The sequence below is a fragment of the Mercenaria mercenaria genome, chromosome 2 (genome assembly GCF_021730395.1).
Source record: "Mercenaria mercenaria strain notata chromosome 2, MADL_Memer_1, whole genome shotgun sequence".
NCBI classification, from domain to species: domain Eukaryota; kingdom Metazoa; phylum Mollusca; class Bivalvia; order Venerida; family Veneridae; genus Mercenaria; species Mercenaria mercenaria.
The window spans coordinates 5365767-5484919 of record NC_069362.1 but is presented as its reverse complement, the minus strand read 5'-3'; the positions used below and the strand labels follow the sequence as shown (position 1 = coordinate 5484919).

Here is a 119153-nt window from a genome sequence, read left to right as displayed (position 1 = left end):
GAATCCTCAACAAGATTGTTGTAAATAGTATCAGAATTTGGAGGACGATAAAACACTCCGAAGAGAATATGTCTGTTACTGTATAACGTTATTTTCACCCATATACATTCCAAACGATTCAACTCTAAATCAAGCCTCCTCCGATAGTGAAGACTGTCTTTAATATACAAGATAACACCGCCGTGGGTATCACCCATCCGATCTCTGCGTTCAGGCGTATGAAAAGATGATAAAAGCAGATCTTCTGTAGGAACAGAATTGTTAAGCCAAGTTTCTGAAAAGGCGAGAATGTCAAAGTCACATAGTTCTGTGTAAAGGATATCAAGTTTGTGCTGTATACTTTGAACATTGAGGTGGATAAAAGAGAGATGATTTGGAATGTTTATCATTTCTGTTGATGTGGAAGACACCGATGAGTAAGAGGAACTTGGACCTGGATTTGAGTGGACATCTCCAGCAGTTAGCAGAAGTAGAGATAACCATGTGTAAAAGTTTACTACAAACAAAACCTTTGGGAGAAGGAATTGTGTAAAAACGAGGTTAGTATAAAAATTCTTAGTGTACACAGAGACTTTTCTTAGGTATGCTTGTTGTGTTTCTGCTTTTAAAAAATATATTATATACGTGAAAAGTGAGAACGAATTTTCAGGTACTAGAAAAATGCATCAAAAACAAGATATGCATAAACATTGGGAAGGCCCTTGGATCTATATGAATGCATGACGGCTTCTTTTGAGATTTTGTTTTCATGTAACTAAGTAATTAACAGTCCAAACAGTAGGAAGACTTGAGAAGCCGCCACAAGCATTACAACTAAACCAGGAATACTATGATGCGTGAGAAGGAATTGTATGGCTAAATAATGCTTAGTCATGTGGTGTTAGGTTCAAGCCTGAAATCAGTCACACTCACACACTCTTGTTAACCTTTTCCAAGACAAAAGACTCGACCGAATTATTATTTTTAACCCTTAGCCCTCTAAATTTCTAACATGGACTGGTCCATCATTCAATTTGGGCAATACCATTTATTATTCTGAGGGGTGTTCATTGAAAATTTACTGACTGAATAGCGAACAGTACAAAGGCTGAATCAATTTCGCCTGCAGGCTAAAGGTTAAAATTTTGACATGTTAATCTTACACGAATACTTATTTCTGGTATATATTCGAAATAGTGTAGGTATATCTTATACAAATACTTATTTCTGGTATATATTCAAAATAGTGTAGGTATTTGAACACTACATGTATAACAACTGATCCCGCTATCATGATTCTTTTAAAAAGGGATTTGCGTAAAAATGTCACTTTTATTTTGCATTCGTGTAGGCAAATGAAGTGGTTATATCAAGCCGCTCGTGCTCTAAATAATGCACGAAATGGCACTTAGAATCTTCCTCCGCAATTAAGGCTCGATAGTTGCCATATGACTTTGTGAAAATGACTCAAATTCCAACAAAATCAATAAAGAAATAGGACCCATGACTTTCTGACTTTAAATATAACGGTGACTCAAAATCAAACAATAAAGAAACAGGACCCATGACTTTATTCGTGTAGAAGCTGGCGGTAACTTACGGAGAATATGTTTGGACCGTAGCACTGTTTAGATTAATCGTTATGATACATTTGTATATGATTTACCCTTACCCTGCTAAATTTTTATAATGAACTTGTCCATCTTTCAGTTTGGTCAGTACCATTAACTGTTAAAAGGGATGCTTACCAAAAACATACTGACTGAATGGCGAACAGTGCAGACCATGATCAGACTGCACGGATGTGCAGGCTTGATCTTGGTCTGCACTGATCGCAAAGGCTGAATCACTTGCCGCCAGCAGGCTAAAGGTTAATGACTCTCGTGTACACCTCTTTTAAATGATCAGGTATTATCAAGCTCGCTGCATTAATCGCAAGCGCATGAATTTGCGCTTGATTATCTTTCAAAACATCAAGGTTCTATCCGTCGGTGGCAAGGCATGTTTATGTCCCTTATCACTTGTTACAAAAATATGTCGGCTGGACTGGGCTGGGCTGGGCTGGTTTAAGCTATGACTTTTACAGAAAGCCACGCGTTTCTACTTTTTGCTATCATTGTCTGCTGAAATTCTTTTATTAATAATTTATTTCATCTCAAAATGGTTCTTTATATGCTGGGAATTGAGAACGACTTTTTTTGTCAACCTTTAACTTAAAAACAAGCGAAGATAAATTTTATGTTCTTGATATCGTGCGTCATAATATATTATAGCGGCAGTTGATTTTATTTAACGGCGGTGCTTTGGATACATGTATACATACGTATTGGAATTATTATAGAATTTTTTACGGAACTCCTCTTACTGTTTTGATTATAAAGTGAACATATCGCCAGGACATACGTGAACTGTGTCTGGTTTATACGGAATCTTGTTCGTGCCACTTTAATTCTCGCCTCACTAACACGCGACAACGCGATAAATATCGCATTGTCGCCTAGTCCAAAAACATAATATACATGCGAGATTTAATAATCATCGCGATAATTATCGTCTTAATTTTCGCATGTCTTTCTTAATTCTCGTATCAGGAAATTTAATATCCGCTTAAATAATGATACATAGTTGCGAGAATTAATAAAACCTCGCCTTGGGATGAAATATCTGGATAACTGATCGATATAATTCTTCCCGGGTAGTATGTATCAATACACCGAAACAAATTTCTAATGACAGTCCCTGTTCTTTTTAACGGTGTAACAGAAATTTTCATCCACTGTGCCATTGTAAGAAATCACTCCTAACACCGGGCGACAATGCGACAATGCGGGATTTTACTAATTCTCGTAACTATGTATCATTATTTAAGCGGAATTTTAATTTCTCGATGCGAGAATTAAGAAAGGCATTCGAAAATTAAGATGCGACAATTATCGCATTGCCGCGTGTTGGGGAGGCGAGAATTAAAGTGGCACGAACAGTGTTTTGCTATGCAGATAACTCATGTAACAGTTTTCAAGGGACTTAGCATAAACAATTGATGAAAACTGCATTGCTATTAACTGATGAAATTACGCTCATTTTAGGATATACGTATATGTATTGCCGTATACTCCAGTACAGCTTTCCTAATAAACGCACCCTCCTCCTGTTTACAAAATGCACCAGTTTATGAACATTTTACATTGCTTATATATAATACCTGTTCTACTGTACATCGCAGAAGATTTTGTTAGGATAAACAGGAACTATCGTATATCCCAATATAAACGCACCCCGCCACCTTTTAGCAAAAAGTAAAATATTCATTCATGCTTATATAACTGTTCGACCATACACCGTGATATATAGTTAGAATAAGCATGTACTATCGTATATCCCAGTACAAAATCTGTTTCCCTAAATAAACGTTCCCTTCTTTTGTTGTTAAAAAAAGGGTTGTTTTCAGCTCACATGAGCGTAGTTCGTCGTCTGTCGTGCGTCGTCCGTCAACAATTTCTAAAAAATCTTCCTCTTCAAAATCACTGGACAGATTTACACCAAACTTCACAGGAATGATTCTTGGGTGGCCCCCTTTCAAAATTTCTCAAAAATTGAATTCCACACGGAACTCTTGTTGCCGTGATAACCGTAATGAAAAACTTAAAATATCTTCTTGTCCAAAACCGCAAGGCATAGAGCCTCGATATTTGGCATGTGACATCATCTAATGGTCCTCTATGAAAATTGTTCAAGTTGTGTCTCTGGGGTGAAAAGATGTCCAGCCCCGGGGATCCCAAGTTTTATATAGACTTATATAGGAAAAACTATTTAAAAATCTCCTTGTCTGAACCCACAACACCTAGGCCTTTGATATTTGGTGAGTACCATTGCCGTGTGGTCCTCTACCAAGATTTTTCAAATTATTACCCTGGGATGAAAAGTGGCCCCGCCTCGAGCGTCCCAAGATTTACATAGACTTATATAGGAAAAATCTTTAAAAATCTTCTTGTCTGAAACTGCAACGACTAGGCTTTTGATATGTGGTATGTTGCATTGCCTAGTGGTCCTCTACCAAGATTATTCAAATTATGCCCCTGAGGTGAAAAGAGGTCTCACCCAGGGGTCCCAAGTTTACATAGACATATTGGAAAAAAATAAAAATCTTCTTGCCTGAAACTGCAAGGCCTAGGCTTTTGATATTTGGTATGTTGCATTGCTTAGTGGTCGACTACCAAAAATGTTCAAATTATTCCCCCTGGGATGAAAAGAGGCCCTTTTATATAGACTTATATAGGAAAAGAACTTTTAAAAAATCTTCTTGTCTGAAAGTTCAAGGCCTAGGTCTTTGATATTTGGTATGTAGCATTGCCTAGTGGTTCTCTAACAAGATTGTTCAAATTATGCCCTTGGGGTGAAAAGAGGCCCCGCCCGGGAGTGACTCTTTATATGAGTTATATAGGGAAAAATACTTCAAACATTATCTGATCATATTTCTTAGACTGTTGAATTGTAATTACCTGATGCCCCCAAGTAGGGGTCAATTGACTGTGAACTTGACCTACTTTCTTGTTTTTAAGATACAGCCTTGAAATTTGGACGACGTTTTGCACACCGATCTTTAAACTGACTTTCAGTGACTATATGAATGTGACCTACTGACCTACTTTCTTAATATTTAAGCATCAGTTTGACATTTGAAACATGTAGCTCATATTACTCAGGTGAGCCATCCAGGGTCACCATGACCCTCTTATTTCATCTTGACAGAATGCTACTGTACACTCCAGTATTTATTGTCAGACTATACATATAATACCATATATACCTAATAAATGCACCCACCCTCTTCTGTTTGCAAATGCGCACCCCCCCCCCCCCCCCCCCACCTCGACCCCGCGCCACACACACACACACACTCTAATAAAGGCATATATATACTGCTACAAATTTTTTTTTTACTTTTTGAGTGGAGTTTCTGGATACTTGAATTTCTGGTAGTATCAGTGAGATTCGGTTCTAGGGTAAGTTACTGTTTTGGTGGTAACTGAACAGAGCCTTGTTACTGCCTCAACCCTTACACTCGAGCCGGATATTCCTATCAGTACTTATTTCCAGTGAAATCTTATAGTCATAATGAGCCGCAGCATGAGAAAACCAACATAGTACGTTTGCGACCAGCGTGGATCCAGACCAGCCTGCGCATCCGCGCAGTCTGGTCAGGATCCATGTTGTTCGCTTTCAAAGCCTATTGCAATTAGAGAAACCGTTAGCGAACAACATGGATCCTGACCAGACTGCGCGGATGCGCAGGCTGGTCTGGATCCATGCTGGTCGCAAACGCACTATGTTGGTTTTCTCATGGTGCGGCTCATATGTTGTTTAGGTATTACACCAGAGTAATAGCACTCTGACGTTGACATCGTTTTAAGGTATAAATTGTGATGACCGTCTGGATATAAGACCTTGGCCTGTTTAAAGCGTAGGGACGCTAAAGGCCTTCCGTATTTTAAACAGGCCAAAGCATTTGCTATCCAGATGGTAACTATATTACATTTATTTCTTATGCATGTATCTATAGGGGTTTTCTGATTTGATTCAATCTTAAATATTCTTCAAGAAATAGATATCTTAGACGACAAATTCGCTGTGGAAATAGATCGTGGGGGTGGGGGGGGGGGGGGTAGGTTCAAGCCTTACTGGGACCATTTTTTTCCCTTATTTTCCTTTTTTTCTAGTAAGTTTTTACTTCTTTCAAGACTTAAAATTGATTTACTGTACAAGAATGGGAAAAATTAATTTGATAAGTGATTTCTTCTTGCTGTTCAAAGTGAATTTTCCTCTGAAACAGAAGGGGCAGAATTAGACATCTTTAAAAATACTGAGTTACATGCGGAAAGAGTTTCTATTTGTCTTCAGTCTTTAGATTACATACTGTAGAGGAAATGTAGGTAGGTTTTACGTCTCCTCCAAGGTTATTTTTGAATGAAGTAAGCAAAGTTCAAAACAGAAGCACAGGATTCGACCTCAATTTTTCAATGTTGGAGTTAGAATTTTGTCACATTAAATCCGTTTACTTGAGGCACCCTAGGAAAAATGATACTGGCATTTTTATTTGCGTTTTATAATTGTTTACCAATAGTTTGATATTTCTTTTATCAAATTTAATGATATAATAAATTCTCTGCAAACGTTTTGGATAGTGGCCATCACTGTGAAATTTGTCTCTGCTTGAGCTTGAGGAGACACCATAAGTTATACAAAATTTATTAAAAAACAAGAGGACCATGATGGTCCTGAATCGCTCACCTCTTCCCACATGACCCAGTTTTGAGTATGACGTCGTTTTTTCTATTATTTGACATAGTGACCTAGTTTTTGAGCTCATGTGACCTAGTTTTGAACTTGACCTAGATATTATCAAGATAAAAATTCTTTTCAATTTTCATGAAGATCCATTGAAAAATATGGTCTCTAGAGAGGTCACAAGGTTTTTCTATTATTTGACCTATTGACCTAATTTTCGAAGTTACGTGACCCTGTTTTGAACTTTACCTAGATATCATCAAGGTGAACATTCTCACTAATTTTCATGAAGATCTCATGAAAAATATGGCCTCTAGAGAGGTCACAAGGTTTTTCTGTTTTTATACCTACTGGCCTAGTTTTTGACCGCACGTGACCCAGTTTCGAAACTGACCTAGATATCATCAAGGTGAACATTCAGATCAATTTTCATGAAGAGCCATTGAAAAATATGGCCTCTAGAGAGGTCAAAAGATTTTAATAATTTTAGACCTACTGACCTAGTTTTTGACCGCAGTTGACCCAGTTTCAAATTTAACCTAGACATCATCAAGATGAATATTCAGACCAACTTTCATACAGATCCCATGAAAAGTATGGCCTCTAGAGAGGTCACAATGTTTTTTTATTATTTGATCTACTGAACTAGTTTTTGAAGGCACATGACCCAGTTTCAAACTTGACCTAGATATCACCAAGATGAAATTTCTGACCAATTTTGATGGAGATCCATTCAAAAGTATGGCCTCTAGAGAGGTCACAAGGTTTTTCTATTTTTAGACCTACTGACCTAGTTTTTGACCGCACATAACCCTGTTTCGAACTTGACCTAGATATCATCAAGATGAACATTCAGACCAATTTTCATACAGATCCCATGAAAAATATGGTCTTTAGAGAGGTCACAATGTTTTTCTATTATTTGACCTACTGACCTAGTTTTTGAAGGCACGTGACCCACTTTTGAACTTGACCTAGATATCATCAAGATGAACATTCAGTCCAACTTTCATACAGATCCCATGAAAAATATGGCCTCTAGAGAGGTCACAAGGTTTTCCTATTATTTGACCTACTGACCTAGTTTTTGTAGGCACATAACCCACTTTCGAACTTGACCTAGATATCATCAAGATGAACATTCTGACCAATTTTCATGAAGATCTTGTGAAATATATGGCCTCTAGTGATGTCACAAGGTTTTTCTGTTTTTAGGCCTACTGACCTAGTTTTTGACTGCACGTGACCAAGTTTCGAACTTGACCTAGATATCATCAAGATGAACATTCTGACCAACTTTCATACAGATCCCATGAAAAATATGGCCTTTAGAGAGGTCACAAGGTTTTTCTATTATTTGACCTACTGACCTAGTTTTTGACAACACGTGACCCAGTTTCGAACTTGACCTAGATATCATCAAGGTGAACGTTCTGACCAATTTTTATGAAGATCTTGTGAAATATATGGCCTCTAGAGAGGTCACAAGGTTTTTCTATTTTTAGACCTACTGACCTAGTTTTTGAGGGCACGTGACCCAGTTTCAAACTTGACCTAGATATCATCAAGGTGAACATTCTGACCAATTTTCATGAAAATCTTGTGAAATATATGGCCTCTAGAGAGGTCACAAGGTTTTTCTATTTTTAGACCTACTGACCTAGTTTTTGATGGCACGTGACCCAGTTTCGAACTTGACCTAGATATTAATAAGATAAACTTTCTGACCAATTTTCATGAAGATTTTTTGAAATATATGGCCTCTAGAGAGGTCACAAGGTTTTTCTATTTTTAGACCTACTGATCTAGTTTTTGACGGCATGTGACCCAGTTTCGAACTTGACCTAGATATCATCAAGATGAACACTCTTACCAACTTTCATAAATATCCCATGAAAAATGTGACCTCTAGAGTGGTCACAAGCAAAAGTTTACGGACGCACGGACGCACGCACGCACGGACGGACGACGGACGACGGACACCGCGCGATCACAAAAGCTCACCTTGTCACTTTGTGACAGGTGAGCTAAAAACGGCACGGCAAAAGGTGTTTAAAAATTACAAAACAGTGCGAAACACGGTCACCTCTAAGAATATACCAAGCAAATTCCATTTTGTAAACATTACTATTAGGGGTCTAATACCTTAACACAAAAACTGTATTGCACAATTATGTATCAGTATTGACCATTGCTGAAAGTTCGAATAAATTATATGAAATAATAAATGATGAATTCAGGTCACAAATATTTCTCTATATATCATATAGAGTGCCAGCTAGATTGCAAAAACGGCGTTCGATAAATGCGATAAACCAATCGCATATCGGTAAAAAGTCACGCGAAATCAGAGAGTCCACATGTGCTACACTACTTCTTTTATTCCAACATACCTGTCGCAGGTAATGATGTTGGTCGTATTGACATGGTCTGTTACACATAAATCGACGTTTCGGCAGAAGAAAGCTAACATATGATAGAAAGATTCTTACATTTGTGTCTTTCCATGTTTAACAGATAAAAGTCGTTGAACTTATGATATAAAACTCGGGACCGAGAAAATCAGCAGTTTTATGCTGGAATTTGTTTGTTTGTTTGTTTTGGGTTTAACGCCGTTTTTCAACAGTATTTCAGTCATGTAACGGCGGGCAGTTAACCTAACCAGTGTTCCTGGATTCTGTACCAGTACAAACCTGTTCTCCGCAAGTAACTGCCAACTTCCCCACATGAATCAGAGGTGGAGGACTAATGATTTCAGACACAATGTCGTTTATCAAATAGTCACGGAGAACATACGCCCCGCCCGAGGATCGAACTCACGACCCCGCGATCCGTAGACCGACGCTCTACCTACTGAGCTAAGCGGGCGGGCTTTATGCTGGAATGGATTTTGTATTCGATGGGTTATGTCTCATTACAGGTTGACAAGAACTGCTATTCTCGCCCATGCGGAGACGATGAAGTCTGTATTCCCGGAAAGTTGGGTCAAACATCAGTCGACAAGTGCTCATATTCTTGTATGCCGTTTGGTATGTATGTGTTTCCTTGTTAAAGAGGGCACACCTTTAAATTACATCTGTTAATTAAAGGTGCAAATAAAAGAGATTCACAGAGTAATAATTAGGCAATATTCACTTTTAATAGAAAACATTCACATAGTCTGTAAATTATGCAGTTAAAGATGTAAAGCGTAAGCAACACAATAAAAAATTAATGAGATTTGAAATAAAAATAGCTAAAACTTTTGTAATTATCACATTGCTACTTGACGGAATTTTAAATGTCCAGTTTTTACACATTTGTCTGAAGGCATGTCACTTTAAGCTTTTAGTTTGTTACATTAATTTTCCAGAGATAAGAAATATAGTCTGATGTGTTACCACCCTTGAGAAACGAAAATTACACTATGATCAAATTTGAGGAGAAACAATAGTTTTATAATAACGGTCTTTATTGGATGAATGCTTATTGTGTTAAATTTTGTTGAAAATGTAGGGGAGATGCACCAATTATTTGACATCGAATGAAGTAAAGTTATAAATTTCGATAAATCCAGCTACAAATTTGACTTGTATAATACCGTTCTACCCTGCATATAAAGACCAAGCCTGGAAGAGGCAAAGTTTACCTTACATGTGTTTTATACCCAGAGCTGAAAACGTGCTACATAATTTTAATTGGTCCTTATAGCCAGCCAGTGTGTGTTTACATGGTTGATTATATCTCAAACAATTATAAAGCTGTATTTGCCAACTCTCAATTGAATGTCCGATACCAAGAATATATTTTGCTTAGATTTTCTTACTGTTTTGTTTGTATCTACATGTTTTGATATTTCTACTTTTTTCTTTACAATCTTGATCTTTTAATCCAAGATCTTAATAGAATACATCATAATAATGTACTTAACCTTTACCCTGCTAAATTTCTAACATGGACTAGTCTATCACTCAATTTGGGCGGTTCCACTTATTATTCAAAGGGGTGTTGACTGAAAATTTACTGACTCTGAATAGCGACCAGCACAGACCATGATCAGCTTGTACCGATGTGCAGGCGGATCTTGGTCTGCACTGGTCGCAAAGGCAAAATCACTTGCCGCTAGCAGATTTATTGTTCTTTATTATTATTCGAGTCTACATTTTAAACTTTTTAATTATGTGTGTGTCATCATGTAAAAAGAACTTGCAGGGGTGTTTAAGGAGGGAAATATATTTTCATACACATGAACACTTACTCTAAATATACATGACAGCATATATTGCCTTTAAAAACATAACTGCTTTTGTCGCATCAACAACTGTCAAATATGTTAATACTTGATCTAGTAAGTCGTTTTGCGTTTAGGACGACATTACATGTAATGATTTCTGAAACAACGTTACGGTTTGCGTGCGTTTGTTTTAGTGACTTCTGCCGTATCTAAACCTTGCGCTTTGTCTTGCTGTTTTCACTAAATCGTTAACTTCTACATTTCATCACGTATCTTTTCAATGCCATATACATCCATATATACGTATATTTAATTGGTGGCTATTATAACGCATGCCCAAACCTTTGCTTTGTGAGATCCTTCAGCCGCGTTGATGATACGTTACCACTTTTAGAAGTAAGGTGGGGTTCATTGTTTCAATCTGACCTACGTTAAACTGGATTTAAACCCAGAATCATAACCCGAAGTGGACTTTCAGGACTTCTTTCGTGGTCTGTGTTACGTGTATTATGTGAAAATGGCTTTACTAATTGTTGACTGTTGAATCATTTAATATATAAAAGTTCATTTTCGTAAACATCATGTTTGTAAACATTAAAGATTGCGTTTTGTAACTTAAACTCAGAGTTCCATATTTTAGTGTGTCTTGTATAAAAATGAAATGTGAGCTCAATCTAAAACAAAACATAATCAAAAAGTAGAAAGGTCATTTTGTAAGTAGAGAAATTTTGGTTTGAAAACATGTAAACACGTATGACCTAGTAATCGAACTATACTATAACTGCACAATTAATATTATTGTTTACACAAAAAGGGAGGCACTGATGAAGGCGAAAGTAGTAAGTAATGCGGAACTCCGCGTTGTTAAAAGAACATATTTAAAATACATTTTTTTTATATTTTGTACGATACTAGCCTAGAATTTTTTTCTTTTATTTCACAAAATTCGAAAAAAATTCTTATGCTGTAAAGTAATCTTACAAATAAAACCATTCAGTCCGGAGTGGACGCCATTGACCTCCCGGCACATGATCAGATGTCTGAAGATAAAAACTGTGTTTGCCTAAACAATAGCCGTTTGCTAATATTACAGAGCTTACGACTGTTTCTACACATCCGACAGTCTCGCTAACCTTTTTAGTTGTACTTGTGGTAATATCACTAGGACCTAGGTACCATGAAGTGTGTAGCTTCTTAAAAAATTGAACCCTTAATGTGTACTCATGCGTCATAAACATAATTTTTTGAGATCGAAAACGTATAAAAGAATTCCAGCCAATAATTTTAAAAATATGATTTCTATAGCTATAACGTCATATTGGACTTCTAAACTCATCTGTACCTTCGTTATTTGGATTTATTTGGATTAATGGTAACCGTAAATTTTAAACGGAAAAGTGAGGTTAGATCTAAGCCCACTCTCTCAAATGGCCAAACGGTGTATACTTGCATACCGGACAGAATTTTTCCATGTTTTGCCGGTGCTAAAATAGCTCGTCTCAGACTCCGAGGTGTTAGACTATTCACGTGCTGAAAATTATAAATAAATCCCTATTAATATACAGTGGCATGACTTTCGCGGACTTTTCCGGTAAAATTAAACTCATCTCAAATTCTACAATTATAAAGAATACATTTTTGATAAAATGTGCCTGTGGTACAAACGAATTGACTCATAAATGAATTTTAGTATAGTTTCCGCGGAGAGTAATATATATGCATATATGAGCCGCGCCGTGAGAAAACCTACATAGTGGGTTTGCGACCAGCATGGATCCAGACCAGCCTGCGCATCCGCGCAGTCTGGTCAGGATCCATGCTGTTCGCTGACAATTTATCCAATTCCAAAAAACTTTAAAAGCGAACAGCTGGTCTGGATCCATGCTGGTCGCAAACCCACTATGTTGGTTTTCTCATGGCACGGCTCATATAACAAACTATCGAGTATTTGATGATACACCACCCACGTTTTAAAAGCTTCAAAATGAAATGCATCAACACAATGCAACATAATACATTATTCATACTAACGATGCATGTCTGAAATCGAATAATGTACAACCGATACATTATTTATGAAGCATTTGGGTTCTAAGTTTGTTATTTGGAATATAAAGGCATAAAACATGATACTTCGTGTATAAGTTATGCTTTTATTAAAATATTTATTGCCTGTATTGTTTCTATTTTACACAGGGAAATTGTTTGAATCACGAAACGTAACAGGATAACATCGTGTTTCAATAGATTGTTTTATATCGTGTATGTGTTTAAAATCTGATATGTGGAAAGCGTAGTATTAATTCCTATAATATAAAATTTAAAAAAAGCACTCCGGGAGTTGAGATTACTCTGAAAGTTTAGTATAATGTGGAAGGAAATGATATTGTCAAAGCTTAATGTCAAATATTGTATTTCAAACGGTAACTGTCAAAAGATAAATGCTAATTATTAATCTCGAAATACACAATGCTAATGCCAAGAGCTTATTCAAATTAGTAGCTGAATATATCAGTGGATGAATGCAAAATTTAGATAGTCACCAATTGGTCTTCGTTACACAACATTGTTTGTATTAAGACATTTTTTCGAAACGTAACATTTTGGCCCCATGTTCTAAGGACATGTAGAACATGTTATTGCTTCAGATCAGACTGGAAGAACACTATTTGTTTTCAATTAACCAAAACATATATACATTAATTTAAGAGATACAGATCATAAACTCATAAAAGCATTTGACTATTATTATTTATCATTTGGCGATAAGAATTATGTATTTGACAATTTTTTCTTTTAGCATAAAGTATATACTAGCTTTTGGTATGTAGCTTTTAGCATCAGATATTTGACATTAAGCACTAAATATTTGTCATTTAGCATTTTACATTTAGCAAGGCGCACTGACGTTCTATGTCCAGTTGTAGACGACGCATTATTTCTTAAAACTATGGAAGGCCGATACGCCATGCTAATTGCCAAAAGTTAATTGACAAATGAAATATTCTATGCTTAATGTCAGTCACAAGTATTTAAAGCTAAAGTAAATAATTAATACTAAATATTTGACATACTAAATGCTGTGTGCTATATATTCAATGCTAAGTGCAAAGGCTAAATGTCAGATAGTTGATACCTATTGCCAAATGATAAACTCTGATTTTTTTAGTTAATGCTCTATTTCTCTTAAACTAGTGAATGCAAGTTTTCATTATTTTTAAAAACACACAATGTGCTACCAGTCTGACTTGAAGCAATAACATGTTCTACCAGTTATGGAACCTATAATGTTTACTCTAAAATGTTTCAAAGAAATGATTTTAACAAAAACAAAAATTGTAACACTGGCCAGTGACACTACTAACTGACTCATGACTGAATGCATTCATCAAATGATATATTCAACTCTTTAGTTGAACAAGCACGTAGCAATACGCATTTGGCATTCAATGTTTTGCATTGCATTGCGGGTTAACAGTCATCATTTTATCATTTGACAATTACTGTTTGACAGTCAATATATGACATTAAGCATTCGGCAAACAGCATTTTGCATTAACTATTTATCATGTAGTATTTGACAATAAGTATGCAACGCAAACCTTTCATATAATACTGCATGAATCTTAAATATTGCACGTGAAATTTAATCCCTGAAACATTTTTGGCTTAGCACCTAAACAATGTAAATCATTGCAATATCGGGAGCAACATGTAAATATATTTCTGTGAATGTTTTTTATCTTAGGAGGCCGTCCTGTATGCCCATTGCCAAAGAAGGGCAAGAAAGGCGTGTCTAATGGCAGGACGGTGGGGTCGGTGAATGTCGTCACGTGCCCTCAACGTTGGACTGGTGGAGGTAATGCAAAGTGTATGAAAGACCTGACGTGGGACAAGGATATTGATGAATGTGTCGGTGAGAATTTAACTTTTCGATGTTTTCACTAGCAGGACATTGGAAAAACAACGGCATATTTAGTTAACTGTGTGTTGATTTGAAAAACTATCTTCATCATTTAAGCCTGTGGGACAATTACAGTTTCAGTGAAATTTTACGTGTATAACAGAAGACACAACTCATATTTTTAAATAGACTGGCATCAGTCGTTATATTCATTAAATGTAAAGCACTTTGCATATAATCAATCCTCTCTAATAGCACTTTCTGAAAAGAAATTACGAAATCTCTTACCTCTGACTCTGTTGAGATGAGGCTAGAGAGAAAATGGTTTTCTGAGAAAATATCAGTGTCAGTATGGAGAAAGAATAAAACTTATTACAGATTACTTGATCTCAACAGACTTTGTAAGTCTAATTTTTAAATACATTGTGATAGAATAAAAAGCTAAGGGTTTCGCGCTAATTGTATGGCAGCGTATGAAGAGCTAATTTTATTATTATATATATATGTTACAAAACATGTCTATTTCTGCAACTACTTTTTCCAAATATTTTTCAAATGATACATTTAAGTAGCACAATAAAGAGACATGATAAATGCGTGCCGTTTATTAGGTCACAACTCTCAGTTTCCGGTTTCCGCTATGTGGTCAGTTAATTTGACAGTGATTTACAATAACATATATGTCGGTACAGTAAAAAATATCTAAAATTACTCTGGATTTTTCAAAGAGCCAATTGGAATATGTCCTGTCAAGTATTATTATAAGGTTATTTAACAGTGCTGAGTACAATACTATTGGACGAGTACACAGCAGTAATAATCCATATTTGGACGAGGCGAAAACAGAGTCCAAGTATGGATTATTACTGCTGTGTACTCGTCCAATTGAATTCAGTATTGTACTCAACACTGTTAAACTACCTCTTTAGTTCACACCGTAAAAAGATAGTTGTATAAAATAAAACCTCATACATTTTAACTCGTAAACAACAACACACATTAATTTAAAATACGTTCTTCTCTGATAACACATAGGTGATATACGTTTAGAACTTAAGGTAGAACTGCACGTTTGGATTGAAATTTTTTCTTCAATGTAGAAATTGACTAAACTCCCCTGATTTTTCAAAACAGCAGAATAAACCTAGAAAATTCAGGAAATAAAAAAGATAGAGTCGTGTGCTTGATTTTTTGCTAGACTGATTTGAAAAATTTGAAAAATTTGGACCTTACGCAATATTTCATAATGGGAGTCTATGGGAAAATAATAACTTTCATTACATTTTCGTGAATAGAAATTTTTCTACAATGATTAAGGTAGCACTTTTGTTATGAAATTGTAGCATTACAGATTGTGTCATGGAACCTTAGGTCATACACCACAACTACAATTTGGGGTATCATTCTTTAGCTGATTTTATAGAGTGTTTGTTTGACTGAAACCCGTTTTTCTTGCATCAAGCATGACCCCCACCTTTCTTTTTATTCAGCATTGACAATATTCTTCAAGAAAATGTAAGTAACAGACATTTCAAAATGGGTACTGGTGTGTGCTTCAGCCACTGGAAGTTTCTCAATTTTATACAGAATAAAGAACAGCAATTCAGACTGTATTTTGAGTAAGGAATAACCCGATTTAGCGGTGTTCAACCTATATTATTCAAGATACACCAAATGAGAAATATGCAAAGGTATAATAAAATAAGATCGCAACTTTGTACAGAAACTACGGTGTTCTGTTTGGACCTACCTCGAAAGTCGAAATCACGAAACTACGAAAATGAAAGTCAAAACCACCATGGTGAAAGTCAAAATTACAATGCCGAAAGCACGGAACCAAGATGATGAAAGTAGAAACTACGATGTTGAAAGTCGAAATGATTTCGCGTTTATCACCATCATAGTTTTAAGTTTTCACCATCGTGATTTCGACTTTCACCATCGTATTTTCGAATTTCATCATCGTAGTTTCGTGATTTCGACTTTCGAGATAAACATTTCTGTCTTACTCAAAGAAAAAAAACTGTGTATGTTGTTAAGTCAAAATCAACAATTTGTCGCATTACGAACATGAAAGCTCTATATTACATTCTTTCCAGAAATACACAATCATTCGTGCAAGAATGACACGTTGTGTTCCGAGATCGGAGCCGAGTGTATTGACGGAAAGTGTAGCTGTCTTTCTGGGTACATCTACAGCAACAAGACATTCATGTGTTACGAAGAATCAGGTATACTCATATACATCCACAATCGGCAAAAAGTACTTTGTCAAAAATCAAAATCAAGGTTAACTTCGGTGTATATGGATTTTATTTGTTGTTACTGAGAATAAGGTATTCAGTGGAATGTTCAGATTTTGTTGGTATATTGATGTATGTACAGCATATGTCGAGGCTCAAACAGAAATGATGTTGTTAAAACCAGGGCTTAGACTGTTTACTTATGATATTTTTGCTGTTTGTTACTAGAAAATCACATTTTACCATTCGCACCGCGATCACTGTAAATTGACACCGCTTAGCAAGACATGTACAGACTGTTTATACGTTCTTGATATCACCCTTTATTACGTACCGTAGTATAAAATTTCAAATTATTTTTCGCATCCTCCATTAATAAATCTAATTACGTTTGTGCTACCTCTTTCCCTTCCCGGGCCTCCACTTTGTCCCACCTACGCTTACATTATTTTAGTGACGTCAGAACGAGAAGTATAACGCTGAGGTTTGGAGAAGAAGTTCACACTAATCTTGTTTCATGTAAAACCGAAGCAAAAGAACTTGACAAAGAACTAATTTTTCATAAAAACTTCTTTCCATCGATTTGTTATCGGTTTTTATGCTAAATTATGTTGAACCTACCCCCAAATCACAATAGAGTATAATTTAGAGGCTTTTTTTCTTATTTCTCATCTTTCTGATCATAGTATTTTACATTCTTATTGACCAAAGGTTCGATATGTCAATAAGCAAGTTTTCAAAGGTAAGACACTTTAAAACAAAGACTTTTAGCAAGCCAAACCAGTAATAATCAGCCATTCAAAGAAGTATCACCATCTGGATGCTTAAGGAAGATGGCTGCTTAAGACATGTTGGAATTGAAACAAAAAATCAAAAAGTCAATTCAGTAGATAAGCTAAATGGCTGTTCAAGGCAAACGAAGCACCAATCCATCTTAAGATCATGTATTTTCCTGTTACGTTTCTTGCTCCTTTCTTGTTCTTTTTACAATGATAACACCATTGTCAGACTTAACCTTTCCAGTTTTATCTAAGATTAGTGATTGATATTATTTTTTGTCCAGTGGCATTGCAGTATTTTCCAAATTATCGGGAAATTTATTTTGGTAAATCAGCATTTACTTCCGGTCGTTTATTAACCCGGGAAGTCACATACTAAACAAAAAATAATTTCAAACACTAAACAGGTTAGTGTTTATTAGTAAGCATTTATCAAATTAAATTGGTCCGCCAGACCAATTTAATTTGATAATTGTTTACTAATAAACACTTACCTATACTAAATTAAAACAATATTTAACATTGCATTGTAAAAAAGTAACATATGACCATAAGTTTGGTTGTCATGTGCTTGTCCGATATATTTACCCTTTCCACGAAAATATACAAATATTTTGAGGGTGAAATAAAACGTTAAACATGTAAATTTTTAATTTTGCGACCACATGCGCTTATAAATCATGCATTTCTTAAGTCTGCTAAATATGATGTTTGCGCTTCAATTGTTAAACATATAATCAGTTGAGTGTATGTTTTACTTACGGCTTTGTTAAATTCTAATTTCTGTCACCCCAAACGCTTGTTAAAATTAAACATGTATACACGTACCCCAACAAATATAAAAGCACACTACTTGTACATGTGTATCTCGTTGATATGAAACCAGGAATTGCGACTTTAAGCCCCGCCGGTCCTCCGTGCAAAGTTAGAGCTAAGAGTCAAGATATTGCAAACTGTTAAATCGGACTTAAAAAGTGCTTTTTAAGGAATTATTTGGACTTTTTTCTGTATTTCTAAGTTAAATGCATGGGCATTGGCAGAATAACGTACTAAATCATGATAAAGCGTTTTTAACAAGACTGTGAAATAAATGTTATATTTAAATGCATATTAGCCAGAAACAAAGGAAAAATCGGGTACTGATAATTCTATACAATGTTTTGTTGAAAGAATAACAAAATGTTTCAGCATGTGGCGAACCACCCCCTGTTGCTGGAGCCATGTGGTCCGGGAACGGCGAGGTACGGCAGTATACATGCGACAAAAACAAGTACCCACTGCCGGGAAAGGGTAACGGCACCATCACTTGCGATAGCGGCACCTCTTCCTGGGTACCCAAAGATTTTCAGTGTGGTGGTAATAATGTTTTAATGCTAATTTCAATTTATAAAAGGGGATTTCCGGTCATGAAACCATAAGTACGCGCAGTAAAAGCCCTTAACAGTGATGTCGTCTTAGACTTATTCCTTAGGGTGTTTTTTTTCTATATATTTTTTATTAATTTTTATTTATTTCTTTTTTCTTTTTTTCTTTTTGTTTTTTTGTTTTTGTTTTTATGTTGTTGTTGTTGTTTTTAAAGTAGAGTTACTTATAATCCACAAATAAGTAGATGGCTTCCTTACGTTGCATAATTCGTCCGCAGGTGAGACTCAAACAATATCTTCAATGGACAAGCACTTATTCTTAAACCACCTAATGCAGTCCGTCAATTTGTATTTCCTTCCGTCCCTCAGTCTGTCATTTATTTTCTCCGGACAATAACTTTAAAGCCACTGAAAGGAATGACATTGACTTAATTGAGAAAGAGCAGAGGGAAAAAAATTCCAGTTAGCTCCTTTTTGGACTTAACTTTCTTTTTACTTTAAGGAGCATAGAGCAACTATCAAAGTATCGAATTTTACATGAAAATTAGATAGTTAATGCACGAAAACAACACGAGAGTCATCTGGAATAGGGAGTGAGAATCGCATGAATTGGACGGTAAGGGTAAAATCGCCAGAAACGTCATTCTGGTGCGTAGGAAAACAATGTCTGTAGGTGTTTCTGGTGAATATCGGGCTTTCGCAGTTTTTTGGCGATAACCCTCGATTTGGATGGTCTCATTTGCCTCTAGAATCAGTGGCAGATTTCATTGTCTAGTGTGCAAGAAGGAAATAAAATGAACTCAGGGGTATAACACACACAAAAAAAAAACATTAATCTCTTTTAAAGTTTTTCTTCAATTATCTTCCTAATTACGCTTAAAATTTCTGCGGACAGAATTTTTTCAGTTACAGAAGGAGTAAAATATTTTAATAACAGACAGAGGTAATATCTGGTCAAGCAAAAGTATAACTACAGCTTCTTTAATAACTGAATTTACCTCCGCCCAACTGTAAAACACAACGACGGGAGATATATTTGTCTCTCAGACAGCTCTTGTTGTTGCACATAATATCTTATCACACGTCATGAGTCCTTAAAGAAATTTGACTGGTCTTTCAACTTTTCAGAAACTTGATATCAAAATGCTAGGTTTGAAAGCTTTGATGAATAAAAGCGATGAAAACCACCTCAATGATAACAGTGTAAGATAATACGGAAGATGCTAAAATGATAGAAGAAATGGCTGTAAAGTAACAGATGCATATGTTTTTTTCCAAATGGTCTCATTCAGGATTGCGTCTGATGCAAGAAGGACATCAAAAAATGAAGACAATGCCGCACAGTGGATATCTGAATATTTATGCAAAAGGGAAATGGTGGGCTGTAGCTGAGGAAAACTGGACGTGGCATGCTACCATGGTCGCATGCAGGAAACTCGGCTTCAAGTAGGCTTTGTTTACTACCTACCCTTAAATTATAGTCCTACCTTAAAGGTCCATTACTAAGGGAAAGTGAGTTGGCAATTTTTTTCATAGCCAGTGCATAGACTTCTGCAAGACACTAAATAATGAAGATTGGCAGGTCAAAATTTACAGAAGGTCTTTGGAACTCAAAGAAATGTATGTGTATTATGTTGAAATTTCAATGAATCGACAGAATGACCCCCAGGTCTTTTTAACTTTCTTCATACTTCATAGAAAAATAATTGTACATATACTGCGATTTGTTTCGAATTTCTATATACCAACTTTCATTTTCCAATAAAATGAAATAGTTTCTGTGCTTTTTTAAAGAAATTAAAATGTTCACTTTCCTTAGTATTGGACCTTTAACATTTAAAACACGTTTGCGTAAAAACATCGTGGCCGATTCGGGTCACTACAATTTTAGGCTTTACCATCCACGCATTTGTTAGCGGGATCAATTATGTCACTTGCAATGGGCATCTCCATGAATGTGTCTGTCTGCCCTGATTCACAAGTGGTAAATCTCAGACATGAAGTAATATTTCTATCTGTATTAAAAAAAACTCCGTACATAACAATATAACACCACGTCTACAATCTACGGAAAAAAAATCTTAAATTAATATTGTAAATATCATATAAGGTTTTATTATAATTCACTTAAATGCCCAAAATTTCCAAAGTAATAATCCATATTGGGACGAGGCTAATGCCGAGTCCGAATATGGATTATTACCCAATTGAATTCAGTATTGTACTCAACACTGTTAAATTACCTCTTTATTTCACAGCATAGAAAAGACAGACGTAAAAGAATTCACGCATTTTATTTGACAAACAACAACACACTTTTTAAAAATACTTTCTTTTTTGAAAACACGTTTACTCCAAGTGCTAAAAACTTTAAAAAACTTTAAAAAAATCTTTTCATGAAATCTTGAAACGAAACCATATTCATAGGTTAGGAAACGTTCTTAGAAATTGAGTGTTTACACAAGTTTACATGTTTCGTTCAAAATTAAGAAACTTATCGTATATTTTTTTAATTACTGCTGCCACTATATACAAGCCACTTTATACAAGGGAAGAAATTCCCAAAAAAAATTTATAAGGAATCGGAAGAGTTGTCCAATATGATAAAATATGAATTTTTTAACTCGAGTCCAAAATATGAAGTTTATGGACTGTAGACTCGGATTTTGCTACTCATACTTAAGAAAACCATATAGATATAGAGGATATTTGGTTGTTTTGAGTAAATATGAAATATATCGAGAAGTGAGAAAATTTCAAATATTTTCAGGAGCGCGTAACGCGAGTGAAAATGTGAAAATTTTCTCACTTTGAGGTGAGATATAATCCATATTCACGAAAGGACTGCATTTTGCAATGAATTTTTATCTCAGCGCGGGAAACAGACGCACGTAAACAGACGTGACGTCAGACGTGTTGTAACGTTAGAAAGACGCACACAACAAAGTTCCATTTTATTTTATTTTTTGCTGCATAACGTTATGAAATTCCCATTAAGTAAAATAATTTGTATCGAGAAATGTACTACAAAGAACAAAGTGCGACTGCAATTTTCATCCTGTTTTAAGCAAATAATTTAAAATTCATACACAATGTACAAGTAGATCGGCATTTACAGTGAGTGACAGGCCTATATGCAGTGAGTGATATGGATTATATCTCACTGATAAAACACAGTATTTCATCAGTTAGCATAAAATTGCATCAGTTAGCATAAAATAAATGTTTTTACGGACCTGTAAAACCAATCAAATGAACGCATTTGAGAAGGCTATATAATATTTCTGGTTATGTAAATATGATCCGTAATTTAATATCACATGCGCAATAGCGCTATTCTGGTTTTCTGCGCATGTTATATTATTTTTGTGTCCCCACTATGAATTTGGTTTTGTCCGTCTTGGCGTGCGTGCATCCGTCCGTGCGTCCGTCCTACAGACACAGAAAATTCTAGAAGAGTTGGCACTAAAACCTTAGGCGTCTATTTTGAGTTCTGCAGAGATAATTGTTTTAGTTAATTGAATCTATTTTAGCAAGTAGGCCTATAGCTGTGGAACGGAATGCCAAGTCGTACTTTAAAGTACTCTTTATATTACGCACGTACAAATATGTAATGCACATATATTCTAAAAACCTAAGAATAACAGTTTTTGTAAGTAATTTCTAATTTCGGTTATTTACAGGGCGCTCAAAAGAGTGTGCTTATGATAGTTTCTGAAGTCATTTCTAAATGGTATATATGATTTAAAGACCAGCGTTATTATAGTTACAAAGTGCACACAGTTGTTAATAATACAACAGACAGACAAACAGACAGACAGATCACTTTATTCACGTAAATTTATTTTATTTATTTATTTTATTTATTTGGGTTTTACGGCGCACCAACACAGTATACGTTATATGGCGCCAAGCAGGACTACTAAGTTTGGTTTCATATCTCATTTACATCGAAATAAAAACATGAGGTATGGAATCAAAATTTGCATACCTGCTGGAATCACAGAGTTACAGAGTTACAGCAAAACCAAGTGTTAAGACCCTTTTAGTCGCCTCTTACGATCATGCAAGGGTAAGGCAGTGGTTCCAATTCTTTTCATACACAGATCGTCCCAGAACCACATGAGGCCGTAAACTATAGAGTTTTTTTTTGTGATACATGTATACGTATCAATATTTGTCAACAAAAAGTCATGTGATGCGGACAGTTTTAACAATAAGTAAATAGATGGAGGGTGAACAAATCACATAATGTTTATTAGACATATGTTCTACAAAATGTTTCTGAGTGAACAATAATACATTGAGAATGTATGATGTCAAGTATTTCAATGAGCTTGATCTTAAGGATAATGCATAGTAAATAAACTTTGCTAGGTTGAGCATTATTCTATTCTTATCACATTTAAGGAGATCAGCGTATTTTTGAACACTTGGTCTACGGTTTTAATAAGGTTTGATATAAATATGCCTAAGATTATTGTATACTGGACATATTAATACAAAATGATACTTGTTCTCAATATCTCTACTGTGGCATAATGTACAAAAGCGCTCTTCTCTAATAATTCAAGTACGACGTCCAGTTTCAATAGCTAATGCATGTGACGATAACCTTAATTTTGATATAACATATCTATATTTACGCGGCTAAACATCAAGAATTGAAGATATCTTTCTTATCCAAAATCTTCTTTTGCATGTCTATATATAATGTTCTACACCCATACACATTTTGGTACCACGTTTGCTTAAACACATCCAATAAGCGTTCTTTAAATTCTAAAGTTTTAGTTTTAAATAAACTATAAAACTATTACTAGTTGAAGATTTAACATTTAACAATTGCCAACAAAATTTAAGATGAATACGTTCAATAAATTTCACTGCTCTTTCCAAAACCCCAAATCTCACAACCGTAGTTTAAAGTGGCTCAGACAAATGCATCAAAAAGCTGACAAACTACGCTCGGCTTCAAATCCAAATCCAAGTATTATTTTGTAATACATTAAATGCTTTTAATCCTTTACCAGCTAAGTTTTCTTGATGTAATTCAAAAGTACCGGTATAATTAAAAACTGTTCCTAGATAATTAAAATCATTTACTATTTCCAAGTCCTGATTATCATAATGCCATTTTCATCGTTTTTTACTGGTCCACGTTTTCTGAATACAACAAACAACAATTTTCGTCTTAGAAGTATTGACTGCTGAGCCCCGTTTATTACAATACGTATAGTATACGTTTCAGAAATATACGTCGTATACAGCAAATTAAGAGCAAAAAATATCAGGTTATTCCTCATTGACTGAGATTGCATGTATTTTATTGTTTCTTGCATCGCGACCTTTTCCTTCTGAATTTTTTCAATGTGACTCCGGGCTTGCCCAAGAGAGAATTCTAAACCATCCATTCTGTCAGTAACTTTATTCACGGATTCATTACAAGCCTTAGTATTGTCTTGCGCAAAAAGCCAAAGTCTACCCAGCTCCGACTTGACATTACTAACTTTCACCTCAAGATTGTCTATTTTTTCTAGTTTCTGAATCATGACCTTGAGAAAATTCATATTGTCAGCATTTGAAGGAACTCCCATGGCGTCAACGGGATAAGGTGCTGGTGGTGAGGGGTTTGTAGTTGATTTGCCATCTATTGTTTTACTGACTGTTTTATGATCAGAACTATCGTCAAATACAGAATTATCAAGGGACTGTAGTCCGAGACCTGTGCACCGCGCAAAGCCTCACTTAAACTATCATTAACGCTCGGTACAGTTGTACTACTACCAGAACCGCTAGATTAAGAATGAGTGTAAAAATGTTTCTTCTTACGACGTCTATGGCCGTCACTACCACTGTTTTTACGCTTGGGTATAACAGTTTACATGTACATACATGTACATTTAAAATATTCTTTATGACTGACTGACATATACCTTTATATACCTTTATGAATTAAATGAAACAGAGTAATAACTTAACACATGTCTTTCATTGATATTTTGCCTTTTGATGATTTTAGATTTCACAACTTAGTACAATCTAGAGAGCTATTTGGAAATCAATGTTAGACTTTTAATGAACCTTTACATCAACGATATGTCAGGATACGAGTTACATGATCCAGGGAAGTGCCTACGCCTTTAGTATCTTGAACAATGGTTTGGGTCCAATTGCTAAGGTGACTATGTCTTAGACTAGCTGACAAACGATATAGAATGTCCTTTGTTAAAACGTAGAGCTGGTGAGACCAAATATCTCATACATAGAATTTTCCTCTGGCTACCTTGCCTAAATGATTCGTGTACCAATGATTCGTAAATGATTTCTATTATGACCTAGACAATTTCAGGGATCAGGCAAATCGCTAAATGTTTCAAATCTTCATATAGCAATCTTCAATTAAAAATGATTAGCTCAAACTCCTTATAGGCTGGAGACTCTATACTTGACTGGTCTTTTTGTTGAAGTTCCCTTCAGATAATGTCTTTGAATCAACAACTGTTACATACGAGTCCTATCGCATAGATGCTCGGCCTATGTCCCCTCAAACTTTATATGATTGCCCTGATTCCTGGATGCTCAGCGCCTATATGCTATCATATGTAGCATTCAACTACCATATAGGTATATCCCCGATGCCTTGGCTGTACTTCGCCAGTAATACTGAATCGTCTATAAGCTGGAACTCTCTTACTATCTCAGTAGATTACCAAACTCTGGGTCTCTGTCTCAGCTTCCCGATGCTCAGCATATATATGCTATCGTATATAGCATTCAACTACCCTTAAGGTAAAACTCCTATGCGCTGGCCCTATAGCTCGAAACCTGGTTGAAATTCTGCAACTCTTCTTTAGTCTACCAACATCCAAAGTCTTTTTTTTAATAATTTATCCGCCCTGACAGGGTACCTGCAATAGTCTCCTTATCAAGGTACTGGGATAAATTATTAGTTGAATCCTCGATGTGTTTTCTTCGACCGCTGGTTACTGAATGAGCTCTCTGTCATCCATCTACCTATTTATACCCTAGCAGACGTGCTATTTTTAGAACTTGTTTCTGATTGGTCCAAATTAAAACATAGCGTTTTACAACGAGTACTTGCTCTGTCAAATATCTGGTTTCCTTTAACTTTTGTATACTGACATAATGTGTGATGCTGGGACCCAGCTATCCATATAATGAACCCAAATCAGCCACAAATGACCCAAATTCTATATTTAACAGCAATTCAACAATAATTATAGCAATGATAGCATAGAAAGGGAGTCAAGCATTATCTGTGCTTAATGTGTTACGTTATCAATATATCAAACATACAAATTATTCTGACACGATATCTATGGAACGCAATTAATTTGCAATTACACTCATTATGTATTTAAAAAATTCGGACATTTCAATGTACTTCCAATGTACAATTTTAGCTATGGAGGAACTTTTTATAAAGATTGGTTTGGTGAAACCTTGAAAACCAAAGGAGGATATAAATTGGAAAAACTATGTACCGGGAAAGAGGATGCGCTGGAGGAGTGCTCTGGTATTTTGGAGACTAAAGAAACAAGAAAGATTGCCCTGACTTGTTTCGATTACAATATTACAGGTAAGAAAATATTTTGCGCGGTTTTCACGAGCTTTAATAATATTTTCCGGTCAGTGTATATTAAAGCAGTAAATTTTAGATAGAAATAGATAGTAGAACATCTAAGTTTATTTGTTCATTCCCAACGTCTGAAATACTTATTTACAACTTGGTACAGTTGTAAGTTTGAAAAAATCCGGGGGCCTAGATTCTACTTGTCCGAGTGATTAATCGCTGAATTTGAATATTTTGCCCTTCACCGATATGGGTTCGATCCGGGTTTGGAACGTAAATTCGTCATGTGAGGAAGACATCAAGCTGGCATACGGAGGGTCGGTGTTTCTATCCAGATGCCCGCCCGTTTTGAAATCACTTAGGGTCATCCACCATCATCAAAAGCTGAAAAGTAGCTTCATGACCTATGACGTTCAACACAACAAAGTAAAGCAAAACCATGAAAACATCATTTTGTCAAAGCAAATAAATAATATCAGGAATATCTATCCCAGGCGCGTGCTCGGACAAATGTATACTGTTTTCCCGCTAGGTAGGCAAGAAAATTCTTTCCCTCATATTTTCGTGCACATATTCTCGTGGTCAATGTTAACAGAATCCTAAAATAGTGCACTTCTGTATGTTACCATGGCTGATTTTATGTAGACATTGGCCGTCCGTTGATAGTAATATTTCGATGTGCAGTGTACAAAGTTCGTTATCATATCTCTTCAAGGTTACTGTAATGATGAATCAATAATATTTGGGTTTTTTTTATTTATGTCCGCATGACAAGCCGGCGTGAGTATAAATCAAAGAATTACGATATGCGTTCAAAGAATACACCCTTTAACCTAAAATGTCAAACGTCTGGAGGGCAAAATATTTTTACCAACCAAACTCATTTTTGTGATTTATGCGGAAGTACTTTATTAAAACATGGTAGTATGTGATGGCGATTATCCATTTTCTGTAAGGAAAGTCAAGATCAATGGAAAGTATATTCTACCCGTTTAAACAATTATATTGTTCAAATTTTAACAAATTGTGTACTGCAGTGTAGGAATAACAGGTTTTTCTGAATATAAATCCACGAACTAGTCTAAACTAATTGAATGAACAGACTCAATCAAACCGAATCTGCTATTATTCTTCTTCGTTGCGTTCTTTGCTTCCAACCGATCTTTTTACAGATTTTATTATTTATTGCGATAGCATAAAAAGGCATATATCGCCACACAAAGCTAAATGAAATTCGTCACTATGAAGTATCTATGTGTCCATTTTCAATCATACATAAACTCTTCCAAGTTCAAAAGTTAAGACCTTTTTTCGTTATAACCGCATCCAAATAAAGTTCTCTTAAGGAACTGAAGCTTATTCAAGTAACTCCAAAAGAATGCTAGGGTATGTGTGTTCATAGCCAACAAGAACCATGCCTCTTTCTTAATATATAAATGATTTATCTCCCCTTTAATGATTTATTTTTCAAAATTTTGTTCAGAAAATAACTTTGGATTCAATGAAGGAAATAATATGACACTTGACGCAGTGTTAGATTGCACTGATACAACCATCAAAACAATGATTATTACCCCCGAGTTTTGTGTTTTTAACAAACTTGAATTACTGATTGTAGGCAATCAGTGGAAGTGTAAAGCCCTTGAAAAATCTCTATATATTTGAAATAATTGATATTGATTTATTTTCCGCTTTTTTATAATGCTTTACATTAAGTGATTTATATCAGTTTAATAGAACAGAACAAACGTTTTATTTTGACTTGTACATAATCATAACTATTATTATTTTTACCATTGATGTTGTTATAAAACGCTATTTTTTATATTTTTCTTTAATTTATTCTTTTTGTCAAAACATCATAAAATAAGAAGGTGTTCTGTTTATACTAACGGCTACTATAAATTTGAATTTTGACCCATTGGCCTCAAAACCAATAGGGGTCATTCATGTCCACTGTTTGTCAACTTTGAGGATCATATTTTAAGGTGATCTCAAAATATTTAGCGGAAACTGTTTTTATAATAACAGTCACTGTGACTTAGACCTTTGTCCCACCAATTATGTACTTAAGCGGAGTAATTTGATATCCATGATAAATATGTTTATCCAGTTTAGGGTTAAAAGCATTCTCAAGATAACGATTTTTATAGTAATTGTCGCTGACCCATTAAACTCAGTTGGAGATATTTACTGCCCAAGACTAATTTGAATATAGAGTTTGACGATCATAGGTGAAATCATTTTTAAGTTATTGAGCGGAAACGAAATTGTTCACAGACTGACGAGGTGGACGGACAGACGACCAGTGCCATCACATAATACGTCCCTTCGGGGGCACTGAGATGGTTTAATTCGAATAAGTAGGCAAAGACTATATATAAAATATAAGTATTTTCAGTTAATAACTAGATGATAGAAAGTATCTGCAAATAGTATATATGAGGAGTAACAGATGAAGTCAATTGTTCAAGTAAACGAAAGCCCACATTCGTTACATATGTAATAAATCCGCTTCATTTCCTTATACATTGTACACATGTGACCTAGTGAACTATCAAAGGCATATCGATTAAAAAGCTTTTACATATTTTAATTAGTTAATGTGGATTGGTGAGGGCATATATGAAACATTCCTATTACTGATTGTAAACATCTTGCCTTCTTAATTGCGTTTTATATTGATCTAGATCTATGTTTTTATCCATTTATACGGTTGCGTCGATAGCTACAATCCTGACTTAAAGTGTTTTTGTATACAAAAATTGTTTTTAGAGCCAGGAAATGTTATTCTTGAAAATGATACGATGGGAGCGGTACTTGTGAATATTAGTGGAGCTATGGGTGGAATTTGCAAACGTGGATGGAACGACATTGCAGCAGGGGTTGCTTGCAAGACCATTGATCCATTATGGACGTGAGTAAACTCAAGTATACATTATTCTGTAACCTAAACAAACCAAAGATCTTCACTTTATGGACACTTTAACTTGCAAATATGCAATTTTCACATGTTTTTATTATTAATGATTTTATGAGGACTTGAATGACTTGTAAGAAATAATCACTCATTGTATTACACCATTACATATGTTAAAAAAGGCCGCTATACTTTGTCTTATAAATTGTTTTATTCAAACCTGAAAACTGACACTTTTTCCTATTAAAATAAATTTTAGTAAATTTAGAAGAGAGACACTTGTCAATGTGTTTTTTTGATATTTCTCGAAAGATATGTGATTACATGTACACGTAGTTCACAAATATATTATCATTTTTAAAGATATCCAATATCCACCTTTCACTAACATATTTTATCTTTAGATAATACTTCACACTAATGTAAACAAACATCATCAAATGTCTTTAACATTACTAAATATTTAATTGCATTATAAATTAAGTTTGCATACAGAGCTACATTCATAATTAAATATCATATAGTAACAGTGGAGAGTTAAGTGACTGTATTTTTGTTGTTGTTGTTTTTAGTTACAGAAAAAAGTCTCAAAATGAAAAAGAATGTAATGATGTCACTCAGTGCGAAGCCATCCATACGAGTCATATTCAGTGTGGTGGAACTGAGCCTCATCTGTTTTACTGCGAGAATAAAGGCTGGGGTTACGATACCGATTGTAATAAAAAGAATAAAAAGATTGTTTCTATAGAGTGTCAAAAGGTTGATACATAACTTTACGACAAAACAGTAAATTTTATAGTTTACGACACGCATCCGTTTAAAATCAGGACTTTAATAGATTTATGCGTAACGCTTAAATAAAAAGACATTAATGTTCGATAACTTTTTTGTAGCAGTGTTTCTGAAAATTTATTTTGTACTTCGAACAATTTGGATGCAAATGATACATAATTTTACAGCTGTCCAGGTGAAGCGGTAGAAACTATTTGAATTCTGAAGTCATAGAAAAAAATCTAGGTATTGTTTCAAGCGAACCACATACACAATATCTCATACATATCTTAATATAAAACGTGTAAAGGAAGATGACAAAAGATTAGGTATGTACCCAAGCTGAAGTTGCTAGAAAAACAAATATGCCCAGTAACGATATTCATAATTTCAAAATTTGGACTTGTACTACACACAAATAATTAAACAACTGTCATATTTATTTGTGAAAGACGATATCAACAAATTTCGTGTGTGTTACAGTTTACAAAATAGGTGAATGAGTCACTTTGAGATAATAGTGTTATTAGTCCCCTACTGGTTGAAAACCAGTTTCGGGGTCTATAGGAATGCGCTTTTCCGTCCGTCTTTTTGTCGTTCCGCAATTTCGTGTCCGGTCCATACCTCTATCAACCATGAAGGGATTTTAATATTACTTGGCACAAATGTTCCCCATGATAAGACAATGTGTCATGCTCAAAACCCGGACCCCTAGCTTAATAGTTTAAAGGTCAAGGTCACAATTGGAGGTCAAAGGTCAACAGGGCCTTTTTCCTGTCCGGTCCATAACTCTGCCATCCATGAAAGGATTTTAATATTACTTGGCACAAATGTACCTCATAATAAGACGATGTGTCATGCACAACTTTTAGACCCCTAGCTCAAAGGTCAAGGTCACACTTGGCAGTCAAATGTTAACATGGCATGAACAGGGTCTGTTTCGTGTCCGGTCCATAACTCTACCATCCATGAAGGTATTTTAATATTACTTGGCACAAATGCTCCCCATGATGAGAAGACGTGTCATGTGCAAAACCCGGACCTCTAGCTGAAAAGTCAAGGTCACAATGGGAGGTCAAAGGTCAATAGGATTTTTTCCTGTCCGGTCATCCATCAAGGGAATTTAATATTACTTGGCATAAATATTCCCCATGATGAGACGACGTGTCATGCGCAAAACCCAGAACCCTAGCTTAAAGGTCAATGTCACACTTTGACACAGGATTTGAATATTACTTGGCACAAACGTTCACCACTATAAGACGGAAAGTAATGCGCAAGAACCTGGTCCCTAGGTCGAAGGTCAAGGTCAGACATAGGGGCCAAAGGTCAGATACAAGAATGACTTTGTCTGGAACACTTCTTCATGCGTGGAGGGATTTTGATGTAACTTGGCATAAATGTTCACTACCATGAGACGGATTGTTGTGCACAAGAACCAGGTTCCTAGGTCTAAGGTCTAAGGTCAAGGTCACACTTAGAGGTCAAATGCCAAATTAAAGAATTGCTTTGTCCGGAGCATTTCTTCTTTAAGCATGGAGGGATTTTGATGTAACTTGGCACAAATGTTCACCACCATGAGGCACTCTTGTTTTAAGAATTATGCCCCTTTGTTTTACTATAAATAGCTTATATTGTAACTTATTTATTACAGGCCGTAGGGAAAAATTGAGACCAGTTTTCTGTGGTACAACATGCATGTTACATCCAATTTTTAGGTGTATTTTGACCAATCTCTATCTGGTAAAAAGTTTTGTGTGGACTTATATAGAATTTTTTTTTTTACTTTAAATAACTTATTTTACTTTAAATAACTTATATATGATATCTTTTTGATAATCGGCCAAAACAAATTTCTGTATGAAAAAAAACTATAGGTTTTTATTTATAAAAATTTTAATCCAAGTGTTTTGTTATAACATATTGTATATATAGTACAATATTGTTTATACATTATTGACAGATATCAGTTCATTATGTTTTACTGCAGTAGAGAAAATATGGTGCCTTCCAGTAGGGGACTTTGTATTGCATGGCAATACTTCATTCACTTGTTCTTATATTTTTTATACCACTGTGCAGTACGTTTTAATTTTTACCCTGCTTAATTTCTAAAATGGACTGGTCTATCATTCAATTTAGGCAGTACCACTTATTATTCAAAGGGAATATACACTGAAAATTTACTACAGTGCAGACCTAATTCAGCCTGTACAAATGATTTTAAAGATGTGCTAGGTTCATCTTTTTTTATCAGAACTGAAAATCGTGATCGATTACATTTAACTTGGCTAAGTGTATAAACAATGTTTGTTAAATGTTAAAGTCACAAGGAACTGTTATCAAGTGTAGAAAGCATTCATGTTTTCATGAGAATTATATATTCCTTGGGTGTTATAGACTAAAGGCGCGTTTTAAATTTGTTAGTAAACTGAAACGCTTTGAAAACGCAGGGGTTTTTTTAGGTTCTCCCAAACAAATATTTATGAATGTTATAAATAAAATGTTGACAAATAGATGATTTTAGATCTATTACGTGCAAATTCCTGTTTTATTGGAAGAGAAATTCTATTCAATGTGTGAGGTAAAACTGGTGAGTATCTGTTCTCTTACAATTGCCACACACTATCATATTTTTTGAATGGCGGAAAATTTCAAAAGCAAAAAAAAAAAAAAAAAAAAAAAAAAAAACCACACACATTAAACAACAAAATTGGTCATTCAGTAGGGTAGATTTTGTATTGATTTTACGAAAAATTACGCTTTATTCATCTAATAAGGTTCTTAAATTCAGCCTATGATTCTCAAAACGGATAACAAAATAGGCTTAACAAGCACTTAGATTTCACAGTAAGTATGCATGAGTTGTTTAGGCTGAAACGATCTTAAAACCACCAATATAAAAAAGTTATTTTGATTATTAGGTTTTGCTGACCTTTTCCTCGTATCACATGGAAGACATTTATCTTAATTTTGTGAATTTCATGGGTGTCTTTTGACGAATACATACGCGTGATTAAAGATTTTTTTTTTTTTTATAATTTATTTTTTCTCTTTTATGACATACATCATACAAACACGTTACACTTGTTTTGTACAATTCTGCAGACCTACTAAATAATAATAAAACAGAAATAATATCTTTGAGATACATAAAACAATTGCAATTATTTCCCCTTCAGTTTTGTTTATAAAATCGTTTTGTATGTCAAAAAAGATAAATAAATGTATCCACTTTGCATGATAAGACGCTTAAATTGAGAAGAAAGTTAACACTGTATAAAATAAAAGTAGAGAAAAAAATATAGAGTATACCCATGTGCGCTCTTGATTACCTTTGAAATAGATTATTTCAAATATTTTTTTTTTTTTTTTTCATTTTTTTTTTATGTGTCTCAGTGATGTACGTGGTAAGGATGCATATTAAAGATTCAAGAAAGACCATTTCTTTAAATGATAATCAATTATGCTTTGCATTATTGCTATTTCTTTTTCTAGACAAATTCTGATATTTAAATAGGATAAAAACTGATTGAATACGGGAACCTTTTGTCTATTTTTCATTTGAAAAATAAAATATTTCATCAAAAAAATCATGAAATTTATGGTATTGCTTTTTAACCCCGTTTGCACAGTGCTTATAAACTTATACATTCTAGACTGAACAGGCACGATATTCCCTTTTCTGCAAGAAAGTTACTTAGTCTATTCCACAAAATTTGAACATGATTACATTCCCAAAATAGATGTTCTATACTTTCCACTTGCATGTTACAAAAATCACATAAGTTTGTTCTAGACAATTTCATTTTGTACAAGTATTTATTTGTTGGAACTATTCGCATTAAAAATTTATACTGGAAGTTTCTAATTTTTGTGTCTATCGTTGCTTTAAAAATTTGTCCATAAATTTTATTCCATTTTATGTTATTGTTTTCAACAGTAGATCCCCATTTCTTTTCTGATTTTATTTCTGGTTTAAGTTTTACATTTAATTGTTTGGTGTATAGTAATTTGTTTGGTGCTTTTGCTGCTTGAATTTTATTAAGCAGGTGTCTGTAGTATTGTAGATAATGTTTTCTTTTTTAAGTGATTCTTTTAGATCCGGCTTAATGCTGGTGATAATTTGATAATATTTTAGGAATTCATTATCTTCTAGACTGTATAAATACTTGAATTGTTCAAAAGAGTAAAAATCTTTTTTCCTGTAATCAAATAAGTGTTCTAAATATTTTATTCCTTTTTCATACCATTCTTTGTAATACAATGTTTTATTCCCATTCCTTATGTCAGAGTTGTTCCAGATTATCTGTTTTCCACTTATGTCATTTAATTCAACCTTCTTAATGGTATGCCATGCAATAAGAACATCTTTGAGAAATGTGTTGTTTTTACATATGTTTTCAATGTCTTTATCATTTAAATTACATTCAAATACTAACTTTCCCCCTGCTGGTTTTAGAATTGTATTATAGAAAGTACCCCAAATTACACTTTCACTGTTACACATAAATCGTTTTATCCAACAGGCTTTTATCGAGTTCAAAAAACACTTAATATTTATCATTTTTAGTCCTCCTTTCTCGTAATCAAGTTGTAGTACATCTCTTTTGATTTTTTCAGGTTTATTGTTCCATATAAAATTATACATTATCTTTATTATTTCCTTTAATTTTTCTTCAGACGGACTTGGTAAAACTGTAAAGGGATATATAAGCTTCGGTAACGCAAAGGTTTTAATCACTGTAATTTTTCCTAGTAATGTTAGTTTTCTGTGTTCCCATTGTTTCAAACAGTTTTTAAAGCTATTTAATTTTGGGTCTAGATTAAGGTCTACATTTTTATTAATATTGTTCGAGAATGTCATACCAAGTGTTTTTGCCGATTCAGATGTCCAATTAAATTTTTTATCATTACACAGTTTCATATTCGTATTTACTAAAGATCCCGCTCTTAAAATTGTTGATTTGTTGAAGTTAACTTTTAGTCCTGATATGTTTCCGAAATTAGTGATGACATCAATAAGTTTTTCGAATGAGTTTCTTTGTCCGTTGTTTAAGAAGGTTGCATCATCTGCAAAAAGTGTTTGTTTAATTTCTTTACCATTGATCGTCACTCCTTTAATAGAATTATCGGTGTTGATATAATTTGCTAAAAATTCAATGCATATTATGAAAAGCAGAGATGACAATGGACATCCTTGTCTTACACCCCTCTTTATTGGAAAGGATTCGGACAAGTTTCCGTTATTTATAACTACGCTACTTATATCGTTGTAAAATAATTTTACCCAATCAATAAAAGAGACACCAAAATTCAAGTGGTGTAAGCACTGAAACATGAAAGTATGATCGATGCTGTCAAAAGCTTTTTCAAAATCTGCAAACAGTAGTAGGCCGGGTTCATTTTTAGTTTGTAAATATTCCATAGTTTCAAATAGTAACCTAATATTTTCACCGATATATCTGTTTTTCAAAAATCCTGTTTGAGCTTTATCTATTATGGAATTTATAACTTTTTTAAGACGATTCGCTATTGATTTAGTTTCAGTTTTATAATCAACATTTAAGAGACTTATAGGGCGCCAGTTTGATAAAGATAATGTATCTTTTCCCTCTTTTGGTAGTAATGTAATAATTCCTTGCTTTTGTAGGTCTGTTAGTTGTTTTGTTCTATAGGAATAGTTAATTGCTTCAACGTAGTGTGTTTTAATTGTTTCCCAAAAAACTTTATAAAATTCACTAGTAATCCCGTCTGAACCAGGACTCTTTTGGTTTTTCATTTCTTTTAAAGCTTCTAAACACTCATATTCAGTTAAATACCCTTCACATGTTTCCTTTTCATTTTCATTTAGTTTTTTTATATGCTGATTGAAGAAGTCATAATCTGTTTTTATTTTTGATCGTTTTGAATACAAATTTTCATAAAATGATTTTTCAGCTTTAAGAATTTCGACTTGATCATTTATTTCAGCATCTCCAATTTTTATTTTGAATATGTTTTTCCTCTCTGCATTTTTTTTTTCTAAACTTGCGAAATATCTAGAATTTTTTTCATTCCCTTCAATGCTTATTGCTTTGCTTCTAACTAAAAGTCCATTTACTCTTGAATCGTTCAGTTTTTCAAGTTCTTGTTTTTTTATTTCTAAACTGATTTTATTGTTTTCTGTGTCATCAGTCACATTAACTACTTTATCTTCTAGGTCTTCTATTTCTTTCGTAAGTTTTTCTTCTTTTTCCTTGTCTATTTTTTTCTTATTTGTGGCATATTTTATTGTTTGGTTTCTAATTGTACCTTTTATGATTTCCCACAATGTATTTGGATTACATTCTTTATTTATTTCTACAACTTCATTAATACTACTTCTTATAATTGTTTGATATTCATCTTCATTTAACAGACTGTTATTCATTTTAAAATAACTAGGGCCTCTTTTAATGTCTGTTAAGCCAACTTTAATTTCTACAACTGAATGATCCGATTTGTATCCTGGTTTTATTTTGCAACTATGAGTAATATTTACTAGGGTATCAGAAATTAAAAAATAGTCTAGTCTACTAAAAATTATTGGTTTTGTATTAGAGTGCCATGTGTATTTTAATTGCGTTGGATTATTTTTCCTCCAAATATCAATAAGGTTACAGGAATCTATCAAATCAATTATTTTTTTCCAACACATTTTATGGGTATCATTTCTTCCATGTTTTTTGTCTAAGTTCATGTCTAAAATCGTATTAAAATCTCCCCCTTAAATGATGTTTGTGCCATATTGTTTTAATATTTCATTTTCAAGTTGATCAAATACTAATGCATTATCATCGTTTGGACCATAAATATTAAATATCGTTATTTTTCTATCATTGATAGTGAGTTCTACACTGGCTAGTCGACCCGTAATTAATTCCTTGTAAGTCATATTATTGCTTGAATAAGAAAATGATTCGTCAAAAAGTATGGCTATTCCGGCTCTATTACTTTTATTCCCGCTAAAGAAAGCTTCTCCCTTCCATTCACTTTTCCACGTATCAGTTACATCACTTGTTGAATGGGTTTCTTGCAACAAACATACTTTATATTTCTTATCACTTAACCATTGAAATATTTGCTGTCGTTTTTTGTAATTACCTAAACCACGTACATTAAGAGAGCACATATACAAAGTTTCCATGATGTATTGATATAATACATTTTTTATGAGAGCGTATACATGGGGATAATCTAATCACATTCTTCATTTGTTATAAAAGAGAGATCAGGGCAAAATTTATGTCAAACCTACGGATACCATATACCGATATATTCCTTCTATATTGCTAAAGGTATAACTAAAGCTACATATTAAACATCAACTAAATCGATATAACATTCCAAGTGCAAAAGAAAAAGAATACATGACATTGATACTAAAAAAAAAGAAACAGGTACAAGATTCCCTGTCATGAAAGTTTGCGTTAGTTGTTTTTCAGTCACATAATACAAGACATTGATACTAAAAAAAAAAGAAACAGGTACGAATTTCCCTGTCATGAAAGTTTGCGTTAGTTGTTTTTCAGTCACCAGATATTCTAAGAAAACGAAGTACAACACTTGTACAGTATTTACACGCTCCTTAGCAAAAATGATAATTTACATCTATATACCGTGTATATATCAAATAGTCCTTGAACAAAACAAAATTTAGTACAAAAATTAGTTTAAAACTTTTGATTTTCGGGAAAAAAAACGTATTAATTTAGATTGATAAACATATTTATATTATATATTTTTTGTCTAATTAACGTTTCTGGACTGGTTTAACATCATTCAAAATGCTTTCTGATACATATGTTTAATAATCATTAATAACAGGCGTATATATCCTCAGACACCAGCATACATATACACACTAACACACACACATACATATACATACACATATACATATAATATATATATATATATATATACATACACACACATACATATACACATACACACACACACATACATATACATACATACACACACATACATATATATATATATACATATATACATACATATATATACACACAAACATACATACACACACACACACACATATACACATACATACACACGCACATTAAAGATTTTATGATTAAAGATTTTATGCAAGTAAGAGTTACTTGAAGTGCTAGAGCCTCAAACAAAATTTGATGAAAACCTTTGCATTAGATTGTTATTCAGAGTTATGTTAGATGTGCGTTTCTCAAAGCATTTCAGCGTATAAAAGTTATACTGTCAAGTTTGAATAGACGTTTAATTCTAGATGTGGCATGTTTTTTGATAGTTTTAATCAATTTATGGATGTGTTGTCATTCCTGTATTTTTGCATAATTGTTAGTGAGTCGTTTCGGTACATATTTGGTATCACTTTTTTAGTAAGGAAGAGAGTGATGCGGATGAATCTTTTATATATTTTTCAGTGTATGAGCCAGTCTTTTGTCATTTTATTTAGTAATTTTGAATCTATTCATGCTGTTAATATTTGCAAATTTTGAGTGGGTCAGAAAATAAAAAAAGACAATTGTCATACATGTTTGTACTTGTATACACTATACATAATGTCATTTTTACAACGTATGTGAGTGAGTCGCTTTAGTTATTAACTGTGTCATCATTTTGTAAATTGTGCAGTCTGTGAATTGGTGGTTTTAATTATAATTATCATCTAAATGATCATTTGTCTTTTCAATTGTACAAAAAAAAACTTTTAGCGAGTTTGGTTTAATGCTGAAGCATTTCATGTTTATCAGTCAGTCTTTTTAAATTTAATACATGGGTGTTATTTTTAATTGTGTGAATCGCTCTTGTTGTATGTGTGTCGTAATTTGTGTAAGTATTACAAAAATTTGACTGAGACCGCTTTTTACTGTATTTATTTTATCATTGCAATTTGTGAGCGAGTTGCTTTATCTATATTTGGCTATGAAAGGTATTTTTACGAGCTTTGTGAGACAGAAAATAATTTAAATTATATATGTGTAATTATTTCAGCATGTCTAAGAAAAATCTCTAAGCCCGTCACTATTGGCACTGTAGTAATCACTATGTCCGTCCGTCCATCTGTCAGTGTCCGTGTCCATACGCTCTTTTCACTCCATAACTTTTTAAATATTAAAGTTGTTTGTTTGTATTTATATCCCCGGGCATATAGCGATACTGACTGTCGGTTTGTTCGCCCATTTGTTCGTCAGTACGTATGAGATTTTACCTTTTTGCCTTCAGCCCACATTAATGACCCGATTAAGTTCATACTCACACTCAACAATACTTGTTGCAAGACCTACAAACTCACCTATAGATGAATGACCTTGACATTCAAATGACCTTCACCTTTAAACTTAAAGCTTTAATAAACAACATTTCTGATCTTAGAGCCCAAATAAAAGGTCCAATTTAGTCCATACTCACACTCAACAATCCTTGTGGCAAGACCTACCAAACTGACCAATATATAAATGACCTTTACCTTCATATGACCTTCATTTTCAAACTTAAAACCTTAAAAAACAATAGTTTTGATCCTACAGCCCACACAAATGACCCAGTTTAGTTCATACTAACACTAAACAAACTTTGTTTCTGTATATATAGGCTATAGCGTTTTAAAAACACAGTCCCTTTCAATTTTTATTTTTTTCGGGTTGGGGAGGGGATGTAGGGAGGGGAATGGGGGCGGGAGTTAGCGATATTTTCAACAGTATTTCCGTTATGAAAGGGAGGACAATTAATCTTACCAGTGTTCCTGTAATCCATACCATTACTTACTTGTTCTCTGCAAATAAATGTCACCTTCTCCACATGAATCAGAAATGGGGGACGAATGATCTCTCGAAATTCAGGCCCGCGGTCATAAGATTTGCTGATTCTGTTTTGAGCTAAGCGGGCGGACTTTTTTAACTACTTATTGGATTCTGATAAATCTTCACAGATTGTCAGAGGACATTAAAAGGAAGTGAAGTATACAAGAACCATAGTATCCATTACTTACTTTTTTATTATATTCTGTATTAAACTTTGTCGTTCGGCGTTCAAACACATTAAGAAAGAGTGCAATTTACAAGAAACTCTTTATCAAATTTGCTTAAGACACTATTGTCAAGAGAATACCCTCCCCCCCCCCCCCCCACCCCTCAAAAAAAAAATATATATATATATATATATATACTCAGTTCCAAAAGAAAGTGTGCACTTAGTTTTCTGTTATTTTTTCTCGGTTATTTTCATGAAAACTTATAATGTTTGGTACCAAAATTTAAATCAGTTCGTAAACAAATTGGTGTGCATTTTAGATTTTGAGTTATACATGAGAGTTAGTGTATGAAAAAATGAAACAAAAACGTCGAGGAATTTTTTGAAATATTTAAACTTAAATCGTGCACACTTTCTTTTGGAACTGAGTACATATATCATCAGGTTTTTGTAAAATTTTCACACACTGTCAGACTGAATTAAAAATATGCAGTGTACAAGAACCATAGCACTTCCTAGTTTACATTTTGAATATCTCCCTCTGTCAAATTTACTTATCCGGGCTATAATTTTGAAGCAATTATTCAACGACATCAAGGGAAAGTGCAGCCTATTAGAACCATAACTTTTTTTTATATATCCCCCTTTCTTACATTTACTCGCAACACTTTTATCTGGAGAAAAGCTCCAACATTATCAGAAGATTGACTTTCGCTTAGTGACAAAATATATTAGGAGACAGTGTAACGAACAAGAGTATAACTCTTTCTAGTTGACTTTTTGAATTGTCTCCCTTTATCAAATTCAGTTTTCCAGGCCATTACGGTAAGAAAATCTGAAGGGAATTATTTCAAACTGAATTCGAAAAGATAGATGGCACTTTCAGGTTGCAAGAAATACTTCATTTCCTGGAAAAATCTCCAGTTGTTTAATTTAGTTGTCTTGAATATTACTCTTTGTGATTTGTGAAATTAATTTAAAATGCATAAATGCTATAAAACACGAAGAGGGTTTATCCCTTTAAATGTTTATTATGCTTATCGTTTGATTGAGATATGATGTTTTCTCATATATTTTTGCATCAAATTTACCTAAGAATTAATAAGGAAGTAATTCTTTTAAAAACAATAAAAGGCACAAACTGTATAAAAAAATTCTTTTCGTTTTAAAAGTGGTCAGTCACATTTTCTGATTCTTTTTTTTTTTCAGTTTCCGTATATTCTATAAGAGATTTATTTAAGGAACAAAAAGACCCTTTACATAGAGTTAGATCCCAGGTTATCATATTTTATAAAATTTTGTAATTACCTCCCTTTAATACGAAAGTGTTTAAAAAGTAGATTATTTCTTTTAATAGCAGTATAAATTCTAGTTTTACAATTGCATTTGATATATATTGGAATATTTCAACTACCTGAAACAAAATACAAGTTTTGAAACAACGTGTAGCTTCGGAATTAATATTTATATTTATTTTTAATCTACCTTGGTTGCGCAACCAAGATAGACAAAGGGAGGTAATAATAATTTTATAAACTTAATTTCTAATTAATTTTGGCAAAATATGTTCTTGTCAATGCAAATCTTTGACAACTCTAATACAGTAGTGCTTATATTCAGAACATTCCTTAGACAAAATGTGTTTATTAAATTTATATTTATGCTAAAATAACAATCTTGGTTGGACAACCAGGATAGGAAAATCAAAGTTTAAAAATACATCCAGTGAAAATCTGATGTGTATTAAGAACTCAATGAACACAAATAAGTGTAAATGATCGGTTGGTAAAGTTTCAAAAAAAAATCCATTAGTTGAGCAAAATCTGATTAACCACCTTTAAAGGATAACACTTTTAACGTGACGATTTACATAACATTCTGTTAAGTTAATATTATAAACAACTTTTTGCAATGCAAGAATAATAGAATAAATATTGTCAGCTTTAACGTGTTTGTTTTTATTGCCTTTTCAGAGTCGAAAGTCTGTTGAACTTAACCAAACAGTCAGTCTGTTCGACAAACTCCCCGCAGCGATCACTTCCCCTTACAGGCTTACTCTATTAATCCCTGCAGTCACGAGTTGTTTAACCAATATCTGCCGGACTTTTTTTACTTTGGCGTTTCCGCTTGCAGTGTCTTGTGTTTTTCTCATCGTCACGTGGTATCTTGTGAATGTAGCGGTTATAATAAACGCAAGGGAAGGTATACGCTGTGAAGAGCTTGTCTGTCCGAGTGATTAAAACTACCGTTTTGTCTTTCGGGAAGATTTTTTAATGCATCTTTGAGTTTAGCGCTGTTTTTCTAGCATTGCTTCAGTTATGAAACGCCGGGTCTTGAGTATACTCAGTTAAACTTGCATATCAAAACAAAGGAAACGCATTCTTACTACAAGATATTTGATCCCCTACCTTTTTTTCCTACGGTGTGGATACTAGACGTAATATTGAATGACTTTGTCTCATACGTGTATACACCTTGTTTAAAGTTAAAGGCAAACGACTTTTTAAATCCATACATAAGACATAAAAAACATACGTTTGAGATGAAATGTTGAACGTACGTTTCATAAAAGTCATACGTAGGACAAAAAGAGGAAAATGAGCCGCACCATGAGAAAACCAACATAGTGCATTTGCGACCAGCATGGATCCAGACCAGCCTGGGCATCCGCGCAGTCTGGTCAAGATCCATGCTGTTCGCTTTCAAAGCCTATTGCAATTAGAGAAACTGTTAGCGAACAGCATGGATCCTGACAAGACTGCGCGGATGCCCAGGCTGGTCTGGATCCATGCTGGTCGCAAAATGCACTATGTTGGTTTTCTCATGGTGCGGCTCAAATGTAAGTTTCTGAAATCACATGTTCGAGAAACAAATTATATGTACGTTTTCAATCAAACGTTTGATGGGAAAAAATCCAAGTTTTATATATAAAGGAATACGTTTGAAAGTCATGTATGAGATAAAAAGTCACATGCACGTTTACTAAGCCTCACGTAACAGAAATGATAGGGCCATGGGGTCCTAATCATCATATCTGACCTATACATTTTCACATTTTGGTCTTCATGAGAATTTTTCATAAAACTATTCAGGCTGAAGCAAAGCCAAACCGCTTCAACAAATTTGAGAATACTCGAGCAAAAGATGCAAGAGAGATAATATAAAAAGAAATTGTTGTAGGTTAAGTCCTGCATATAGTGCTCAAAATGAGCTATCGTGATCACTCAACTAACTTTTCATCCAACGGTATCTACTCTAAAGCCATTGTGGAAGAAGATAATGAAACTTTGTATGGATGTTTCTTGTATGATCTTCGTGCAAAGTTCCGCCAGTTCCACTCGGCTGCACAAAGGGGCCGCCAAAATAACAAAAAAAATCTTCAAAGACACCCTTACTCAACCGCTGGTCCTATTTTCAGATAAATTCGTACAAATATCCTTGTATCTCCCTCTCCCGGGAGTGTTCAAATTAATTTATCCAAAAAAACAACTTATTGTCAAAGTTTGAAATTGTCCCATTTAAATATTTCCTGAGTGACCATCGTTAAAAATTGTTCAGTTATTCCGATTCGTCAAAACCATGACATTACATCAATTGTAAAATTCTACGGTACAAATGTGCCTATATATCAACTTTAACCAAACGACTACGGTACTAATTGGCCTACATTCTATTCATAAATTTCAACCAAGCTATGGTACTAAAATGCCTACATTATGTACAGCAATTTCAACAAAGCTACGGTACTAATGTGCCTTCATTATGTACAGCTATATCAACCAAGCTAAGGCACTAAAGTGCCTACATTATGTACAGCAATTTCAACCAAGCTACGGCACCAATGTGCCTTCATTATGTACAACAGTTTCAACCAAGCTAACGCACTAAAGTGCCTACATTATGGACAACAATTTCAACCAAGCTACGGTACTAATGTGCCTTCATTATGTACAGCTATTTCAACCAAGCTGAGGCAATAAAGTGCCTATATTATGTACAGCAATTTCAACCAAGCTACGGTACTAATGTGCCTTCATTATGTACAGCTATTTCAACCAAGCTAAGGCACTAAAGTGCCTACATTATGTACAGCAATTTCAACAAAGCTACGGTACTAATGTGCCTTCATTATGTACAGCTATTCAACCAAGCTAAGGCACTAAAGTGCCTACATTATGTACAGCAATTTCAACAAAGCTACGGTACTAATGTGCCTTCATTATGTACAGCTATTCAACCAAGCTAAGGCACTAAAGTGCCTACATTATGTACAGTAATTTCAACCAAGCTATGGTACTAATGTGCCTTCATTATGTACAGCAATTTCAACCAAGCTTAGGCACTAAAATGCCTACATAACATACAGCAATTTCAACCAAGCTACGGTACTAATGTGCCTTCATTATGTACAGCAATTTCATCCAAGCTAAGGCACTAAAGTACCCACATTATGTACAGCAACTTCATCCAAGCTACGGTACTAATGTGCCTTTATTATGTACAGCAATTTCAACAAAGCTAGGGTACTAATCTGCCTTCATTATGTACAGCTATTTCAACCAAGCTAAGGCACTTAAGTGCCTACATTATGTACAACAATTTCAACCAAGCTACGGTACTAATGTGCCTTCATCATGAAAAGCTACATCAACCCAGCTGAGGCACCAAAGTGCTTACATTATGTACAGCTATTTCAACCAAGCTGAGGCACTAAAGTGCCTACATTATGTACAACAATTTCAACCAAGCTACGGTACTAATGTGCCTTCATTATGTACAGCAATTTCAACCAAGCTACGGTACTAATGTGCCTTCATTATGTACAGCTATTTCAACCAAGCGAAGGCACCAAAGTGCCTGCATTATGTACAGCTATTTCAACCAAGCTGAGGCATCAAAGTGCCTACATTATGTCGACTATTTCAACCAAGCTGATGCACAAAGGTGCCTACATAATGTACAACAATTTCAACCAAGCTACGGTACTAATGTGCCTTCATTATGAAAAGCTATTTCAACCCAGCTGAGGCCAAAAAGTGCTTACATTATGTACAACAATTTCAACCAAGCTACGGTACTAATGTGCCTTCATTATGAAAAGCTATTTCAACCCAGCTGAGGCCCCAAAGTGCTTACATTATGTACAGCTATGTCAACCAAGCTACGTTTCTAATGTGCCTTCACTACGTACAGCTATTTCAACCAAGCTAAGGCACTAAAGTGCCTACATAACATACAGCAATTTCAACCAAGCTACGGTACTAATGTGCCTTCATTATGTACAGCTATTTCATCCAAGCTAAGGCACTAAAGTACCCACATTATGTACAGCAACTTCATCCAAGCTACGGTACTAATGTGCCTTTATTATGTACAGCAATTTCAACCAAGCTACGGTACTAATTTGCCTTCATTATGTACAGCAATTTCAACCAAGCTATGGTACTAATGTGCCTTCATTATGTACAGCTATTTCAACCAAGCTAAGGCACTAAAGTGCCTACATTATGTACAGCAATTTCAACCAAGCTACGGTACTAATGTGCCTTCATTATGTAAAGCTTTTTCAACCCAGCTAAGGCACCAAAGTGCCTACATTATGTACAGCTATTTCAACCAAGCTAAGGCACTAAAGTATGTAACACAATTTCAACCAAGCTACGGTACTAATGTGCCTTCATTATGTACAGCTATTTCAACCAAGCTGAGGCACCAAAGTGCCTACATTATGTACAGCAATTTCAACCAAGCTGAGGCACTAAAGTGCCTACATTATGTACAGCTATTTCAACCAAGCTATGGTACTAATGTGCCTTCATTATGTACAGCAATTTCAACCAAGCTACGGTACTAATGTGCCTTTATTATGTACAGCTATTTCAACCCAGCTACGGTACTAATGTGCCTTCATTATGTATATACAGCAGTTTCAACCAAGCTAAGGCACTAAAGTGCCTACATTATGTACAGCTATTTCAACCAAGCTACGGCACCAATGTGCCTTCATTATGTACAGCTATTTCAACCAAGCTAAGGCACTAAAGTACCTACATTATGTACAGCAATTTCAACCAAGCTACGGTACTAATGTGCCTTCATTATGTACAGCAATTTCAACCAAGCTGAGGCACTAATGTGTCTTCATTATGTACAGCTATTTCAACCAAACTACGGTACTAATGTGCCTTCATTATGTACAGCAATTTCAACCAAGCTAAGGCACTAAAGTGCCTACATTATGTACAACAATTTCAACCAATATACGGTACTAATGTGCCTTCATTATGTACAGCAATTTCAACCAAGGTAAGACACAAAAGTGCCTTTATTATGTACAGCAATTTCAACCAAGCTACGGTACTAATGTGCCTTCATTATGTACAGCAATTGCCACCAAGCTGAGGCACCAAAGTGCCTACATTATGTACAGCTATTTCAACCAAGCTGAGGCACTAAAACGCCTACATTATGTACAGCTATTTCAGCCAAGCTAAGGCACTAAAGTGCCTACATTATGTTCAACAATTTCAACCAAGCTACGGCACCAATGTGCTTATATTTTACACAGCAATTTCAACCAAGCTAAGGCACTAAAGTGCCTTCATTATGTACAGCAATTTCAACCAAGCTTCGGTACTAATGTGCCTTCATTATGTACAGCAATTTCAACCAAGCTAAGGCACTAATGTGTCTTCATTATGTACAGCTATTTCAACCAAACTACGTTACTGATGTGCCTACATTATGTACAGCAATTTCAACCAAGCTAAGGCACTAAAGTGCCTACATTATGTACAACAATTTCAACCAAGCTTCGGTACTAATGTGCCTTCATTATGTACAGCAATTTCAACCAGGCTAAGGCACTAAAGTGCCTCAATTATGTACAGCAATTTCAACCAAGCTACGGTACTAATGTGCCTTCATTATGTACAGCAATTGCCACCAAGCTGAGGCACCAAAGTGCCTACATTATGTACAGCTATTTCAACCAAGCTGAGGCACTAAAACGCCTACATTATGTACAGCTATTTCAGCCAAGCTAAGGCACTAAAGTGCCTACATTATGTTCAACAATTTCAACCAAGCTACGGCACCAATGTGCTTATATTTTACACAGCAATTTCAACCAAGCTAAGGCACTAAAGTGCCTTCATTATGTACAGCAATTTCAACCAAGCTACGGTACTAATGTGCCTTCATTATGTACAGCAATTTCAACCAAGCTGAGGCACCAAAGTGCCTACATTATGTAAATCAATTTCGACCAAGCTTAGGCACTACAGTGCCTACATTATGTACAGCTGTTTCAACTAAGCTACGGTACTAAAGTGCCTACATTATGTACAACAATTTCAACCAAGCTAAGGCACTAAAGTGCCTACATTATGTACAACAATTTCAATCAAGCTACGGTACTAAAGCGCCTACATTATGTACAGCAGTTATCAAGTCTGTAAGTACTAACGTGCCTACATATCGATTACAACAAAACCACTGTACTAACATGCATAAAAAACGTTAACAAACCTACGGTACTAATGTGCATATACAACATTTTAACCGAACTACGGTACCACTGAGCATTAACATCACTTTCACCAATCTAGAGTACTAATGTGCCTACCGACATTATGTACAACAATTTCGAACAAGCTTTTGTTCTAATGTACAGGTCTACAATACTCACAGCCATCGACCAAGCTGCGGTACTAAAGTTCCTACATTTTATGTGTAGTAATTTCGACCAAGATACTGTACTTAAGTGCCTGCATTATGTCGAGCAAGTTCAACCAAGATATGTGCCTAAATTATATACGGCAAGTTTTAATATACAGCAATATCGACCAAACTACGGTACTCATGTGCCTACATTATATACACCAATTTTAACCAAGCCATAGGACTAATGTGAATATTTGTGCCATTTTAATTACATCAATACATAAATGCTTAAATATCTATTTTGCAAACGTCATACTGATTTCAGGACTTTTATGTTCCCCGGAAGGGAGGTGGGGGCGCTATAAGAACAATAGGTAACTGTACCTTTTCGTTGATGTCATTCATTCCGTAAGCTTTTATGTGGCTTTTTTTCTTACGTGGTTAAAAGAACAATAGTGACAGAGAGAACAAAAGAGTAACCACATAGATACACATATGTGGAAACGTCCGTATGTCGGTATCCTGATTAATAAGGATGTGCAACTACCCAGGGGGTAGGTCCTTACAATATTTATTAAAATATTTCAATGAGCATGTCAGAATGAAAACAGTCGAGTGATTTATCGTCTAATTTACCACGGCTCATCGTTCAGATGTTTCAGTATTTAACCACTCGGACTAACGCCCTCGTATCTAAACTCTGAACCGAGGTAAATGAGACGATAAACCACTCGAAAGCCTTGATTATTTGTTTAACAGTTCATTTTTCTGACGTCACATTTATTACGTTATGGCGTTAGACGGCATAGCGACGCGCTGGAAAAGAAATCAACGGAAATCAGACACATATTTGATGGATATCGGCAAGGACGTACATAACAATCCTTGACAACGTGTTAGAATCGAAATAATATATCTCAAACAGTGATTTGCGCATGAATAAAATCATTAATTGTCGTTTAGATGCGCTGCGCCCTCGTGTTATAGATAATTCCTTCGCATCTAAACTCCAACTAATGAATATTCAACGACAAATCACTGTTTAGGATATATTATTTCTTAAATAACACCCAACTACTACCCTCTGATTTTTAATTGATCAAAATCTTGTAGCGCAACATGTTGACTGGAAAAAAAAAGCGGACACGCTTTTCAATTGTCGGAACTGAAACTCCTTGCCTAACTAAAAATATCGGAGAAATTTACTAGTGGTTCAACCAGGGAACCATGGTAGACCTCGATCAGTCGGTTGTAACAATCAAAAGCACAAGTCTGTAAGATAGTCTCTTTTACTACGAGTGTTTTTTTTTTTTTTTTTTTTTTTTTTTTTTTTTTTTTTTTGTAAGAGGTCATCAAAGGAGTTTTCTTGCCATACCAGACGGGGATTTCCGGTATTTTCACCGGTGCTGGAAAACTCTATCTTACGCCCCGGGTGTAAGACGATTCTCCTGCTGTAAATTATGTATTGCGACATACATATATATAGAAGATTTATGCAGTAATTTAAAGGGTTTTTCATAAAAAATAAAAATCAATTTCCTTGATAGTTCCTCTTTGTTCCTTGTAGTATAATTCTCGATTAAAAAAAATACAATGTAAGTTTATTAAAATGCATAACGTTAAGCTGCAAGTAATCAAATGAAATTCGAACTAAATTTGAAACGTCATGACGTCTTTCCAGTTTACGGACGTTGATTTCCCGCGCTTTGTTTAAATTCGCTGCTGTTAGTCAATATTTCTAAAGAGAAAGCCATTCATTTGATTTTATTTTTAGAATTATTTCTTGAATATGGTATGCAAGAAAAAAAATTATATCACTGGCTGTAGGTGCAGATGAAAGTATCCGGCTCTCGGGTAACTGTTTACGCGGTAATCGGCTGAGCCTCGTTACCACCTTAAACAGTCACCCCCGAGGCCGGATATTCCCATCTGTACCTACAACCAGTGAAAGAATCTTATACTACACCACCTGAGTTAAATAACTTAAATAATTTCCATGCCTCTCTTTTATTGACAATTGAAAAAATCTATTTGAATGTGTTACTATTCTAACATGCAAGGTCTTATGTACAAGTTACGGATACCCTTTATGCATTGCATTTGAGTGATATATTTGAACTTACACTCTTACTAGGAAAAGAATATACCATATTCATAGACAAAGGTCCTGCGAAAATGAATGCAGGATAAAGTCATTGTAAATCGGGAATAATTGTTTATAACGTTGTTAGGGAACAACTGATATAGCTTTTGGAGTTATTTCTGTAAGCAAGCCGCCAAGTCGATCATTCTTTGTCCAAAAAAGAAACTTGTGACCACTTACTTAGCAGCCAGTTTTCTTTCTTCTTAGTTGCTCGAATCATATGCTTCAATTTTCTCATACTAGTAAATTTCAAACGACAGAGAAGCATATGCAGTGTTCATTGTACCTATTGTTGCATTGTCCCTGCATGATTCTAGTCTGTAAATTGCAACACTGAAAATTGCATAAAGGGAGATTAAATCCATGGTTTAAATTTAAACATTTATTCAACCGTTTGTATAGAACATTTTGATTAAAGCGTTTTGAAGCCAGGCGCCTTACAAATTTGTTAATATTTTAACGTTTGTTAATTAACTGTCTGACAATAAATTTAAATGTCGCCATACTACGCAATGAATTATAGAAGAGAATATGATGCATTCGAACAACTCTTACTGAATGCTTGATGTAAATGTAATGGATAATATCAATTTGTATGGTGTGAAATGTTTTATGAATAAATCATGCTTGGGAATGCATGAAGCCATCCGTGCAGAATTGATAGGAGCTGAAGGTCGTTGAACTGGTAGACAAAACTGTGACGAAATACCAATACCGCTACTGGCAAGAACAATTAATTAAATAATAATCTTGATGGTGTTTGTATGTCATATATTTTCTTGATGTCTTAAGATAAATCAGACTATGTTGGCAAAACTTTGCAAGGTTAAATGTTATACTTTAAATAGAACAGTTTTGTTATAAATGGTTTTGAACAGTCAGTGACAGAGAGTAGACAAAAGGTAGATAGGATAACCTAACTGTAATTGTTAAAAAGTGATATTCATATATACATATATGTTTGTCTTAAGTGGAATCCAGTGCGTCGGCACAGCCCATCCATGATGGCGGACGCACAAAACACGCAAAGGCAAAGGACGGTAGTGCGTCAAATATCTTTATGACTTACCGAAGATTAATAGATACATAGTTAGAAAAGATCAATGTTGCTCCGTTACAATACACATTATATAGCTTGATTTTTGTTTACCTGGCAATCAAGATAATCCATATTAGAATTTGTGTTTGATGTTATTTTCTTTCCTCGTAACGTTTTGTTTGTCTTCTTCTCTCAGTCGTTTGTTCTATCAACTGAATATTCTAAATGTTTAATGCGAAGATTAGCAATGGCTCCTTAGTTTTATCATTTATGAATATTGCTTAAAAGGGACGATAAATCTGCAGGGCATATAAACAGTTTGTTTTATATGAAATGTGGAGTTGTCTGTCTTTAATGCTTTATGTCATGTAGTATGTAGTATGTAGGCTGGAGTCGTAAAATGTATTTTATATGATTTCTTTGTTTGGTTTTATTTATTGAAATTTTGAAATTTTATTGCGACATATTGTTTTCAGCGTACGCTTTTAAAAAAATAAATAATTTCAGTCATCTTTAAGGTACTGGTAAAATAGCAAATGGCGGAGAAGCAGTTTTGTTCAATATATAATATTTTTGATATACCTATGTATCATAAATTCATTTCATCATTGTAAATTTTGAAACGCATTTATTCAGCAACAGGATCTTTTGTACGGTACCTATGGAGTTTCTATAAGTTCTAACATTCGATTCTAAGTCCATTAATTAAGATATTAGGACTTATCAGTGTGGAGGAATGAAGGGCTTGAAGTAGGAACATAAAGCATGTCCTATTCGCCGTTGTACTAGTGAAGTAACAGTAACCTACAGAAGGTGATTTTGTGACATGTTTCCGGTGTACAGCAAAGTTCTTTCGTCCGTATTGGCCTTTAAAGTTTGAAACGCATTTCTTAGCAACAGACTGCTAACCATGGGCTAGACAACTTCAGTTACGTAGTCAACTTAAATGCTACGTGCACGGCTACTTTATCATTGATTTCATCCCCGACGTTCGTGGAGATGGAACTATTTTACGTAAGCTTGTAAGTTGTAGTTAGGATTCTGTGATTTCAGAAGCATAATAATTTTATGTCGATTTGTAAATAAGCTCTACAACTTATATCTATCACTCTCGACACTTCATTCATGATGGTATCCACCGCCACATGAGTATGAGAAGAGAGGCCAGTCTACATTTTTTCAGAACTAATACAGTATAACTCTGGTACCCACGGCGAGTAAACCCATCTCTAGAAGTATTGCTTCTTCTACATGACAATATAATGCACAAAACTTACAGTGAAAATGGTAAACTTTATAAAGCATGCATATTGTAAAACCAAAGCATCGGTAACAAGTTTGATCAACATTACAGGTCTTGCCCTTCCGTGTAAAAAACGAAATCAAGCACTAATGTACGATACTAAAGCACTATAAATGTATTTACTATGTTTGATACAAACTCACTATGTACGAAACGAAAGCATTTTGCGCGATATTAAAGCAAATTGAAAGATCCTTAAGCATTAAACATGATATTAAAGCACTTTGTATGAACGCAGTATCCACTAGCCATGATACGAACGTACTGTTTACGAATTTCTAGCACTATGTACGATTCTTATACACTATGTATACGATTCTTATACACTATGTATGAACGTGTCTGATTAGAACACATTTTCTCACATACCAGACGGGGATTTCCGGTATTTTTACCGGTGCTGGAAAAATCCATCTTACACCCCGGGGTGTAAGATGACTCTCGTGCAGTAAATGACGTATTACGAACTATATATATGTAGAAGATTTATGTAGTTATTTATATTTTATTTCGAAAAACGGAATACAAATCCAGTACCTTGACAGTTTCTCTTTGTTCCTGATAGTATCTTTCTCGATTCAAAATACGTTATTTTATCAAAATTTCATAACGATACGCTGGAACTGATAAAACAAAACCGGAACTAAACATTGTTATTTGTCTTTGAAACGTCATGACGTCTTTCCTGTTTACGGACGTTGATTTCCCGCGCTTTGTTTAAATACGCTGCTATAAGAAATAGTTCTAAAAAGAAAGCCGTTCGACTGATTTTATTTTTATTATTATACCTTGATATCGGTATGCAAGAAAAAGATTCCGTCACTGGTAATAGGTGCAGATGGGAATATCCGGCTCTCGGGTAAATGTTTAGGCGGTAACTCGGTAGGAACCTCGTTACCGCCTAAACAGTTACCCTCGAGGCCGGAAATTCCCATCTGCACCTATAACATCTACATCTTTCACCCAACCGTCGATTTCCGACTATCACTAACCAGTGAAAGAATCTTATAATGTGCGCTTCGGACGCCTCAAGTTCGCTATACTATAGCATACGGTAGGGACGCAGTATGTTCGCTGTTTAAGAAATTTGTTTGATCCTAAAGCATATTGTACGATACTAAAGCACAATGCATATAACAAACGTGCCTTGTGGAAATAAGACGGGTCATATAGATTTTTTACAGATTTCCTCAGTTTGCCTCTTGCATACCTGTTCACTATGGTGCTTCGTATAAACAAACTTATTTAGAAAAATATCTGTCTGAAAATGTCACGGTTCAACTATTACCTATATGAATTGGTAATTCATAAATTAATGTGTTGAAAATTATGTAAAAACAATAATACTGAAACTACTTTAATACACTCGCCGCAACGTAGATCTAGATGTATGCCGGTGGTTTTTTTCTGCTTTTAAAGGAAAGAAAAAGAAATGCAGTTTTACGGTTTTACATGACCGGCGAAATAGTAAGCTCAGATGTCAAGGACCCTCTAGATATTTTACCTGTACCGTATGCGCAAAGGAGTCTCTACCACAGGCACCGGTCTAGTATAAAATTTTCTAATTTTTTTCCTCTTTTCATATTTGTTTTCTTATTTTTTTCTTTTCTATTGTTTTTTTTAAATCCCCACTTCACACAAATGTACTGTTTATATGCTAGTCTAATAAAAAAAAAAACGACGACAAAAACATCCGGTCGTGTTGATTGCGAAATTTTTAGTATAAAGCCTAAAAATGTTTGTTTCCAGTTTCCCGACCTATCCTTAATGTTTTGCCCAACCCTAAATGTTTTTATGGCCTTGGATATTTTTTTCAGCTTTTTAACAAAAGGTTGCAAAACTGCACTTTTTATGCTTTAAACATGGTCAGTGATCATCAACGGTTAGAAATCAACTTACTGATGCTCTAAAGGCATAACCCCCTCATTTGTATTCATTTTTTGACACAATAAAAATCCGAAAAGTCCCATTTAAATAAAAAAAATTACAGACTACCTACCCTATTTCTTTGTTACCGCAAACAAACATTTTTTGTTAGGCCTAACCTATGGGGAATGCTAACTCGATTCCGCGCAAGATCATTTGCTTATAAAAGTCAAAGAATACATAAGCCTACTATTAACTTGTAATACTAATACATCAAAATTCTCAGGGTTTTTTTCCACTCATTTGAAATAATTTGACATATGGCGGGAAAATACTTTATCACATGATTATCACGTGATTAAGGTACGTTGACGAAACATTCCGAATATGCAGATGTAAACACACATGATGGGGAAATTAATATATAGTCCAGTGTCCTTTTAAATAACATGTTAGCTGAAAAATGGACCTACATGACAAGGTAAGTGATGTTTCAATTGTTAATAGGGGGTTAATAGTGTTTGTTGTATTAGCTATGACAGTGCGTTTTATGTGTTTGTTTGAGTTGTCAAAATACAGTTACATCTGGTCATGTCATGTGTTACATCTTAGTTACACGTATCATGTATATAATATATTACAGCTTTGTATATGAATTATGATCTGTCAACAGAATGGTATATTTATATATGTATGTTCGTACATAATAGAACTGCAACGATTCACTTGACAGCTGATCCGATTTCGATTATTTATTGCCGATTTTGAATTTTTCTATTCGATTCTGTATATTTCTGAACAATTTCATACAACGTAAGTCTTATAAATACGTTTCAGGCCAGTAGAAATTTAAAATTCTCAAGGTTTAGACATACCTTTTATCGGGGAATCTTTCAGCTGCACGCTGGAAGCCATTTTATTTCTGGTACAATTACGTACTCAACTATGACACTACTAATCATTGTTAAAAGCCGCTATTCCGGTACTAAATTACGCTACAAAGAACTGGGACTTATGAAAAATTTGATTCGAAAATGTCAGGTTAATTATGAATCAGTAATCGAATCAGCGGCACAGTAGTCGAAGTTCGATGTTATAATTTCATCAAATCATTGCTCCTCTAGTATATAAAATGGTCAATGATGTCAAATTCATGCTAGATGTAAGAATTTTAATAGTATCCAAAGAGCTCCACACGATTTGTAGTTCTATAATCATGATGATTATGTTATTAAACTTTTATTTTTTATTTTTATAAATACATGATATCTTAACTTATCACTTAATTAATATGTTTATCATGATACATGTCCAAAAATTGAATTATATGGAAGAAAATAATAATGTATGGGCCTAAATAAGGAGCATGAAATGCACATGAAATGTTCTATAAAATGACATGATATATACACCAAAATGAAAATAATTATTGTTCTGTTTATTGTAATATAAAATCTTGAATCAATTTAAAAGCATGCCAAATTGATTTGTAGTTCTTCATAACAACCTCATCAAATGTTTGATCTTTTAAAACCCTTACCCTACTAAACTTCTATAATGAACTTGACTTATGATATGTCCAATAATTCTTTCAATTTTGACAGTACATGGGTGCATACCAAAGATACTGACTGAATGGCAAACTGTGCAGATCATGATCAGACTGCATGGATGTGCAGGCTGATCATGATCTACACTGGTCACAAAGACAGAATCAGTCTTGTCCAGCATGATAAGGGTGAATAAGGTACACTTTCTGGCATGTACAGAAAAAAAGGTAGAAAAGTTTTTTTGATATTTTAATTGTGGCTGTTCAAACAGCAAAATGATCAGTATATGGATTTTGAAGACTACCAGTGGCTCTGTATTAGGGTTGGAGCTATTTCTCATCTCTCAAAGTTAAGAAAAATATATCATAATGAAAAAAAAAGTAATGAAAGTATTTATAAGAAAATGATAAGTGGACCGGATAAGTGCACCTGAATATTCATGCATAGATTCCATCAGTATAAGAACAAAATTATAGACCTTGACTTTGATGAAATATATGGTCTGTTGTGCCACATTTTAACTGTATCAAGTACCGGTACTCTGTGGAGTTTTTAAGTAAGTATTTATGATTTTCACTTATTTCTGTTGATTGTGATTTTACTGTAAATGCAAAAAAAATAAAGTCAACAAAATAGCAGAAATTGTTTCCATTTGTGCATTCATATCATAAGCAAGACATTTAATGTCAACCTGTAATTTTGAAGACAAATGAGCCGCGCCATGAGAAAACCAACATAGTGCGTTTGCGACTACCATGGATCCAGACCAGCCTGCGCATCCGTGCAGTCTGGTCAGGATCCATGCTGTTTGCTTTCAAAGCCTATTGCAATTAGAGAAACCATAAGCGAACAGCATGGATCCTGACCAGACTGCGCGGATGTTGGTTTTCTCATGGGGCAGCTCAAATGTAATTTTGGCATATTAATGCACTTCATCATTCTGTAAATTTATACAATTTGAAAAATACATAAATTGATAGATTTTACAGGCTATATGAATATACAACTAAATTGTTGACCTGTTCATGCTACACAGCGATATTATTTAGAAACATTTCATTAATATGATTAAAATAATTATGAAAAATATCCTGCTTGCTCCCAGAAAAAAGAAACCAGAACTGAGAAAAAAAACTGAAATAAACATTTTGCTTGCTCCCACCCTCTATCTTTTCTTGAAAATGTTTCTAAGAATTATTTATGAATTTGTAATTGCCTAAAAGGCATTAATTTTGTACTAAGATCCATGACTGACATGTATATACGTGCATAGTAATGATTCTAGGTAAAAGTAAAAAAAGCAAATTTGAAGTTTCAAAATTACAGTCGAACTTGTCTTTAATGGTTACCTTTATTTATATATAAAGCAGCCTCTTGCCTTAAGCATTCAGTCAGCTTATCAATTTTGATCTGATTTCATCTTGTCTTAAGCACTTCCTGGCTGAGTGCTTAATTTCTAAAATGAGTTGTCTATCTTTCTATTTGGACAGCGCCAGTAACTGTTAAAAGGGGTACTTACAAAAAATATATGACTGAATGGCAAACAGTGCAGATCATGATCAGACTGCATGGATATGCAGGCTGATCTTGATCTGCACTGGTCGCAAAGGTAGAATCAGTCATGTTCAGAATGATAAGGGTTAATACAGGTTTAACTGTAGGGTTAGTTTTTTCCTAAACTCTAAAACTAATTAGTAATCATTGTCACAAAGGAGCCCATGTTCTGTAATAACTTAGGATGTAAAACACAATGATAACTACAGTAAAACTCCTGTTATTATATATGAAGACTTATTATATATGAAGGTCTTCAGAATAGCAACTTCTGTAGAACAAAGTTCATCCTTCCAGTCTGTAGAAGTTACACTGTATTTGAGAATAATTAAATTTCTAGTATTTAAATATTTTTAAGGGCAGTAATTCTGAAAGTCATTGTTTCTGGCCCCAGACCCCAATCCCAGGGTCAGGAACAACCTAAAGTTTCCTTAGGAAATAGAAAGAAGAGACGTAACAGGTGGCCTGGTGGTCTATTGGTAACACATTTGACTGTCAGTCAAGAGGTCTCAGGGTTCAAATCCCAACCCAGGCACTGGGAATTTCTGAAATGCTCTTGAGTGTCTCCCATCTAACTAAGCGGCCAGCACCGTATCTAACAGATTTCTCTCTCTCTGTGCTGGGAACTTTCTCAAGCTCTGTCCTTCTGGACAGGTTGCTCTGTGTCTGTAGTAGTAGAGGATGGATTTGGTGCCCTGAGTGGCTGCCCAAGTTGTGCTATATATAAAGCACCTTTGAATGTGCTATATTATTATGAAAAGGGCGCTTATATATAAATCTGGCATAAAAATAAGACTTCTTCAATAACTTTTTTTGTTACTTTCATTTTACCTTAATCAAGTATTGTGAAATCCCAATAAACAAATGAAAATTAAATTCATTTATCACCAACAGTTGAATTCCATGACCTCATATTCCCACAAAATTGATGACAGCTGTCACTAACACCACTCAAGTTTTACTATATAACCCTCTAAAGCTTCGGGTGTAGGAGGTCATGGGTTCGCTGCCTGTCTGCATCAAATGTACAAAGATGTGAAAAATGGTACTAGTAGCTTCCTCACTTGGGGCTCAGCATTAAGAGGAATACTAGGATGGAGTATAATGTGACTTAGGTAAGGTATCATGTCATGTGTCTATGGCGTGATATTCCATTGTCATAGCACTATGATTCAAGTTGGGCTTTGCACTCACTGCTGAAAATAGACACCATTGTTTATATGACTGAAATATTGTTGAATTTAGGGCCACTGAAACTGAACACACACCCGCAAATAGATTGACCCTCATAATGATTGTGCAGACACATGAGATGAGATAAAAAAAATTTAAATAGAGCATATATATTATGATGTAGACAATGGAACAACAGGAAGTTATTTCTCAATCACATGTTTCATGCCAATAACATGATGTGGATAAATTACTTGTAAAATGGGACAGTATAAGATCAATCCTTAAATGTAACTGAGTCAAAAATTGAAGGAATGTGGAAGTTACATAGATATAAAATAATTTTATTGCTTCATATATGGACCATCTTTAGTATTCTATCCACATAATGAAGTAGGGTCAGAATTTTAGAACTATTTAATCTATTTAATACAATTTAATTGCAACTATAATAAAAACTCTGTAATTTGACTTTATTTACTATGAATAACCACTGGTATCCTGATAAAAAAAATTAGGTTCATACAGCACAAGCCAAAGTGTCCTTTCTATAATTCAGATAAAATACAAAAAAAAAGGTGAATTAATCCTCATTATGCTGGACACGACTGATTCTTTGTGAAAAGTGTAGATCATAATCAGCCTGCACATCCATGCAGTCTGATCAAGATCTACACTGTCCGCCATTCAGTCAGCATCTTTTTGGTTAGCACCCCCTTTTGACAGTTGATGGTACTGTCCAAATTGGAAGTTGGAAAAGTTCATCTTAGAAATTTAGCAGGGTAAGGATTTAAATCAGTCATAAACATGCAACCACTGTTACTGGAATATGGCATATTATGATATATCAGTTTGAATACCAACCATATTCCTTTCTACTTGTATATACTGGAACATGTTATTTGAATGTTCTGTATTTTATTCCCTGATGTGTCATTGATGTTCTAATTTGATATCATACAGTAATAATATATTATCTTCTGTACTGAATAAATGAATGAAAAAAACAACAGTTCTCCTTACCCATGCATGTAGATCTACCTAATTACCCATGTATGTAGATCTACCTAATATAGCCGACCCAGTTAGCTCGGTAGAGTATAAGACTATGAACGGATACTCAGCTGGTCACAAGTGGATCCCTGTGCACGGCATATCATTATTTTGTCTGTGATAGTTTGACTGTGGACTTAATGTGTGAAGTCATTCATCCTCAACCTCTGAATGATGTGGAGACATTTTCAGTTTAACTTGCAGGACCCCACTTAGCTTAATAGGGAGAGCGCAGATCTACGGATATCGGGGTGGTGAATTTATAAATCAAATGATAACATGTTTGATCATTTCGATTTTTCTTCATTAAAACATTTCAATACAGAAAATATTTTTGTATAACATTACAGTATGCACTTAACTTCTATCATTGACAACCTTTTTTGCATGAGAACCATAGCAATCAAACGATAATATAAACTATTTGCTGTCGTTTAAATTATCGTGCAGGAGTTGTATCAATAACTTTATTTTCTGTTTAATTTGATAACATCAAATGATCATGAAATGTGTGATAATCATAAGTGGATGGTTTCACTCCATATTGTAAATGTATACCCGGTAGTCCAATTTTATGATAATTCGGGCAGGTAAACAATTACAAACATTTGCTTATGATTTTATCAGTTAACAGTTTGTTGACAGTAATTAATTTCATTTTGATTATTTAAACATTAAGTTGGAATGATACTAGCCACAGTGCAGCATCGATGTAATAATTATGGCTTCTGTTCAGGTACTTTTCACATCACCATAAGGGCTAGTGTGAAATATTCTTTATTTTATTTCAGATGTGTACAGCATTTCTTAATGATTTCATAAATGTATGTACTATTGTTTTCTTCCTTCTCAAAAGGAGGGAATGGGGATAAAGCTTTAATTGTTAGGACACAAAAATTCTATCACTGATGGATGAAGCTCTTTTTCATCATTAATTAAGTTATAGTCTAATGTATTTTGTAATCATCTGGAATATTAGTTAGAGTTAGATATATTATGGAAATTATAGTTTTTGATAATTATGAAACATATTTATTGTATTTCTGATATGAGAGAACAGAAGTTTAGCTTAATATCTTTTGCAGTGGGATCTGAGGAATGGAGAGAGGGGTAGGGGGCTCCACCAATATATAAACTTTTTTATTTGGATCTATTGATGGATGTTCGCCAAACTTAGTTGTAAGCATCAACATAATTATAGGACATTTCTGAAAGTTGTTCCAAGTTGTTTCTCATGACTGCATGCTTTTCTTGGACACATCCCCTCATGAAAACATCTGGACTACTTGACCTTAATTTGCTTATAATTGATAAACTGCCATATATTTTAAACTGAAATGTCTCTACCATGGTTATGCTTGTTTCTTTGTTTTTTGTTCATCATGTGAGCTGCTAACAATGCCAGTATGCAATAATAATCCCTCCCTTCACAGAACCAATGAAAACAAAAACAAAAGTTAATAAATAACATATATTTTATATAATCTTTTGCTATTTTGGGTGTTTTACTTCATCAAAAATTACAATTTATACAGTAAAGGAACGGACATATTACTTTTACAATAAATTCTCAAAGTAATTCCAGATTGAATTATTTGATAACATGTACTTGAACCATAGTTTGTGAAAAAAATGCTAACAAAGCAAAACTACCAAAGTAAATGAATCTACACAAAGTTGCAGTTTCTACATTTTTATAACTTTTTGTGCACATGAAAATCACCAATTTACACAGGGGGAAATACTCTGCTGGAACAGTTATAGTATAAACAGAGTTATTTTTCCCTGATAAATTAAAATCATTTGTCTAAGTAAATATAAATATGATGATAATTTGCCGCACATTTATTTAAATCATATTTACTTTACATTTACTTTTCACCCTTATATCTGGTTTGTAGATATACCCGTTTAGACATAAATACTCAAAAGATAATGTAATGTATGTAAATTGACCAAATTCAAGCGTTGCAAGGTTTCAATATAAGCTTTCTTTCAATCAATTCTTATCTCTTGTTTTTAGAATGATAGCAACCGAGGTATTTCGGAGTCCGACTCCGATTCGGAAACTAAACCATTACTTCTTGGATCGCCAGTGCGACAAGATACATCCAACATGTATGAGAAAGAAAAGGATGCGGCCGCTGTCGAGGTGGCCGAGAATGGCGGCACAGTACCAAGTAAACCCAAGGGAAAAATTACTGGACAAAGGCTTTTTGTGGTTGCAAGTATATTAGTAACGGAGCTTTGTGAAAGGTTGACTTATTACAGTGTTGTGGCTAACATGGTGCTATTCTGTACATCAGAACTCGGCTACACCAGCGAACAGGCTTCAGTTGTTACCCTTGTCTTTTCAGGTAAAGCATAACTTTCATTAAAGTTTTAACAATTTGGTTGTAAACAATCGTGCTTTGTAAACTTTCTTTTGATGTAGTTTTAATATTTGATATATGTTTTTGAATATAGATTTTAATGACAGGACTAAAATTTTGTCAAGTATTTTTGCTTGTTTCAATATGGGATTAAAATATCTTTTGCATAATAGTGAACACTTGATGCAATATTTTCAAAAGAGGCACAGTTGCAATTGAAAGAGATGTGGTGTTAGCAAGTAAAAGATATTTTTGATCTTGCATGTAAACAGTCTTCATTTTGTTTTAAGTCTTTTAGATATTTCCAACAATATTTAACCTATTTTGTAGTTCAGTACCTGGTGGTGCAGAATTTCAAAGGTATCTTTCAGTCAGTGAAAAATATAACGATTTTTTTCATCGTGAATTTGAGTGAAAAGTATATGTATTTTGGTATTTTTCACTGTGAAATAACAAGACATATTTCTCACTAATATTTTAATAATTCACTGAAAAATGTATGGTAAATTTTTATTTTTATTTCTAATTTGATCTATGAGAAGGAGACAATCTCTGTTTTATCTCTGGTAGCTCTTGAGTCTGCACTCTTTGTTTACTTAGATAAAGTCATAAAATGTTTATTTGGCAAAACAAGTGAAAACGGGTATAATCTAAAACCCATGTAGGACATTTCAAAATCTTCTGATGTGTTTTACAAAAGCCAAAACATTGTCTTTACCAATACATTTTTAGCTCACCTGAGCACGAAGTGATCAAGGTGAGCATTTGTGATCGTCCTGTTTCCGTTGTAACAATTTGACTGTTAACACTCTAGAGGTCCCAATTTTGGCCCAATCTTAATGAAACTTGGTCAGAATGTTACTTACAATAAAATCTTTTAGGGACCACCAGAGTTAAATGTAGAATTACCTCCAACTTTAGGACTGCTTGATGTTACCTTTTTTTAAATGCAGTGGTATTTTACATGATGTTCCTAGTTTAATGATCAAGATTAGGTAAGATACTCAAGGCCATCATGGCCGTCTTGTTTATATGTAGCCTCAATCTAAAATCCTCTTTTTTCTTTAATTATATACATTTCTTTAAAAATGGTGTTAAAAACATTTTGGAAAGGGTCATGAGGCTGATTGATACCCTAAAAACCCAATATAATCATGAATATATTTAGAACGAGTTTTCACATTTGTTTTCATTTTTCAGTGCAGCTTTTACTACTCCCACACGATAATTTAAATGACAGCATGTTTATATTATTGTTTGATTGTTTATGGTTCTCATGCATCATTGAACTCAAAAAGGTTGTCAATGATAGAAGTTAAGTGCATACTGTAATGTTATCCAAAATATTTTCTGTATTGAAACATTTCACACTGGCCATAGCTTTATCAGATCAAGTGGTTCCAACGTTGTTTGAGTGGTGAATTTTACGCCGATCAGATGGAGAAATATGGCCGATACTACAAATTTCCGGTATTGTAAGTATGATTTAAAGGAGTTTCTACCCATTAAATAACGAATCAAATGAAAACGATGGGTGCACCTGGAGCGCAAATGTGTCTATGTTTTAGCACATATGTCCATTTAGCTGAGATTTGTGCCGTTTATTCAAACACTTATGTACAGTCCGGCGGGGGAAGCAGATTTTTGACAGTTTTTGACAATATCGCATCAAATATAGTGTTAATCGGGAACAAGTAACTGTTACAACACTTTTTATGTAAAGGGCTACCTCTTAAAACAAAGCGTGTGTATTTTCATAGAATTATTCAGGGTTATTTCTGAAAAATTGGCCGAAAACCTAATGCAGCGCCGTTTCGAGTGGGTCGCTATGCAACGCAGTCAAGTGGATACCGTTCTGTGTCTTACTTGCAAAGTCTTATCCGTCTTAAAAACAGTCATTATAGCCTAACAATGAATAAATTTAGAGAGTTTTATAGCATTATAATGATCCCGCCATTTCTAATATATTGTACTTTTACATTTTATGTTAGCTTAACATTTAACATATTTCTGTGGACATTGTCAAAAAACATCAACACAAAAACATAAAGCAAGGATGAACATCAAACAATATCATTAAGTAAATAATAGTAATAGTTCGTAAAAACTGTGTTTGAATAAATGGCAAAAATCTCAACTAAATGGACACATGTGCTAAAACATAGACACATTTGTGCTCCAGGTGCACCCATTGTTTTCATTTGATTCGTTATTTAACGGGTAGAAATTCCTTTAAATCATACTTACAATACCGGAAATTTGTAGTATCAGCCATATTTCTCCATCTGATCGGTGTAAAATTCACCGCTCAAACAACGTTGGAACCACTTGATCTGATAAAGCTATGGCCAGTGTGCATTTTAATGAAAATAATGATCAGACATGTTATCGTTTGAGTTATTGTGTTGGATTTATACTAATTTTCCCTTCTGTTGTATTTCTGAATATCAGATATGTAATTGAGATCAATAAGTAAAAGTTTTTATGCCCCCGAAGGGAGGCATATAGTTTTTGAACCGTCTGTCCGTCTGTCAGTCTGTCGGTCCGTCAGTCTGTCAGTCTGTCAGTCTGTCCGCAATTTTCGTGTCCGGTCCATATCTTTGTCATCGATGGATGGATTTTCAAATAACTTGGCATGAATGTGTACCACAGTAAGACGACGTGTCGCGCGCAAGACCCAGGTCCGTAGCTCAAAGGTCAAGGTCACACTTAGACATTAAAGGATAGTGCATTTATGGGCGTGTCCGGTCCATATCTTTGTCATCGATGGATGGATTTTCAAATAACTTGGCATGAATGTGTACCACTGTAAGACGATGTGTCGCGCGCAAGACCCAGGTACGTAGCTCAAAGGTCAAGGTCACACTTAGACTTTAAAGGATAGTGCATTGATGGGCGTGTCCGGTCCATATCTTTGTCATCCATGGATGGATTTTCAAATAACTTGGCATGAATGTGTACCACAGTAAGACGACTTGTCGCACGCAAGACCCAGGTCCGTAGCTCAAAGATCAAGGTCACACTTAGACGTTAAAGGATAGTGCATTGATGGGCGTGTCCGGTCCATATCTTTGTCATCCATGGATGGATTTTCAAATAACTTGGCATGAATGTGTACCACAGTAAGACGACGTGTCGTGCGCAAGACCCAGGTCCGTAGCTCAAAGGTCAAGGTCACACTTAGACGTTAAAGGTCATTTTTCATGATAGTGCATTGATGGGCGTGTCCGGTCCATATCTTTGTCATTCATGCATGGATTTTAAAATAACTACGCATGAATGTGTGACACAGTAAGACGACCTGTTGCGCGCAAGACCCAGCTCCGTAGGTCAAAGGTCCTAAACTCTAACATCGGCCATAACTATTCATTCAAAGTGCCATCGGGGGCATGTGTCATCCTATGGAGACAGCTCTTGTTTAAATGAACAATTGCAAGTTTTTAAATGCATCTGCAGATGCATAGATGGTAGATACAAGTATTTTACAATGTAAATATTATAAAGTGTATCTCTTGCTTTTGACTTAGCTCTCTCAGTGATCTAGGAAAAACTTGAAAACATATTAAGGTTCACATAATTAAGTTGTTTGGGTGTGAGTTAAAATGTTATCAAAGTTAGCCATAAGGAGAAAAGATTAATCATTGTTTATATATTTTGTATACTCTAGATAGGCCAAACTTTGGTGTAGATAATAAACTGTTCAAGTTTTGTAACTGGAAGAGTTAATGCAAAACTAGCATACTGCCATTAAATTTGAGACTGTTTTCTTGCAGTGTATATATGATATTAAATGTTGACTGCATGTTTTAAATGGAATAGTGCATTTCCTCTCATGAATTTGCCATTTCTTTTTAATAGTTGAAATGTAATCTCAACGATTTTTAACAGATTTATACCTTAATTTGGTAGTTAAATGCTATTCTGAAGTAAACAAGGAAATCTTTGGTTACCAGGCTTGCAAAAGTACTCTAGTATTATCACATGTATTTTCAATCTCAACAGGTGTGCTAATTTCATATCTGGTGCTTGAGGCCTTTGATGACACCATTTTTAGCTAGCTGTGATGAATGTCATAAGAGCTGGTGGTGTATGTAGACACCTTGTTTACAATTCTCATCATTTTTAATAACCACAACTGAATGAAACTTCAGGCATGCTGTACCCATGATAACACCAACTTAATGACATAGGTTCCATAAATCTTCAGTTCTTGCTGTCATTTTGATGAAATTATGTCCCATTTTGTGCATAACCATTTCTTTTTAAACTCTGCCATGGTCTTTAACTAAGGAGTTATAGTTTAGTAGTTAAACTATGAATCACATCACAATGAGACTTCACATATCCCTAAACCTTGATAGTAATACTAAATGTATTGCATAGGTTTCATAACTTTTACCATCATTTTGATGAATTATGCCCCTTTTGTACTTAGCCATTTTTTAGCTCAACTTTACAAATTATAAGGAGAGCTATCCTACTTGACCCGGCGTCGGCGTCTTTCCGCGTCCTCACCATGGTTAAAGTTTTTTTTTACACTTTCTCTTTTTTCTTCTTATCTCTGTAGTTACCTGATGGATTTGATTCAAACATCAAATAGTTATTCCTCATCATCACCCACATCATCTGACGTAAGGCCAGAGTTTTCTTATTTTTCGTTTTAAGGGAACGCCTGTCCTAAATATTGCAAAAATGGAATAAAATTAAAATTCATTTTCCCGAGTTTTATTTTATTTTTTCCGCCGGTCGGTTGTTTACAGCCCCAAAGAAAATAAAATTTATTGCATTTTCACCTGGACATAATTTCACAGGAAGGAAGTTTAACGCGCGCAGTCCACTCACCTGCTCGCATTGGCGAGTTAAGTCTGAGTAGGACGAGTGGATATCGCTGTGTACTCGACCGATCGGGCGAGTGTTTTTTTACGTCCTTACTTTACCAAAATTCAGAAATTACATCTCTAAAACGTCAACAAACTTTGAGATGGTTCAGTCGCTACCTGGATTGACTGGAATTTACCCGCGAATCGTAATGATATCAAAACGTCATGCCGATAATTTTCCATCCCACAAGCACGTTTGACCTATCGTAATAGCTAATTTACATCGACACGTACACAAAAACCGTGCGTAGTGCATTCATTTTTTAACATTTTCGCTTCAAGTTTTCAGCACCCCTTGAGAAATAATACAATCTGAATTCTATAATGATTTTAATAAGATATCAACAGAAATGTAGGCAAAATTCTATAAAAACGGTCGAATTTTCATATAATCATTTGTAAAAATTCAAACAGCGCAATCTTAGTTACTTATTTCTTTCTAAAAGTAAATAAATGATGAATACTATGGGCAAAAAATTCAGACTTTTGACCAGAAAGTACAAGAAACAGAATAAAAAAATCTTAAATAATGAAAAAGCGGCAGCAATTACAATACATGGAGTAAAACGATTTTTGTCAAACAGATTTCTGTTAGTGCAGCAGAATAGGTTACGTGACCTCATGAACGTAAATAGAACTGCGATTTTAAAATAAAGCAATGTGATGTCACTGCGGTTTTTAATAAATTTTAAATGAATCTTTGTACATGTATTTTTTTGACTAACAATTTAAAGTTTTTCTTGTCAAACAATAATGTAAATTCCTTTAGGGCAAATGGGTCACAGAGGTAGGATATCCACTATAGTAACAATCGTTTGAGACATTTACCTTTTATACGGGATATAGCACATTCGCTTGTGATAACAAATTAAAGAAGAAACTTTTTCTTGATTTCTATTTCTCAGCAATTTTAAGAACCGATGCGGTACGACCAGACAGTGATGTGTCACATGGCGCGAAAACATGACGTAATGCCATGACAATCTCTAGCAAAAATACGGCTTTGATCTCCATGATACTGACACTTCTTTTAGCTCTTTGAGGGGGTGTAAATTGATCATGAAAACAAGGTCAATTACTTAGTTTATCAACTGAATAATTACCGATAATCTTTAACGTTTTTTCTCTCTTTCAACACGGGTGGATGGACGATGATTATTGTGTCCAAATTGAGCTGATGGTAAACTTCATTTAAATGATTAAATTACTAGTAATACTAAAGTGCAGTCTGGCATATTCTATAAATTGTCTAAAGGTTGTCTTCCTCACATATTGTTTTCAATAGATTCAACATACAAGTTTGCCATAGAAAGGTAATACAATATCAAAGGTGCTTTGACATTAAATTTTATTCAAGACATTGTTTGCGAACAAATAAATGTTTGTAACAGCAGATTTTTTTTTTACATTTTTATTTCAATGGTGACCCGTCACACTTTACACAGGCTTGGGACTGTCTGGCATAAAGCAGCTGGTAGTGTTGGCAAAATCTCATACAGATGGTCCATTTCTTTTGTAACTTCAATAGAATTCATAAGTGTATAAAGAATAATAAAGAATACTTTTTATTGGAGACAATATTTTGACAAAAAGTGATGCAACTTCAGTACTTGAACTAAGTGTATTATAAAAAGGTGCAAATTACAGAGTTAAATGAGGTAAATTTTAATTTACTTTTTGCTAGATTATCTTTCGTTTTTCATCACTGAAAAAAAAACCTTGTCATCTGCACTGTGACTGTTATTCAAAGTTATTAAATACTGTATTTTGCTGATAAAACCCAGTATATTATGAGCTGGCATAAACTGAAAAGTTACCTCGTTAAAGATGATATTGGTGAAAGATACAATAAGTAAATATTACTTATAAAAAGCAGGTTACACAGCAGAAGATGCAAGCAAACCATTGAACCACCAAAACTACTACACTACTAGGCCACTTTACACCAGACATGTTTATTCTCTACTTGATGTCACTGAAATTCACTGTGGCTGTTGTTACAGATTAAATAATTTTTGTCTTCCACTTAAATTAAGTAAAACAAGCTTTCTGAATTTTAAAGACTTGCCAGTGTGAGTTTCAATGACTGAAGCAGTTTATTCACAAGCATGCATGAAAATAATTGTCTGGCATGTACATTTCGACAAAGTTTATTCAATGCTCATCCTGTATAAATGGCTTTTATAGTCTTAAAACATAACAATACATCACAATATTTAATACTGGACACAAACACAAGTAAACAAAACTTGAAACGAAAGTTCATCAAAATAAAAAAAATCTTTAAAAATTCTATTTTATTTTTATTTTTTTCCGAGATGCTTACTTTCAAGCTTTTTATTTTTATTTTTATTCCCTCCTCCCCATGCTCATTTTTGAAAAATCTCCCGTAAAACGAAAGATAAAAATACTCTGGCCTAAGGGCCATGACTTATCACCCTTTTTCACTTAGATTTTCAGGTTAAAGTTTTGATGCACTTTCACTATTTCTGTTATTACTGAATGGATTTGATTCCTACTTAAAAATAATAGTTGTTCAATAGTATCACCCACATCATATGACACAAGGTGCATAACTCTGACACAGATTTTTCATGAATTATTCGCCCTTTTTACTTAAAATTCCACATTAAAGTTTTGATGTACTTTCACTCTATCTCTGTTATTACTGAATGGATTTGATTCAAACTTTTCAACATCATCACCCACATCATATGACACAAGATGCATAACTCTTGCACTAATATTTTATGAATTATGCCCCCTTTTTGCTTAGAATTATACTTATATAGTGTTTTGATACACTTTATCTTTACCTCTCTTATTACTTAATATTTTTGACACAGACTCAAGCTATTGTGCAATATCTTCATCCACCATTGGAGTCATTAAACACTCCAGAGACAGCTCCAGTTTCCTCAGATGTGCCCAGTTTTCACTTCCCAGACGAAATGTTGACCATGGTCACCATGGTTTTTGATGGTTGACCATGAACTAACGTGGTCAACCATCAAATACCATGGTGAAAACATGGTCAGGACCACAGTCGGCCATGGTCAACCATGGTGAGATAAGATTGGCCATGGTTGACCATGGTGATTATTGACTATCAAAAACCGTGGTGCCATTTAACAAAACATGGTCGACCATGGTCAACCATGGTCATATGACCTTCATTTCGCCTGGGCCTCCAGCATCGAAATAGTCCAGCACGCTGTCTTCTGTGACAGCTCTTGTTTCAATTTTGTTTGCATGTTTTTTTGAGTTAGTTTCTCTGTTACTCCAGACTGTAAGTCCATTCTTGATGTCATTTTGATAAAATTATCTCCCTTTATATACTTAGATAAATACTAATACATTTAGTTTGATTGCAAGCTTCTGTTGTCATTTGTCTTCTTGAATGTATTTTGTAAATCCTGTGCTGTGAAGATGAATGGGGAATATAGAAACAGTGTCTCTCCCATCACAGCCCCACCCATCCAAAGGATATAAGGGGCATATTTTTTTATAACTTTAGTTTGTTGTCTTTCTTGATATTGGTCTTAGTATTCTGTCACTCCTCCCCCACCTACCCTACCTCCCACCACCCCACATTACCCTCCCTCACCTACCGTACCACCCACCACCCCACATTACTCCTACCCCACCTCATACCCGCCATTATCCCTACCTTATGCTCCCCATGTCCCCCCCCCCCCCCCCCCCCCCACCCTTAAAAAAGTCTCAGGATAAATAACAAATTCTTTATATTTACAAAGATAATTAGCTCTATATAAAGAAATATGTACCAGTCCTGTTCTTTCACTAAATCAAAATTGCACTCCAGAAGTTGCACAATATTTCTGCTGCAGATCTCATGTTAATATCTAAAACATTTATTTTCTAGGTACCGTGTACTTGATCCCAGTTATTGGTGGATATGTTGCAGACTCACTGGCAGGAAAGTACAACACCATTCTTGGATCTGGTCTTATATATGTGTTAGGTACAGTATTTTAAACTGTTGGCAACTGTTGATATAAATACTAATATAAGGGCTGACCATTTGAACTTCTTGAGAATATTTGCAGGTTGGGATTTCCCTTGCAGCCAAAATGTACGTTTTGCTTTGTATGAAAGCCAGAATATTTTTTAAGAACTTGAAGGCCAGAATGTTTTAGCTCACCTGAGCTCAAAGACTGAGCTCTTGTGATCACTCGCCGACCGCATGAGCTGATTATTGCATATTAAATAGTTTAAAATACTGAAAAATCACTGTTTTTCTTCTGTTCATGCAGAAACTAGAAACTTGTTTAGTGTAATTCATTTACCTAGTACAAATCAGATTCATCTGCATTTACAAATAAATGCTATTTGTGTTGTCATGGCAACCAAATATCCAAAGCACCCATGCACCATGAGAAGACGATTAGATTTATAGATAAAAGGTCAGTTATGAAACCATACATTGTTATTTATTAGTGAAATCTTTTGATATTGTCTCTCAATGTTCAAGTGTATGATGCCATGTTAGTGATATACACAATTTGTCAAGTGACATTACGTGTGCACACCATGCACAGTGACGTCATACTGCTTTCATGATGTTCTAGAGGTCACATATCTAACTACATTCGTTGACTTACTTTTCTTAAAAAAGTAAAGATAATTTCTTCAAATTTTCAAATTTGAAAGGTAAAAGAATGTTCTTCATGAATATTTTGTTAGGTCAGTTTTGATTGTTTTTAAGTACAGGTTTTGTCATGGATTGGCCCAATAAATATATTACATAAATAGTATTTTTTATTCCATTATCTGTCTGTTTGAAGCATTGTGGTTTGAGGATTTGAGTTTATTTAGCACAAATCTTCTTTTAACTTGAAAGAACACTGCTTACTTTAACCTTTGAATCCTATCCCATAAAATGTTACATTTAATACCTCTCTGAGGGGAAAAAAAAAGACAATATTAAATTGTCTAACTTCCTTGTTGTAAATGTAACACAAGTCATATGAATTCCCCTCGTGACTATATATATATATATATATATATATATATATTTAACAATGGCACATTTCCTAGTTCATTGTAAGGATAGTTATTTTCATTTATTATGTACAGTTCATAAATAATGTCATAATGTGGATGTGTATGAATAATACAAAATTCATTGTACTTTTAAATAAACTCAATCATATGTGTATGAATTATACAAAATGTACTTTTAATATATCAGTATATAAATTTTGTGTAAAAGTTTCATTCTTTTCCTGTTTCCCTCAGTAGCGTAGTGAAAGATGGTTGTTCACTTGGTACGTTTGAATTCTTCTATTTGAGGAAACCATCAAGGCTACAGAAGGTTGATGGTTCTTCCAATGGTACCTGAAAATTGAAAGGCAGTCAAAGCAAACTCATGTTATTCAAGGTCTTTTCTTTGTTTCAAGTTTTGCTCGAAATGTAGAACAATTTAAAATGTAATAATGTGTTCATGGTCAGTCTTCACTCCAGCATTGGTTGAAGGCTTTTTTAGTAGTTTTGAAATTGACCAGTGGCAGGGTTGCACAGTTTTGAAATTGACCAATGGCAGGGTTGTATTTTAGGAATGGTCTGTAGCTGTGAGCTTTATTGCCTTGGACTCTGCAATCCACCCCTACCCCTAAGACTGAATTAAAATCATCAAAAGATCTTAAATTCTTATTTCAAACCATTATGGAACAAACGCATATTTCCCTGTATTTGCTAAATATTCTACAAACCTTTACCCTGCTAATTTTCTAAAATGGACAGGTACATCATTCAATTTGGGCAAAACCATTTATAACAAAAAGGGGTGTTTACTGACTGAATAGCGAACAGTACAGACCATGATCAGCCTACATGGATGCGCAGACTGATCTTGGTCTGCACTGTTTGCAAAGGCAAAATCACTTGCTGCCAGCAAGCTAAAGGTTAAGGATGGGTAAAAGAACTCTTTAAATGTGTTTGCTGTATTTTTGCAGGTCTGTTCTTGCTTCCGGCATCTGCTGTGGACTACAGAAAGTGGTTTGGAGGAGAAGAGGACCTCAGTATTGTAAGTTATACATGAAATTTATCACAATAAATGTGCTGCCTGGTCATTTTGTTTCCAAAAATTCAGTGTTTTTCCAGGATGGTTAAACATCATGTATTTGTTTGAGAAGTCATAATGTGTATTTTGGAAAAAATGTAGCCTAATAGTGGTGAGAAACCACAAAATTCATGACAATTAGTGTCAAATGGATATTTGTGGTTAACCCTTACCCTGCTAAATTTCTATAATGAACTTGCCTATCTGTCAGTTTGGAATATTTATCTGCTAAAAGGGATGCTTACCAAAAAGATACTGACTGAATGGCAAACACTGCAGATCATGATCAGACTGCTTGGATGTGCAGGCTGATCATGGTCTACACTGGTCGCAAAGGCAGAATCAATTGTGTCCAGCATGATAAGAGTTAAACAGTACAATAGGCTTATTATAATAGTAGCTCGATCTGGGATGCTGTATTCGGCTCGAGTGTTTTTTTGCCAGATTGGATCTCATGAGGCGTGCAATCCCTGAGTGTGATCCAACCTTGCAAAATCCACGAGAGCCGAATATAAAATCCCAGATCAAGCTACTGTTATAATGACCCATTTATTATATACCTCCATCTTTTTATGCCCCCAGAAGGAAGGCATATTAGTTTTCAACTGTCCGTCCGTTCATCACAACGTGAACTTTTTGCATGAAGGCAACGTTAACTTTTTGCATGAAGGCACTTTACTCGCGAACCACTGAACCCAGGACCTTCAAACTTCACATGCTGATAGTACTGATTGAGTACATGACCCCTACTGACTTTGTAGGGGTCACCAGGTCAAAGGTAAAGGCACTGTGGGGGCATTTGTCACCATTAGTGACAGCTCTTGTTGTTTGTTGTTTTGTTATTGAACGGAATCTTTAGTCTTTATCGATGTTAAAATGGAACTTAGGGAAGTGTTTATGTGCGCTATTTAGAGAATTGTGCATATTAATGAAAGTAGTGCAGCAACATACAATACAAAAGGTACAATACGAAAAAAAAATTCTGCCTGTTCATATTTACTTGTGAAATACCAGCCAAATTTTTTTAAAGAATTTATGTAGGTATACTTGTATAATAAATAGTGAAATCATTAAGATTTGTGAGAGATTATTTTTGATGGTTTTTAAAGTTGTGTCAATTCACTGAATTAAATCCAAAACAGAAAAATAAACATCCCATTTATTTTATCCTTAAAAGTTGAAATTCATGCATTTGTATCCCTACAGTCCTAGTCTGAGTAGCCATTTTGGTCCAAACCATGAAATTTAATGCCCAAAACATATAGTGATTTCACAGTATTTTTTGAAAAAAAGAAAGAACAATATTCAGTTAATTAATAGAAGAAGTATGATATTTTCGTTTCTGCATTTAAGGATGCCAGGAAAGGCTATTTCTTCAGTGGCCTCGTGCTTGTTGCCATAGGAACAGGAGGGATAAAGGCCAATGTGGGACCATTTGGGGCCCAACAGGTTGATGATCTGGGAGCAGATGCTGTACAGTCCTTCTTCAACTGGTATAGTTATTTTACTAAAAATACAACAAACATACTGTGACAGCATTTTCAGAACTCTTAAAGCTGTATCCACATTATTATTTGGACTTGATTCAGTGATGTGAATTGGCACATGATAGGAAGTTGTTTAAGCGCATGGGAATGAAAATGAAATACAAATTTTAATGTACTAAAAATGTACTTTCAAAACTGGTTAGAAGTTGCCTTTGTTGTCTTCTTATTGAGCGATCCACATTTATTCAAAATGAAATTTTTAAAGACATGGAACTCAGTTTGTTGCTGTTGTTTATGTACAATTCTAGGCATATGCTTTTTAGCTCACCTGAGCCAAATGCTCATGGTGAGCTTTTGTGACCGCTCAATGTCCGTCGCGTGTCGTCCGTTGTGTGTCCGTCAACATTTTCTAAAAAAATCTTCTTGAAAACCACTGGGCAGATTTACACCAAAATTCACAGGAATTATCCTCGTGTGGCCCCCTTTTAAAATTATACAAAGAATTGAATTCCATGCAGAATTCTGGTTGCCATGGCAACCAAAAGGAAAAACTTGGCATGGCGTAGAGCCTTGATATTTGGCATGTGACATCATCTTATGGTCCTCTATGGAGAAAGTTCAAATTGTGCCCCTGGAGTGAAAAGAGGCCCAACCCGGGGGGCCCCAAGTTTAACATTGACTTGTATAGGAAAAAACTTTGAAAATCTTCTTGTCTGAAACCACAAGACCTAGGCCTTTGATATTTGGTAAATAGCATTGCATTGTGGTCCTCTACCAAGATTGTTCAAATTTTACCTTGAGGGTGAAAAGAGGCCCTGCCCAGGGGGGTCTCTAGTTTTACATATACTTATATAGGAAAAAACTTTAAAAATCGTCTTGCCCGAAACTGCAAGGAATAGCCTTTTGATATTTGCTATGTTACATTGCCTAGTGTTCCTCTACCAAAATTGTTCAAATTATGCCCCTTGGGTGAAAAGAGGCCCAGCCCTGGGGGTCCCAAGGTTAAAATAGACTTATATAGAAAAAGAAAAATCTTCTTGTCTGAAAGTCTAAGGCCTAGGCCTTTGATATTTGGTATGTTGCATTGCCAAGTGGATCTCTAACAAGATTGTTGAAATTGTACCCCTGGGGTGAAAAGAGGACCTGCCCTGGGGGTCACTTATTATATCAGTTATATAGGAATAATACTTCAAAAATTATCAGATCATATTTCCTAGACTGTTTATTTACAATTACCTGATGACCCCAAGTGATTAGGGGTCACCTGACTGCGACCTTGACCTGCTGACCTACTTTCATGTTTTTTAAGATACAGCCTTGAAATTTGGTTGACATGTACAGTTTTGCACACTTATTATAAAACTGACTTTCAGTGACCATGAATGTGACCTACTGATGTACTTTCTTAATATTTTAGCATCAGTTCGTTATTTGAAACATGTAGCTCTTATAACTCAGGTGAGCAATCCAGGGTCGTCATGACCCTCTTGTTAAACAATAGTAGGCACATGAAACCTGATTAGTTTACAGTTGACTCTTGTCATTTGAGATATCTTATATTTGGGTTTGTGTGTGCATGGGCATGTACATGTATTTAAACATATTTATAGTCACCACTGCTAATCTATATGGCTGACTCCTCCAAAAGACTGTTAGTAATTTTAGTTGAAGGATAGTGCGAGATACAGTATATGCTTCAATTCCAGAAGCTATCCGGGTTTTTAGCTCACCTGTCACGAAGTGACAAGGTGAGCTATTGTGACCGCTTGATGTCCGTCGTGCGTAGTGTGTCATGCGTCGTCCGTCAACAATTTCTAAAAAATCTTTTTCTTGAAAACCACTGGGCAGAATACACCAAACTTCACAGGAATGATCCTTGGGTGGCTCCCTTTCAAAATTGTTCAAAGACTTGAATTCCATGCAGAACTCTGGTTGCCATGGCAACCAAAAGGAAAAATTTAAAAATCTTCTTGTCCAAAACCACAGGGCCTAGGGCTTTGATATCTGGTGTGTAGCATCATCTAGTGGTCCTCTACCAAAATTGTTCAAATTATCCCCCTAGGGTCAATATGGCCCCGCCCCAGGGGTCACATGGTTTATATAGACTTATATAGGGAAAAGCTTTGAAAATCTTCTTGTACAAAACCACATGGCCTAGGGCTTTGATATTTGGTTTGTAGCATCATCTAGTTGTCCTCTACCGAGATTGTTCAGATTATCCCCCTATGGTCAAATATGGCCCCGCCCGGGAGTCACATGGTTTATATATAGACTTATATAGGGAAAACTTTGAAAATCTTCTTGTACAAAACCACATGGCCTAGGGCTTTGATATTTGGTATGTAACATTATCTAGTGGTCCTCTACCAAGATTGTTCAAATTATCCCCCTAGGGTCAAATATGGCCTCGCCCCAGAGGTCCCAAGTTTTACATAGACTTATATAGGAAAAAAGTTTAAAAATCTTCTTGTCTGAAACCACAACACTTAGACCTTTGATATTTGGTTTGTAGCATTGTCTTATGGTCCTCAACCAAAATTGTTCAATTGTACCCCTTGGATGAAAAGAGGCCCTGCCCTGGGTGTCCCAAGTTTTATATAGACTTGTATAGGAAAAAGCTTTTAAAATCTTCTTGTCTGAAACCATATGATCTAGGCTTTTGATATTTGGTATGATGCATTGTCTAGTAGTCCTCTACCAAAATTATTCAAATTATGCCCCTTGGGTTAAAAGAGGTTCCACCCTGGGGTCACTTAGTTATTATGTGAGTTATATAGGAAAAATACTTAAAAAATCATCTGATCCTATTTCAAAGACTGTTTAATTATAATTACCTGATGACCCCAAGTAATGTGATGTCACTTGACTGTGACCTTGACCTACTGACCTACTTTCTTGTTTTTTAAGATACAGCCTTGAAATTTTGATGACATGTACAGTTTTGCACACGAATCGTAAAACTGAATTTCATTGACCATGAATGTGACCTACTGACTTTCTTAATATTTTATCATCAGTTTGACATTTGAAACATGTAGCTCATATTACTCAGGTGAGCGATCCAGGGTCATCATGACCCTCTTGTTTAGTATGTGAGATGTAAAGCTCCAGTATATGGGTATCTTAAATGCATGTCTGCAGATTTAGTTGGTGGAGCAGGAGCTCCAAATCTCAACCTCTGGTATTGTAGTCAGACAGTGTTACCACCACTACTGCTGTGTCCACTTTTATCTTTGGTTAACAACAGTTACACTATTAGTCATGTGAGATTATATATCTGGTTCATAGCTCATTTAACCCCAAAAAAAATATTTTTCAGGTTCTACTGGTTTATCAATGCTGGTGCTGTGGTTGCATATTCCGGTGTGGCATATGTACAACAAGAAGTTGGTTTTGACTTTGGGTTCCTCATTCCTCTGATCAGTATGATAATAGCCCTAATCATCTTCATGGTAGCCAAAGCCAAGTACAAACATACACCAACTGGAGGTAACAACTTATATATTTTATATTTTATCACTATTTAGCCAGTGCTATTTTAGGGAGTGCTATTGCAACTGGCTATAGATCTAAATCAGCTACCAAGTTTCAAACTCACGTGTTTGAGTTTTCCTTCTGTTTCTATGTGACCGCATCACACAAATATTCTGGACGTATAAAAAAAATAGTCCCATAATTATTTTTCATAATCTTGGTATTATATTGTGCGAGTAAGAGCTACTGAGGACTACTGTTTAAAACTACAAAAACAAGCAGCAACGGATTCTAGAATTATGAACTTATATTCACATGCAAACTATTCGGAATCACTCAGCTTACTCTGTCTTTTGTATCAGTTTTTCTATATGAACCAACTATCGCGCATACCTAAAGTTCTACTCATAATGCAACACGCATAAATGAAATTCTGTGTGCTTGAATTGGTTAACAGCATGGAGTGACGGCATTTTGATCGATTAAGAGCATAAAGTAGCGCCATATTCTAGGAAAGTCTTACCTTAGCCCTTAAATATCACTCAGTAAGCTCTGGCTATCAGTTCTTTCAAGGCTTTGATATCATATTATACCTTATCTATAAATAATCGGTTCAAGGTCAAGATCACAACTCAAGGTCAAATGTTTGAGCCTGCCATTTTGTGTCTGCTCTGTATCTCATAAACCCCTTGAAGGAATTTTATAAATCTTGGGTCAAATGATCACCTCATCAAGATGATGTGCAGAACCCATGAGTCAGCCATGCCGGCTCAAGGTCAAGGTCACAACTTAGGGTCAAAGGTTTTGAGCCTCTCATTTTGTGTCCGCTCTATATCTTCTAAACTCCTTGAAGGATTTTCATGAAACTTGGGTCAAATGATCACCTAATCAAGACGATGTGCAGAACCCATGGGTCAGCCTTGTCGGCTCAAGGTCAAGGTCACAACTCAAGGTCAAAGGTTTGAGCCTTCCATTTTGTGTCCGCTCTATATCTCCTAAACCCCTTGAAGGAATTTTATCAAACTTGGGTCAAATGATCACCTCATCAAGACGATGTGCAGAACCCATGAGTCAGTCATGCCGGCTCAAGGTCAAGGTCACAACTTAGGGTCAAAGGTTTGAGCCTTCCATTTTGTGTCCGCTCTATATCTCCTAAACTCCTTGAAGGATTTTCATCAAACTTGGGTCAAACGATTACCTCATTAAGGCGATGAGCAGAACTTATGAGTCAGCCATGTCGGCTCAAGGTCAAGGTCACGAAAGTAAAAAACTTTTAAAATCTTCTTGTCTAAAACTGCAAGGCGTAGAGCCTTGATATTTGGCATGTGACATCATCTTATGGTCCTCTATGAAGCTTTTTCAAATTATACCCCTGGGGTGAAAAGAGGCCCTGCCCCAGGGGTCACATGTTTTACATAGACTTATATAGGAAAAAACTTTAAAAATCTTCTTGTCTAAAACCACAAGACGTAGGCCTTTGATATTTTGTATGTAGCATTGCCTTGTGGTCCTTCACCAGAATTGTTCAAATTATGCCCCTGGGTTGAAAAGAGGCCCTGCCCCGGGGGTCTAAAGTTTTACATAGATTTATATTGGAAAAAACTTTAAAAATCTTCTAGCCTTAAACTGCAAGGCCTAGGCTTTTGATATTTTGTATGTTGCATTGCCTTGTGGTCCTCTACCAGAATTATTCAAATTATTTCCCTGGGTTGAAAAGAGGCCCTGCCCTTGGGGTACCAAGTTAAACTTAGACTTATATAGGGAAAATAAACTTAGACTTATATAGGGAAAAAAAATTAAAGATATTTTTGTATCAAAGTCCAATGCCTTTGATATTTAGTATGTAGCATAGCCTGGTGGATCTCTAACAAGTTTGTTCAAATTATGCCCCTGGGGTGGAAAGAGGCCCGTCCTGGGGGTCACTTGTTATTATTATGAGTTATGCAGGAAAAAATACTTCAAAAATTATCAGATTATATTTCCTAGAATGTTTAATTATAATTACCTGATGACCCAAGCAATTAGGGATCACTTGACTGTGACCTTGACCTACTGACCTACTTTCTTGTTTTTTAAGATACAGCCTTGAAATTTGGATGACATGTACAGTTTTGCACACTGATTTTAAAACTGACTGAGGTCAAGGTCACAGGGGCCAACATTAATTTTTTGCATGAAGGCACTTGACTCGCGAACCACTGCACCCAGGACCTTCAAGCTTCACTTGCTGATAGTACTTATTGAGTACACCACCCCTACTGACTTTGGGGTCACCAGGTCAAAGGTCAAGGTCACAGGGGCCAACGTTAACTTTTTGCATGAAGGCACTTGACTCGCGAACCACTGCACCCAGGACCTTCAAACTTCACATGCTGATAGTACTTATTGAGTACACCACCCCTACTGACTTTGGGGTCACCAGGTCAAAGGTCAAGGTCACAGGGGCGAACGTTAACTTTTTGCATGAAGGCACTTTACTCGTGAACCACTGCACCCAGGACCTTCAAACTTCACCTGCTGATAGTACTTATTGAGTACACCACTCCTACTAACTTTGGGGTCACCAGGTCAAAGGTCAAGGTCACAGGGGACAACGTTAACTTTTTGCATGAAGGCACTTTACTCGCAAACCACTTCACCCAGGACCTTCAAACTTTACATGCTGATAGTACTTTATGGGTACACCAACCCTACTGACTTTGGGGTCACCAGGTCAAAGGTCAAGGTGCTGCGGGGGCATTTGTCACCATTAGTGACATCTCTTGTTCAATTGAACTTCATGAAATTTGGTCAGAATGATAGCCTTGATAAAATTAAAGTCAATTTTGAATACGGGTCATCTGGGATCAAAAACTAGGTCGCTAGGACAAATCAAAGAAAAAGGTTCTGTATGCAATAGAGGCTGTATTTTTCAATTGAGGTTCTTGAAATTTAGTCAGAATGATTGCCTTGATCAAATCTAGGTCAAGTTCGAATGTAGGTTACCTTGGCTTAAAAACTAGGTCACTATGTCAAATTGAAGAAAACACTTGTTCACACATCAAGAGACCACATTTTTGGTCCAATCTAAATGAAAATTGGTCAGAGTATTTGTTCCCATGAAATCACTATGTCAAACATGTTTACACTGTTATGGTGTGTTTCTCAGGTGAGCGACCTAGGGCCATCTTGGCCCTCTTGTTTAATTTTAGCATAAATTTCTTACTATTTATAGTAATGTATATGAAAATAAAATAGCAGTGGCCTGCCTTGTGTGCTTATTTAGTACTTCTAACTCTGCATTTTGTCACCTTAATTCTAGAGTGTTTTCCGACAATAACTTCAGAATGCTTGGGACTAGGATCATGAAACTTAATAGGGAGGTTGGTCATGACCAGCAGATGACCTGTATTGATTTTGAGTTCCAAAGGTCAGAGTGACCAGGAACATTTAAACCCTTTCCAGACAATAACTTGAGAATGCTTGGGCCGAGGATCATGAAACTTCATAAGGAGGTTGGTCATGACCAGCAGATGACTTCTATTGATTTTAAGGTCAGTAGGTGAAAGGTCGAGCATGTTCAGCTTCGACATTAGTTTAGTTCTGTGTCAAGACCATATTGTGGGGGTATAATTCATCACTCCTGTGACAACTATAGTTAGCCTTGTACAACTAAATTAAACAGGCTAAATTTTAGTTCAACAACTATGTAAGTAATGTAAAGTCATTGACACGCAAATCTTTAAACGTCATTTCCCAAACTATAAAAAAAAACACAAATTACGGCATTGTAGAAATAAGGCATCAATTTACAAACGACAATGTCCAACATTTGCAGTCAGCAATGTCCACATGGAAAATAGTCTTAATCATGCCAATAAAGTCTAATAGTCATGCCAAAGTAGGCTTAGTTGTGCCACTATAGTCTTAGTAGTACCAATAAGTACATAGTTAAGGCATGTCATTGCCATTTAGACCGCCTCGGTGGCCTAGTGGTAGAGTGTCCCCTTTGAGTGTGGGAGGTTGTTGGTTCGATCCCCGGCCGCGTCATACCAAAGACGTAAAAAATGGTACTAGCAGCTTCCTCGCTTGGCGCTCAACATTAAGAGGGTAGTGCTAGGACTGGTCAGCCCGGTGTCAGTATAATGTGACTGAATGGGGTATCAGGTCACGTGTCTACGGCGTGATATTCCAGTGAGGCAGCAATATAAAGTTGTGCATTGTGCACACTGCTACAAGTAAACACCGTCGTTTATATGACTGAAAAATTGTTGAAAAAGACGTTAAACCCCAACACACACACACACACACACACACATTGCCATTTAGTAAGTGTTTGATAATATTAAGGTGGATCTTTTAAAACTGGACCAATAGTCCTTATTTACCTATTTATTATATTCTCTTCCTCTCCTAACCTTATATGTTTTATATGAAAACTCAGGTAATAAAAGGTGGGCATATTAAAATTGCACTGACTGTCTGTATATTACTTCTTGTCCGGGCTGTAACTCTGCCATCCATAATGGGATTTTGAAATAACTTTTCATAAATGTTCACCATAATGAGGCGACTTGTCATACACAAGACCTAGACTCCTAGCTCTGGACAAGGTCACACTTAGAGGTTAAAGGTTGACTTGTCTGTTTCTTGTCTGGTCCATAACTCATTGATGAAGGGATTTTAAAATTACTTGGCATAAATGTTCCCTATATTGAGATGACATGTCATGTGCAATACCCAGATCTCCAACTCCAAGATCAAGGTCACACTTAGAAGTCAAAAGTGTTTCTTGTCTGGTCCATAACTCTGCCATTTATCAAGGGATTTGAAAATAATTTGACACAAATGTTCGTGTGTCAGGCTTATGACCAAGGTCTCTCGAGTCAATGCATTCTTGGGCATGCTTCCGGGGCATTTGTCACCAATAGTGACAGTTCTCGTTTTGTGCTGTTTTTGCATTTTAGATTGAAACAGTTGTGGAATAAAAACAGTCCATATTAAAAACTGGTTTAGGAATATGAAGATTGAAATACTGTCTTTATGTATAGATGTAGCTTTGAGTTTTACAAAACATTTGAGTGTAAAGTAATTGCCATTAAACCAGTACCTACTACAATTATTGTGTGATGGAAAAGTGGTGGTGGTGATGCTGAACATTGAAAGAGGAACAGTTATGCACCTTCCTAAATGGCAGTTTAATAATAGTTTTCGAAGGGAGCAGATCCAAGATTCAAATATGTTTCAAGCTTAACTCCCATCTCAAACCTTTTATAATTAACAAATATTAAAATTTTCTTCTGTTTATTTTTCAGGCAGTATTCTTACATCATCTTTCAATGTCTGTTGTCAGAGTATTAATGGTTGCAATAATCCGTCATGGAAACATGCTCAGCAGGAACATGGGGGTTCATACAGCAAGGAAATGGTAGAGGGAGTTAAAGCTGTACTGAGGGTCTTACCCGTCTTTCTTCTAGTCATTATTTACTGGGCGGTGTACTCTCAGGTAAGGAAATGGTAGAGGGTGTTCAAAAAATACTTAGCCCATCATATTAATTGGGCACTGTGCTTTCAAGTAGATAAATAGTGGAGGGTGTTATAGACATTATTTACTTGACAGTTTATTTTAAGGTAAGGAAATGATAGAGGGTGTTCAAGAAGTACAGAGTATGTGTTTTACCAATCTGGTCATTATTTACTATGCTGTGTATTCCCAGATAAGAAACTGATGGTCATCAGGTAGTACTGGAGTTCATACCTGTCATCTAGTCATTATCTGCTGGACAGTGTACTGTACTCTCAGGTAAAGGAATGGTAGAGGGTGTTCAAAGCTATTGATAACTGGAGTATTTTGCTCATCTCTGTGTGTCCTCAAGCTGTTTGGTATTGTATTGCAGAGAGAGTTAAGATTGAGTTAAAGCATAATACATAAATGATCATAAGTAAAATAGTTGGATTGCTGTGTGGAAGAAACGTGAACAAATATTTTTTTGTTCCATGTTACAATTTTAACAGTCTTTACACTGTGACTGTTTTATAGGTCACTTTGAGTAAAAATGAAAATATGCAAATGAGATATAATATATAGAGAGATATTTTGCTTAGACGAAAATTTTCCCTTTCAGATGAGCACTTCATTGTTTTTGCAAAGTGAGAGAATGAACATCTCAGTTGGAGATGCAAAACTTCCAGCAGCTATGTTGAACATTTTCAACACACTTATAATCCTCATTCTAATACCTATAATGGACAGAATCGTGTACCCGCTCCTCGCCAGGTATGGAAAAAGTCCTACACATCTACAGAGAATTGGTAAGACTAATTGTTTCTTTAGACTAGAACAACGTAATATTCACATTTTTAAAAAAAAATTTAGATTTTTAATAAAATGGACACAGCTGTATATAAGGTACAGTTGAAACTAAGTACTTTGAAATCCCTTATACCAAGTTTAAATTACCACAAAGAAAGTTTCAATTTGTGTAAAATATCCCTCTTAATGTACGTATTTTCACTCTAATTAAGCCAAATTCAACAGCCACTTCAGTTGTTTTAAGAATTTTATGTTCATACAGAGGAAATCCTATGTACTGTAAAATCATTTAATTTTGTGGCATGAAATTTCGTGGTTTTAGTCAAATTGGCAATTTCATGGGGATATAAATTTGTGGATTTCAACTTTTGAACATGAAATGAATGGGAATTTTACTTGTTCGTTGGGATAAAATTTTGTGGATTGACTCAACCACAAAATCCACGAAAATTAGTTCCATGAATATTAGGATTTCACAGTATTTAGGACACGGTTTGTCAAAGTAAAGAATTGTTCCTACATGAAAGTGGGATCATGTGTTGCATATGTAAGTTTAGAAAAAAGCTATGAACAAAATGTGTTTCAAATTGCTTTTAAATATGCAGCTATAGCAACACATATAGTGAAAAACTTAAAATTGAAATGCTATGAAATCCTTTGTCTGTTATCTTATTATATGCCCGAAGGGACGTATTATGTGTTATGACGCCGGTGCTCATCTGTCTGTCCGTCTGCCTGAGCCCACATTTGCATACTTAGGTGGCTATAGGAAACAATAGGTAACTGTACTTTTTCTTTGATGTCTTTCAGTAAGGCTTTTATGTGGCTATTTTTATACCCCCGAAGGGAGGCATATAGTTTTTGAACCGTCTGTCCGTCTGTCGGTCTGTCAGTCTGTCCGCAATTTTCGTGTCCGGTCCATATCTTTGTCATCCATGGATGGATTTTCAAATAACTTGGCATGAATGTGTACCACAGTAAGACGACGTGTCGCGTGCAAGACCCAGGTCCGTAGCTCAAAGGTCAAGGTTACACTTAGACGTTAAAGGTCATTTTTCATGATAGTGCATTCGTGTCCGGTCCATATCTTTGTCATCCATGGATGGATTTTCAAATAACTTTGCATGAATGTGTACCACAGTAAGACGACATGTCACGCGCAAGACCCAGGTCCGTAGCTCAAAGGTCAAGGTCACACTTAGACGTTAAAGGTCATATTTCATGATAGTGCATTGATGGGCGTGTCCGGTCCATATCTTTGTCATTCATGCATGGATTTTAAAATTATTGGGCATGAATGTGTACCACAGTAAGACGACATGTCGTGCGCAAGACCCAGGTCCGTAGGTCAAAGGTCCTAAACTCTAACATCGGCCATAACTATTCATTCAAAGTGCCATCGGGGGCATGTGTCATCCTATGGAGACAGCTCTTGTTCTTTTATGTGGCTAAAAGAACAATAGAGAGAACAAAAGAGTAGCCACATAAATACCCATATGTAGGAATTTCAGTCCATCCGTCCGCAGTAGCAATTTTGTGTCCTCTCTGTAACTCTTTAACCCCTTGAAGGATTTCAAAGAATCTTGACACAAATGTTCACCACATTCAGTGACGTGCAGAGCACGTTTTTGATGGCTCGCTTCTTTGTCAAAGACACACTTAGGGTCAAAGGTCATATGACTTTGTTTCGTGTCCACTCTATAACTCTTGAACTGCTTGAAAGATTTTAAAGAAACCTGGCACAGATGTCTTGCAGCACTTGCCATATTGAATGCTGAATTATTTTATGTATTTGTAGATATAGGCCTCATTCTTGTTACACTTGCCATGTTGTATGCTGAATTGTGATATATTTTTGCAGGTATAGGTATGGTTCTTGCAGCACTTGCCATGTTGTATGCTGGATTGTGATATATGTTTGCAGGTATAGGTATGATTCTTGCAGCACTTGCCATGTTGTATGCTGGATTGTGATATATGTTTGCAGGTATAGGTATGATTCTTGCAGCACTTGCCATGTTGTATGCTGAATTGTGATATATGTTTGCAGGTATAGGTATGATTCTTGCAGCACTTGCCATGTTGTATGCTGAATTGCGATATATGTTTGCAGGTATAGGTATGATTCTTGCAGCACTTGCCATGTTGTATGCTGAATTGCGATATATGTTTGCAGGTATAGGTATGATTCTTGCAGCACTTGCCATGTTGTATGCTGAATTGTGATATATGTTTGCAGGTATAGGTATGATTCTTGCAGCACTTGCCATGTTGTATGCTGGAATGATGGAAATTATCCGAAAGAACGACATCAGAGACAATGGCTATATAACTCAGTCACTTTCAAAGGATGAATTTAACGCATCACATTTGTCCATGTTTGCTCAGATACCAGAATTTGCTTTCATTGGATCAAGTGAAGTGTTTGCCAGTATCTCAGGTACTAAGGTTTACATTTTGTATTTATGCCATTAAAAATGAGTTTCAGTTTATTAACCCTTACCCTGCTAAATTTCTATAATGAACTTGTCTAGCTTCCAATTTGGACAGTACCATTAATGTTGAAAGGGGTGCTTACCAAAAAGGTACTTGCTAAATAGTGAACAGTGCAGATCATGACCAGACTGCATGAATGTGCAGGCTGATCATGATCTGCACTGGTCGTAAAGGCAGAATCAGTCGTGTCCAGCATGGTAAGTATTAAAGAAATGGCCGTGTTTAATTACACTTAAAACTGAAAATCCTTCTGTCCAAAATTTATCAAACTACGTCTTGAAGCATTTCAGGAAGTAATATATGTATTCCTCCACTAAATTCAAAGAACTTCTTTTTAAAGGAAAGGAAAAAGATAGCAATAGTAAGACTCTTTACATCTAGGTCTCAAAATTGGTCTGTATAAAGATATATGTCTAACACCTAGTCAGTATATGGTCTGTATAAAGATATATGTCTAATACTCAGTCAGTATATGGTCTGTATAAAGATATATGTCTAACGCTCAGTCAGTATATGGTCTGTACAAAGATATATGTCTAACGCTCAGTCAGTGTATGGTCTGTATAAAGATATACGTCTAACGCTCAGTCAGTGTATGGTCTGTATAAAGATATATGTCTAACGCTCAGTCAGTGTATGGTCTGTATAAAGATCTAACGCTCAGTCAGTATATGGTCTGTATAAAGATATATGTCTAACGCTCAGTCAGTGTATGTTCTGTATAAAGATATATGTCTAGCGCTCAGTCAGTGTATGGTCTGTATAAAGATATATGTCTAACGCTCAGTCAGTGTATGGTCTGTATAAAGATATATGTCTAACGCTCAGTCAGTGTATGGTCTGTATAAAGATATATGTCTAACACTCAGTCAGTATATGGTCTGTATAAAGATGTATGTCTAACGCTCAGTCAGTATTTGGTCTATATAAAGATATATGTCTAACGCTCAGTCAGTATATGGTCTGTATAAAGATGTATGTCTAACGCTCAGTCAGTATATGGTCTGTATAAAGATATATGTCTAACACTCAGTCAGTATATGGTCTGTATAAAGATATATGTCTAACGCTCAGTCAGTATATGTTTGATTACCTGTGGCCCGGAGGCTGCAGGTATATTGGAATGCAACAAGTAGTGTAGAAAATGGGGACTGGGTGATTTCACGTGACCTTATACCGATATGCAATTGGCTTATCACATTTATGGAACGCAGTTTTTTGCAATATAGCTGGCACTCTATATGGTATATAGAGAAATGTTTGTGACCTGAATTCCTCATTTATTATTTCATATAATTTATTCAAACTTTCAGCAATGATCAATATTGATACCTAGTTGTGCATAAGGGATTTCTTTTGAATTGCTCTTAAATTTCCTGGATTATGGTCCTGCATTGTCTTGCTCTATAATATTATGTCAACGAAGTCCAGGTGAAGGCATGAATCACATTTGTGATAGCTCTAGTAAAGTATTTCAAAAGTCAAGGAATGTGACCAGTTGAGCTAAAAGTTATGTTATACAATGTACATGAAAGGGAAATATACTAGTAGTTATTTTTGCTCAAAACAATAACTTTCAGAATTAAGAAAAACATATTTCATAGATCTACCTGTATATCATGTAGAATGGAGTAACATTTCCTATATTAAAGTGTAATGGTATATTTTATTAATTATTATAAAAAAATCAAGCACGTTATTCACTCAATCATAAGATTCTTTTTAGGCTGAGTGGTCACACATACATCCATAACAATTTCTGGTCTGTGTAACTTCTGGCCGCAGGAAATCTTTCGACTTGTAAACATTTGTATTTGTTTCAGTAGAAGCAAGCACTGGGATAAGGTTTTGTGTCAGAGATGAACTGTGTAAAAGAAACACTTCTATATATGTGTACAGTTAAGTGTCAGCCATGTTGTAAATAGCCCCAAAAAGTTTTCTTTATGTATTTTCATGTCAGTAACAATGATATTAATTGCATACTTCTGCAGTACTCTAAGGAGTAATAGGTCTGATATCTGTGATGTAAAATATCTTATTTATGATAATATTTTGCTTGTTGTAGGTCTGGAGTTTGCATACACACAAGCTCCACAGTTCATGCAGGGGCTTATCATGGGGTTGTTCCTGATGACCTCTGGTTTAGGAAGTTATGTTGCATCACTGATTGTAGCAATTGTTGGAGCATGGAGGAAAGATGGTATAAAATCAATTTTATTAGCTCGACTATTCAAAGAATAGTCTAGCTATTCTACTCACCCTGGCGTCGGCGTCACACCTTGGTTAAAGTTTCACATGCAAGTACATACAGCTATCATTTAAAGGCATATAGCTTTGAAACTTATTTTTTTTCTTTTTCTAGGTCAATTACCAACCTCACTGGGTCAAGTTCCATAACTCTGACATGTACTTTGAACAAATTATGCCCCCTTTTGGACTTAGAAAATCCTGGTTGAAGTTTTGCGTGCAAGTACATACAGCTATTACTAAACAGCATATAGATTTGAAACTTATTTTTTTCTTTTTCTAGGTCAATTACCAACCTCACTGGGTCAAGTTCCATAACTCTGACATGTACTTTGAGCAAATTATGCCCCCTTTTGGACTTACAAAATTCTGGTTAAAGTTTTGTGTGCAAGTTACAGTCTGCAGAACAAATGCAGATAATAAATTGAAACTTCACATGTGCTTTCGGGGTTATAAAACTAGTTGATTGCATCAAGTTCCATAACTCTGAAATGCATTTTGGTCAAATTATTCCCCCTTTTGAACTTAAAACTTATGGTTAAAGGCAAAACTAATGCAGATACTGGATTGAAACTCTTTAAATATTTTAACATTTTGGGTAATATTTTTCCGCTTCTGGGACAATAATTTGAATAGTCGAGCATTGGCTGTCTTACGGACAGCTCTTGTTTAATTTCCCTCCACCCATTTCTAAGAAGAGGGCATGTATTGTTTGCTTATCTTTCTCTCTTTGCCAGTGTTGACTGTTGGTAGATAATTTGGTCTTCTGTCAAAAATGGTGAATAGAAAAGAATACTTTGGCCCATGGCAGTCACACTTCATGGAATGATTTCCTGTGATCATTAGGAGATGCCTAAAATTTTGGGGGTCAGTAGGTCAAGGTCATAGTGATTTCAGATCAGTAACTGAATAATGTTTGTACCTAAGCAATTAGACTTGATAGGATAATTACTTCTGGTGAGAAGGTGAAGGTCATGGCAGAGAGTAACATTTTCATACCCATTTAAATCCAAGCAGTCAATGTGATGGGGAAGGAGTGTTGATGTGATTTATACAAAGCTCCTGTTTATCTTTTATTTTTTGCTGTTTTTAACCCATTATTACAAATTGAGGGATTTAGTTTAAACACATTGAAATGAATGAGAATGTATCTATTTAAAAAAATACTGTCAGTATGTGTTACTGTAGACCAGATATATCTTACTTTCATTCTAATATTATTCTTTCCTTTGTGGCATTATCCATGCAATGATGTGAAATAATGTAGAAAATTGTAATCACATGTCAGTTTATTGAACTTTCATTAATACTGCAGGATTTATGTGGGATTATACAAGATGTGACGGGTTTCTCCACTGATAATGACTTTTCCGAATAATTTCAACTTTGATATGATATTTCTACAGAAACAGATTATTCTCATTTCAGATGCATCAGACTGGTTCCCCAAAGAACCTAATAATGGTCATTTGGAATACCTTCTGTTTTTACTGGCCGCCCTGACCTTCATCAACTTATTTATATTTGTTATCGTGGCAAGGTGGTATAAATACAAGAAACCAGACTTTGAGCAGGAAAGGGATATTCCGGTTGATCCGGAAAACGTTCATGTGTATGAAAACGGGACATACCAAGATAATGAAAAGAAATCGTGGCCACCAGAGTATTCTGAGACATCGAAGTTATAAAACCAGGAGAAGGAGTGAAACTAGGAGCAAAAGTCAAAATATTTCAAGAAAGTATTTGTTAAAAGATACAGGCATATATCTGTAGCAGTTGAAAAACATCTGTGTAAAAGTGATCAATATATATATTCAGAAGTAAAAGTTTTGCTTTGTAGATGAGATGTAATGAAGTATATGTAGATGCAACCTATGGATTCATAAATGATAACACAAATAATAAGGTTGATGTTCTTCCATTTGAGGAAACGCTGTCATTGTTTATTAAGCCTTTAATGAATTGATTATTCCTTAAAGCATATCAGATCAGGTAATGCTTTTTATGATTGTTTTCTACATGTCACTTGTATTAACTATTTGTTGGGACCATTCCACATATATACGAGTAAAGCTTGTACATATTCTATAAAAAAAATAACACTAGCTCAGATCTTGTAGATATATACCCTTGTATAAGCTTTCTGGTGTAATCAGAAATACATGTATATGGAATCAATATAAAATGGAATGGTTTACATACGTAATGTTTTTAGCTCACCGGTCACGTAGTGACAGGGTGAGCTTTTGTGATCACCCTTCGTCCGTCGTCCATCAGTTCACAATTTCCTTGTGAACACGATGGAGACCACATTTTGTACTTGATTTTAATCAAACTTGCACACAACTTGTATGGGCATAATATCTCGGTTCCTTTTCGAAAACTGGCTAGATCCCATCATGGGTTCCAGAGTTATGGCCCCTTAAGGGCCAAAATTTGCCATTTTTGGCTTGTGAACATGATAGAGACCACATTTTGCAATCAACTTTAATCAATCTTGCACGCAACTTGTATTGGCATAAAATCTTGGTTCCTTTCGAAAACTGGCCAGATCATATCATGGGTTCCAGAGTTATGGCCCCTTAAAGGGCCAAAATTTGCTATTTTGGCTTTTGCAGCCATATAGAGACTTCATTTATTTACCTTGGATTCCATGATGAATCTTTTGGATAGGTTCCGGAGTTACAGCCCCTGATTGACCCCTAAAAGAGCCAAAATTTGGTAATTTTTACCTTGTGAACATGATACACACAACTTAAGTCACAATAAGATCTGGGTTCGTTTCGAAATCTGGCTAGATTCCATTATGGGTTCTAGAGTTACTGCCCCTGAAAGGGGCAGAATTTTCTATTTTGGACTTTTCAGCCATATAGAGGTTTCATTTATGCTTTGATTTGATACAAACTTGCACAGAATGATTATCTTGATGATCTCTATATGGATCGAAACTAGGTCATGTCGGGTCAAAAACTAGGTCATCAGGTCAAATAATAGGAAAAGCTTGTAAACAACCTAGATCGTAACCCCATTTATGACCCTATCTTCATGAAACTTGGTCAGACTGTTTATCTTGATGGTTCCTAGGCCAAGTTTGAAACTGGGTCATACAGGGTCAGGAACTAGGTCACTCAGTCAAATCAAAGGAAAAGCATGTTAACACTCTTGTTCATTTGATATGCATGAAACTTGGTCAGAATGTTTGTCTGTGTGAAATATGATATGAATTTTTATCTGGGTCATGTGGGGTCAAAAACTAGGTGACCAGGTCAGGTCAAAGAATAAGCTTATTTACACCCTAGGGGACACATTTTTTATTCTCTCTTCATAAATTTTGGTCAGTTGGTCAGAATGTTATCATGAAGTCTTGGTCAGGTTCGTATCTGGGTCATGTGGGATAAAAAACTAGGTCACTAGGTCAAATCAAAGTAAATGCTTGTTTACACTGAAGATGCCACGTTTTTTGGTCCAATCTTACTGAAAATTGGTCAGAATATTTGTTTCCATGTAATCACTAGGTAAAACATGTTTACACTGTTATGGCGTGTTACACAGGTGAGCGACCTAGGGCCATCTTGGCCCTCTTGTTTGTCATTTGTGAATGGGACAAGCTGAGATATTTCTCTAACAATGACCACCTATTTCATTTTATGCTATTATGTCATATTTTGTGTTTTGTTGTTTTTAAAAATATTTTTTAATAGAGAACATCAAGCAATTTCTTCATATTCCTACAGTTTTAAGAACCTCCCATATTTGTTGTATTTTTCTTTATTTTCAGGGGCGTCAGAAGGTGTTTGATATTGGGGCCGCGAGGGGAGTAGGTACGGGAGGGGGTATCCCCCTTCCTTAAGGGCGGTAAGGGGGACCTCCCCCTGAATTTTTTTAAAAAACAGGATCATAAATGGCGAGTTCTGGTGCATTTTAGGGGTACTGAATCGCATCTCAAGTCTCCAGTATTTTCTTACTATTTACATGACTATAAGCAAAATAAAGTTTAATAAACTCTTATCAGAATTAATAATGTGTAACGCAATACAAAGCATGCATGTATGTTTTTTTTTTTTTGTTTTTTTTTTTTTTATATTTAATGTATTGAACAATAATCATTCATGTTACATTCATTTCTTATTTTTGTTTGAAATATCATTTTTTGAGTAAAGACAATTTATGTAATTAACACTTACCTCTTTCATTAAATCAAAACATGATAATTATTTTTCTAAATTTTATACGTTAATACCCTAGATCTTTGTGGCGGGGTATAGCTTAAACGTACCATTGACTAAAGACATGCCAATTAAAAACATGCTGGTTTGTTCATGCGTAATTAAGTCCAATCACAGACACGTGTGTATGACTCCAATTAACACCCCCGATCGTGTCACCGTCACCACGGTAACACACTAATCTGGACAGCGTGTATTGTTTAATGCGAAGCAAAATTTAGTATTCTATACAAAATATTGGGTCCGGGGATCTGCGACTCCAACTTATGAATTTACAAAAAAATCGTTTTTGGGCAAATTATTGGGGCCGCAACTGCGGCCCCTGTGGCCCCACTTCCGACGCCCCTGATTTTGAATAATAACTCAATATTTTTAGATAATGTAGGGAATTGGGAAGATTTGATAAATTTTACTGCTGTATAAAGATTTTAACTGCCACTTACCAATACCTGTGTTAAAAAAAATCAAATTAAAGAAATTAAAAGTATGTGCAAATGAATCGTAAGATAGTTGACAAAATATAACTAAATCTAGTCCATTTTCATCTTTTTGTAAACAAAATTGGGCTATTTCAAATGTCAAAATTTCAACATTTAAGCAAATTTCTGTCAGAGATCTTTAATTTTGTTTTATTTTTAATTTAGAAGAAAGTTTATTGGTGGCTTGGTAATATTTGATAGTTACTGCACCAAAATATTTGTAAAAAGCATATACTGTGGTAATTATTTATTGTTTTATTTCAGCATATTTATTGTTAAGTTTAATGGTCAAAGTTTCCTGTTAATAGTCAAAGTTAAATTTCAAAAGCACTTTCACTGTCATGAAATCCTTTTTCACCTTTACATATTCTGAGTTATGAAATCCATTTTCACAATTACATGTTATGGTCAAAGTTACAAAATCCTTTGACACTGTAAATTGTTCAAGTTATGAAATCCATTTTCACTATTATATGTTATGTCATGGTCCAAGTTTTAAAATCCTTTTTCAGTGTAAATGGCCCAAGTTATAAAATCCATTTTCACTGTTAATGGTTCAAGTTATGGAATCCATTTTTACATTTATTGAATGGTACAGATTTTATTTAAGTATTGGTTTAGCATCAGAGTGTTACATTTTAGATGTAAATAATGTTATTTCATATATTTATACCCCCACCAAACATGTTTGAGGGGGGTATATAGGAGTCAGTTTTGTCGCGTCCCGTCCCGTCCCGTCCCCTTCCGTCCCGTCCCGTCCCGTCCCGAAATCTATTATCTCAGTTATTACCAAATGGATTTGATTCGAACTTAAATACATGTTCCACCTTATCACCCACATCATGTGACACAAGGTGCATAACTCTTGACACCAAGTTTTCATGAATTATGTCCCCTTTTACTTAGAATTTAAGGTTAATTTTGTTGTATTTTCACTATATCTCAGTTATTACTAAATGGATTTGATTCAAACTTAAAATAGATGTTCCACCTCATCACCCACATCATGTGACATAAGGTGCATAACTCTGACACCATTTTTTTTATGAATTATGCCCCTTTTTACTTAGAATTTAAGGTTGATTTTGATGTATTTTCACTTTATCTCAGTTACTACTGAATGGATTTGATTCAAACTTAAAATAGATGTTCCACCTCATCACCCACATCATGTGCCCACATCATGTGACACAAGGTGCATAACTCTTGACACCAAGTTTTCATGAATTATGTCCCCTTTTACTTAGAATTTAAGGTTAATTTTGTTGTATTTTCACTATATCTCAGTTATTACTAAATGGATTTGATTCAGACTTAAAATAGTTGTTCCACCTCATCACCCACATCATGTGACATAAGGTGCATAACTCTGACACCATTTTTTTTATGAATTATGCCCCTTTTTACTTAGAATTTAAGGTTGATTTTGATGTATTTTCACTTTATCTCAGTTACTACTGAATGGATTTGATTCAAACTTAAAATAGATGTTCCACCTCATCACCCACATCATGTGCCCACATCATGTGACACAAGGTGCATAACTCTGACACCAAGTTTTCATGAATTATGTCCCCTTTTACTTAGAATTTAAGGTTAATTTTGTTGTATTTTCACTATATCTCAGTTATTACTAAATGGATTTGATTCAAACTTAAAATAGTTGTTCCACCTCATCACCCAGATGATGTGACATAAGGTGCTTAACTCTGACATAAATTTTTTATGAATTATGTCCCCTTTTACTTTAAATTTAAGGTTGATTTTGATGTATTTTCACTATATCTCAATTATTACAAAATGGATTTGATTCAAACTTAAAATAGATGTTCCACCTCATCACCCACATCATGTGACACAAGGTGCATAACTCTGACACCAATTTTTCATGAATTATGCCCCTTTTTACTTAGAATTTAAGGTTAATTTTGATGTATTTTCACTATATCTCAATTACTACTGAATGGATTTGATTCAGACTTAAAATAGATGTTCCACCTCATCACCCACATCATGTGACACAAGGTGCATAACTCTGACACTATTTTTCTTGAATTGTGTCCCCTTTTACCTAGAATTTAAGGTTAATTTTGATGTATTTTCACTATATCTCATTCTGATTGGCTTAGAGCCAAAGGGAAGTAATCTTTTTTTAACCTTTGTACTGAGTTTCTTCCCCTTAAATTCCAGGAATTAGTCTATTTTTAGAAATCCTATTTTTAGATTTTCAATATTTTAGGTATTTTTCTAACTTTTTTATTATAAGTCCTATGTAAAAAGTAAAAACATTTTTCCGTGGTAACATGGGTGGGTAAGACACTTTTTTGTATTCACTTTTAGTGTATCTCTAATATTAGAGATTTAATATATTTACTAGTATTACTATACTAGTATTATACTAGTATTACTTATATGTGGAAGCCCAGGATGAAGTACTCCAAAGTATTTTTAAGATTCCTTATGGTTGCCATTCTTCTGTGACAAGACCGTATGGTGGGGGTATGAGTCACTTCTGTGACAGTTCAAGTTGATATTAACTTAATATATTTGTAATCGATATAAGATATGTTTTAGATTATATGTCTACATTTCTTCAGTTTAAGTTTTTTAATATATTATTTTTGTTTGCTGTTGTTAATGTATTGTTTTTCAGTGCCAGTCTTTTAGATATTTAATTTCTTTATGAGAGATATTTAAGTTTCTTACACTCAAGTTTTTGTATCATATGAAACATTGAATGAAGCTTACACTTTTAAGCAAATTTATGAATTTTTTCAGAAACCGGGGATAGATATTATGGCCTGGTTGAGCAGAAGGGCTCATTGTGTAGAATATGACAGGAGAGAATGAAGTTATCAGATCTACTGTTATGGTGAAGTTTTCTTTTGAAGCAGGTTATATTTACATGTGTGGCTTCATCTGAGTGTTAAATGACGTGATAAGGTTTCTGATGATATTGATTGACTAAAACAGGAAAAAAACATCATGAAAATAAAACAAGAAAGAAAAAACGACATGAAAATTGATACAAGATTCAAAATTGGTTTCTGTCCGATATGTTTTATTGAGAAATGATAAAGGGTTTAAGGTACGCATGCATGTGTTGAGTGCTAGTTGCTACTGTCTGTGATATATATGTAATTCTTGTTTAACCAGCAAGTACTAGTTAATAAAGTGTTGTTTCAATCTGTATATCTGTTGAAACTGCTCATTCAGCCCTCTGTGATTTTATATTTGATACGATATGCCCTCATACTTTTCAGACAAAATTGGCCATATTGTTGGGGACAGAATTCCCACTTTTTTTTAGCTCGACTATTCAAAGAATAGTCTAGCTATTCTACTCACCCTGGCGTCGGCGTCGGCATCGGCGTCACACCTTGGTTAAGTTTTTGCATGCAAGTACATACAGCCATCAATTAAAGGCATATAGCTTTGAAACTTATTTTTTTCTTTTTCTAGGTCAATTACCAACCTCTCTGGGTCAAGTCCCATAACTCTGACATGTATTTTGAGCAAATTATGCCCCCTTTTGGACTTAGAAAATTCTGGTTAAAGTTTTGCGTGCCTAAGTACATACAGCTATTTCTAAAAGGCATATAGATTTGAAACTTATTTTTTCTTTTTCTAGATCAATTACCAACCTCACTGGGTCAAGTTCCATAACTCTGACATGTTTTTTGAGCAAATTATGCCCCCTTTTAGACTTAGAAAATTTTGGTTAAAGTTTTACATGCAAGTTATTATCTCCAAAACTAATGCAGATATTGATTTGAAACTTCACATGTGTCTTCGGGGTTATAAAACTAGTTGATAGCAGCAAGTCCCATAACTCTGACCTTCATTTTGGCCAAATTATGCCCCCTTTTGGACTGAGCAAATTCTGGTTAAAGTTTTGTGTGCAAGTACATAAGCTATTACTAAAAGGCATATAGATTTGAAACTTATTTTTTCTTTTTCTAGATCAGTTACTAACCTCACTGGATCAAGTTCCATAACTCTGACATGTATTTTGGGCAAATTATGCCCCCTTTTGGACTTTGAAAATTCTGGTTAAAGTTTTACATGCGAGTTTCTATCCCCAAAACTAATGCAGATATTGAATTGAAACTTCACATGTGCCTTAGGGGTTATAAAACTAGTTGATAGCAGCAAGACCCATAACTGATATGTATTTTGGTCAAATTATTCCCCCTTTTGAACTTAAAACTCTTTTGATATTTAACCTTTTTAGGTTATATTTTCCTGCCTCTGGGACAATATTTCGAATAGTCGAGCTTGGCTGTCTTACGGACAGCTCTTGTTCATTATGCCCCCCACCACCCCCAACCTTGAAGAAGTGGGGGCATATTGCTTTACCCAATGTCTGTCACATTAGTTGGCCGATATGTCCATCTGTTGATGGAGTGAATGGTTTCTGCCCAATAACTTGAGAAACACTTGACCCAGATTGTTCGAACTTGGTAGCCTGATTGGGCTTATTAAGTAGATGACCCCTATTGTTTTGGGGGTCACTAAGTCAAAGTCAAGGTCGCAGGGCACTGAAACTTTAAACAGTTGCCACTCAATTACTTGTGAACCACTGAACCCAGAACCTCTAAACTCGATGAAATTCTGCCATACATTCCAATCTAATTTTAAGTAATTCTATAAGCAATTTTATAATTTGATAGGTATTTAAACCTGATTATTTTGAATTTATTATGTGTATAATTATGTGTCTAACTATTTCAAACCAGTTTGTACATACCGGTATTATATTACATTATGATAATAAAAGGTTAAGATATTTAATCTACACTTTAAAAGACACAGTACATGTACTTTCTTTTGTAATTTTATCAGGATATTTTTATAGTTTATTACTTGTAATATCTTGAAATTAATCAAATGTGTAAAAATCTAAGCTGTTAAAGTCAAAAAGTGAAATAATATTTACACTTAAAGATGTGTAATTAAACTTGAGACTTAAGATTGTTTTGTCATATTTTAGACATAGTTAAAGCAGTTTATGTTTAATGATGACTTATTTTGGCTACTTTTGCTTTTTATTGTCTCTTTAATCTTGTGTAATTTATTTTTCTGTATAGGCTGTACAGTAGTAAATAAATTTGCTATATTGTTCTATATAAAATTAACAATCTTCTGAGAGCTGTAACACATAGCCAGGCCAATTTAAAAAAGAATTTCTAGCCGTATGTTCTTAAATGGACAATAAACCATCAAAAAATACCAAGGAAAGTAGGGTTCATATAATGTTATATGTGTTATATATACATATTATGTTCTAAGAGAAATTTTTTGTCAGACAGGTCAACTCTGTGGAGATCTTCCAAACTGACAGCTGAAATGTGGGTATGAACACATGAATAATAAGGTTACATTTCTAGAAATGCAAAAGAATCTCCTTGAAAATGCTACCCAAGGTCAAATATAGGTCTACAATGAAATAGAAACAGGACACGGCTTACATCAAACTGTAACTGGGAAAAAATAAGGATTTTTTCCTTTCTGCCATTGTCTGTCTATAGTTCAAAAGTGTTGCTTGATTACCTATTTAGTACTATTTGACCTCTATTTTCATGTAACAAGTTTGGCTTTTTGTTCACTTAACTTGAATAAATTAAAGTACAACTTGATTTTATTTTACATTTGGAGACTCAGTTAGAAAACTAGGAGTTCAAAATATAGAAATGTTATGTGGTATTTCTTTAACAAGAGGCAGTCATTGGGTGAAAATTGTCAATAAAGATAATCTTAGAACAGTTTTTTGCTAGGTTTCCAGCAAAATAAAAAGTTTGAACCAATTATATTTTTTAAATAAATGTCTTCTTCTCATATAAAGTTTTAAAAATAGTTTTTTCAAACTTTAACCCTTACCCTGCTAAATTTCTATAATGAACTTGTCCATCTTTCAATTTGGACAGTAGTAGTACCATTAACTGTTGAAATGGCTGCTTATCAAAAAGAAAAAGATACTGACTGAATGGCGAACAGTGAAGATCATGATCAGACTGTATGGATGTGCAGGCTGATTATGATCTACACTGGCCGCAAAGTCAGAAATAATCGTGTCCAGCATGATTTGGGTTAAAGAATTCCATATCAGACTTGAGGAAAGCAAGGTATTTTTGACAGTTTATTAATATTTAAAACTTTGAATTATAGGTATTTCATATAGATAATCTGTTATATGACTTCTTAAATAAAATGCTGTTCCATAGTATGTACTGTATGACCAGTCTATTTTCAGCACTAAATTTTACTGGATTAAAGTCAAAATTTATTATTTCTGATTTCATGTAGTAACAGTTATTGAATGGCTTGCTAGTCAGAAGTCTCAGTCCTTAGGACATTAGGGAAATAATTTTGACTATTAACCAGCAAGCCAAAAAGTCAAAAGGTGTATAATGTTGAACCACGAATTGGAGAAATAACCATTTAGATAATAAGCAAAAATATACCTTGAACTTCAGATATTTTGCACACTATATGAGCCGCGCCATAAGAAAACCAACATAGTGCATTTGCAACCAGCATCTGCGCAGTCTGGTCAGGATCCATGCTGTTCCCTAGCAGTTTCTCTAATTTCAATAGGCATTGAAAGTGAACAGCATGGATCCTGACCAGACTGCATGGATGAACAGGCTAGTCTGGATCCATGCTGGTCGCAAATGCACTATGTTGGTTTTCTCATAGTGTGTCTCATATACTGTAGGCTACCTAGTATTGCACTTCTTTCAATCTGATATGTACAGTCAAGAAACTTTATGCATTAGTAGGCAGTCACAGTGTCAAACCTGCAGAAGTTTTATAGTATGTACTGACTAATAAATATGTCTAACATATACAGTACATTTTGTTTTTAACCTTTACCTTGCTGAATTTCTAAAATGGACTGGTCCATCATTCAGTTTGGGCAAAACCATTTATTATCTGAAGGGGTGTTCACTGAAAATTTAATGACTGATCAGCGGCCAGTGCAGACCATGATAAGCCTGATCTTGGTCTGCACTGGCCGCAGAGCCGCTGGAAGGCTAAAGGTTAAGTTGTTTTGAATATCAGTACTTGAAAATAGAACAGTATTTGAAAATAAAATGCTGTATATTATGTAGTTTATAGGGTTAAAAAGCAAATAGTGTGTCTATTTCCAGCTGATTTTAAATATTCAGATGTGAATTGTTTACACAGAATTTTCAATAAAAGTTTGAAACAGCATGCAGTATCTTTCAAATATTTCATAGTTCTAGGTTCAAATATAAGCAGCCTTATTTTATTCATTAATAAATGCATTTTTTTTTGCCCCTACTGCTGATGTGATTTCGATCGTCTATATTCAGGCCTAGATCTTGGCAGCTATGTAGGGTCTTGATTGTTGGAAAGTCAGCTAATTTTATAATTGTGGTAAGAGGAGATTAAACATATTTTTTGATCACTGGTAGGATCAATTAATCCTCACTATATCTTTGGTATATTATCATCATCATCATCATCATTATTATTTTATTATTATTATCATCATCGTCTTCGTCGTTGTCATTGTTGTTGTTCTCCTTCTTCTCTTTTTCTACTACTTCTTCTTATTATTATTATTATCATTACACATTCCCTGAAAGAATATTATTTTCTCTCAACACCATTACACACATCTTCATGGTCTAGTGGAGACCCCCTACTGTGCTTTTTTGCCTTCCTACGACTACATGCGTTACATAATCACTGATAAGTGTTAGGATTGAGGGGTGGACACTTATATAGTGAATCTAGAGCCGCTACAGAGAGATTCAGTAAATCCATGGCACATCCAGATTGTCAACAGTCGTTAGATATATATATAGGATTTTTTCTTAAATAGAATAGGAAATGTTTAATCTCAACAGAGTGTAAGTCTAATCCACATCGTAAGTGTTGCGAATTGATGAAACTAAGTTTTGTTTAAATGTTAGTTCGAAAATGTCCAAACTTCGTCATATTTAAAAGAAAAATCGTTAACTTGAAAATTAGATTATATACGTGTACTATATTATAGCATTATTACGAGGGCAATTACTGTATGAATCGTGCATGTACGAGAGAAATTTGCGAAGTGTGCCAAATGCAAAGTGTGCCAGAGACGTACATTCTGCTGTGCGTGACATAGGCCTACAGATTTCAGATAAAATGTATTTTCCATTCTGCTGTGCGTGACATAGGCCTACAGATTTTTCATAGATTTCAGATATAATGTATTTTCCCTTTTTGTTTAACAGATCTTGCTGTAGGGAAAAGGACAGATTCTTTAATATAAAAAAGGAACAAATCTACCAATTATTTTAGCACAAAATATATGTTCAGTGTATTTTCTGAAATATGATTAATAAGATATTAGTTCTCTAAAACAAAAACTGCCTGTTATAATATTATTAAGAGTATGATCTGGGTCCGGCGGCGATTTTGGTTCAAAATATTAGTCTTGGTGGGAAAAACTTGCACGATGTTTTGCTTTAACTGTAGAGGCATTTTAGTGTTCATAATCCTCAACGCATATGTTTGTTTTTCTTAGTCTTCTAAAATGTCATAATATAACTCTTAAAGTTAATTAGCTTAAGGCTGGTCTACACTATTCAAGAACACTTGCACAAGATATAAATCACAGCAACTTGTATAGTGTAGACAGTACATTGTGTCCCTCATTAGTGTCTTTTTGAGTGGCAGTTTCCAGATAATTTTCGGCTACAAGATCTTGTAGGGTTTAGAACTCGTCCTATTTTTCTTGGATGGTAGTGCTGCCAAATGCTCTGATAAAGGGTTTTCGATGAGGAGCACCTGCCCAGTATGGTAGGGATTTTGTTTACAGTTTTTCATTAAATGTGTATTGAGATCTAATAAAACCATCATTGAATGTTTGGCTTTGATAATTTAACAATAAACATGGCAGTGTGGACAGCAGAAAAAAATGATGTTTTAATTGAATGACATGCTCAACAGCCAAGTTTATAGAATTCATTAATAAAATTATATCTAGTACTCCAGTGGAAGAGTAACATCAGCAAGTTCGGTCAGGAAGGTCTAATACGTATCAGTTGTTCCAGGTTCGGTGTTCTCAAAAAGTATTTTTACATTATCAACCATGTTTCTCACAAGGTTACATATTAACAAAATATGACTGTTTTATCATCATATTTCCTGAAATAATATCTTTTAAGAAGCTTTGTTCTTCAACTAGATATTTATCACTTCAACTAGAGTTTTTCTCAATCAATGTTTTCAGCAATGATTCATTTTTTAAATGTCCAAATATTTGATCTTTATAAACACTTTGTACCGGTATCATTTCGGCCATCTTTTTTATTTACCTGTCATGATTTCCCTCTATTTAAAATTAATGTGTCTTCCAAGTTCAAGAAATACTGCAAAGCACTAATTGCTTGTACAAGATATAAATTATCTAATGATTTATGGGCCCTACAAGATTTTCTTGTAGTGTGTAGACGGGACTTAAAGTCTGATTATAGTGTGTATCGACGTATCGATTATCTAGCGGATAACATGCGTTGGAATAAGTTGTATGAATCTAACTGTAGCGTTATCAGTATCAGTCAGACTCGTTTGAGTAGGTCGAGTTGATACACCGTATCTACAAAATGGAGTGAATATTAAACAGCGATGTAAGTACGTTTTAAACAGATCTACATTTATTGTGTATGCATTGTAATGTTGTATATGCTATGTGCTTGAAATATGCAATTATTGACAAAGATTATGATATCGCACTCCATGGTTTTTCAATCGATTACATAGAAAATCTACATGTATTGAGTAATTTATACGTAGGAAGTGCAAACTAGATCTATCTACTTTACAGCAGCGTAGCTATCGGGCTTCAGAAATGGATCTGGTACAACAGTTTAACATTTTTTGCGAGGTGGCATGTTCCGGACACCCCGAAAAAAATACAGTGCTCTTATGTATAGATTCTAGTGGACTTTAGGGTATAGAGGATAGATCTAGGTTGATAATTTTTGCATTTAAGACTAAGACATTATTGTAAAAAATTCTATTTCATTCTTTTACTGGCATGCAGATTGACTGTTTGCTTGTATTATTTTTCACATGTCATCATATGAGAATCAAAGCTATCCGTTACTGTGCGCCTCGTGAGATCCGATCTGGCAAAAATCCACTCGAGCCAGCATCCCAGATCGAGCTACTGTTATTATCACAGGCAATCGGCGTGTGACTTTGACCCCTTATGAATGATGGACCCCCACCCTGTTCTCTACAACCCAGATCCCCAACATAATAACAGAAAAACACATTTCAAAAAAAAATGCTATAATATATTTTTAATATATTTTTTTTATATATATAGCATTTTTGTTTGGAAATGTGTTTTTCTGTTATTATGTTGGGGATCTGGGTTGTAGAGAACAGGGTGGGAGGTCCATCATTCATAAGGGGTCAAAGTCACACGCCGATTGCCTGTGGTTATTATAACCGTATTTTATAGATGATTTGCTTTGTAAGTTTGTATAATGCTGCTCTAGGAGCGCATTATCATTCCGCTGAAGAACAAATGCTTATTTCTCGATGCAAAGCTAATGATTTACGTATCTATACACGTTTTTATATGTCAGATGTATATAATACGAATTTGTAAAACAGTACCGAAGACCAATTAAAATGACGTTCACAACGCACACTAGATCTGTATTATATAGAAACCAGACGTCAGTATGGAAAAATAATGACGTTTCCGATTTTATTGTAACTTTTAGATAACGGAGAATAAAACTAGTATGTAAAACATGCCATGCATATCCTGCGCTCATCATGCTGAAGATTTTTTTTTAAAACGAGTGAATACCGGCAAATGCGTATTTCACATTTCACTGTTATTTTTCAATAATTTCAATAAACGAGAGCTTGCTTTGTAAGTGCCAGATTACAGCTATTAAGATATTATGTCATCGTAAATTTAAATCCCTAGATCGATTCAAATGCACAGTTGCCGGTTATGCATCCAGAACTTGTAGGGACCTAAATCAAACATAAAACGTGCTTATACAGACAATGAAATGTAATATGTACATGGATGTATTGAATTTGAACATCTAAGCTTGATGTATTTTATGGTACGGTTTGAATTAATTAACATAAAATTTATGACAGCACGGCAGTATATCTTATCATAGTATATGTTCCAGCTGGGCATCTAATCAAACTTCTAGTTGTGTAAACTTTCATCTGACAAGGCTGCCTTCATTTAATATTAATTTCTAGGAAATTTGTATAAGCAATATGAATATCAAATTAGACCACAGTTTTCTGTTACAATCACGATATATCGTATCATATATATATTTCAAATATCTTTCTAGTTAACGTGTAAAACTTTCGCTGTAAATGAAATCTGATATTTTTCATCATATTTATTTTTTTTTCATCCCATACATATCAAACAATTATGAATTTCTTTCTTTTCATTTATTTTCATCAGTGTTTCATAAAAGATTTTTCATCTCTGTTTTATATTTGCAGCCATTATTTGATTTGGATTTCTTTGAATGTTGGACTGCGATCTGCACATTTTTTTGTGTATGATTGTATGCTCCAAACAATATCTTTCTTGTTGTTGGTTGCATCAATCACATAGTGTGTAATAATCGCCTTTCGCTGATCATGCAGTCATACACAAGTCCGTGGAAACTGTCTATATTTCTGCATATAACTACAATTTTGTCCATCTATTCAAATAACATATACACGTACAGTGCTTACACGCAGGTAAAGATTCAAATAAAACACAATATCAGTCACCCATATAGACAATCCCTTACTGGAATTAACTATTTACGAAATACTTCTTTCGTAAATAAATCTATTAGCACACTTTTCATTATGACCTTTATTACATGGCTGGTTTGCCTGCTGGTTCTTGCTGGCGACGTTCATCCGAATCCTGGTCCATCATCAACTCACTCTGTTAGCTCAACGTGCTCATCTACTTCTACCATATCACAGTCATTGTCAGATCTTATGTCGGGAACTGGTTGTCTCTCTGTGCTGCATTACAATGTACAAAGTCTTTTTAACAAGGTTGATGTTCTGGAAGCCGAGTTTAGCTCTTTTGATGTCCTTTCTTTTTCTGAAACATGGCTCAGCTCTAGTGACTTAAGTGACGATATACGATTTAGAGGTTTTCATGCGCCAGAAAGAAGGGACAGAAAAGGAGATAGTCATGGCGGAGTTATTGTTTATGTTAAGGATAGCCTACATTATATTCGACGACCAGATCTCGAACCAACAGACCTCGAGTGTATTTGGGTTGAAGTATCCTTCACCCACTCGAAACGAGTTTTAATTGGTACCTTTTACAGACCCCCAAATTCAAATGCCATATATACGTCTTTGATAGAAGATTCTCTCAGTTTAGTTCTTGACACTAACATTTCAGACATAGTTGTAACTGGTGATTTCAACTTTAACCTGTCTAATCCTAATTCATATCGTAAACTTACTTCCATCTGCCAATATTTTAATCTTAACCAGCTTATTTCTGAACCAACCCATTTTACTGAGACATCTTCTTCCATCCTTGATCTATTTCTTGTATCATGCAGTCACCGTGTAATTGCCTCGGGCGTGGGAGAGCCGGTTCTGGACCAAAATGTACGTTTTCACTGTCCCATCTTTGCTCTTTTTGCTTTCTCAAAACCTAAGTTGAAATCATTTAAGCGTCTTGTTTGGCAATATGATCGTGGTGATTACGACTCCTTGCGTAGAAACATATGCAACACTAATTGGGAGATTCTTAAAGATGACAATATTGAAGCATATGCAGCATCAGTAACACAAACACTTTTAGATTTATCGAAACAATGCATTCCAACCAAATTTATAACTGTAAAATCAAATGACTCGCCATGGATAACAACACAAATAAAACAAAAAATTCGCAAAAGGAAAAAACTGTACCGAAAAGCTAAACACTCACAACAACCTCTACACTGGCGTAAGTTTAGACAAATTCGAAATGAAATAGTATCACTCATTCGCAGTGCTAAACAAGATCATTTCAATAAAATATCAGATTCGCTAAAATCAGATACAAACTCACAAACAAACTGGTGGAAATTAATCAAAGGACTGTTATCACCTAATGAAAAACAAACAATCCCAGCACTTAAACATGAACAAACAAATGAACTAGTCTTCGATCCCCAATCAAAATCTAACCTATTAAATGAATTCTTCTGCGGCCAATCTTCTCTGGATATAGCCAACAAAGAACTACCTCATAATTACTATAAGGAGCCAACAAACAAACTCTTAACAATATCAATTTCCCCGCAAGATGTTGAAGATGCTCTCATAACACTGAAGACAAACAAAGCAACTGGACCCGATGACATTAATAATCGAATACTTAAAGAGACTGCTTCGGCCATTAAATATCCATTGTGTTCCTTGTTTAATCATTCTTTGCAACGTTGTATTGTACCCCAACTTTGGAAAGACGCTCATGTTTGCGCAATTTTCAAAAAGGTGACCCAGCTTTGCCAAACAATTATCGCCCTATATCTCTTCTTTGTTGTGTTGAAAAGGTCTTTGAGAAAATAATATTCAAGTATCTGTTCAACTTCTTAAATGCAAACAACTTTATTTCACATCTGCAATCTGGGTTTAAACCAGGCGATTCCACTGTCAACCAATTAACGTACCTATATAACACTTTCTGCAAAGCTTTGGACGATGGTCTTGAAATCCGAACAGTCTTTTTTGACATCAGCAAAGCATTTGACAAAGTCTGGCATGATGGTCTTCTTCTGAAACTTCGTAAAGCTGGTGTTGATGGTCCTCTCTTGTCTTGGTTCTCTAACTATCTCACAAATAGACGTCAATCTGTTATTCTACCTGGTGCTAAATCTAACTGGTGTTCTCTCCAGGCTGGGGTTCCTCAGGGTTCAATCCTAGGACCTCTCCTTTTTTTAGTTTATATAAACGATATCGTTGAAGATATTGGTGCTAGAATTAACATGTTTGCTGATGATACTAGCCTTCATATTGTAGTTGACCATCCTGTAATCTCCGCTCAAGTTTTGCAAACTGACATCAACAAAATCTCTACTTGGGCAGATACATGGCTCGTAAAATTTAACCCATCAAAGTCAAAAACTATGCTTATCTCACGCAAAGCAAATAAACCACTTCATCCTCCACTTCTCATGAATAATCAACAAATATCAACTGTAACATCTCATAAACACCTTGGAGTTTATCTTTCTGAGGATGGTTCCTGGCATAATCACATAACACACATAACAGAACGGGCCTGGAAGAGGATCCATCTGATGCGCAAACTTAAATTTCAACTTGACAGAAAATCTCTCGAAATCATTTATTTTTCCTTTATAAGACCCATTCTCGAATATGCCGACGTTGTTTATTGCAATTGCACTCAATATGAAAAACAGGAGCTTGACAAAATACAGAACGAAGCATCTAGAATTGTGTCTGGAACGACACAGCTTGTTTCATTTCATAATCTTCATAAAGAAGTTCCCTGGGAATCACTTGAAACACGTAGATTGCATCACAAATTGATTCTTTTGTATAAAATGAAAAATGGTCTCACACCTGAATATTTGTCTTCGCTTGTTCCGCAAACTGTGGGAGAAACAGCTACATACAACTTGAGAAATGCCGCCGACATTCAGGAACTACGTACTCGTACGGCACTTTACTATAATTCTTTTCTTCCATCGGCTTTAAGAGAATGGAATGATTTATCTCCTCAGTTGCAAAATTCCCCTTCTTTATCTTCGTTCAAACACAGAATCCGTGGTAACATTCGCAAAACACCTGCACATTTCTATATAGGAACGAGGAAATGGCAAATTCATCATGCTCGGTTACGCAACGAGTGCAGTTCCCTAAACCAACACTTACATAGCAAAAATATTTCTCCCTCACCTCTCTGTCATTGTGGCCTTATAGAAAGTAACCATCATTTCTTTTTTGAATGTCCACTTTACACAAATATCAGAGCTTTGTTTTTCCAAAAAATCTCTAACCTATGTACAGTCACGCTCTATACGTTGTTGCACGGTGATCCAAATCTTAGTGAAAATACTAACACTGAAATATTCATCGCTGTTCAAGATTTCATAAGGGACAGTAGACGCTTTCCATGACACAACATATAGGATCTGCTTCCAGCATTCGTTAATCCAAATCAATTCTCATCGTCATTCCTTTCATACTTCTTATGAAAATGTCTTTGTTATTGTTAAAATCATATTTCAAACATTATATTCTTGACCGTCAGATGTATAAGTAATTACACTTCAATCGGGAGAAGACCTCTATAAGCTAGGCTTTCGGTCGTATCCCTTTTCAAATTGATTGTATCGTTGTTAATGTTAATATCTCTGTTGTAATCATATCAATTTGTTTGAAATAAAATATGTTTAAACCAAACATCGCAGTAAATTAGGCGTAACACATTTGTTGTTATGGAAACTGCTAAGTTTTCTCTAGCCGTTATCAGTATCTGATTGTTTTGGTCAGTGCAGTATAACTGGAAATGCATACCTTTGTATTGTCTACAGTCACTTTCTGAAAATGCAATCTTACCAGGGCGCATTTGCACAGGGTTAGCTGATGGCCTATATTTGATAAAGAAATGCATCAGACAGTGATAAGTAATTCTTGCGATATATTGACAGTTTCATTACAAGATTAGAAGATATGTATATACATTATTCCAAGTCAAGACTTAAGATTTACGAAATTAAGGAATAGCATCATACACACGATAATATTCGGCTGTACATCTTGAATTTAATTGGTGTTGTACAACAAAAACCTACCGTCTGTAGACAGACAGGGTGAAAATCGAATGGGTTTTAATAACTTTTCAAGGCATTAATTAATTTTGATAATTAAAACACGCTCTTTTTTGCAATAGTGAATCAGTATGCAATGTCGTTGTGTGTACTTACGTATAATTAAACTTTGTCCCCTTTTCCAACAAAACTGCCGTTTGTAAAATCGTTAACTTTAGCGGACGCAGTGGTCCAGTGGTAACACTGTGTGACTACGACACCAGGGGTCATGAATTTGAGCCCCCGTTGCTCCAACAAAAAATAACACTGGGATAAGAGTCCCGTGTATGAGTGCTTTACACCTGGCACGCTTAAGAACCAGGACAGCGAGCGCCTTCTTTTATCTTGCACTATCACTACCAGTCTTCTGGAGGAGTTGCTCATATGGGTTACCGGTGGCGGCTACATACAAACAAATCGTGAACTTGAGCAGGCACCGTTGTTGAATTCAAGTTGCAGGGTAATACATATCATAGTCAGAGACTAACATTAATATAAAACTCGTTTGCAATCAATGAATGCCAAGGAAAGTAGATTTAAAGAGGACGTTTTGGTTATTACTTCATGGTGAGCTGTCAGTCAAGGTCGCTGGAACTCCATCGTCCTTCCGGTGCCGATAGAACATAGATGGTCTATTTAGATACACTGTAATTCGTCGCATCATCATTATGAAACAATCCTATCCAAACTGTGACACAATGTATATATTAATATCCATACCACATGAACTGGACAAAGTTGGCCGAATCGGTACCGGTAACTTGAAGAGTTATGACCCTGAATTTTGAAGCATATATTCCTCTACGCCTATTATCGGGCACCTTATCAAATACTAATTTATATTTACTCATACCTGTAACATTCAGCATTCAGTTTAATGACGTTTTATATCAAAGTTATAAGTGTTTGTTTTGTTGTTGTTTTTATTTTTCAATATAAAAATGTAAATTTTTATGTAACCGTTGAATTGTTTGTATGCCTTCGTAATTCAGATTATTTAGCACACTTTTATTTTTGTTTGTATTTCAGACTGCGATCACAAACTGATATTGACACAAGGGCCTCACAGGAACTTGCAGTCATGGCAGGAAAGAGGAGCTGTTCCTTGTTTTGTGCGCCACAACCCATTGCTCGACTTGTGCAGCTGTTTCCCAAGCTTGCGCTCGTTTTCTTTGCGATACATATAACTGTGATAATCTACTCATGTAAGTACATTAAACAATCTCGTGGATAATCAAAGCCTTGAGATGTCTGGTGGTTGCGGGTTTTGCTAGAGTTATTTTCATTTTTAATGCCAATCTATAAATATATATGTATGACAAACAAATACTAATGTGCCTCATATCTAAGATAAACTCTGCCTGACCTTACATGAACAGCTGGAAGTCAGCAGTGATGTAACCATGGGCTGGAATACCTAATCATTGACAGATCTTATATAATCTAAATGGCCAGTGTGAATTGATAGAGGATGAATAAGAACTACTTGATCATTGATAATTCATCCGCATTGTTCGTGAATGGGACTACTTTGTGTAGCACATGAACAGCATCCTTTGGATGTGATTTGGGATCAAATAAAGATGCTACATGATTGTCAGAAGTACACTTAACTTTGGTAGCGGGATAAACCCACAACCAAAAATGGTCACTAGAGTTTCACTGCTTTAGGTTTCTTTGTCTGTTTATGCTACAGCATTTATTCTCCGAATGTTTTTGTAGGAAAAGCTAGCAATACCCACTATTAAATGCACGAAATCCCCTCTACGAAAAGAAGAGTTGTATACCAACCTTATGGTAATTTACGTATAACATTCAATTACATCTTTTTCACCTTCCTTTGTTGATTAACGGTAAATTGCAGAAAAAAACTTCCGCAAGACAACCAAGTTCGACAATTAACGCATGTATTGACAAACAGATCTTTAGATTTTTTGCTGTTTGGTTCTGGCGTTTTATTTTAGTACAGTAACTGTATTGGCGTGGTAAGCAATTAACGCATGTATTGACAAACAGATCTTTAGATTTTTTGCTGTTTGGTTCTGGCGTTTTATTTTAGTACAGTAACTGTATTGGCGTGGTAAGCAGTGCGTAATTTAAACTTAGGTCTGTTGTAATTCTTACTTTCTATATAATACCTCTTTTGAACTAGATCGCTTTATTCATGCAAGAACATAACTGTGATATACGTTTGTTATTTGTATTTCAGTTTTTAGTCCTAATCCACATGCAGTGAAGTCAAAAGATGCCCCACCCGGTGTTGTAGATGAGAAAATGAAGTTTATTGGAATTGAGAAGAATCGAATGGTACATGCAAATCTAAGTAGGTATTTGTTAGCGTAACATTAGTATGCGTAACATTAGCATGCGTGTATCTTAGGTTGCATAAAATCAGCAGTGGTAATGAAGTCGTTAGATAGTGGTATAATATGTGTTTTGAAAGGTAATGCAATCTAATGGCAATCTAAAAAACTTCCCTAATTCTTTTATGTGCTAGTTATGAAACATACATGCAGGGAACTTCTAATTAATTTTAGTTTTTTGACTTGAACTAACACTCAATACTTTCCAAGCAGGGCGTCAAGTTACCTATATTTACCTATATTTTCCTATATTTTAGCCCTCTACCTATAATAACCTATAAAATCCTATATTTTGCCAAAATACCTATAAATACCTATAATCTGGAAGTTTTGTGGTAAGCAAGGAATACAAAGGTCGTTCAAACCATTAAAAAAGAAGTAATTCTATGATAATTGAGTTTATAAATATGCTGTTACCTTTTAGGCATTGAAATTTGTATTCCTTTCAGGTGTAGTGACCCTGCCCAGCCCAGCTTTAGGAAAGCTTTAAGTAATGGAAGTTCTTTTTTCAGTTGGAATATTTTCCATTTCTTAAAGCTTTCATGTATAAAAATGTGAATAGGAAATGCATTTTGATGAAAATAAGACTGATAATATTGTGGATGAATGGAAGGTATATCAAACAGAAGATGATTTGAAAGAAGAAGATAGAATTGACCATTATTGGAGACAAGTGTTTGTGAAGAAGCTTGATAGTGGGCAGCTCAAGTACAGATTTTTACCCCAACTTGTCAAGAGAGCTCTGGTATTACCACATGGAAATTCAGAGGTTGAGAGAAGTTTGTCAGTGAACACTAGTGTAGTGACTAAGGACAGAGTTCCCATGGGTGAGAAAACTGTTACTGCCATCAGAACTGTGAAGGACATAGTTAAGTTCAGTGATCCTGTAGATGAGCAACCTCACAAAATACCATTAAACAGTGAAATATTTCTGGCAGCAAAAATGGCCCATAACAAGTATAAACAGAGGATTGAGACAGAAAAAGAAGAAAGAGAGAAAAAGAAACAGGAGAGAGAGAAAGAAAGGCTTGAAAAGAAAAGAGTGGAAGAACTTGCAACAGAAGAGAAGAATAAGACCTCCTCCATGCTTGAAAAAGAAAAAGCACTGCTTAAAAAAGAAATGGAGATTCAGACAAGGTTGACTGTAGCAGAGGAACTGTTAAAAGATGGGAACAAAAAGCTATCTAAAGCTGTTGAAAGTAGTGACATGAAAGGTGCTTCTGTAGCACAAATGATGATAGCAACAGCCACATCAAAGATAGAGGGTATAAGAAAGGAAATGGACAGGGTACGTGAAAACCAAAGGGAAGTTGAGCAGCAAAAGAGACAGTTACTGGTTAACAGACTAGATAAGTGCAGTTCTAAATCATCAAGCAAAGGAAAGAAACAAGAATCAGCCGTATCAAGTTCCAAAAGCTCTGCCACTGCTTCAACAAGAACTTCAAAATCTGAACCAGACAAGCAAGCTGCCTCTTCTTCCAAGTCAATCATGTGTTATCATGTTTACAGAGATCATGGTATTCATAAGTATGAAACTGTTGTAATTTTGTTCTGTAGATGGTTTGATTATAATTGTTTTCTTTTTCATTCATGTACAAATGCAGGCCCAACACAATATTTTATACTTGTATTAACAATGTACTGATATATGTTGTAAGCAATATGGCTTGGTTTGCCTAATTCCCTGTTAAACTGATTTGAGTACCAGTATTGGTAAAGTTTTGTCTGTTGGTGAATTAATAGTTTATTATGAAAGTAAGATATATGTTAAAATGTTATTTGTTTAAAATCATAAAAGTAGCCACTTTTTCTGTTCCTTTGTATTTTATGTTTAATAAAAGAGAGTGCTGGTAGGTGGTGGAGGAGGATAGAACACTTGTCTGACGTGTTTTCTTCATTATAAGCAACCTATATAATCCTATATTTCTTGCCCCAAAATACCTATATTTCAGGATCCTACCTATATTTTTGACTCCCAAAAGCACTTGACGCCCTGTCCAAGTTGTTTCTCTTCTCTCATACCCTCGTGACGATGAATTTCATTAGAAATGAGGGTTTAGAGTGATCACAATAAAGAAATTTGTAAACTCGCTTCACAATCGATCTTAGATAAATTCTATATAGTATTGCAATTCTCCAAGTGCGGTTTCTTTGCCTTTATCATGCTGAACACGACTAATTATGCCTTTGTGACCAGTGTAGATCATGATCAGCCTGCACATCCGTGCAACTGATCATGAATTGCACTGTTCGCCATTCAGTCAGTATCTTTCTGGTTAGCACCCCTTAAAACAGTTAATGGTACTGTCCAAACTGAAAGGTGGACGGGTTCATTATAGAAATTTAACAGGGCAAGGATTAGTAAAATTAAGCTCTGGTGACAACAATCTCAATAGTCCCTTTCATATATTCCTTTACCTTGGTAACTGTACCAATGTACCAGTTCAGTTCATTTAGCTAGTTGAAGATATATACCCTAGCCAAAATGCTTGGGTTCTGGGGGCATACTCCCTGGAAAATAGTTTGCCTAGCAAGTGAAGGAGCGTCTTCCTGAACATTAAGGACTAATACGTTTTGAAAACACTATTCCTGAAAAGTTTGTGTATGGTGGTCCTAAAATACCCCTATAAAATTCTGACATTTGATGCACTGACACCATTCTAGAATACCTTGCTCAATGTCGAGAAATTAGATGACATATGTGTGTGTGTAACGTAATCAACAAATGGTAATTCTAGTTATATCATGTTGTATAGCTATGTAAGAATTAAGCGAAAAAAGATATATATGTAAATAAATCACTCAGCAGATCTGAATGAGATGTTCTAGTATTGAAATTGCATTGAACCTGAACGTATCAATAGCATTATAAAGGATTTTGAAATACATGTCTTTGAATTCCTGTCTCCAGTTTCGACGTTATGAATAAAGATTATATTTGAAATGTGCCTTGTTCTTTTCAGACATCAGTGAAAAGAAGATACTACATGTAGAAAAAGATTCAATTTCTAAGAGAAACAAGACTGAGTCTTTGTTGCTTAAAAAACTCCATCCAGAAGAAGGACATGACAGCAAAAGACATCCGAATCTTCAAAAAAGAAATCCAAAAAGATGATGATCTTCAGCCATTTAGTAGGATATTGACAGTTAGTATGCATGCTAGCCATTAGTGATATTTGGTATTGTTGCCATGGCAACATTTAGTGTAAAAGCCGAAATCCAGACAGATTTTAACGATCCGTCAGCTTGAATAATAGTAAGAAGAAGAAAGAAAAATAAATGCATGCTTGTTTAACTAGCTATTTTTAAGAAAATATGTTATTATGCAGTTAGTGAAGACATTGGTGCTTTTAGTAGATGATTCACAGATATTTGATGAAAATGAGATGTTTCCAAAATTAATGAATATGGACTTTTTGACTAATTTTTCATTGATGTATTTCTGTAAAGGGTAAAAAATCCATAAACTGAAAAGCGAGAAGAATTTCAACAATGAACAACAGACTAAGTTGACTTTTTCAAGCCAATATAACAGATGTAAATGTAAAGTATGTTGTTACTATGATGCGATTTGAATGAAAACTGATGAATCAGTAGCTTGATTCTTTGTTTCCAGTCTAATTATTCATATAGTTTTTTCTATATATTTTTATATTCATTTATCCTTACATTTTGTGTATATTATTGAGAAGGATTAGCTTACTGTTATTTGTTAGCTGTTCTGTTTATAAATTGCTTGATGTATATTGTTTTTACATCTTGCTGAATCACATTCCTTTAAATAAATATTCTAAGTAAATAAACTAAATGCTGAAATGAAAGGAGAAATTCTACATTATATGTTTAGGTATATGATAAAGTATTTATGTAAGCTATAGTGACTATAAAAAACTATACTAAGAGTCGATCCAGGTATAAATACATCACTTTCTTAAACAGTATTTCCCCGCGTCAAACTTTTAATTAATTTGTATTTTTAAGCCAAAGAGTTCTCTAACATAATAACCAATTCTAAAACTTTCACTTTTATTTTAACCGCTCTTTGTTACAAGGGACATGGAGAGTTAAAAGAGATAAATGCGTTTAAAATCTTCTTTATTTTATTTAAATTATTTGCATGTTTATTAAATTGTAGTATTTCACGTTTGACCTAGTTTTATGAGATCTAAAGCAAAAACTCTCTGCGGCCGTCGTGCGGCTCTCTTTTTACCTAGTGCCTACGTCATTAGTCACATGGTATATTTCGTCATGCAGAAAGATCATGAGTGTTTCACATGATCTTGAGCTCAACCATGTAGCGGATGCCAAGTGGCACTACTCATATTATTACATCCGCTCCTATCAAAAGAAATTTACCCAGAGGAAATTTCTAGGCAATTCGCCCTTAACAATATTGTTGAAAAATGTAGGTTCGGGTGTGGGGGTTTATACTCCATTGATAAAATACACTTTAATTCCAATTTTCAATGTTAGTTTACTATGAGATTTTGTCTAGTGATGGAAATAAGTCATCAAAATTATAATTTCTCTCATTCCTCTGGTCTAAAGTCACTTATAATTATAACTGTAAATATTTCATTTCTTGTTTCTATGATCTGTCATTTTCAAAGTCCGAGCCAAAAGTAAAGAATTCCCCTCCCTAGTTCTGACCTAGGTTTATATACAAAAGCAGTTACCCTCCCATATTTGGAGTGTATCATAGTGATGAAAGACAAAGATTACCCCTAATATTTATGAGGATAACCGTTGACGGATGGTACCATCCCAAATACGGAGCCACCTCTAGCTCTAACAAATCAGACATGTTTACGATGGTACATGATGACAACATACCCAGATAAAATGATACAAAATGAAACACACTCCAGTCCCAAGCAATTTATGAGGGTAACTGGTGAATGACATCTCAAATAGCAGAGGCCAAAGTTTCACATCAGTAGAATCAATTAATAAATCAGCTTTAATAAGACTGCTAAATTTACAACACTCCCCCACCCTTAGCTTCTTAATTGTCCCCAATTAAGTTTTAACATTAAAATATAAGTGACTACTGAGCCAGACTCTTACTCTCAAATACTATGTGTAGATACATAAGAATATGAATACCTAAACTATTATATCATTGAAATGCTCCTCAATATAAATGATTAAGTGTCGTGAACAGTAGCAAACATGCTATACTCTATGTTTTAATAAAACTCAGGATTACAGTTCGGAAGAACTAAGTGACTAAATACTTTTCAAAGTAGTATACATATAAAGTGACTATTATACTAATGTGTGTATGAAACATTAAAAGTGTCAAAAAAATCACCAGCTGTCCTAGTAAAACACATGTAAAATAAAATCCAGTGTTGAATTCAGTTCATCTAATAAGGTGAATATATATATATGTAAGTACTTCACACAATGTTTATTTCACTCACACTAAGTCCTGGTGCCTTTATTTGTTTTAATATTAACACAGTATGATGATAGGCACAATTTTGATTAATTTCATTGATATGGTAGTCGTCTTTACCATTTACTAATGTAAGTCCTGGTGCCTTTAATTTATTTAAATTAATTTGAAAAAAAAAAGAATAGGCACAATGTCTAATTTATATGGCTATGGTAGTCGTCTCTACCAAAGTTTTAAGTCCTGTGTGCCAAGAATATCTAATTGTACAACAAATGATTTTAATAAATGGCACAAATTTTAATATCTGAAAATGAAACCCACAAATAAATCCATCTGAATACACCATGGCTGAATGGGATTATTATTACCAATGCAGCCACTAATTAAATCCATACAAAGAATAATAAATCCATTTGAATACACTTAGGCTGAATGGGATTATTATTACCAATGCAGCCGCTAATTAAATCCATACAACGAATAATGAAATGAATAATTACACACTTATAATCCAGGATGAATATTAGTTAACACTTAAATCCAGAAGGAATATGAACTTAATCCAAAAAATTAACACTTTTAATATTTATAACTATTGTGTACCATGTTGGTATGGTCTGTATTGGGTCCTGTTCCTTGAACTTCTCCTCACTTGTTGACTGGTACTGTCCAAGCAGGATTTGGAAGTTTGCTGGTACCCTTTCATTTTTGATTTTTGGTTATTTTCCTTGGACTTCACCATGTTTGATTGCCAATGGGTCGTTTTATTTCCATGAAACGGTTTCAATCTGTCATGATGCACTATAATGTACCGATTTCTGAATTCTGTCTCATTAAGTGGCCCCATTATGTCCGTTTGTATACGATCCATAGGATGGCCAACTGTGTACTCTGTTAATGGTGCCCTCGGTATGTTTTTCGGCCTTTTTCGGAATGCACACTTTTCACAACTTTTGATATGCAACTGGACGTATTCCTTCATTTTATACCAGTGATATTTGAGTCGTAATTTTGAATATGTCTTTGAAATTCCTAAATGTGCTCCAGTAATTGAATCATGACAATATATCAAAAGTTCCTTATATAGTACTCTAGGCACTATCAACAAGAGCCGATTGTCCTTTGCACTGACAATGTACTTTTTGAATAACACCCCATCAATCAGAGTTAACAGGTTATAATTTAGCCAATAATTCCGCACACTTGGTGAATTCCCAGCCACCTTATCTCTCAGGGGTCGTCTGTTTTCTTCAAGCCATTGTATCACAATTCCTAAATCTGGGTCAGCTCTCTGTAATTTGGCCATTTTGACAGGTGAACAATTAACTGTGTTAAACTGTTTGAGACAACCTAAGTTAGATGTTTGCGCTGCATCCTCGGATAATGCAACATGTTCATCCAGTATAGAATTTACGTCCTTGTTCAACACCTCCTCGTTATTGTCACCAAAGCTGAAGCTATTTCCACTTTGTACACCATTTAAATCCAGACTATTATGGAATCGAAGTCGTTGAGCGCGATTTCGGTAGTACTTCCCAGTCTGTTTTAATCCATGGAAAAGTGTATTGAAACATCCTATCAACTTCATGATTTGCAGCTGCATGAGCACAAAAATACTGCTCCATAACCCACTTTTTTGAGCCTTCGCTCGTAATATGACTGGCCTATTCTGATTCCCCATATTCAAGTTTTTATCGAATAATGGAACAACGTCATTGAATTGTGCAAAATCTGACCAGGAATCGTGCTTCTTCAAACAAGTCTGACACCCCTTACATGTTCATGACTGTCATCATCTTCAGTTGTGACAGAATCTTTTTCTTGTTGCTTTTTAGGTCCCATGATTGTCACTTAATTGTCACCACAAATATATTAAATAGAAATATATGTCCAAATTTCTGATAAGCACGTGTGTAAGTCCGTTCCCACCGCTGCCACCAGTGTTGAAAAATGTAGGTTCGGGTGTGGGGGTTTATACTCCATTGATAAAATACACTTTAATTTCAATTTTCAATGTTAGTTTATTATGAGATTTTGTCTAGTGATGGAAATAAGTCATCAAAATTATAATTTCTCTCATTCCTC

The 119153-nt window shown here is 34.9% G+C and overlaps 3 protein-coding genes across 4 annotated transcripts in view; all 3 read left to right on the top strand.

Annotated features, from left to right (window-relative positions):
• LOC123561933 (uncharacterized) overlaps positions 1–19277 on the top strand; it is a 24489-nt gene extending 5212 nt beyond the window's left edge. The window contains exons 2-6 of the mRNA XM_053523132.1: positions 9185–9293; positions 14226–14393; positions 16481–16612; positions 18592–18759; positions 19270–19277. Coding sequence (XP_053379107.1) covers positions 9284–9293; positions 14226–14393; positions 16481–16612; positions 18592–18759; positions 19270–19277 — 486 coding nt within the window. The 5' untranslated portion in view covers positions 9185–9283. The remainder of the gene's footprint in view (positions 1–9184; positions 9294–14225; positions 14394–16480; positions 16613–18591; positions 18760–19269) is intronic.
• A 35163-nt stretch (positions 19278–54440) lies between these two features.
• Positions 54441–100653, top strand: LOC123563088 (solute carrier family 15 member 4-like). Of its 2 annotated transcripts, none has more exons than XM_045355666.2 (11): positions 54441–54548; positions 61421–61754; positions 70536–70634; positions 72628–72698; positions 74088–74227; positions 77541–77710; positions 82990–83180; positions 83800–83986; positions 86227–86427; positions 88549–88683; positions 90159–100653. In XM_045355666.2, exons 1-11 carry the CDS (start codon positions 54531–54533, stop codon positions 90416–90418), a joined length of 1806 nt encoding a protein of 601 aa, XP_045211601.2. In that variant the 5' UTR covers positions 54441–54530; the 3' UTR covers positions 90419–100653. The 2 variants fall into 2 exon arrangements, with proteins under 2 accessions (XP_045211601.2, XP_045211600.2); XM_045355665.2 differs by lacking the exon at positions 54441–54548 and adding an exon at positions 60009–60133.
• Positions 100654–105315: 4662 nt separating this feature from the next.
• On the top strand, positions 105316–112122 carry LOC128548404 (uncharacterized). Its single transcript, XM_053523061.1, has 5 exons — positions 105316–106909; positions 107161–108328; positions 110334–110509; positions 111514–111611; positions 112117–112122. The coding sequence occupies exons 1-5, from the start codon at positions 105316–105318 to the stop codon at positions 112120–112122; spliced, it is 3042 nt and encodes a 1013-aa protein (XP_053379036.1).
• Positions 112123–119153: the final 7031 nt, after the last annotated feature.

Bases quoted from the DNA above. Each gene is read 5' to 3' on its own strand.
- LOC123563088 (XM_045355666.2), top strand. The intron at 61,755-70,535 runs GTAAAGCATAAC...TTTATTTTCTAG, and splicing joins TGTTACCCTTGTCTTTTCAG to GTACCGTGTACTTGATCCCA. The intron at 86,428-88,548 runs GTACTAAGGTTT...TGCTTGTTGTAG, and splicing joins AGTGTTTGCCAGTATCTCAG to GTCTGGAGTTTGCATACACA.
- LOC128548404 (XM_053523061.1), top strand. From the start codon at position 105,316: ATGACCTTTATTACATGGCTGGTTTGCCTGCTGGTTCTTGCTGGCGAC. The intron at 108,329-110,333 runs GTTACGCAACGA...TTTGTATTTCAG, and splicing joins TGGCAAATTCATCATGCTCG to ACTGCGATCACAAACTGATA. The intron at 110,510-111,513 runs GTAAGTACATTA...TTTGTATTTCAG, and splicing joins AACTGTGATAATCTACTCAT to TTTTTAGTCCTAATCCACAT.